General features: G+C 42.8%; 1 protein-coding gene across 1 annotated transcript; it reads left to right on the top strand.

The window, feature by feature from the left end:
• Positions 1-65,379: 65,379 nt before the first annotated feature.
• Positions 65,380-108,697, top strand: LOC142740792 (la-related protein 6-like). Its single transcript, XM_075850219.1, has 4 exons — positions 65,380-65,462; positions 67,273-67,435; positions 97,884-98,094; positions 106,942-108,697. The coding sequence occupies exons 2-4, from the start codon at positions 67,287-67,289 to the stop codon at positions 108,004-108,006; spliced, it is 1,425 nt and encodes a 474-aa protein (XP_075706334.1). The 5' UTR covers positions 65,380-65,462; positions 67,273-67,286; the 3' UTR covers positions 108,007-108,697.
• The last annotated feature ends 35,482 nt before the right edge of the window (positions 108,698-144,179 follow it).

The raw sequence follows: 144,179 nt of genomic DNA, 5'->3' as shown, positions 1-144,179 counted from the left end.
AGTATCACACATGATAGGATTAGATACACAGCTCAGCAGACAGTATCACACATGATAGGATTAGATACAGTGGCCCAGCAGACAGTATCACACATGATAGGATTAGACACAGTGGCTCAGCAGACAGTACCACACATGATAGGATTAGATACAGTGGCTCAGCAGACAGTACCACACATGATAGGATTAGATACAGTGGCTCAGCAGACAGTATCACACATGATCGGATTAGATATAGGGCCCAGCAGACAGTATCACACATGATAGTATTAGATACAGTGGCTCAGAAGGCAGTATCACACATGATAGGATTAGATACACAGCTCAGCAGACAGTATCACACATGATAGGATTAGATACAGTGGCCCAGCAGACAGTATCACACATGATAGGATTAGACACAGTGGCTCAGCAGACAGTACCACACATGATAGGATTAGATACAGTGGCTCAGCAGACAGTATCACACATGATAGGATTAGATACAGTGGCTCAGCAGACAGTATCACACATGATCGGATTAGATATAGGGCCCAGCAGACAGTATCACACATGATTGGATTAGATACAGGGCACAGCTCGCTGACATTGCGGCTCCAGCGCTGGACCCAGGACAGGTAAGAATAATAATTTTGCTTCTTTATGTGTAACTGATTATTTTTGTGTGTTTGTTTTTTTTTACAGGTTCGGTTGTTGGACTTCGGATACGAGGACTTCAATGATGGCGTTTTTTTATTCTCAATAAAATGGTTAATGAGGGTTGTGTTTTTTTATTTCAATAAAATATTTTTTCTATGTGCTTGTATCTTTAAACTTTATTATCACCGCCTTAGTAATGGCCGCCGGCTGATTGACAATCTCCATCACTAAGGCGAGGCTTAATGTTAGCCGGTGCAGAGGCTACACTAACCCCCATTATTATCCCGGTACCCACCGCCACCAGGGGTACTGGGAAGAGCCGGGTACAAACCAGTACCCGACCATCTGTAGTGACAGGCAGGCACCAGGGTGGCCGCAGGCTGGTAGTATTAGGCTGGGGAAGGCCAAAAACAGTGGCCCTTCCCACCCTTGTAATGCTGCCTGCTGCTGCTGTGTTGTATCTGGCTGGTTATGAAAATTGGGGGGGACCCGACATCGTTCTTTCCAATTATTATATATTTTTTTTTAAATGACGTGGGGTCCCCTCCATTTTCATAACCAGCCAGATACAATAAAGCAGCAGCAGGCAAAATTACCAGGATGGGAAGGGCCACTGTTTTTGGCCTTTCCCCTCCTGATAATACCAGCCTGCGGCCACCCCAGTGGCCGACCATCACTACAGATGGTCAGGTACTGGATCGTACCCGGCTCTTCCCAGCACCCCTGGTAGCGGTGGGTACCGGGGTAATAAAGGGGGTTAGTGTTAGCCTCTGCATCCGCTAACACTAAGCCCCGCCTTAGCAATGGATGCTGTCAATCAGCCGGCGGCCATTACTAAGGCGGTAGTAATATAGTTTAAAAAAACCACAAAGACATAGAAAAAATATTTTATTGAAATAAAAAAAAAAACCGACACAACCCTCATTAACCATTTTATTAATAAAAAAAAAAGACGTCATCGAAGTAGTCCTGGAATCCGCCGTAGTCCAACGACCGAACTTGTAAGAAAACACACAAAAAATGATTAGTAACACATGTGTTAGGGTATGTGCACACACACTAATTATGTCCGTAATTGACGGACCGAACACAGTGCAGGGAGCCGGGCTCCTAGCATTATAGTTATGTACGACGCTAGGAGTCCCTGCCTCGCTGCCAGACAACTGTCCCGTACTGTAAACATGATTACAGTATGGGACAGTTGTCCTGCAGCGAGCCAGGGACTCCTAGCATCGTACATAACTATAATGCTAGGAGCCCGGCTCCCTGCACTGTGTTCGGTCCGGTACTTGCGGCCAAAATACGTCCGTCAATTACGGACGTAATTAGTGTCTGTGCACATACCCTAAGGCTTAGATACAGGGCCCATGTGTGATACTGTCTGTGGGACCCTGTATCTAAGCCTACCACAAGGTAGGCTTAGATACAGGGTCCAGCAGACAGTAATCTTATACAGTATAAGATTACTGTGTGCTGGGGCCCTGTATCTAAACCTACAGTGTGGTAGGCTTAGATACAGGGCCCAGCAGACAGGATCACGCATGGGCCATGTATCTAAGCCTACCATGTGATTGGCTTAGATACAGGGCCCAGCAGACAGGATCACACAATCTGTGATCCTGTCTCATGGGCCCCCTAAGCCTGCTACATCGTAGGCTTCGGGGTTGTGCAGTCCCTAAACATTGATGGCCTATCCACAGGATAGGCCATCAATAGCTGATGTGTCGCCCGGGACCCGCAAATCAGCTGTTTTGAAGGGGCCGCAGCACTCGTACGAGAGCTGCTTCCCCTTCATTTCACTACTCGCCCTCACTGTGAATCGCCGACACCGATTCACAGTGTGACCGGAATGAAGGGGAGCAGCTCTCGTACGAGTGCTGCGGCCCCTTCAAAACAGCTGATTGGCGGGTCCCGGGAGTCAGACCCCGCCAGTCAGGGATAACCTTACCTTCCTCTTCGGCCGCGGCGGGAGTTCTGTAGTCTCGATGCAGTGCGCGGCGGCATAGCGCTGTGACGTCATGCGCTGCGCACAGCGCCTGACGTCAGGACCTCCGCTGCCATCCGGAACCAGGAAGGTAAGTAAAGTATGTTACTATAGTAACAGGGGCCCGCGGCCCGAGTTACTATAGTAACTTTTTATTGATGTGGTGCGGGGGGCCGTGGGCCCCCCTGGCTTCGGGGCCCGGTCGCAATTGCGACCGCTGCGACCCCTATAGCTACGCCAGTGTTAGAAACCCTCAAAGTCACCCCCCATTCTAAAAACTTCACCCCTCAAAGTATTCAGAACGGCAATTAAAAAGATTCTTAACCATTTAGATGTTTCACAGGAATTAAAGTGAAGTAGAAGCGAAATTTACAAATGTGTTTTTCCAGTACATCCCTCATGACAGCACTACAGGAGGTTGCCCTCTTGACCTCTGTAGGGACAGGAAGACAGAGAGGTTAAAAGGCCCCTCCCACCACCCACTTGCCAGTGTTCTTCCTGTCCCCACAAGGGTCAGGAGCAGAGAGCGTCGCTCCTGTATTAGTGCAGGAAAGAAACTCGGGCAGGGGGCAAGATCGGGGGGTCCGTGCACTCCCCCTTCTCTTCCCCCTAAAGCCCAGGCTAACACCCCTCATACGACGGGTCCCTTAGCTCCCTCCCTAAGACACCTACCGGAGGAATCCTAGGCAGGGTTCTGGTAGTGTGTGGGGGCTGGGGTTTCCCAAGCAGGCTTCGGCCGGACCGCGGACCAGGCGGGGACCGGCAGCTCCATAGGCATGGACGCACCGGCAGGGATCCTCGCTGCACCGCATAGCAAGCCTTAGCGCCGGCTATGGCGGCTGCACTCCAAGTACACGCTGGACGAATAGCCGACCGGATATGACGTCGGGCTACTTACGGTCCGCGGCCATCTTGGAAGGCGGGAAATTCAAAACGCCCGCATTTAAAGGGACACGCACAGGTATGTAGTTAGAGCTGATAACTCTAACTTGGATCTATTTTTTGTGGTTTGCATATTGCATTGCCTGTTACCTGTCGCGATATGGAACTTCCTCGTCCTGATGGAACTCCAGATATGTCCCAGGGTCACGTGAGTCTCACCCTTGGGGAAGGGTATGACCCCTTATGTATGTACACCATACTTTACCTACCTTCTGAGACAAACTGATAAAAAGAAGGTTAAAAAATGTGCGACTTGTGCAAAAAAATTGCCAGAGTCCCATAAAAAACAATTGTGTCAGGATTGTATTGCCAAAATACTAAAGGAGGAACAACCAACGTTCATGTCCGAACTTAGGACTATGATTCGTGAGGAAGTGGGTCAGTCAGTAGCCTCCCTCGCCCCTCCGCAAGAAACTCCCTCACACTCCCGGGCAAAAAGACCACGGATTGAAGTGGATCAAAAATATTGGCCTCCTTCTTAGGGGTCGGACTCTGAACAGGAGTGCTATTACCTATCGGAAGATGAGTTAGAAGAAAGAGACGAACGCTTACCTTCAACTTCTTCCACTCAAGAGAAAAATTTTTTCTTCTCTTCCGAGATGTCGGATACCTTAATTCAAGCAATACGGGAAACTATGGATATTCTCGAAGAAGACCAACCACATACCATCCAGGATGAGATGTTTGGAGGTCTAACGGGAAAGAAAACAAGGGTTTTTCCGGTAAACGAAAATCTTAAGAGAATGGTGACAACTGAATGGGAAGATTCAGAAAAAAGGCTCTTCATTTCAAGAGATTTTAAGAACAGACTTCTCTTTGATCCAGAGGACACTAAGCCTTGGGATGAAATCCCAAAAGTAGATGTCCCAGTCGCCAGGGTTGCTAAAAAAAAACGCAATCCCCTTTGAAGATTCCTCTCAGTTGAGGGACGCCATGGACCGAAAGGCAGACTGACTACTAAAAAGAGCGTGGGAATCTTCCTCTGCCTTGATCTCAACTAATATCGCGGCCACATCAGTAGCAAGAGCAATGTTCATATGGCTAAACCAGCTAGAGACCCATTGGATGATGAAGACATCACGTCAAGAGCTACTAGAATCTCTACCGTTACTAAAAATGGCAACCGGATTCTTGGTAGACGCTTCAGCAGAATCTATTAGATTTGCTGCCAGGAATGGGGCTCTCTCAAATGCTGCTAGAAGAGCATTATGGCTCAAAATGTGGTCAGGAGATACGAAGTCCAAAAACAAGTTGTGTTCTATCCCATTTACAGGGTCTCTGATGTTCGGTCCTCTCCTTGATAACATACTGGAGAGTGCAACAGATAGGAAAAAGGGGTTTCCTGAAGAGAAACCAAAGAAACCCCCTCAATTTGGAAGATTTCGCCAACAGAGGGATCCTACTTCACAGAACTACAGCGGGAAAGGGAAGACCGGTCGCTGGAGTTACCCCAAAGGGAAAAGGGGTCGAGGATATCTCCTTAACCCAAATAATTCATTCCAGCCCTCAAAGCAATGACGCCAAGAGTGTGGGGGGAAGACTCCTACAATTTTATCCCGAATGGTCGAGAATAACCCAGAACCCCTGGGTTCTAAAGATAATAGAAGAAGGATACAAAATAGAATTTTCCTCCATTCCTCCAGAGAAATTCCTAATAACCCAGTACCAAGCAAAAGATCTTCATCAGATACTTACCCAGGACGTCCAGAAACTACTCAGATTGAGAGCCATTTCCCCAGTTCCCCACAACGAGATATGCAAGGGCCACTATTCGAAAATCTTCTTGGTCAAAAAACCAAATGGTTCCTACAGGACAATAATCAACCTGAAGTTCCTAAACAAATGGGTGAATTATCGGAAATTCAAGATGGAGTCTATCAGATCGACTATTCCTCTAATAAGGGAAGAGGCATCAATGTGTACGATCGATTTTAAAGGATGCGTATTATCACGTTCCTATCCACCCCGCGTACCAGAGATTCCTCAGATTCGCAATTCAGGACGGTCCTTCCATTCTCCACTTCCAGTTTGTCTGCCTCCCCTTCGGCCTTTCCTCCGCCCCCAGAATTTTTACAAAAATTATGGCAGAGATCATGGCATTCATAAGAAGTCAAGGTATAGTAATTATCCCATATCTAGACGACTTCTTGTTGACAGCAGATACTCCGGCTACCTTAGTCAGTTATCGGTCACAGGTTCTTTCCCTACTACAAGAATTGGGATGGATAATCAACTTTCAGAAGTCGAGTCTTCCTCCCCAAAAACAGAAGGTCTTCTTAGGAGTACTGCTAGACTCCTCCCTTCAACATTCCTTCCTCCCAAGAGAAACAAATACTCCTACTGGCAGAAGTAAGAAAATTTTGGGGGAAAGACACCTGTTCCATAAGGGAATGTATGCGGATGTTGGGAATGATGACGTCTTGCATCCAATCTATTCCATGGAGCCAATTTCACTCCAGACCCTTACAGAATCTGATCTTGTCCCGGTGGGATCGAAAACAAAATTCCCTGAATTTAAAAATTCAAATTTCCGAGACTGTGAAATCATCTCTCCTGTGGTGGCTCTGCACAAACATAGACAAGGGAGTCCCCTGGAGAACTTCTCCTTATGTAGTGATTACCACAGATGTCAGCAAACACGGCTGGGGGTCAGTAATCCAAGACCAACACTTTCAGGGCACATGGACTGGTCAAATGAAGACGATGTCTTCAAACTTCAAAGAACTAAGAGCTGTATGGGAGACACTTATAAAAGCTTCACCCACCATAAAAGGGAAGCATATATGGATTTTATCGGACAACACGACAGCAGTGTCCTTTCTTCGCCATCAAGGGGGAACAAGACACACTCTTCTTCAGGGCCTCTCTGCACAAATTTTCAGTTGGGCAGAAGAAAACGTCCTATCAGTCACGGCAGTCCACCTAAAAGGCTCAGAGAACCTATCAGCAGATTTCCTGAGTCGGGGAAAAAGTAGACCCGGGAGAATGGTCCCTAAACGGGAAGTCTTTCGGTCCCTAACCCGAAATTGGGGTTATCCACAAATAGACCTGTTTGCCACGAGGAAAAACACTCAGGTAGAGACATTCTTCTCCCTAAATCTCCGAGACAACCCATTGGGAGTAGATGCATTGTCCCAACCCTGGGACATGGATCTGGCCTATGCCTTTCCTCCGTTTCCTCTAATACCAATGGTGTTAAGAAAAATCCAGGAAGATTTGACAAAGCTTATCATTATTCTTCCCTATTGGCCGAAAAGAAGTTGGTTTCCAATCGTACAATACCTAGCGTTGGAAGATCCTATCATGCTCCCAGTCAAGGAGAATCTTCTCTCCCAGGGTCCTTTATTCTTCCAGGGAATAGAGACTCTGAAATTGTCAGCCTGGATCCTGAAAGGCAGATCTTGAGGAACCACGGTCTGTCAGACGAGGTCATTTCAACTATCTTATCAAGTCATAAAGAAGTTACCTCTAAAATCTATCAAAAGATTTGGAAGAAATTCTGTTCCTGGCATGGAATCCCAGGACCAGATCCCTTTTCTCCCAACATTGCAAAAATCCTAGATTTTTTACAATCGGGATTCAAAAAAGGACTTAGCCCTAGTACCTTAAAGGTACAGATTTCAGCCTTAGGTAATTTTTTTTTAATACTCCCCTGGCTGAACATCGGTGGATCAGAAGATTCACTCAAGCGGTCTCTAAACTGAAACCTTCCCTAAAGAAATCAGTTCCTACCTGGGATTTGAATGTGGTGTTAACGACTCTTTGTGAGCCCCCCTTTGAGCCGCTCGACGAAATTAGTATGCATTTTTTAACTCTTAAAGCTGCATTCTTAGTCGCTATTACTTCAGCAAGAAGGATTGGAGAAATCCAATCTCTGTCAATCATAGAACCGTACCTAAAAGTACAAGAGGATAAGATCATCCTAAAGCTGGATCCCTCATTTATTCCAAAGGTATCTACCGCTTTCCATAGAGAACAAGAAATAATTCTACCTTCCTTTTATCCAGATCCAAAAGACCAACAAGAAGAAAAATTCCATTGCCTGGATGTCAGGCGAACAATTCTTCAGTATCTGGATAGAACCTCCTCCTGGAGACCAGATAAAAATCTATTTGTCCTATTTGGGGGAAAGAATAGAGGAAAGAGAGCCTCAAAGGGCTCTCTAGCGAGATGGGTAAAAACCACCATACAAGAAGCCTACAAGTCCCAAGGACTATCTGCCCCACAAGGCATCAAAGCCCATTCAACGAGGGCAGTTTCGGCATCCTGGGCAGAAAGAAGAGAAGCCTCTATGGACCAAATCTGCAGAGCTGCCACTTGGTCAAGCCATCATACGTTTTACAAACATTATAGACTCGATGTGCTGTCCGATACGGATTTAAGTTTTGGACGGAAAGTCCTCCAATCCATAGTCCCACCCTGAGCATTATAATCTGGTATTGCTCCTGTAGTGCTGTCATGAGGGATGTACTGGAAAATAGCAATTAGACCTACCGGTAATTGTATTTCCAGGAATCCATCATGACAGCACCATTACATCCCTCCCTTATTGAATTCTGATTTGTGCATTTAACATGTCAGTTATTGTCCCTAGAAATAAAATAGGGTTGCATCCATCCTGGTGTAGTAATTGAAAAACACTGGCAAGTGGGTGGTGGGAGGGGCCTTTTAACCTCTCTGTCTTCCTGTCCCTACAGAGGTCAAGAGAGCAACCTCCTGTAGTGCGGTCATGATGGATTCCTGGAAATACAATTACCGGTAGGTCTAATTGCTATTTTTTGCAGATTTTTTATTTTTTTTTGTAACACAGGAAATTTTACCAGAGAAATGCAACTCCATATCTATTGGCCAGATTCTGCAGTTTTTAGAAATATCCCACATGTGGCCCTAGCGTGCTTGTAGACTGAAGCACCTGCCTCAGAAGCAAAGGAGCACCTAGAGGATTTTGGGGCCTCCTTTTTATTAGAAAATATTTTAGGCACCATGTCAGGTATGAAAGGCTCTTGCGGTGCCAAAACAGTGGAAATCCCCCAAAAGTGACTCCATTTTGGAAACTACACCCCTTGAGCAATTTATCTAGGGGTATAGTGAGCATTTTGACCCCACAGGTTTTTTGCAGAAATAATTGGAAGTAGGCCGTGAAAATTAATCTACATTCTTTGAAAGATAATGTAGGTTTAGCAATTTTTTTTTTTCTAATTTCCACAAGGACCAAAGGAGAAAAAGCACCAAAACACTTGTAAAGCAATTTCTCCCGAGTAAAACCATACCGCACGTGGGGTCATAAACGGCTGTTTGGACACACGGTAGGGCTCAGAAGGGAAAGAGCGCCATTTGGCTTTTGGAGCTTAAATTTAGCAGGAACGGTTTACGGAGGCCATGTCGCATTTGCAAAGCCCCCGAGGGACCAAAACAGTGAAAACACCAAAAAAGTGACTCCATTTAGGAAACGACACCCCTTGAAGAATCCATCTAGGGGTGTAGTGAGCATTTCGACCCCACAGGGGTTTCATTGTTTGTATTTGAATTGGGGAGTGAAGATAAAAAAAAAAAAAAATCCTTTTTTTTTCTCTAATAAAACGTAGCTTTAGCTCAATTTTTCATTTTCTCAACAAATAAAGGAAAAAAAGAATGCCAAGATTTGTAAAGCAACTTCTCTGGAGTACAGAAATACCCCATATGTGGTCATAAACTGCTGTTTGGGCACAGAATAGGACTCAAAAGGGAAGGAGCGCCATTTGGCTTTTGGAGCGTGGATTTTGCTTGGTAGTAGATTTGAATATTGCTGGTGTTTCCGTTTTATAATGTGGGGGCATATGTAAGCTGGGCAGAGTACATCAGTGGCATAGCCAGGTGGTATAATAATGGGGTTTTTGGTCCACACTCCGCACCTTATCAGTTTGGGGAATTTTGCTGGGAAGTGTTGTCCTGGTATAATATGGGCACCCTCGCTTCCAGCAGATATGTTTGGGCCCTCCCCTTCCTGGTTCCCTAATTTTAGGGACCTTGATAAGTCGCCACTTGAAACAGAAGAAATGTTCGCCTCGGACCTGCACAACTGCATATTTTTTCTTTCCTGACTTATTGGAGCCTTAACTAATTTTATTTTATCATAGTCGTAGTGACATGAGGGCTGTATTTTTGTGAGAAAAGCTGTATCTTTTGTTGGTACCATTTTGGGGTACATGCGACTTTTTGATCACTTGTTGTTTACATTTTTGTAAGACAGTGACAAAAGAAGCAGCAATTACGGCAGTATTTGTTTTTTTTTTTTTTTACGGCGTTCACTCTGTGGGATAAATAACATAATATTTTTATAGTTCAGGTCATTACGGTCGCAGCGATACCAAATATGTATGGCTTTATTTTTTTTCATTAATAAATGACTTGAGGGGAAAAAGGGCGATTGTGTTTTATGTTATTACTTGAAACTTTTATTGTATTTTTTACAACTTTTCTTCAGTCCCACTAGGGGACTTGAAGCTCCAACTGTTTGTTTGATCTAATACATTGCACTACCTATGTAGTGCAATGTATTAGAACTGTCAGTTGTTCACTGACAGCAAGCCGATCAGGCTCTGCCTCCGGACGGGGCCTAATCGGCTTCCGTAATGGCAGACAGGAAGCCTTTGTTAGGCCTCCTGTTGCCATAGTAGCAGTCGCCAGCCTTGCCGTCACATTGCAGGCTGCCGATTTGCTACATACCGCTAAGATGCAGCGATCGCATTGGATCGCTGCATTGAAAGGGTTAATGGCAGGAATCAGAGCTAGCTCCGGTTCCTGCCGATACATTGGGGTGTCCGCTGTAACATGCAGCGGAAACCCACTGCTGATGACGCTGGCTCAGCTTCTGAGCCGGAAGCTGAGCCGGCGCCATTTTTCCAATGGTACTGGAAGCCTTTTGGGCCCGCCGCCGAGCGGGGCATAGGAGGTTTTTGTTGCTTGCAGACCGGGAGGTATTAGGCCTTCGATCGCCTTTGCAGCCACCGGCAACCCAGCGATCACGTTGCTGGGGTGCCGGTGGCCAGAAACTCCTCACATGCTGCGATCTCTATTGAACGCAGCGTGTGAGGGGTTAATCTGCCGGATCGGTGGCTAGCTCCGGTCCTGGCCGATACCTCAGGGTGCCAGCTGAAACATACAGCTGCCACCCGGCGGTGATGGCGCCGGCTCAGCTCCTGAGTCGGCTCCATCTCCTTCACGTACAGTAACGTGGAATTGCATTGAAACGCCAGTTCCCATCACGTAACTGTACGTGATTTTATGGGAAGGGGTTTAGATAGGGCTGCCATAGAGGTGCAAGAGTCCTCTACTGTACCTCCGTATGCCTTGAATTTAATCCGTACAGAATAAGACAGAAAAAAAGTTGCATGCTTGATCTCCGTATGTACGTGTATGTTTACAGGAGTCTTTTCTTGTGAATTTTTTGCCGCAAATGCAGCATTTGCATGTAAAAAGTGGTGGTTTTGACAAAAATGGCACGGTGTTGCAGCAATTATTGTAACTGTGGCAAAAACCGCTACAAAAAAAACAACTCGTGTAAACATGCCCTTAAAAAGCATTGCTCCTATTCGCACGCCCCTGCGAAAGTGTTTTTTGCTAAAAAATAGTTTCGATTTTACCGCGTCGGGTAAATAGTTTCTTAAACTTTAGATGCGTAAGGCTGGGTTCACACGACCTATTTTCAGACGTAAACGAGGCGTATTATGCCTCGTTTTACGTCTGAAAATAGGGCTACAATAGGTCGGCAAACATCTGCCCATTCATTTGAATGGGTTTGCCGACGTACTGTGCAGACGACCTGTCATTTACGCGTCGTCGTTTGACAGCTGTCAAACGACGACACTTAAATTTACTGCCTCGGCAAAGAAGTGCAGGGCACGTCTTTGCAACATAATTTGAGCCGTTCATTGAAGTCAATGAAGAGCAGCTCAAGATTTACGAGCGTCAGACGCCTCACATAATGCGAGGAGGAGCTTTTACGTCTGAAACGAGGCAGCTGTTTTCTCCTGAAAACAGTCTGTCTTTTCAGACGTAAAAGCCTCTCATCGTGTGCACATACCCTAAGAACCTAGAGACTGGGTTCACACAATGCGGTCCAAATGCATTTTTTTTGCCTCAACCACAACAAAACCGCAGCGTTTTGCTGCGATCGCAACAAAAAATACATTTTGACTGAAGCGTGGGAACACAGCTGAATTCAAAAGGAGTAAGAAATAAGACTAAGGCTGGATACACACGAACGTGGCGTTTTTGCGGACTTGACAGCTCCGTGTGTCATCCGTGTATGATGCGCGGCTGCGTGAATTTCACGCAGCTGCCATCATAGAGATGAGTCTAGTCTATGTCAGTCACTGTCCAGGGTGCTGAAAGAGTTAACTGATCGGCAGTTAACTCTTTCAGCACCCTCGACAGTGAATGCCGATCACAATATCGAGAAACCTATTAAAAAAAAAAAAAAGAAAAAGTTCGTACTTAACGAGAACTTCCCTCCCGGCCGTTGCCTTGGTGATGCGTCCTTGGTGACGCGCCTCTCGACATCTGGCCCCACCTCCCTGGATGACGCCGCAGTCCATGTGACCGCTGCAGCCTGTGCTTGGCCTGTGATTGGCTGGAGCTGTCACTTGGACTGAATTGTCATCCCGGGAGGTCAGACTGGAGGAAGAAGCCGGGAGTTATCGGTAAGTTCAGAACTTTTTTATTTTACACGTTCATGTATATTGGGATCGGAAGTCACTGTCCAGGGTGCTGAACCAGTTGAACTCTTTCAGCACCCTGGACAGTGACTATCTCCTGATGTCGCGTACCGGAATTTTTTTTGCCGGGTTCGGCCAAAGCGAGTTCGGCCGAACCCGGTGAAGTTCGGTTGTCCGGGTTCGCTCATCTCAAAGACACTCTGTTTGGATGTTTGTAAACAGAAAAGCACGTGGTGCTTTTCTGTTTACATTCATCCTTTTGACAGCTCTTGCGCAGTTCGCACGGAAGTGCTTCCGTGCGGCATGCGTGGTTTTCACGCACCCATTGACTTCAATGGGTGCAAAACGCCGAAAGAACGGACATGTCGTGACTTTTTTTTCAGCGGACTCACGCTGATGAAATGTCTGCACGGCCCCATAGACACATATAGGTCCGTGCAACGCGCAAGCCTAAATCAAGTAGTAGACCAATCTGGTCAAGCAGTGTAGGTAGAGGGGGAAAGGAAAAAGAAAACGAGAACTTTCATTATTTGTTCGCTGTGCTTGTTAAAGTAGCAATGCAGATGAAACTGCTTACAATTTTAGAATGTACCCACTTGATGTATAGAGCACATAAGCGGGAATGGAGATGCCCGCAGGAACCAGCCCACTGCACATCCCCTCCCCCGTCATAACAGAACCCATCATATGTATGCGGGGACAGGAGAGAAAGAAATGGAGTAAGCATGGCTCTTTGCCCACACCAGGATCAGAAAACCACCAGGATCCTGACCACATCTTACAAGGGTGTTTCCCCCAGGAGCACCTGTTCTTGGAACCAAACAGTTGATTCAAAACAGCTCTTTATTTGCAACTCAATGTTTTGTGGGAGCAGTGAAATGAAAGTTTCCCATGTATCAAAAAATTGTTGGACCTGTGATTCCTTATGGAGAGAGGCTTCTACCCAATCAATTTTTAGAAGATAGGATCATTTATCCAGGAACAATTTGAAGGGTGGGGCCTGATCGGCAAGCCAGGTTTGTAATATGCAAATATAATGATGGTTTCTCTTGGCTCAAATACCCACAAAATCTCTCTCAGACCGGAGCAGGCAAAACTAAATTGGGTATGATCCAACAAATACCCTAAATTACATATATAAAGTACAGATAAGTTTACCGCTCAGACGGTGCTGGTAACAGTCCAATATCATTCAGTATGGACTTTCCAAGAAAAATGCAGTGGACAATCCAATGAGGGTGTGGATGGAAATTCTTATCCTTGTAGTTCCACCAAGCTCCTTATCGTCTCTCTCCACATTCAAAGAACTCCTGGTAGGAAAAGGATCTTATGTCTCTAATAGATGGAAAAAGGAAGACACATAGTGCAACAGCCTCTGAAAAAAGATTGCTCCACGCCAAGTTTAATCCATACTCACAGAAGTAACAAGAAATAAAAGGTAATCAAGGTAAGTAAAAATCTTTAAAATTTCTAGGCGGCACGCCAAACACTCTCGCCCGACCCTGGGTTTCGCCCTTCCGGCTTCCATTGGGGCATGTGACGTGTCTAATTAACAGGTTTATATAGCCGCATAACATTTAAATTAACATACATAAAAAATGGTTAAAAAAACACATACACCCACAATGATCTCTGCAATATATAGAGCTAATCTGATCTTACCATCATAATCGTATACATATATATACACTTTTAAATATTATTCTTTTTATATAAATGCCTAATCTCGTAAAAAAATATAATATATTATGCTGAACCAGCCTATTTGCCACCTTTTATAGTTGGTTAGTTTCCACATATCATCCCATATCCATTATATTGATTTTTATTTATATTTTATCAATTCTTTTATATTTTCTGTCTAATTTTCCACTTGGTCTGATCTATTTATATTTTATTAGTAGTTTTATATTTTCTTTCTCTATTTTTCCACTTAGTCTGATCTGTGACCAATCTCTAAAACCTCCAGCGCTTCAGTGAGCTGCAGCTAATCAGAACAATTGAGTTCTGCTGAGACCAAATCCCTTGGTCAAAATGCTGTGTGTGAACAAGTCTCTTACTAATACTATACATAGGGCATTTTTTGCATAATTGTTTTCATAACATGGAACTACCAATATGGACCAGAATATCTATCAGATGATAGCTCACCAATATTAATAAGTACTTGTAAGAAGAAAAAAAACTTTTATAAAAAACACTTAAATTCGAAGTCTGAATTGAGTCCTAAGGGCTGAAGCATTTTTAATTGATGGATCCAAAAACTTTCTTGCTTGCTCATTTTTTAAATATAATCCTCCCCCCTCCAATGATTAGCAATTGTCTCAATAGCAAAGAATATAGTGTCCTTGGGATCTTTATGATGGAATTTACATGTGCTGACACACTATGGTCCATCTGGCCTTTTCTGATGTTATTACAGTGTTCTGCTATTCGAGTTTTCAATTTGCGGGCAGTACGTCCTACATATAACTGCCCACAGGGACACTGCAATAAGTATATAACCCCTTTAGTATTAAACGAGGTAAAATGTTTGATCTCATATTTTTCTTATTTCCGGCATCCATAAAAAGGGTAACATTCCCCTTTCTTTTATTATACCCCACTTCTTTACAAGTTTTACACTTGTTACAGGAAAAAAAATCCCTTTGTGGCAATAATTGGTTTTGTAGGAGCTTTTATAAAACTATGAGTAATTTTATCCTTTATATTTGGTGCCCTACGATGTACAATACTAGGATTTTTGGGCAACCTAGACCCTATAACAGGATCGTTCCTTACAATATGCAAATTTTTTCTAATATTTCGTATCAATGAAGAACTTTTTGAATATGTGGTAATGAACGGAACCCTTAATGTTTTATCATTATCATCAATTCTCTTTGTATGAAAATTATCAATTTTTTTTTATATTGCCAGAATGGACCTCCGATTTCTTCTCTAACCTCCTTTTAATGCTAACGACACCCTCTGTTCGTCATAATGCCTTTCTATCAAACGAGATTTAATAACTTGTGACTGTACATCAAAGTCCTCTATTTTTGTACAGTTTTTCTTTATCCTTTTAAACTACCCTTTTGGGATCTTCCAAAGCCAAGGTTTAAAATGGCAACTCGAACATTCAATATAACTATTACAGTCAGTAGGTTTGAAATAATTTTTGGTGTATAGTACATTGTTTTCTATAAAAATTTCCAAATCCAGAAAGCGAACTCTATATTTTTATCATACTCTGAAGTAAAGGTCAGAATGGGTTAATAAATTCTCTAAAGTTTTTGGATCTATCAATTAAAAACGCTTCAGTCCTTAGGACTCAATTCAGACTTCGAATTTATGTGTTTTTATAAAAATGTTTTTTGTTTTTTTTCTTACAAGTACTTATTAATATTGGTGAGATATCATCTGATAGATATTCTGGTCCATAGTGGTAGTTCCATGTTATGAAAACAATTATGCAAAAAATGCCCTATGTATAGTATTAGTAAGAGACTTGTTCACACATAGCATTTTGACCAAGGGATCTTGTCTCGGCAGAACTCAATTGTTCTGATTAGCTGCAGCTCACGGAAGCTCTGGAGGTTTTAGAGATTGGTCACAGATCAGACTAAGGGCAGATTCAGACGAACGTTGCGTTTTTGCGAGCGCAAACAACGCGGCGTTTTGCGCGTGCAAAAACCACTTGACAGCTGTGTGTGTCATTCGTGTATGATGTGCGGCTGCGTGATTTTCGCGCAGCCGCCATCATAGAGATGAGGCTAGTCGACGCCCGTCACTGTCCAAGGTGCTGAAAGAGCTAACTGATCTGCAGTAACTCTTTCAGCACCCTCGACAGTGAATGCCGAACACAATATCGAGAAACCTGTTAAAAAAAAAATAAATGAAAAAATTCGTACATACCGAGAACTTCCCTCCCGGGCGTTGCCTTGGTGACGCGCCTCTCGACATCGGGCCCCACCTCCCTGGATGACGCCGCAGTCCATGTGACCGCTGCAGCCTGTGATTGGCTGGAGCTGTCACTTGGACTGAATTGTCATCCCGGGAGGTCAGACTGGAGGAAGAAGCCGGGAGTTATCGGTAAGTCAGAACTTTTTTATTTTACAGGTTCATGTATATTGGGATCGGAAGTCACTGTCCATGGTGCTGAAACAGTTTAACTCTTTCAGCACCCTGGACAGTGACTATCTCCTGATGTCGCGTACCGGAAATTTTTTTGCCGGGTTCGGCCAAAACGAGTTCGGCCGAACCCGGTGAAGTTCGGTTTGGTTGTCTGGGTTCGCAAAGACTCTCCGTTTGGATGTTTGGAAACAGAAAAGCACGTGGTGCTTTTCTGGTTACATTCATCCTTTTGACAGCTGGTGCGCTGTTTCAGTCGGTTTGCACGGAAGTGCTTCCGTGCGACCTGCGTGGTTTTCACGCACCCATTGACTTCAATGGGTGCGTGATGCGCTAAATACGCAGAGATATTGAGCATGTCACGCTTTTTGCGCAGCTGACAAACGCTGCGCCAAAAGCACGGACTGTCTGTACTGCCCGCACGGACCCAATACACGTTCGTGTGAATCCCCCCTAAGTGGAAAAATAGAGAGAAAATATAAAACAACTAATAAAATATAAATCGATCAGACTAAGTGGAAAATTAGAGACCGAAAATATAAAACAATTGATAAAATATAAATGAAAATCAATATAATGGATATGGGATGATGTGTGGAATCTAACCAACTATAAAGGTGGCAAATAGGCTGGTTCAGCATAATATATTATATTTTTTTACTTTTTAAAGAGATTAGGCATTTATATAAAAAGAATAATATTTAAAAGTGTATGTATATATATATATGTATACGATTATGATGGTAAGATCAGATTATCTCTATATATTGCAGAGATCATTGTATATGTTTTTTTAACAATTTTTTTATGTATGTAAATTTAAATGTTATGCGGCTATATAAACCTGTTAATTAGACACGTCACATGCCCCAATGGAAGCCGGAAAGGCGAAACCCAGGGTCGGGCGAGAGTGTTTGGCGTGCCGCCTAGAAATTTTAAAGATTTTTACTTACCTTGATGCTTTTATTTCTTGTTACTTCTGTGAGTATGGATTAAACTTGGCGTGGAGCAATCGTTTTTTCAGAAGGTTTTGCACTACGTGTCTTCCTTTTTCCATCTATTCGAGACATAAGATCCTTTTCCTACCAGGAGTTCTTTGAATGTGGAGAGAGACGATAAGGAGCTTGGTGGAACTACAAGGATAAGAATTTCCATCCACACCCTCATTGGATTGTCCACTGCATTTTTCTGGGAGAGCGTGTCCATACTGAATGATATTGGACTGTTACCAGCACCGTCTGAGTGGTAAACTTAACTGTACTTTATATAGGTTTGTAATATGGCTTTCATCCCTGCCGCTGCCACGTAATGCAACAGTTTGTGTGCTCTCGGGGAACATCTTTGAATTTCAGGGTCCATATACCGAAACACCACTCTCAGTACCGTATCGGGGACAAAGGTTTCTGAGGTGAGTTGCAGTGAGTGTGCGGGAACAAAATGTACGAATGTGAGGGCATGACCATAAACAATGGTAGAGGTTGGCTTCTGATTAACATTTAAAGCAATGTGTGGTATCAAAGATACCAATTTTTATGTCCCACAATTGGGGTCAAATAAGACCTGTGGGCAATCTTAAATCGCATTTCCAGGAAACGAGCAGAGGGCAGAAGCTTGTGTGCCTGTTCTAAAGCTGCAAGTATAGTAGTGTGGGTTAGGGTCCGATCATCATTCTGCCATTTTAGTTAGAGGAGTCTGGGATTGTGAGTAGTCAAAGGGAGTGTAAATGAATTGGTAATTTCTAGATATTTGGGGAGTTGGGGCTGGAGAATTTTAGGAGCAAATAAGGATTACATTCCAAGTCTGGTAATTTCAGTAAAACCTTATTTTTTTTATATAACTGTCGACTTGGAGATAACTAAAATGGTCAATGGGAAACTCTGGGTACTTGGAACTGAGTTTTGAAAATGATAGTCCTACGGTCTTCCATGTGTACAAGCTGTTTTAGCGAGGTGATTTCCAACATGTGCCATCTACGGAAGATTGCCTGGGGGTTACCATCTTGAAAGTGGGTATTACAGATTAACGGTAAATGGAGAGCTAACCGAGGGGAAAGCTGGTGATGGCCCCTAATTTTTCTGCCATGCTTTCCAAGTGGGGAAAAAGTAGGGGATTAGCTCTCGTCTCAACAGATAAACCCTCGTTTGGAATGTTCAGGAGACCCGACAAAGCCCGTCCAGAAAAAATCCGGAATCCAGAGTGTATGAGGTATGAGTGGTATTCCAAAGCCAGTCCGAGACCTAGCGGAACAAGGCCGCCAGGTTATAGTGTCTAATGTTAGGGAAATTAATACCCCCAGTGGCCCCTAGTTTTTGTAAAATTTGGTAAGCTCTATAGAGGTAGTTGATATGTTTTTCATCTCTTTGGGTGAGATCTATCGGGAGGGTGTGAAAAATATAGAGATGAGGGAACATTTTAAGAAGATTGGCACTCCTTGGGTATGAAAGTGTGAAGTGTTTCCAATTTGAAAGAGTCTTTTCTAGTTCCTCAATATAACGTGATATATTAGTACTGTAGAGTTTATAAGGGGGTTTGGAGATCTTGACTCCTTAGTATTTAATTTTCTGAGCGTTCCAGCGGAACGGAAATATGGATGCCCAGAGGGGTTTAGAGGGTCCTCTTAGCAGTAATGTGTCTGTTTTGTCCCTATTAAGAAAATCTCCCGACTATCGACCCACCCGGTCTACCTCATCAAGGAGGGGAGATAGGGTCCGTGACGACCAGCATGATGGCTACTTTTAGTTCTAGATCCTGTGTAGTAAGTAAGACCCTGGAAAGTTGAGGTCTTGGAGAGGTGACATAGGAGGGGGTCTATAGAAAGATTAAAAGGGGGTAGAGGGGGCATCCCTGCTTGGTACCTCTAAAGATGTCAGTAGGGGGAGAATTATACCCATTGACCGCCACACAAGTAGCCACCCCATCACGAAGGGACTGAATGAATTGAGTAAAAGTTGTACCCAACCCTGTACGGACCAGCACCTCATCAAGAAAAGGCCTTGCCACCATATTGAACTCTTTCTCCGCTTTGAGACTCCTTAACATGGTCACCGGTTGTGCCGCAACAGTAGCGGCAATTGCAGATCAGACTATCAGGAAGGAAGCATTGCAACCTATCCACCAGTATTCTGGCCGGAAGCTTATAGTCATAGTTAAGCAATGAGATAGGACGGTATGATTGAGTCAGGGAAAGATCTTTGTACAGTTTAGGCAAAAGCACTGTGTGTGATTCTCTGAAGCGGTCAATTGGCATGGAGTGCAGATATGCTGCGTTGTTTAAGTAAGGTCAAAACGGGAATTAGCTGGGGTGCCGAAATGTTAGAATCTGCCTAGAATCATTCTGGATCCAGAGTTTTCCGGTTTGAGGCAGTTGAGATCGCTCGGCTCACCTCCCCACGCATTTCTGAATTCAGTAGAGATTGTTGATCTCTTGAGAGGGAGGGCAAATTAATGGTGTCCAGAAAGGAGTTATATCTGGGGGAGAGGCTGGGGCTGCGCTATAAAGATCTTCATAATAATCAGTAAAAAATGTTGCTATTTCTGAGGGGTTAGTAGAAACAGTCCCTGTAAGAGGATTACATAAGGGCAAAATAGGTTTATAGGGGTGTTTTTAGCTTTGTGAGGGTCACACGTAGTTTACCGGTTTTATTACTCCATCTGTAAAATTTGTTAGCCGTGGATTTGACCTGTCAGTGTGATTTGGAACGGATAAAGGCGTCTAAGAAATGTTAAGCAGTTTGGTATATCTGTTGGTTAAGTGGGGTGGAATAATCTATGTAGGTTCGTTGGGCTACCAGCAGGTCCTTGTATAAGGCATCAAACCGGGTTTTCCGAATTTTCCGCCTACGTGACAGATATCCTATAATAAGCCCTCTCATCACTGCCTTGGACGTTGCCCACGATAGCGGCATGTTGTCCAAAAGGGGAGGGGAGTTATCGTCTAGATAGTTGCCCCAATGCAGGTGACGATATTGTTAGAATTCCTCATATTCTGCCAAGTAAGCTGGAAATCGCCATTTACTGGTCTTTGGTATGACGTGTGAGCGATAATGACATAGTGATCGGGGAATGGTCAGATATGGTGATGGGGCATATCCGGGAGGAAGAGTGAGAGTCTAACAAGGATATTGAGATTCGAAAGTAATCTATGCGCGAAAAAGAATTGTGGGCAACGGAGTGGCATGTGTATTCACGTGCTCTCTCATCCATAACCCTCCAGGGATCACATACATTGAGCGACTCCATGAAGAGAGAAGTGGCAGCCTGGGATTGAGGGTTGGGGGGTACCTATCCAGGGTGGAGCTTTGTACCAAGTTAAAGTTGCCCCCTATAATTAGGCTATATTTAGGGAGACCCATTATTAATTGGAGAATTTCCGGATAGAATGATGCTGGTCATGATTTGGAGCATAGCGATTGACCAGCAAATAAGGGTTATCCGCTATAATTACATATAAAATAAGGTATCTAACCTGGGTGCCACTTATCGAAAATTTCCAGTGTGTACCGCAGGCCCTTCCTAAAGAGGATTGCCACCCCCCTTGGAGAGGAAGAATGCGAAGCGGACTAGCCGTCAGACAGCCAGGGGGCTATTAATCTATGTGTGCCCGAACTCCAATGAGTCTCCTTTTAAAAAGAGAATGTCTGGTGAGAGCTGTTTAAGGTGATTGAGCACCTTTTCCTCTTCAAGGGTATGTTTAAGCCATCCACATTCCAGGAGAGGAATCGGATATGGGGAGAGGTGTGATATGTGTCAGGAAGGCGTGAATGTGGGGTACTCATCCCATGTCTTGAAGTAGGGTCCAGTTCAGATTACGAAATACCCAGCTGCACCTCTCGGTCACAGCAAGCCGCGCACGCAGCCTAGTCCCAATGGTGTGTGTAGTGGCAAGAACCACGCCTTTAGACCTCTGAAAAAAAAAAAGGCATTTAGCACAAGCGAGCATAGTAAATACAAAATAAACATGTAAACCGTGTTGATGACGAACCCAGACTTGGGTGACCACATATTCGTCACCACAGAGGTAGAAAAACTAAGTAACAATTTTAAACTCTATAAATAGTAAGCACATGTCCATATGCCGAATAGGTGAACAGTCCCCTTCCAAAGATGTGATTCACTCTGCACCATTTTCTTCCAGGCGTAGTCTCCTCCTGGCTTGTGCAGGGTCCTCAAAGATGTATGTGTGGTCCCCATCCTGCACCTTCAATTTGGCTGGGAACAGGAGTTGGAATCGAGTGTTCCTTTCATATAATAAACAGCAGATTTGGGCAAAGGCTTTGTGTTTTTGAGCAACCACCGCCAAGTAATCCTGGAAGATTAAGATTTTAGAGTCATTGAGTAAATCCATATGTTGTCTGTAAACTCTTAAGACTTTCTCCTTTATTGCCAATGGAAGAATTTGGCAATCACCGGACGAGGTCTGTTACCTCCCGCATTTCGCCCAGCTTTTGGAGGGCCCAATCTGTGCGCCCTTTCGATCATGAGTGGGTCACTGCCAAGCTCGATGTTCAGAGGGAGGTCTTTACAGAGATAATCCAGCAGTTCACTAGTCGCCTTCTCTGGGATGCCCACAAAACCTAGATTATGTCTCTCCCTGTTCTCCAGGTCGTCTAGCTTGTCTCTCAAATCTCGATTAGCGGCTTGGGTTTGACGGACCGTTTCCTCCAGCACGGACAACGAAGTGTCTGATGTTACAAACCTCGTTTCCAGGTCAGCAATCTTTTGGGAGTGCGACGTAATTTGTGCCAGAGCTGCATTAATGGAAGTGTGTAGTGTCTAGTCTTTTGTCAAAAAGCGGCAACAATATTTTAGAGACCTCTTTAGCTACCAGGGTGGCTTTCTGGTTGTCCATATACGCGCTGTGCTGTGGACTATATTGTGAAGACAATCTTGGTGGTGTAATATCCTCACTCGTCAGCAATTTTGGTGAGAACTGTGATCGGGATGATGATGCTTTGGCAGACGAAGATTTGGGAGCCTGTTTATCCTCTTTAGTGCTGCTTTTGGTCTTTTGCATTTCAAGAGGATGGTAAGAGTCAGACGACAGAGAAATCTGAATAGTTTGTATATTTCGTTAGGTATTTGTCCATGATACAGTCCCCAAACTGCAGGGAGAAGGGCGTGCGCCGGGGGGGGGGGGGGCGCTATAAGGGTAAACAGAGGGTTGTGATGGGGAAGCAATCTGGTGATGTTTCACATAATCATTGAGGCATTAGGAACAGAGTGCTTCGGTACTAAGCATGTGAGATCATGGTGAACATGGGCGAGCCGTGCAGAACCTACAATGAGTTGTAGTAAGAAAAATAAATCTTTACGTTCAACAGCGACCCACGCCTCCAGAAAATCCTGTATATAGTAGTCACAAGACTATCCAGCCTCTGTATGAGAGGTGTTTCAAAACAAAATCTTAGTGTCTCAGCATTGGTATCCTCAGAGGTACTGTGGACCTTTCGGGTTATACAGAGATGCAGTTCCTGCAGTGCAGGCTGGTACAGGGGTAAAACTCCGCTGCTTTGGCCCAGAATATCAGGGGCACAAAGTGAGGTGTGTCAGGGCCCCCCTGATGTGTCAGGCCTGGTGTCTATCCTCTGGTAGGAGGTGCAGGAGGCTCTGTCAGCCCGGCCTCAAGTATTGCCCCTTAGTGGGAATTCAAGATGAAGCTGGCGGCTGGAGTCTTGGGGGATAACTGCCTACTGCCTCTAGGCACGTTGTGGTATACAGTCTGGGGGATGGAGTGGCGTGTCCCGCTCACCTGGAAGTCTATGTGCACCGTAGCACTGCTGGCCCACATGGCGTCTGTAGCCGGTGGGATTCTCCAAGATGGAGGTAATTGGGAGCAGCGGAAATGACTACCACTTGCCGGAATTAATATCTGGCCTGGAAGGCAGGACGGGAGTTTACTCTCACCCAGAGACCGGGTTTCCACTCCGATGTGCAGGCCCCGGCGTTGTCATCAGACGGCGAGGATCCCCTAATATGGCGGCAGCCGCTGTGGCCGTTTGCTGCAGTCCAGCGTTACACCGCCCAGGACTCTGGGGAAATCAAAATGAGGAGCGCCGCCAAGGTGGTCAGTCCTTGTGAGTCCAGGAGAGGCACTGGGGAGTATCCGTTGGGCGTGATGGCGGCCATGCACTAGCTGCAAAAAACAACCCCAATTAGGTGAATGGAAATTATTTTCAGTCACAGAGTTCGTCTTACTGCTCCTATTACCACATTAGGGTCCAGTCACACTTTGATGTGCGGTTAGAACTGAATCAGAAAACTGCATGCATTTTTTACAGCGATTTGGTGCACTTTAAGATGTGGTTGCGTATTGTACTGCAACAGCATCAAAAAAAGGATGCGTTTTTTTATTTTTTTTAAATGTGTTTCCAACTGTACCTCAACTGTGACGTGTGAATGGACCCAAGCTGACTAGAGCGCCATATAGTTTGGTGACTGGAGCCTTTGATAAATTCCTCTGGTTCGGGGAGTTCATGGATTATGTTCAACTAGTTCTTACCAAGAGCAAGTCGCTAATCAATTCGGAATATATCTGTGGTGTCCAGCCATTCCAATAAAGATGGTGTGGGATAACTAGCCGGGGCTGCTGAAATTCCTTCAAGGAAAGGGGGGGGGGGTCACATGGGTGAATTATGACTCCATGTGGGAGACGTGTGTTTACAGGAAAGCCTCTCTCACATAAAAATTTCTGGGAAAGATTTTCCTGTATACACTTGAAGGGAATCTGATCCTGCTTCTGGCAAAGTATATGACTGTGTTGTACAGAGCTGTAATCTCCCACCCATAGAAGTAAGGGCTTAACTCTAGTTCCTATGGGCAAAAGAGTTTACTCCCCCCCCCCCAACAATTACATACTGCCTGGGCTCTAAGGCCACATTGTGGTGCGGTTCGGCCAGAATTTCCGCTGCTGAAAGAAAACTGTTCTGCGCCTAATCCGACCTCCTAAGATGACTCTGCAGGCCATGTGACACTGCAGCCTGTGATTGGCTGTAGCGGTCACATGAGATGAAATGTCATCTAGGAGGCCAGACTGCAGGAAGGAGAGAGGTCTGGGTAAATGTATTTTTTTCTGAGTTGCGTTTCTTGCGCGGAATTGTTGCAATTCACTCAAGTTGCAACACATGGCTTTCTGTTGTGGGTTTTGCATCCCCATTGAATTCAATGGGGAAAACCCGCAACTAAAATGCAGCATAAATTAACATGCTGCGGAATTAAATTCTGCACCGCAAGTCAATTTATTAATGTTTAAGCTGCATTTTTTTTTTTTATTTTTTTTTTTTATCCCCGCAGCATGGGCATGACCTTTTCTAAATCTCCTCCACTTTACTGCTACTGTAAATGCTTTGGAATTTTCACACAGAATTCCGTTGCGGAAACTCTGCAGCGTTTATGCTATGTGGGAACCCAGCCCATGGTATGTTCACACGGCACATACGCTGTGTAAAAGCAGTGTGTCAACCCTGGATGTCCGGTGTGGAAAATAGCAGGTTTAAAAAAAAAACAAAAAACAACCATTTCATACTTGGCCATGGCGACCTGTCCCTCTGACTTCCTGCAGCCCGGTCTCCTGGAATAACATTTCATTCCATGTGACCGCTGCAGCCTGTGATTGGCTGCATGGGTCACATGGGATGAAATGTCATTCCTTGAGGCTGGGCTGGATGCAGGAGCAGAGTGTTCTGGGTAAATATAATTTTCATAATTTTTTTTATTAATCGTAGGGTTTCCGCCAATATCTGCTATTTGTTGCGGGTTTTACCTCCTCATTTAATTCAATGGGGAAAACCTGCAACAAAGAAGCAGCGATTACGCAAATACAATTGACATGCTGCGGACTAAAAAAAACGCACCACAGGTCAATTTCTGAGCGGTTTTACCACTTAACATTTACCCAGCATGCGGATGTCCAAATCTCATTCACTCTGCTGCTATTGTATTAGGCCTTTATTCAGACAAAAGTGGGGAAACTCAGACGTAAATAATTGCTGTTTTTCACGCCCAAGTTTCCCAGTGCGGATCCCGTTTTCACAGATCCCCATAAACTTGAGTCTATGGAGCGATCCGTGAAAATGGAAGAAAATGGAACATGTTCTATTTTTCAATGTACACTTCACGTGGTCTGTTGAAACAACGGCCTTGTAAACGGCTCCGTTGAATTGCATGCATCTGTACGACGGCCATCACGTGGTTGTACTCTACGTTCGTCTGAATAAGGCCTTATGCTGTGGTTTTTCTGTAACTAAATCTGTTGTGGAAAATCCGCGTTATTTACGCTACGTGTGAACTCTGGCTAAGGACACACTAGGCGGATAAATTGTGGGAAAATCCGCAGCATAATACCGTAGAAGCGGTGTGGCTGAGATTTGAACAAATCTCATCCACAAGCCGCGGAAAAATCAACCCCAAAAAATAATTCAGAAATTGACTTGCGGTGCATTTTGTTTTTTAAGCCGCAGCATGTCCATTTATGCTGCCAAATTGCTGCTTTTTTTTTGTTGCAGGTTTTTTCCTGTTGAATTCAACGGGGAGGTAAAACCCACAACAAAAAGCTACGTGTTACGACTTTTGCGGCGGAAACACTGCTATTCCACTGCGAGTCACAACACTTGGTTATTTGTTGCAGGTTTTACATCCCGCTTGAATTTAATGGGGAAAATGCAGCATAAATTGACATGCTGCAGATTACAAATCTGCACCGCAGTGTGGTCATGAGCTTTTCTAAATCTCTTTGCTGCTACTTTAAATGCTGCAGAAGGATTTCTGTGCGGAAGTTCCACAGCATTTACTGTAGCAGCAAAGTAAATGAGATTTAGAAAATCTGACACATGCTGTGGGAAAAAAACAAAACTTTTTAATGTCATGCAGAATGTGTCCTGCGGTGCAACTTTCAATTCCGCAGCATGTCAATTTATTCTGCCGCTACTGTGTGGAGATGCTGCATGTTTGCCCATAGACTTCAATAAAGAGCATAAATTCCGTAATAGATGTTTTTTTGGTTTCGGTTTGTATAGCATTTATGCAGAAAAAAAACGCTGGAAATCTGCAGGTGTACTTATACGCCCTTGCTATAATCTTTGTTTGACACTAAGGGCTTGTCCACACGTAACGGAATTGCTGCAGAAAATTTCTGTGACCATTTCGCAGAAACTAGCAGAAATTCCGCTATGGAAAAACCACACCATTTCCTGCGTTTCTTTTACTGCAGAGAATGGTGCAGATTTTGATGCGTGTTTTTTTCAATGCTGGGAGATGTTGACCTCTCCTCTGAAAAAAAAACACAAACAGGCCATACTTACTAAATGGGTTGGCCCTCTCCCTCTAGCATTTTTGACTTGTCTGCGTCCTGTTGGGAACTGGTGTCTACCAACCCAGTATGGCCAGTTTTTGTGTTTTAAGTATATCTATGTCCCCCTTTTTTCTCTGCATCTCCTCTGAAAAACGCAGCAATTCAGTGCACTTTCCACAGCAGGAATTGACATGTTGCGGTACGAAAAATACGCACCGCAGGTGAATTTCTGCTTGGAAATTTTACGCAGCGTGTGGATGATATTTGTTAAATCTCACCCACTTTGCTACCACAATATTCTGCTGCGTGTTTTCCGTCCGCAATTCCAGATACAAAATACGCAGTAATTCCGATATGTGTGGACAAGCCCTAAATCTGCAGGTAAAACCATTGCGAAAAAACTGTTTCAGCGCTTCCGCAGCAATAACGCACTATTTGTGTATTTCTGTGACTGAATTATTCTAGGTTATTTTTAGATTCCACTGCAGATTTCCTGTTTCAGAAATTCCAACGGAATTCTGTGCGGAAATTTTACAGTAGCCGCAAAGTGAATGAGATTTAGAAAATCTCATGCGCACGCTGTGGGAAAAAACACAGCGAAAACGTTCATAAATTGACCTGCGGTGTGGTTTTTAAATCAGCAGCGCTTCAGTTTATGCTGCGTTGTGCTTTTCTGGTTCAGGTTTTCCCCATTAATTTAGATGGGGATGTAAAACCCGCAACAAATAGCCAAGTGTTGCGACTCTGCCGCAAAAATCACAACTCCGGAAAAAAAAGCTTATGCTTACAACCTGGGTGACTTTCTAATGTTCCTCTTCCAGGCCAGTCTCCTGTGATGACCTTTCAAACTTTAGCAGCAATTTCTGACATTTTCAAGAAAACTTCAAAAGCCAATTTTTTTCAGGGACCAGTTCAGTTGTGAATCAGCTGTGAGGGACTTCTGTATTAGAAAGTCACTATAAAACACCCCACTTTGAAAACTGCACCCCTCAAAGTATTCAAAACCGCATTCAGAAAGTATTTTAACCCATCAGCCCTTTAGGTGTTTCACAGGAATTAAAGCAAAGTAGAAGTGAAGTTTACAAATGGCTTTTTTTTTTTTTTTTTTTGCTAGAATTCATTCGTTACAAGTGTTTTTTTTTTTTGTTTGTTTTGTTTTCTGTAACACAGAAGGTTTTACCAGGGAAACACAACTCTATATTTATTGCACAGATTCAGCAATTTTAGAAATATTGGTCCTAGTGTCCTAATGTACTGAAACACCGACCTCAGAAGGAAAGGAGCACCTAGTTGATTTTGGGGCCTCCTTTTTTAGGGCTTATTCAGACTAACGGGCTATACGTCCGTGCAACGCTCGTGATTTTCACGCGCGTCGCACGGATCTATATTAGTCTATGGGGCCGTGCAGACATGTGCGTGATTTTTACGCAGCGTTGGGCCGCTGCGTAAAAGTCACGACATGTCCGTTCTTTGAGCGTTTTTCGCGCATCACGCACCCATTGAAGTCAACCACGCATGTCACACAGAAGCACTTCCGTGCGAACAGCGTGATTCGCGCAACAGCTGTCAAAAGGATGCTTTTCTGTTTACAAACATCCAAATGGAGTGTCATAATGGTGGCGGCTGCGCGAAAACCACGCAGCTGCGCATCATATAATGCTGCCACACGGAGCTGTCAAGTGCCTTTTGCGCAGGCAAAACATAGCGTTTTTTTGCGTGCGCAAAAGGCACACGCTCGTGTGAATTCAGCCTTAGGAATATATTGTAGGCACCATGTTCGGTTTGAAAAGGTGTTGTTGTGCCTAAACAGTCGAAATCCCCCAAAAGTGTCCCCATTTTGGAAACTACACCCCTCAGGGCATTTTTCTAGGGGTATAATTAACATTTTGACCGCACAGTCTTTTTGCAGAACTTCGTGGAATTAGTCTGTGAAGATGAAAGTCTATTTTTATTTTTTTTTCTGCTAAAACATAGAATCGTTTCATTTTTACAAGGAATAAAAGAGAAAAAGCACCCCAACATTTGTAAAGCAATTTTTCCCGAGTACGGTAATACCCCACATGTGGTCATAAGTTTTTCTATTAGAAATTAATTAACCCTTTCAGGACTGATCCTTTTTTGCTTTTTTCATTTTCGTTTTTCACTCCCAGCCTTCCAAGAGCCAGAATGTTTTAATTTTTCCGTCAATAGTCGTGTGAGGGCTTATTTTTTGCGAGAGGAGTTGTAGTTTCTACTGACACCATATAATATACTGGGAAACTGAAAAACAATTCTTTATGGGCAGGAAAAAAAAGATTCCTTCATTGTTTTTGTTTTTAAGTCTTTCACCATGCGGTAAAAACGACAGTTTTATTCTCAATACGATTACGCCAAATTTTATATACCGTATTTTTCGGACTATAAGACCCACCTGACCATAGGACGCACCCAGGTTTTAGACCACAGAAAATAGGAAAAAAATATATTTGTTAAAAAATAATTTATTCTGAGAGCCAAAACTTTTTTTTTAAATATTTTTATCGATTGAGCTGTGTGAGGGCTTATTTTGTTGCGGGACGAAATTATTTTATTTTTTAGTGTGTGTGTGTTTACACATTTTATTAGTTCCCCTAGGAGACTTGAACCAGCGGCCACTTGGTTACATGTGGAGTTACTGAAACAGCGTAACTATGCTGTTTCCCTAACTCTCATAGTAGTGAATGGCAGTTACGGAAGCTGCGTAGCATGCGAGCTACGCTGTTTCCATAACTACTGTTCAGTTCTATGGAAGTTACAGAAAATGCGTAGCTCAGCGAGTTACGCTGTTTCAGTAACTCCACATGTATTCAAGTGGCCGGGAGAGCACAGAAAGCTAGAACGGGGTTTAGGGAGCCCCGTTATAGAGAGAGATGCAGATCCCACCTCTGGGACCCGCACCTATCTGACATTTATGACATATCCTGTGGATATGTCATAAATGTCCTTCATAGAAAAAACCCTATAAATGGCGCAGTCGCTAATGACCATGACATTTAACTAGTTTAAAGGGATTTGTCATAAAACCCATGTATCCCCTATCCACAGAATAGGGGCTACATGTAAGATCACAGGGGGTCCGACCGCTGGGACCCCCAGCAATAAGGAGAACAGGGGAGCGAAAGTCACCCAGAGCGCTACATGAGAAGCCTGAACTTCCGGGTTCTGTGTCAGTCTTATCTGTTCCGCAGCTCCATAGAGAGCAATGGAGAGCTGCTCGCGCATACGCAGAAGAATCCCATTGATATCTATGAAGCTGCCGGACACAGAACGTGGAAGTCACAGCTTCCCATGCAGCGCTCTTGGTAACTTTCGTTCCCTGTTCTACTTATCGATCACCTATATCCCCTAGCGTGAAGCTCTAAGGTGAAGCTGACACCTGCAGTGTATGGAGCGGGCTCAGTGCGTGAGCCTGCTCCATACATCACCCCCCCCCCCGCTCCATGATGTGCCGACACATCATGGGTCGGGAAGGGGTTAAGTAATGAAGCTGTCATGGCGAGGCCGGGTCCCTTGACTGCGGACTATAAGACACAGGGACTTTTAAGCAAGATTTATTCTTGCTAAAAATTGCGTCTTGTGGTACAAAAAATCAGGTAGTTTTTTTTAAAAATATATATTTTTCGTTAATTTTTTTTTTATTAGAAAATAAACAGAGCAGATAAAACATTACACAAAATTGCAAAAGTTGGCACACCGTGCAATACAATAAAGTCAAATTGTAAGAAATGTTACAGAAACATATGAGTAATGGTAGGAGGTAGCCTCCCAAACATCAAAATAATAGGAAGTAAATAATAAAATATAATGGTAAGTAACAATACCATAACTACAACAATAGTAGTGCAATATTTAGGGAAACCAGTCCCAAAAAACGATTAGTAATGACACGTTTAAGTGCAAATTCTAACACAAAGTTACATAAACACAAGACAACAGGAAACCCATACGGACACAAGCACACAGAACTTGGCGAGATGAGTGTTCAATAGAGGCCATCCAACCAAAGAGGCGGATGAGGACCCTCCCGGAATCCGGACCATACTGACCAAGTTCGAACAAAAATCTCGGACTTACCACGATCAGCAGACATCAACTCCTCCATCCTCATAATCCCATTCAGCTCCGTTACCCATTCCTTCAAGGAAGGCACAGTACTAGACTTCCAATGACGTGGAATTACAGTTCAAGCTGCAGTCAGAAAATGGTTAAAGATCCCGTTTTTGAGGTGTGTGAGTGATCCAGGGACCATGGAAAGCAATCCAACAGAAGGCGAGGTAGGAACGTCTGTACCAAAAAGCTTATTGCCAAGATTAAAAAAAAAAATTCCCAAAAGGGACGGAGCTTGGGGCAATCCCACCAAATGTGCAACATGGTTCCAGGAGCCTCCCCACACCTCCAATAAGCTGCAGACACATCAGGAAATATCCTAATGTAGAAAGGAAGGACAGCGGTACCATCTGGTAAGTATTTTATAGTTTTTCTCATGAGCAAAACAGGAAGTCGGTAACTTATGAACCAGTAAGAAAGAAGTTCCCCAGTCCTCCTCAGAATGTCGAACCCCCATTTCCTTATCCCAAGCTGTGGTGAATGTTAATTGAGAGGAGTAACCAGGTTGGAGGATCCCATGTAAATAGGACCGCACATGAGAAGGAGCAGAAGTCAAAGACAGAAAATGTTCCAGAGGAGTCTTAACCCCTTAAGGACGCAGCCTAGTTTGGGCCTTAAGGCTCAGAGCCCATTTTCAAATCTGACATATTTCACTTTATGTGGTAATAACGTCGGAATGCTTAAACCTATCCAAGCGATTCCGAGATTGTTTTCTCGTGACACTTTGGGCTTCATGTTCGTGGTAAAATTTGGTCGATATATTCAGTGTTTATTTGTGAAAAATTGCAAAATTTAGAGAAAATTTAGAAAAAATAGCATTTTTCAGAATTTAAATGCATCTGCTTGTAAAACAGACGGTTATACCACCCAAAATAGTTACTAGTTCACATTTCCCATATGTCTACTTTAGATTGGCATCGTTTTTTGAACATTATTTTATTTTTCTTGGACGTTACAAGGCTTAGAACATAAACGGCAATTTCTCATATTTTTAAGAAAATTTCAAAAGCCTTTTTTTTAAGGTACCTCTTCAGTTCTGAAGAGGCTTTGAGGGGCCTATGTATTAGAAACCCCCATAAAGCACCCCATTTTAAAAACTAGACCCCTCAAAGTATTCAAAACAGCATTTAGAAAGTTTTTTAACCCTTCAGGCATTTCACAGGAATTAAGGCAAAGTGGAGGTGAAATTTGCAAATTTCATTTTTCTTTCTGAATTTCGATTTTATTCTATTTTTTTTCTGTAACAAAGAAGGTTTTACCAGAGAAACACAACTAAATATGTATTGTCCAGGTTCTTCAGTTTTTAGAAATGTCCCACATGTGGCTCTAGTGCGCTCGTGGACTAAAACACAAGCCCCAGAAGCAAAGCACCACCTAGTGCATTTTGGTGCTTCTTTTTTATTAGCATATATTTTAGGCAGCATGCCAGGTTTGGAGAGGTGTTGAGGTGCCAAAACAGTAGGAATCCCCCAAAACTGACCCCATTTTGGAAACTGCACCCCTCAAGGAATTAATTTATGGTTATTGTTACCATTTTGACCCCGTAGTTTTTTCACAGCGCGTATTTGAATTGGGCTGTGAAATTAAAAGAGTGACAATTTTTCCAATAAGATGTCATTTTTGATCAGAATTTCTTATTTTCACGGGGAACAAAATGCCCCATTTTGTTGCCCAATTTGTCCTGAGTGTGGCAATACCCCATTTGTGGTGATAAACTGCTGTTTGGGCCCATGGGAGGCCTCAGAAGGAAAGGAGCGCTATGTGTTCTTAGGAGTCCAGATTTTGCTGGATTGGTTTTCGGGTGCCATGTCGCATTTGCAGAGCCTCAGAGGTATCAAAGCAATGGAAACCCACCAAAAGTGACCCCATTTTGGAAACAAAACCCCTCAAGGAATTTATTTATGGGTGTTGTGACCATTTAGACCCCACAGTTTTTTCACAGAACTTATTTGAATTGGGCTGTGAATTAAAAAAAAAAAACTTTTTTCCAATAAGATGTCGTTTTGGCTCAAAATTTCTTATTTTCACAAGGAATAAAATACCGCATTTTGTTGCCCAATTTGTCCTGAGTGTGGCAATACCCTATTTGTGGTGATAAACTGCCGTTTGGGCCCATGGGAGGGCTCAGAAGGAAAGGACCACCATGTGGCCTACTGGGAATTTTCTGGTGCTAAGTCGTGTGTGAAGAAGCCCCTGAGGTACCAGTACAGTTGAAACCCCCGAGAAGTGACCACGTTTTAAAAACGACACCCCTTAAGGAATTCATCTAGAGGTGTAGTGAGCATTTTGACCCCACAGGTATTGTGTAAAAGATAATGTGCAGCAGTTGGTGCAGAGTGAAATTTGCAATTTTCTATACATATATGCCAATTCAGTGTCCGATATATTGTGCCCAGCATGCGCCACCGGAGATATACACCTCATAAACTGTAATGTTGGCTCTCCCGGGTACGGCAATACCCTACATGTGGCTGTTATCAGCTGCCTGGGCACACAGCAGGGCTCAGAGGGGAAAGATGAGGAGGGGTAAGCTGTGCGAAGTGGATCAGAGCGAGTAAAACTGGGGTAAATTAAAAATAAAGGGATGGATGATAAATTTTAAAACACTCTTTCATACAGAGCTCTGGTTTTTCGGGACACGTGTCACATTAATATATTGTGTCCTTCCTTATCCCCCTCTTATAGCAGACTCTGCACCTCTTTTGACTTTTTCCCTTCTTGCCAGTTTGGGGAACTTCTCCTAAAAAGTGTTGCCCTGGTACGATGCCTGTGGCCCCGCTTCCAGAAGTACTGTAAGGCTTCAGGACTTGATCTGACAAGTCCACCCCTCCCATGTACCTATGGTAGTCCAGGATGCAGTCTAGTTTGGGGGTCCCTGTACTGGTACCTCGTACAGGTACATGGGTACTGGTGTGGCATCTCCCTGGTCTTGTACTTGACACACAATATGTTGCTGCTAGATTGTGCCTTGCTCTCACCCCTTCTGAGTGTTTGCCCAAGCAGAGTCTTAGGGAGGTCTCTCGGGTTTCTTCTAGCAGTGCCGCATGCCGCAGGACTTCTGGAAGCGAGGCAGTTGAAGAGTGGGACGCTGGTATAAAAATTATCCAGGTAGAGGTGGTAACCCTGGTCCAGCAGTGGGTGCACCAAATTCCACACAATTTTTGTATTAACTCCCAGTAAGGGGGGGCATTCTGGGGGCTGAGTACTGGTGTCCTTCCCTTTATAAATCCTAAATTTGTAGGTATACCCTGATGCACTCTCGCACAGCTTATACATCTTCACGCCATACCTTGCCCTCTTACCCGGCAGGTACTCGCGGAATTGAAGCCTCCCTTTCAAATGTACCAGGGATTCATCTATAGAAATACACTTCTCGGGGGTGTATGCTTGGGAAAACCGGGCACTGAAATGGTCTAATAGGGGTCTCCGTTTATACAAACGATCAAAACTGGGGTCATCTCGGGGTGGGCACGGCTCATTATGAGTATAATGTAAGAAGCGAAGTATTGCCTAATTTTTATTTTATTTTTTAGTTTCCAGCTCAGTTCTGAAGTTGCTTTGAGGGGCCCATATATTAGACACCCTTATCAAACACCCCATTTCAGAAACTAGACCCCTCAAAGTATTCACAACAGCATTTAAAAAGTTTATGAACCCTTTAGGTGTTTCACAGGAATTTAGAGCAAAGTAGAGGTGACATTTAATTAATTTAATTTAATTTATTAGGCACCATGTCCGGTTTGAAGAGGTCTTGTGGTGCTAAAAAAAGTGGAAACCCCCCAAAAGTGACCCCAATTTGGAAACTAGACCCCTTGAGGAATCCATTGTAGTTTTCTTGGGGTGCATGTGGCTTTTTGATCAGTTTTTATTCTATTTTTAGTTGGCGCTGTGACTAAAAAACAGCAATTCTACTATTGTTTTTTTATTCTATTTTTTTTACAACGTTCACCGTGAGCTATAAATGACATATTCACTTTATTCTGCGGGGCGATACGATTACGGCGATACCAGATGTTTATAGTTTTATTTTATGTCTTATGGCGTTTGCACAATAAAATACATTTTGTAAAATATAATTTATTTTTTGTATTCCCTTATTCTAAGAGCTATAACTGTTTTATTTTTCCATCAGGAAAGTCGTGCGAGGACTTATTTTTTGCGTAACGAACTGTAGTTTCGATCAGGACAATTTTTAGGTACATGCGACTTTTTGATCTCTTTTTATTCAATTTTTTGGGAGGTGAAGTGACCAAACAATTGTGATTGTGGTACGGTTTATTATTATTTTCTCTTACGGCGTTCACCGCGCGGGATAAATAACGACATCGTTTTGTAGTTCAGGACGTTACGGACGCGGCGATACCAATTATGTATAGTTTATTTGTTTATTTATATATTTTTATTAATAATAAAGAACTGATAAGGGAAAAAGGGGGACTTATTTTTACACAACTTTTTTTTACTTTTTCACACTTTTTTTACTTTGTCCCACTAGGGGACTTGAGGGCAGGAGGCCCTGATCGCTATTCTAATACACTGCACTACATACGTAGTGCAGTGTATTAGAGCTGTCAGCTGTTCGCTGACAGCAAGCATAGTGGGTCCTGATTTTGTCGGGACCCACTAGGCTTCCGTCGATGGCGTAGCCAGAGTCCATTGTTAGGATTCTGGTTGCCATAGTAGCCATCACGGCCCGCTATCGTGTAGCAGGCCGGCGATGGCAGCTTAACCCCTAAGAAGCCGCGATCGCTATTGAACGCGGCTTCTAAGGGGTTAATCGGCGGGGACCACCGCGATCGGTCCCTGCACACTAAGCTGTGATAGCGTGCTGTCAGAAACAGCAGTTATCACAGCTCAAGCACGCGCCGGCATTAAATGGCGCCGTGTTTACTCAGGTCAGTACTATTACTGACCTGAGCGCGAACGATGTACTTAGCGCGACGTAATAGTACTGACCTGAGCGCGAAGGGGTTAATGATCCGCTCCCATACCACAAGAAACTGACGTGTGAGGAAAGGCAGAGAGGAAGTTGGTCGCTGTAAACCAGACAACCGAGGTAAAGAGGACAATGCAAGAGAGGACATATTATTCTCGATTCGCACCCATTGCTTACCCGCAGCCGCACGGTACCAATCCACCAACCTCATGAGAATTGCAGCATCATGGTAGAGCTTAAAGTCAGGCAAGCCTGCACCTCCCTCCACCTTGGGCCTACTGAGAATAGAAAATCTAGTCCGAGGCCGAGAAGAGCCCCATACAAATTTGGTTATGGCCCTATGCAAGGTCTTAAAGAAGGACGCAGGAAACACAATGGGGACAGTTTGCAATATGTACAAAAATGTAGGTAAAATATCCATTTTGACCGCGTTGATACGTCCGAACCACGACATGCGCCGACCCCCAAATGCCTCCAACTCTCGCAAGGTACGCTGTAAGAGAGGTGTGTAGTTCAGGGTAAACAGGTCAGACAAATGTGTGGGGATATGTATCCCTAAATATTTTAATGATGCAGTTTGCCACTTAAACGGGAAAACCAGAGCAAAATGAGCAGCTAGAGGGGCGTCCAGAGATACATTCAGCGCCTCCGATTTAGAATAATTGACCTTGAAGTTACTCAAGTGACCAAATTTCTCAAACTCCCCAGTCAAAGATGGCAAAGAAATCATTGGAGTCGTGAGGTACAGTCGTGATCATCAGCATACAGTGCTAACTTGTGATGCGGAGCCCCAACGCAAATGCCCTGAATGTTAGGGTTATTCCGCAGTGCCACGGCCAGATGTTCCATGACTAACACATATAACAGAGGTGAAAGTGGACACCCCTGTCTTGTTCCATTTGTAATGGCCAAAGAATCAGACAAGAGACCATTAACTCGTACCCGAGCTGTAGGCCTGTGATATAATGCCATAATCCTAGCCACCATTGTAGAGCCAAGGCCGTTTTAAAATATATTTTACTACCTTTACAAAGAAAAGACTTTGTTAAAAAATTAAAAAAAAACTTTTGTATCATCACATTCTTGAGGCGTAACTTTTTTTTTTTCCTTTGGTCGATTTGAGTGGTGTGAGGGCTTATATTTTGCGGTACAAGCTGTAGTTTTTTATTGGTACCATTTTATGGTACAAACAACATTTTGATCAGTTTTTATTAATTTTTTTTATTTTTTTTTTATTTTTAAGAGCGAAGGTGACCAACTTTTTTTTTTTTTTGTGTTTTTCAATTCTTTAATTCTTACGGCGTTCACCGTGCATAATAAATTACGTTTTACTTTATTCTGGAAGTTGGTACGATTATGGCAATACCATATGTGTAATTGTTTGTTAGGTTTTTTTTTTGCAGCATTTGCACACTAAAATCACGTTTTCATAAATAATAATTTTTTTTTTTTTTTTGTTACCATTTTCTGAGCGCCAAAACTTTTTTTTACATTTTCCAGTCAAAGCTGTGTAAGAGCTTGTTTTTGTGTCGGGTGTTAGTTTTTATTGGTACTACTTTGGGGTACATGCGACTTTTTGATCACTTTCTATTCTATATCTTGTGAGGGGTGGTGACCAAAAATAGTGATGCTGGCATAGTTTCTTTTTGTTTTTTTTTTTGTTCACCGTGCGGGAAAAATAACATTATAGTTTGGGTCGTTACGAACGCTGTGATACCAAATATGTGTTTTTTTTTTTTTAAACGTATTCAGTTTTTTCCTATGATAAGACTTCTTATAGGAAGAAAACGTAATTTTACACCCAAATTTTTTTTTTTTTAACTGCACGTCTTCGAAGTATCAATCAATATGTTCTTTTATTGGTCAAACATCCAGTAAAAAAAATGGCAATGTTTCGACCCGTGACAAGTGGAGGGTCTTTCTCAAGCCTATCAGGATCAACCGATCGCCGCATTTAAGGTGTTAATTGACTAAATCCACGGCAAAGGACCGCTGGCCGGCAAAAGGGGTGGCAGCTGACCTGCCGAAACTGCAAAGGGAGCGACTCTAACTATACGTCCTCGTGGGGGAAGTCACCTCCCGCAACGACTTTGAGTATGTTCACACGCACTGTTTTCAGACGTAATTCAGGCGTTTATGCCTCGAATTACGCCTGAAAAAATGGCTCCATTACGCCTACAAACATCTGCCCATTGCTTTCACTGGGTTTTACGATGTTCTGTTCTCACGAGGTGTAATTTTACGTGTCGCCGCCGTGTAAAAAGACGTCTGCGTCAACAAAGTGCATGTCGCTACTTGGGACGTTTTTGGAGCAGTTTTTCATTGACTCCATTGAAAAACAGCTCCAATAACGTCGGTAAAATACGTGAGTAGTTAGAAAACGTCTGAAAATCAGCAGCTGTTTTAAGGTGAAAACCGCTCCGGAATTTCAGACTTATTTTGCTACTGCATGTGAACATACCCTTGCAGTTACTGAGTGGTGCAGCTAGGCGTTTTACTTTTACTAGAGCGTTTTACTTTTTTTGCTGCGAATTCGCGGGGTTTCCATAGCAAATTGCAATTGCATTCTTTCTGTTTTTTGCGGAATTTCACTTTCCTGATGAACTCCGTTGGGAAGTCTGCAACAAATATGCGACCAATTTATGCTGTGGTTTCAAAAATCTGCACCGCGGATCAATTTCTGTACTGAAATTTTCAGCAGCGTGTGGATGAAATTTTTCAAAATCTCGTTCGTCAGCTGATCATGTAGTTTCTGCAGCAGAAAATATTATGAGCACAACAAAGGAAAAACAAGGAGTCATAAACTATCAATAGTATGAAAATAGAAAATCACAATCTTTATTGGTACATGAAAATACACAATACACAGTTGTATAAGATTAAAATTGGGGGGCGTGGCCGGATGCTGAGGAGAGTGGTCACATAGTTCCGAGCTCCGCTCCTAGCCTCATCTAAAGCGGCTCACAACTACCTTTAAAGGTCGTATATCGACACACAAACTTACCAGGAGACTCCCGAAGCAGGCACAGAGCGGCAGCGATGGTGAGAGGAAGACCCAAACCGGCCGGTCCAGTGAAACTCACATCCTATTATCCCCCGGCGGGAAACTCCCAAAATGGCGCCGGCCATCCTCTGCAGGCAGACGCACTGGAAATCTGAGCTCCTACTACCTCCCAGGCAGCACAATGCACAGCAGGCAATTCAGGTGTGGATGGCTCTTCAGGCACGCCAGACAAGCTGTATGCACTGGACTTCAGGTCAGTCTCCCTACCTCCTATTCTGCCCAAGATGCGGGGATCTAGGGAAAGTAGCCCTCCAGAGGGTTCAGCCATTACCTTCTCTAACATGAGGAGTTTGATGTCAGAATTAAGATCCTCTTTGCAAAACGATTTTCAAACTGCCTTCACCACACGGTCCAAGGACATTAGAGATATTGGTGAGCGTACAGCTCATCTTGAAACAAAAATGGATGAGTTCACATCTGCTTTTAACTCTTTGGTGGACGCTCAAAATGAGACCGATGAAGATATGCTTGCAGTAAAATTAAAACTGGCTGACTTGGATGATCGTTCCCGCAGGAACAACATTCGCTTTCGCGGTATTCCTGAATCCATTATGCCTGCGCAACTCAGAGTTCCTGATCGACTATTTTTCTGCATTGCTGCCAGAGGCAGATCAAAGAGATTTTATGATTGACAGAGTACACAGACTGCCAAAACCCAAACAACTACTGCAGACTATGCCAAGAGATGTACTGGCAAGAATTCATTTCTACCAAACAAAAGAGGCCATCTTGAAATCTGCGATTAAAGCTAACGGTATTCCTGAGCGATTTTATGGGTATCTCTTTGTATGCTGATCTATCACCACCCACTCTTAACCAGAGAAGAGAATTTGCGCCTTTCACAAAGCAATTACGTGACCAAGAAATACCCTATAAATGGGGTTACCCGGTCAAGCTTATCTTTACAAAGAATGGTACCACTCATGTTCTTCATACACCCAAGGAAGCTGCGATTCTACTAGCAAAATGGTTTCCTGATCATCAACCACAGGATCAACAAATGCTAAAGAAAAATAAATCTCCTTTGCTAACCCAAGAATAGACACAGGTTGGATCTCCGAAGAAATCCTCATCCAAACCTGGCTGAGAGTGGGGGAGAAAGTTCCTGCAATAACTTTGATCTTCCTCTTGAAACTAGGATAAGGGGAATCCTTTCCTATCCGGTATTTTTTGATAATTTTAACACTGCTGGTTTTAACATGCCTTTAAATTACCCTGTAGGCTAGGCAGGCACTACTGTTACATATGTTGTGTTACCACCCCTCCAGGAGGCCAACTACCCTTACAAGGTTTTGGCTTGTTCACTTTGAACATATTTTTGTATTTGTTCTCAGGTTTCTATGTTTATAAGGTATCACTATTACTCAGCAAAAAGAATACGATATGTACACATTGTCCTTTTATTAGTGGGAATAACTGGGGTGTTTTGGTCTTCGATCATATAGCAACATGTGGGTCAGGAAGGATTTGATTGATCAGGAATGCTTTGAGGTTATACAACAACCTATTAGTACAAACAGGAAACGATCTCGTCAATGTAAATGACAGAAAAGCATATACATAAATTAAGTAAAGAGCGAGATCCTGAGTAAAACCAAGCAGTGACGTAACTACCGCGGTAGCAGCAGTAGCGGCTGCTACGGGGCCCGGGGCTTGAGGGGGGCCCGTGCCGCCAGCCGACACTCCCTCCCAAATGCCCGGTGGCGCCGCTAGCAGCCGTTATGGCTGCTACAGGGGTAGCACCGCTACTGTGGGGCCCGCGCCACCGAGCCTTACACAGGCACTCTCATGCCTGTAGGTGTCGCTAGCACCGGAGGGGGCCCCGGTGCTAGCGGCAGCCAAATACATGTATTAGCACTGAATGGCCGGGCATGTTCCGTGCCTGACCATCCAGTGCCTTACAATGACACTGATTGGCTAGCGGCGCGATGACATCATCGCGCCGCTTCCATGCTTGGAAGGTGCTGATTGGCGGGGCAAGTCATTCTGCCCCGCCAATCAGCGTCATTGAAGGACGCTCATTCAGCTCCTGCAGACCTGCTCAGAACATGTCTGCATCGCCAGTGAACAGCGTGGGAACCGGAGAATGTGAGTATGTCAACTTTATATATTTTTTTCCTCATAAAAATGTGAATGGCATTATCTATAGTGGGGGGGGTCTATCTACAGGGGGGGGGTCATCTTTATGTGGGCTATTATATATTGGGGGGGTCTATATGTGGGGCAGTAGCTACAGGGGGGGGGGTCTATATGTGGGCCACTATCTACAGGGGGGTCTATATGTGGGGCAGTATATGTGAGACACTATACAGGGGTGGGCTATATGTAGAGCACTATCTATAGGGGAGCTATGTGTGGGACACTATATACAGGGGTGGGTTACCTGTGGGGCACTAGCAACAGGGTGGCTATATGTAGTGCACAGTCTACAGGGGTGGGCTATATGTGGGACAATATCTACAGAGGTGGGCTATACGTGGAGCACTAACTATAGGGGAAGCTGTATGTAGGGCAGCACGGTGGCTCAGTGGTTAGCACTATTGCCTTGCAGCTCTGGAGTCCATATGTGGGCACTATCTACAGGGGCTTCTATGTAGGTCACTATCTACAGGGGGCACTATCTACAGGGGGCACGGTGTGTGTGTGTGTGTGTGTGTGACAGTTATATTTAGATGTGTTGAGAATTTTAACTTTGTTTACAGGTGCAGAAATGTTTTAAAAGTGAGAAGTTGAAGACATCTAAACGGAAAACTGCAGAAATGGGTCATGGCCGGGAGAAATCCATCATAGATGTCTGAACCGGAGGGAGAAGAAAATAACTAGAATCTGAGACGTCACCGGTGAGTCACTTAATGTAAATGTTTATTCTGCCTCTAATCAGTATTGTAGTCACTGTATGATCTGCAGTGAGATGATGGTGGTATGATTTTTTTTTTTTGTGAAACCGCATCTCCCAGCATATCCTTATCATTGTTTCGGCCATGCTGGGAGCTGTAGTTTTACGCTGTACAAACCTATGCGCAGTGGCGTAACTACCGCTATAGCAGCCGTAGCGACTTCTACGGGGCCTGCAGCATGAGGGGGCCCGTGCCACCCGCCGGCACGGCCCCTCCCATGGCCGCAGGCTCAGCTAGCAGCCGCTATGGCTGCTACAGCGCGACGCCACTGAAGGGGTTGTACCTACAAAAGACATGCATCCCGTAACCACAGGATAGGGGATACATGTGGGATCGCTGGTACGCCCAGCGATGAGGAGAACGGGGGACCGAAAGTCCCCCCTAAGTTCTCCATGACAAACCTCGGACTTCCGTAGTCTGTCTGCAGCTCCATGGAAATGACTTGCGCACCAGTCGTGCTTGTGCGCATGCGTGACCAGCGCTCCTTTCATTTTTATTGAACTGCGCAGACGCCGGAAGTCCGAGGTTAGTCATGGAGAACTTCGGGGGACTTTTGGTCCCCCGTTCTCCTTATCGCTGCCAGCGATCACACATGTATCCCTTATCCTGTGGATAGGGGATGCATGTCTTTTGTAGGACAAACTATAGGCCGTTTTTTTTTTGGGGGGAGTCTGTATGGCGTTATCTATAGGGGGGCGCTGTGTGGTGGAATCTATAGGGAGGCACTTTCCACAAGTGGGGGGGGGGGGGGTTGTGTGATACCCAGCAGAGGGGGGGGGGGGCCCAGTCAAAAGTTTGCTATGGGGCCCAGTCTTTCCTAGTTACGCCCCTGAAACCAAGTATATCTTGGTGCACTGACCCTCAACATCTAATATAAAGCCTATAAGGTGTGGGGTACAATTAACACAACAATGTAGCAGAAAGAGAATAACAACCTTTATTGAAAAAATCACAAAGTTAAAAGATGAGTCATGCACAGCATGAGAGTAAAACGTTCATCTGATGCCAGAGATACAAGTACCCCATGGGTGGGTAGATACATATGAATAGTATTAGCAGCTATGTGGAGCAAACAGACAATACAAATTGATTGAAAGTCATTTAACGTATGTAGAGATTGTAAGACAAAAGTGAAATAGATATCATAATTCACATGACAGTGCAAGTATATTGGTAAGGTCTCTATACAAATACATGCTGGTAGTCTGGTGCCCAGAACCTGAAGAGTAAACCAATACTACTCTGAGTGAGTAAGGTCTATGGACAAAGCAGCAAAGAGAAACAAATGTAACTGGTCACATACCCATGGTGATATCTCGGGCAGGAGAGATCGTCAGACCCGACGCGCGTTTCGGCGAGATGCCTTCGTCCGGACGACTTGAGAATAATAAATTTGGCTCCCTAGTGCTGTGTGGAGGCTTTTTAATAAGGTACTGAATCCTCAGCTAGATAAAAGTAAAAACAAACCAAAAGAAAAAAACACAGATATTTACAACATTTTGTTCAGGGAAAATCTCTGACACATTGAGAACTTGTAATGCTTCGGAAAGGGACTATACTTTTTTCTCTCACCCTCACAAATGCTATTCTAAAATAGATTTTATCATTGTCGATCAATGGATGCTCCAACGTGTAACCCACCCCATTATTGGGACAATCACTTGGTCGGATCATGCCCCGGTCTCTATCTCTATTAATGAGCAATATAATAACGTTCCCACCTCCCCCTGGCGCATAAATAACTCCTTATTAAACAACGAGGAATACAATGCCCAGACACACAAAGCGTTGACTGACTTTTTCGAGATTAACAGTCCGGAAGATACCTCCATTTTTAACAACTGGTGCGCACACATAGTGGGAATTAGGGGTCATCTTATCAAAATTGCGGCTACAGCAAAGAAATTAAGACTAGCCAAAACACAAGGACTGCTATTCAAAATGAAGAGATTAGAGGATCTTAATAAAAATAAAACCACCAGAGGCCTAACACTCTAACTAAAACAATTGAGAACGCAACTTCACCAACTGCTAAACCATAAGTGTGAATATGCATTGAGAAGGAATAGAATGATCCATTACTGGCAAGGCAACAAAGCTGGGAAAATGTTAGCTAACAAATTTAAAAATAAAACCTTGAAAGCTAAAATACCCTATATTATCAACTCGTCTGGGGAAAAAAATGTAAACCCCCAAGGAATAGCTAACGCCTTTGCTGAATATTATGGTCATTTATGTAATCTAAATAAGGACCCTCTTACTAATCAGCCTACGCAGCAACTTCTAGATGGTTTTCTAGAGACGGTCAATTTACCGTCTATTCCGAGCAACAAACTGTCACTTCTTAATGCACATTTTACATTACCAGAAGTACAGACTGTCATTAAACAGCTCAAGATTAATAAATCACCGGGGCCGGACGGTCAGACAAACGAGTACTTTCAACAGTTCTCTCAGATTATCTCCCCTCACTTAGTATCGGTGTTCAACCAGGCCACTACATCGGGATGTTTTCCTAAAGAAATGCTACAAGCATTAATAATTACTCTCCCGAAACCTGGTAAATCTCCTGACAGACCCGAAAATTTTAGACCAATTTCATTGTTAAATAGTGATTTGAAAATCTATTCGAAAGTTTTGGCCAATAGGCTTGTCAATATCCTTCCTTCTCTGATTAAAATTGATCAAGTTGGTTTTATTAAAAATAGGCAAACGGTAGATGGTACTAGCAGACTAATCAACATCCTTCACTATGCCGAAGCGCACAACATTCCTTCTCTGCTCTTATCCCTTGACGCAGAGAAGGCCTTTGATAGGATCCATTGGGGCTACTTGAAATCTGTTCTGAATAAAATAGGACTGGTGGGCCCATTTGGGAGAGCTATTCTAGCTCTCTATTCCGGCCCATCTGCTTCAGTATACTCAGCGGGCTTCCTTTCCTCACGCTTCGACATTACAAATGGAGCAAGGCAGGGATGCCGCATGTCTCCTTTTAATTTTCGCTCTACTAATGAAACCTCTAGCTGAGAAAAAAGGACTTCTAGCTCGATTTCTGGCATTACTATAGGGAAATATGAACATCGTATAGGCCTGTTCGCGGATGATGTAATAATAATATGCTCCTCCCCCAACAACATCTCTACCTGAAATAAGCAACGTATTATCTGACTTTAGTAAAGCATCCTACTACAAAATTAACACCTCTAAATCACAAATTCTTAACATGGGGCTCCCTTTGAAAACTGTCGCACGACTTAAAATGTTGTTCTCTTTTAAATGGGTGAAGGATGCACTTCCTTATCTAGGGGTTAATTTAGCATTTCCGGTTTCAAAAATGTTTGACCAAAATTACCTATCTCTTCACAAGAAAATTAACCAGGACCTACATAATTATAAACACCATGGTGTCTCTTGGCTAGGCAGAATTGCTGCCATCAAAATGTTGACTCTCCCCAAGATACTCTACACTTTTAGGAATGTTCCCATATTTGTACCAAACGCTTTTATAGTTAAACTGCAATCTAATTTAATGAGATTCATATGGAGGAAAACCAAACTAAGAGTAAAAGCAGACCTTTTTTATAAACCCATGCGAGAGGGAGGATTGGGATGCCCCACTCTTATACAATACTATAGAGCATCTATCCTCGACCAACTAAAATCGTTGTGGTCAATGGATGTTTCCAAACACTGGGTATCTATTGAATCATCCGTACTGGGGAGGTCTTCATTGGCAATCTCCTTGTCTGCGTCTTCCTTATTTGGGGACCCTACGAGGTCCACTCCTCCCACCTTAAGGGCGATCATGGAATTATGGCACCACCTAGTTATTAAACACAGCTTGTTCTCTACGGACTATGGGAGATCCAGTATTGCAATGTTGATGGCTCTCATCCCGGATCTTGATATCTCCTCTTGGATGGCTAATGGCCTACTCAGTGTCTGAACTATGGGAAAATGGTATGCGATTATCCTTTCAAAAATTGGCCCAATTGTACAATATCCACAAACATGACTTCTACAAATACCTACAAATAAGACATGCAATCTCATCCATATCCTGGCCTCTTCCAACCTCCGTGCGATTAAATTTAAAGAATTCCGTGTGTGGAATACTATAAGTGGTATTGAGGAATTGAAAGGACACTAAACGATCATCCTGCCAGAGCATTCCTATATTTATAATACCCCTTTCCTTCCATATGGGGAGACGCAACCCAGGTATTGCCAATTCTAAGACCTCTAGAGGTTATGAGTATAGGTCAAATTTTAAAAGGTCCTCTCTCCTGCAGACTCGTTTCCAAACTAGAGATATCACCCTTAAAGTTAAGAGAGGGGGATTGAAATTTGTTTTAAAAACTGTGGAAGCAGTTAAATGGTGTGTTAGAAGGCGGTTATTCAGGAAATGAAGTTCAATATCCATCCATAGATTTGTTCTATCCTCTGACCAGAGGGATCTCAATTGGTCTAGAATCACTGCTCTATAATAATGGACAACCGAGGGAGTGTTTAGGCCCCCTTCACGATTAAGTGTAAGATATTGGATTTAACCCTGGGTTTAGTCTTACCCCAAATGTATTTTTGCACAGTCGATTGAAGTTTATCTAGGTACGATATAGGTAAGAAAATGGGAATATTTCTGAAATATATATATATTATAGTATGATTTTTGGCAGTGTAACCATTTTAAATGCAGAAATCCTGCCCAACCAAGAGACCCTGAGTATTTAATTTTTTTAATATCTGCTCGAATTGTATCTAAGAACACCATAATTGAGATTGAATAAATTTGAAGTGGGAAAAGTGAGTTTTATCCCCAGGTAAGGGAGAGCGGTTTTAACCCAATTAAATCTGTAAGTGTTAGATATTTTGCGTGTAATGGAATTTTTTAACCCTAAGTTAAGGATTTGAGATTTTGATGCGTTAATTTAATAGTGCGAAGCGGAGCTAAATTCATGTATGATATTCATGACCGACGGAAGGGAATTTTTGGGGTCAGTTAACGCGATTTAGTACATAGTGTGCGAAAAGACCTATGCGATGTTCCCGAGAACCAATTGAAATTCCAGATATAGTTTCAGATTTTCTGATATGTTCCGCAAAGGGTTCCATTATCATTGCGAAGATTAATGGTGACATGGGGCAGCCTTGTCTCGTGCCGTTTGTTATTGTGAAAGGTGATGATAGGAAACCTGACGTATAGACTGAAGCACTAGGGTTAGAATATAGAGACATAATTGCAGATAGAAACAGTCCGTCAAACCCACATTTTTTCAAAGTAGATTCCAAATAGCCCCAATGGACCCTGTCAAACGCCTTCTCCGCGTCCACGGAGAGAAGCAGAGAAGGGGTCCGAGAGGCCTCCACCATTTTAATAATGTCCAAGAATCTCCTGGTTCCATCCAAAGTTTGACGGCCTTTAATAAAGCCCACTTGGTCATTTTTTTATTAACTGGTAAAACATCAACTAAGCGAGTAGCTAAAATTTTTGCATAGAGTTTTAAATCTGTGTTCAGTAAAGCTATTGGGCGAAAATTTGCTGGAAGGTCTGGGGATTTACCTGGTTTTGGTAAAGTAATGATCAAGGCATGAAGCATTTCGTTCGGACAACTGCCAGAATGGGAAAGCTGGCGAAACTTTTTGAGTAAATAAGGAGCCAGTAGTGTCTTAAAAAATTTATAATATTCATTTGTAAGTCCATCTGGGCCAGGAGTTTTGTTCGGGTTTTAATGACCAAATTGCAGCCAAGACTTCATCTAACGATATTTTTGTTCAAAATGTTTTTTTGATCAAGGGATAAGTTAGGGAGAGATTTTGTCTAGGAAATCCTCAACTAAAGTGCTAGTTGGCTGGGTACAGTCTTTATTTGCTGCTAAATTATAAAGGGAACTGTAGTATTCTGAGAGAGCTTCCGAGATTTTTTTTGCGGATTTCGAATTTTGTTCTGTTTAGAGTTATACAAAAACAGAATTCTGGATTTCGCCTCCCTATACTTTGATTTTATTCGCTAACATTTTTGAGGCTCTTTTACCCTGCCAGTAAAAAAGTTGTTGCTTTCCTAAGATTCAATTCACAACCGTCTTGCATGAATAAATATAATTGATGGCGCAATTTTTTTTTAATTCAAGAGTGGAATTTAAGAGGTTTATTTTATGCTCATCTTCCAATCTTTTAATGTTAGAGGTAAGTTCAGAGATCCTCCTATTCCTCATAATTTTTTATCGTGACTTGCTAGTTTTAGGAATAGGCCTCTAATAAATGCTTTATGGGTGCACCACAGTGTGGAGTCAAGTTTCATTATTATCGTTTGGATCAAAAAATTCTAAAAGATCTTTTTATTTATTTGGGAATGGAATTCTGCCCTGTTTAATAAAGTTATTCAATCTCCAAGGGGAGTGAGATTGAGGGATTCCTGAATGGTAAGAGAGATGGGCGCATGGTCTGACCATGTGACTATACCTATATGAGCATTAGAAATTCTTTGGAAGAGCCATGAGTCAGTGAGAAAAAAGTCTATACGTGAGTAAACATTATGGGGAGGAGAGTAATATGTGTAATCCCGCTCAGACGCATGGAGTATGTGCCAGGGGTCAAACAGATTCTCCCTGAACAGGAAGTCACACAAACCAGGTTCTTTAGCAGGGTTGGAGGAGGAACTTTTGTCAATAGCTGGATCAGAGACTATATTGAGTTCACCACCAAACCGTAATGAACCATGCTTTAAATTGGTAGCTATTTCAATGGTTGATTTAATAAACCTGGCTTGATGTATGTTAGGAGCGTACAATGAGACCACAGTAAATGGAGCATTATTAATGTGACAAGTCACTTCGATATCTCCCCTCTGGGTCGGCAAGTATACTTTTTAGTTGAAATGCTAAGGTATTTTTAAATGCAATGAGGACTCCTCCTTCTTTTTTTTTTTTTTTTTTATTAGGAGCATGGGCAAAGAAAATGTTTGGAAAGTTAGTTACAAAATCTCACTGAATCATAACTTGCCCTTCTTGGATCCTGTATTCCCTACAACATGAGGTCAGACTACAGTTCAGCTCTTGCCTTCCTACAGAAAGATTTTGCATGTCAGATCTAAAAGGTCCAGGTATAGGTCAAATAGCATTAGAAATGAAAGTTATTTATTTGTGGGGAAAAAAGGGTTTTACTCCCTGTACCAGATCCTGAAAAGGTGAAATGATATTCCCCTCTACTTAAAAAATAAAAAAAGCACATTCAGGGTTATTATAAACCTAAAAGGTTTAAATTAATACATAAAGTACAAAAGATTCAAGTTGGAAACGGTAAAAACCGCTGTAGACCTTCTCTACCTTGGAGAGGTAGATCTCAAGGATGCATATTCTGTGCAAATTCACCCATAACATTAGAGGTTTCTAAGGGTCAGTTCCGAGTTTTTTGACTCGGAAACTGCATTGAATCGGCACCAAAAAACATCAGAAATCGCCCCCTGTTGATTTCAATGGGAGGCAGAGGCGATTTTTCTTTTTCTCGCGTGGCTTTTCGTCGCTCACGGAGAAAAAAGCAGCATGTTATTTCCTACTGCGATCTCCGCGTCTGACATCCCATTGAAATTAATGGAAGGCAGAAAAAAAAACATGCGGCACTCGCAATAGGTTTTTGTCCGCCGCCTTTGCATTAACTTCAATGGCCGCGGGCAAAAAAAGCGGAAAAATATATACAGGCAGTCCAAAATCTGCCTCATAATTCCTGAAGGAATTTATAGGCAGACTTTTTTTTTTTTTTTTTTTTTTTTTTTTTTCTGCCTGAAAAGGGTATGTTCACACGCTTAACAAAAAACGGCTGAAAATACGAAACTGTTTTCAAGGGAAAACAGCCCCTGATTTTCAGTAGATTTTTTTTTACGCCCATTTTTGGAGCTGTGTTCTATTGAGTCAATGAAAAACGGCTCAAGTGGCATGCACTTCTTTTTACTAGGCTTTTTTTACGCGGCCATGATGAAAAACGGCTGCGTAAAAAAACGCCCCGTGGGAACGGAACGTTGTTTTTCCACTGAAATCAATGGGCAGATGTTTGGAGGCGATCAACCCCCCCCCACATTTTAGCCATTTTTTGGGGCATTTACGGCCCGAAAAACGGCTGAAAATAGCCCGTGTGAAAATCCTCTAAGAGTGACAGTTTTTGTACAGTCCTTTAACCCCTTCCCGCTCCTGGACGTACTATTAGGTCATGGCAGCTGTATCGTTCGTGCTCCATGACCTAATAGTACGTCTCGGCAGTAACAGCCGTTTCCGCCGTCCTCTCGACACATACAGGAGCTGTGACATCTGCTGCCTCGTACAGCAGCTGTCACAGCTCCTACAGCGGGGACCGATCGCTGTGTCCCCGCTGATTAACCCCTTAAAAGCCGCGTTCTATAGAGATCGCGGCTTTTTAGGGGTTAAGCTGCCATCGCCGGCCTGCTACACGATAGCGGCCGGCGATGGTGACTATGGCAACCGGACACCACACAATGGCGTCCGGCTATGCCATAGACTGAAGCCTAGTGGGTCCTGACAACGTCAGGACCCACTATGCTTGCTGTCAGTAGCTGACAGCTCTGATACACTGCACAACGCATGTAGTGCAGTGTATTAGAATAGCAATCAGAGCCTCCTGCCCTCAAGTCCCCTAGTGGGACAAAGTAAAAAAAAAGTTAAAAAAAGATGTGTAAAAATAAGAAAATAAAAGTTTTAAAAGTATTAAAAGTAAAAATCCCCCTTTTTACCTTATCAGTCATTTATTATTAATAAAAATATATAAACATACAAATAAACTATACATAATTGGTATTGCCGCGTCCGTAACGGCCTGAGTTACAAAATTATTTCGTTATTTATCCCGCACGGTGAACGCCGTAAAAGAAAATAATAATAAACTGTACCACAATCACAATTGTTTGGTCACTTCACCTCCCAAAAAATGGAATAAAAAGAGATCAAAAAGTCGCATGTACCGAAAAATGGTACTGATCGAAACTACAGTTCGTTATGCAAAAAATAAGTCCTCGCACGGCTTTATTGATTGAAAAATAAAAAAGTTATGGCTCTTAGAATAAGGTAACACAAAAAGTGAATGATTTTTTACATTTTAACGTATTTTATTGTGCAAACACCATAAGACGTAAAAAAAAAACTATAAACATCTGGTATCGCTGTAATCGTATCGGCCCGCAGAATAAAGTGAATATGTCATTTATAGCGCATGGTGAACGCTGTAAAAAAACAATAGTAGAATTGCTGTTTTTTAGTCACCACGCCACCTAAAACTAGAATAAAAACTGATCAAAAAGCCGCATGCACCCCAAGAAAACTACAATGAATTCCTCAAGGGGTCTAGTTTCAAAATTGGGGTCACTTTGTCACAACGTTTTGGCACCACAAGACCTCTTCAAATCGGACATGGTGCCTAATAAAAAAGTGGCCTCAAAATCCACTAGGTGGTCCTTTGCTTCGGAGGCCGGTGCTTCAGTCCATTACCGCACTAGCGCCACATGTGGGATATTTCTCTAAACTGCAGAATCTGGGCAATACGTATTAAGTTGCGTCTGATAAATCCTTTTGTGTTATAAAAAAAATGGTATAAAGAGGATTTTCTGACAAAAAAAAAAGTAAATTTCACCTCTACTTTGCTCTAAATTCCTGTGAAACACCTAAAGGGTTCATAAACTTTCTAAATGCTGTTGTGAATACTTTGAGGGGTCTAGTTTCTAAAATGGGGTATTTCATAGGGGTTTCTAATATATGGGCCCCTCAAAGCAACTTCAGAACTGAACTGGAACCCAAAAAAATTAATCAATTAGGCAATACTTTGCTTCTTACATTATACTGATAATGAGCCGTGCCCACCCCTAGATGACCCCAGTTTTGACCGTTTGTATAAACGGAGACCCCTATTAGACCGTTTCAGTGCCCGGTTTTCCCAAGCATACACCCCCGAGAAGTGTATTTCTATTGATGAGTCCCTGGTACATTTTAAAGGGAGGGTTCAATGCCGCGAGTACCTGCCGGGTAAGAGGGCAAGGTATGGCGTGAAGATGTATAAGCTGTGCGAGAGTGCATCAGGGTATACCTACAGGTTTAGGATATATGAAGGAAAGGCCACCCCCAAACCAGACTGCATCCTGGACTACGATAGGTACATGGGAGGGATGGACTTGTCAGATCAAATCCTGAAGCCCTACAGCGCCATGCGGTGTGGTATGAGAAGCTGGCCGTGCACATCATACAGATGGCATTGCACAATACGTACGTGCTATGTCGATGTGCAGGCCAGACGGGAACTTTCCTGGAATTTCAAGAGGTGGTTATCAAGAACCTAATCTTTAGGGACCAAGAAGGGGGGGCACCCAGTACTTCTAGAAGCGGGGCCACAAGCATCGTACCAGGGCAACACTTTCCAGGAGAAGTTCCCCAAACTGGCAAGAAGGGAAAAAGTCAAAAGAGGTGCAAAGTCTGCTATAAGAGGGCGATGAGGGATGACACAATATATCAATGTGACACGTGTCCCGAATAATCAGAGCTCTGTAAGAAAGAGTGTTTTAAAATTTATCATACATCCCTTGATTTATAATTTACCCCAATTTTACTTACCCTGATGCACTCCGCACAGCTTATCCCCCCTTGTCTTTCCCCTCTGAGCCCTGCTGTGTGCCCAGGCAGCTGATAACAGCCACATGTAGGGTATTGCCATACCCGGGAGAACCCACATTACAGTTTATGGGGTGTAGGTCTCCGGTCAAAATGCTCACTACACCTCTAGATGAATGCCTTAAGGGTGTAGGTTTTTAAAACGGGGTCACTTCTTGCGGGTTTCAACTGTACTGGTACCTCAGGTGCTTCTGCATACATGACTTCGCACTAGAAAATCCCCAGTAGGCCAAATGGTGGTTCTTTCCTTCTGAGCCCTCCCATGGGCCCAAACGGCAGTTTATCACCACAAATGGGGTATTGCGGCACTTAGAACAAATTGCGCAACAGAATGGGGTATTTTATTTCTTGTGAAAATAAGAAATTTTCAGCCAAAACTACATATTATTTGAAAAAAATAATTTTGTTTTCATTCCCAGCCCAATTCAAATAAGTTCTGTGAAAAAACTATGGGGTCAAAATGGTCAACACCCATAAATGAATTCCTTGAGGGGTGTAGTTTCCAAAATGGGGTCACTTCTGGTGGGTTTCCATTGCTTTGATACCTCTCTGGGGCTCTGCAAATGTGACATGGCACCCGAAAACCAAACCAGCAAAATCTGTACTCCAAAGAACACACAGCGCTCCTTCCCTTCTGAGGCCTCCCATGGGCCCAAACGACAGTTTATCGCCACAAATGGGGTATTGCTGCACTCAGGAGAAATTGGGCAACAAAATGGAGTATTTTGTTCCCTGTGAAAATAAGAAATTTTGATAAAAAATTACATCTTATTGGAAAAAATGTCATTTTTTTTTAATGTCACAGTCCAATTGAAATAGGTGCTGTGAAAAAACTGTGCGGTCAAAATGATAACAACCATAAATGAATTTCTTGAGGGGTGTAGTTTCTAAAATGGGGTCACTATTGAGGGATTCTTACTGTTTTGGCACCTCAACACCTCTTCAAACCTGGCATGCTGCCTAAAATATATTCTAATAAAAAAGGACTCAAAATGCACTAGGTGCTTCTTTGCTTCTAGGGCTTGTGTTTTATTCCACGAGCGCAGTAGAGCCACATGTGGGACATTTCTAAAAACTGCAGAATCTGGACAATACATATTTAGTAGTGTTTCTCTAGTAAAACCTTCTGTGTTACAGAAAAAAAAATGAATAAAATTGAAATTCAGGAAGAAAAATGAAATTTGCAAATTTCACCTCCACTTTGCTTTAATTCCTGTGAAATGCCTGAAGGGTTAAACTTTCTAAATGCTGTTTTGAATACTTTGAGGGGTCTAGTTTTTAAAATGGGGTGTTTTATCAGGGTTTCTAATACATAGGCCCCTCAAAGCCACTTCAGAACTGAAGAGGTACCTTTAAAAAAAAAGGCTTTTGAAATTTTCTTAAAAATATGAGAAATTGCTGTTTTATGTTCTAAGCCTTGTAACGTCCAAGAAAAATAAAATGTTCAAAAAACGATGCCAATCTAAAGTAGACATATGGGAAATGTGAACTAGTGACTATTTTGGGTGGTATAACCGTCTGTTTTACAAGCAGATGCATTTAAATTCTGAAAAATGCTATTTTTTCAAAATTTCTCTAAATTTTGCAATTTTTCAACAATAAACACTGAATATATTGACCAAATTTTACCACAAACATGAAGCCCAATGTGTCACGAGAAAACAATCTCAGAATCGCTTGGATAGGTTTAAGCATTCTGACGTTATTACCACATAAAGTGAAATCTGACAGATTTGAAAAATGGGCTCTGAGCCTTAAGGCCAAAACTAGGCTGCGTCCTTAAGGGGTTAACACATCTCCAGTTTCAGGCTCCACCCATAGGGAATTCCATTACTCCATGCGTTTTTAATTGGGGAAGTGGCGGCCCATATAAGGGAAGGCCATCTTATTCATTCTTTACCCAGACTACTTCTTGACTGTGGCGGCATCAAAACAGAAGTATCAGGTCCAAGTACATAAAGTATCTTCAATTGTTTCATCTTTGGGCTGGCAGTTATATCTAGAGAAATTGAGGTTAGTGTCCCAACCTCAACAAAGGGTATGTTCACGCAGGGCGAATAAGCTGCGTAAAAGCACACCGCTTATCCACCCAGGTCGCCGCAAGGAGCTCCGGCCAAGAAACTGCACCGCATTGTGGTGCAGTTTTTCAGCCTGAATGTCCTGAAATTATTGTCCTAGTATTTCAATTGCTTACTTGTTAGAACGTGCCTGGCTGTAGTACATTAAATCTATTCCAACTTTTAGAAAATCTAATTGCATTATTTTTGTACAACTTCAAGAGCCTAAAAAAGGCAAAGGGGCAAGCAATCTAGGAGCATGGCATATGAATCAGTAGGTGAGCCTGTTGCTGTAGGTCTGAAGGGATGATTAACTAGAGCTTTGGCTACTCTTTGGGCTGAAAGGGCATAAGCTTCAATGGATACCATCTGTAGGACAGCCACTTGGTCTTCTCAGTTTACCTTCTTCCGTTATTATAGACTGACTTTTATGCCCGGCGTTGCTCGGGAGGTTGACTTACAGTATGGATAGAGTAACAGATCACTATTTAAATACCCCTCCGTATGAATTTAATTGCTAGAATGTAAATAATGTTATTGGAAGCATAAAAGAAATGAAGCAATATATTCATTACAGATTTATATAGTGTTGATTTAGGACTGCATGTTTCTATTCCAACGCTTTCTTGTAAACAATGTTTTTTGTCTCTTGATCCGGTGCCAAGATGTAGAGCTTCTTTCCAGTGCCGACTCTGGCGCAAGCAAAGGAGGCAAACTTTGTTCAATGTCCAATTAAAAATAGCTATTCCCTGATTTTAAACCAATGAAAAATCGGGCTTCAAACAAACTTTTGAAAATATATAATAGATATAGAGTGCATTGACCACACGATGGCGCTGCTGCTCAGCTTATCACTAGGCTGCCTGTATTACATTCAATTTAGTGAGATTTCCCAGCATTGACCACACGATGGCGCTGCTGCTTAGCGTATCAAACAAATGGAAAGGGAAGGGAAAAGGACAAGAAGATCAACTGATCGATTATATTGAAGTATTAAAATTGCCGTCTTAGAAAGGTATAATATACCCAAAAAGCATGGAGCGAACGGTCCCTCATTAAAGTACACCCCATATAATAGATAAACCCATTCAACCTATATATAAGATGGTAGGATGGGGATGAAGGGAAAATGATGCATGCATCAGTATCCGATAGCTAGGGTGGAGTGCACAGAGGGGCAAATAATATGATAATGTCTGTCCCCGGGGCACACCACTATATTTTATCCACTGGTACGAATTCATGCCTGTGGAATGAGTCTATATAAGACTAAAATAGCCAGCTGCACACTTGAATGTAGTAAAGTGTGTCACACATAGCAGACAAATGTAATTGTCAGTGCTAAACATTGACAGGTGCCTTATTTATTTTATTATCAGCAACCTTGTCAATGGTAGAAATCTGACAAGTATTTTCCACAGCAAAATGAACCAGTGTTAATGTTATAATCAATGTCAGTAACACTTTATATTTATTTAGAAGTGTTTGGCAACACAGAAGACACTAAGAGCAGACAGGAGAACACTGCACTCGTGGAGAACACTGCACCTCTCTCCAGCACTCGTGGAGAACACTGCACCTCTCTCCAGCACTCGTGGAGAACACTGCACCTCTCTCCAGCACTCGTGGAGAATACTACACCTCTCTCCAGCACTCGTGGAGAACACTGCACCTCTCTCCAGCACTCGTGGAGAATACTACACCTCTCTCCAGCACTCGTGGAGAACACTGCACCTCTCTCCAGCACTCGTGGAGAACACTGCACCTCTCTCCAGCACTCGTGGAGAACACTGCACCTCTCTCCAGCACTCGTGGAGAACACTGCACCTCTCTCCAGCACTCGTGGAGAACACTGCACCTCTCTCCAGCACTCGTGGAGAACACTGCACCTCTCTCCAGCACTCGTGGAGAACAGGTTGCCAAGCAACAGGCCAGACGCTTAAGACCAAAACAGCGTGTCAGCTGTTGAACTCACTGCTCACAGGCTGCTGAAGCGCGTGAGCTGCTGTGCCGGTGTTCAGCTTAGAGTTGCTATCACTCCTGCATCTGTGCATGTAACTCCTTGGCATTAAAGGCAGCTTGAAGAACGCTGGCTTTCTCTCCAGCACACGTGGAGAGTACGTTGCCAAGCAACAAGCCAGACGCCGAAGACAGAAACTGCACGTCCGCTGTTTTGCGTTAGGGTATGTGCACACAACTAGTTTTCAGGCATAAGGCTATGTTCACATGGAGTTTTTTTTTACGCGGAAACAGCGCCGCAAAACTCGTCAAAAACGGCCCTAAAATGCCTCCCATTGATTTCAATGGGAGGCGGGGGCGGTTTTCTCCCGCGAGTGGTAAAACCGCCTCGCGGGAGAAAGAAGGGACATGCCCTATCTTCGGGCGTTTACGCCTCTGACCTCCCATTGACTTCAATGGGAGGCCTAGAAAGCGTATTTTGCGGCGTTTTATGCCCGCAGCATGCAGGGAGAGGAAAATCTGCCTCAAACTTCCAAACGGAATTTTGAGGCAGATATTCCGCCTGCAAAAAATTCTGTGTGAACATAGCCTAATGGAGGCGTTTTACGCCTCGCATTACGCCTGAAAAGACGGCTCCAATACATAGGCAAACATCTGCCCATTGCTTGCAATGGGTCTTACGATGATCTGTGCAGACGAGCTGTCAGTTTACGCATCGCTGTCAAAAGACGGCGCTTAAAATTACGGCCGCGTCAAAGAAGTGCAGGACCCTTCTTGGGACGTAATTGGAACCGTTTTTCATTGACTCCAATGAAAACCAGCTCCAATTACGTCCGTAAAAGACGCAGCGAAAAACGTGTGCACTTGTAAAAACATCTGAAATTCTGGAGCTGTTTTCTCCTTAAAACCGTCCCGTAATTTCAGACGTATTTGGCGTTGCCGTGTGAACGTACCCTTAGAGCATGTTCACACACAGTCAAAAACTTCTCAAAATACGGAGCTGTTTTCAAGGGAAAACGGCTCCTTGATTTTCAGACGTTTTTTGTGCCACTTGCGATTGTCGCCGCGTTTTTTACGGCCGTTTTTTGGAGCTTTTTTCATTAGTGTCCTGCACTTTTTCGCGGACGTTTTTTATTTGTAAAAAATTGCACCGTCGGAACAGAACGCAGTTTTCCCATTGAAATCAATGGGCAGAAGTTTGGAGGCGTTCTGCTTCCGATTTTTGCGGCCCGAAAAACGGCCGAAAATAGGTCGTGTGAACATACCCTGAGTATTAGGCTGTGTTCACACAGTTTTTTGCAGGAGGAAAATTCTGCCTCAAAATTCCATTTGGGATTTTGAGGCAGATTTTGTCGTTCCTGCACGTCGTTTTCCGCGATTTTCGCTCACGGCCATTGAGTGCTACGGGCAAAAAACTCTGCGAAATACACTCTCTCTGCCTCCCATTGATGTCAATGGGAGGTCAGAGGCTTAACTGTGCGAAGATGGGGCATGTCCCTTCTTTCTCCTGCGAGGCATGGGAACCATTTTCGGCTGGTTTTTGACAAGTTTTGCGGAGCGGTTTCCGCTCCAAAAAGCTTGTCAAAATACTCCGTGTGAACAGGCCCTTAGGGTATGTTCACACGTAGTGACCCTAAAACGTCTGAAAATACGGAGATGTTTTCAGGCGAAAACAGCTCCTGATTTTCAGCCATTTTTGTAGCAACTCTGGTTTTTCGCAGCGTTTTTTACGGCCGTTTTTGGAGCTGTTTTTCAATGGAGTCAATGTAAAACGCCTCCAAAAATGTCCCAAGAAGTGTCCTGCACTTCTTTTGACGAGCCGTCATTTTACGCGCCGTATTTTGACAGTGACGCATAAAATAAAGTCTGGTGGGAACAGAACATCGTAATTCCCATTTGAAAGCAATGGGCAGATGTCTGTAGGTGTAATAGGGGCGTTTTTTTCAGGCGTACTAGGATTAAGTCTGAAAACCGTGCGTGTGAACATACCCTAACCCTGCTTGGGGATCGTTCACCAGAAGGTATTACATCAGTAAATTTCCCTTCAAATCTTTTGGGTATATTCTACCTTTCTAAGTCGGCAATTTTAATACTGAATTTTAATATAGATATAGTGTGCATTTCCCAGCAATGACCACACGATGGCGCTGCTGCTCAGCATATCACTGGGCTGCCTGCATTACATTTAATTTAGTGAGATTTTTCAGCGTTGACCACACGATGGCGCTGCTGCTTAGCGTATCACAATCGGGCTTCAAACAAACTTTCTAAAATATATAGAATAGATTAATCTTGTCTGTACCTGATCTTTCCTTTTGTAAATAGGTTTTTTGAGTGCTGGTCCCTCCATAGGGATATTCTTTCCTGGTGCTGTCATGGGTTAAGAGAGATTTATATTATATACTCGCTGCTAATTTGATTTTTCATAACCCATTACAGTACCCTTCATTCCCTCGCTACCTTTGTTGTTCTTAATGGTGATGGAAGGATGTTGGCAAAAGGTGTCGACAAAAAAAAAAAATAGGTACTATATATAGATGTAACCTCCTATATTGCTCTGTAAACCTCTTGGGCAGTGAGGGAAGTTCTACCTTTTTGTACCTGCAGGTTTCCTGTCTTAGGGGGAGGACCCTCTCTCCTGGTGCGGTCATTGGTTCTGGAAAATCAGATTACTAATGTGTAGTTACTTTTTGTTCAAATCCACCGCAGATGAGAGTAAAACGTGACTGCAGAATCACTGTACTGTAAAAGCATATGCCCATACATTTTTGATCTGCTATGGATTTCCATTCTCAAACTTATGCAATGAGTAGAACCAGCGTGAGGGGGGACAAACTGGGCATTGTGTAGGTCCCCCTGCCCACTATAGCAGCCATAACGGCTGCTACGAGGACTGAGTCATGAGGGGGCCCACGCTGCCCGACAACATTTATGGGCTGGGTGGCACAGGCCCCTTCATGCCTGGTGGCATCGCACTGGGGGGGCTCGGTGCTAGCGACTGCCACATTCAATTGTATCTGTGTCTTCGGGACGCAGATACAATTGAATTCTATAGGCTGCAGGCCACGTTAGGCCTGCAGCCTATAAGGCGCTGGGAAGAATGCCTGCGCAGGCCGGCATGATGATGTCACTGCATCACTTTGGCCTACGCAACAGTCCCGCCCGGAGGCTGTGAATCGCATGGTCAGTCGTGGGAACAAGGCTAGGCAAGTACAATATATATATTTTTTTACATACTTTTTAGGGCTGTGTGGCACTATATACAAGGGAGGGGGCTGTGTGACACTATAAACAAGTGAGGGGGCTGTGTGTGGTGCTAGCTACAGGGGACACAAAGGGGGCATTATTACTGTGGGGGCACAGTTTCTGATGGGGCACTTTTATTGTGTCGAGCACTCCAGGCTCATTACCATCTGGGGCACTGTGGATTATGAGTGTAATGTCCGTGGCTGCGGGCTGTAAGCTCCAACCTCCCCCGGACAGCCGCAGCTACGAGTCGGCAAGCGCTGGCCCCAGGCTCCTGCTCAGGAGACACCAGTGCTCGCGTCCACTCGCCTCATTTGGATCCCGTAGGGTGCGCGCACACGCTTGTGCCCGCTCTTAAAGAGGCAGCGTGCGCACCGGACACAGTTGATGAACTTTGACCCGTGAGTACCCTGGACTATAAGAGGGGTCAAGCCCCCTAGTTCTATGCCTGAGCGTTGTTGTGTTCCCTAGTTTATGTGATGGCCTCCTGTTTCCTGTTCCAGTCCGTGTCCCTGTACCTATAACTGTTTCCAGTTCCTGGTCTAGCACTGAGCTGTGCCAAAGTCGTGCCGTGCTGAATCCACGTCTGACCTGCTTCACCTCGCCTGACGTCCGCCTGCTACCTAGTCCCAGCCGAGCCTGCCCTGCTGTTGTCTGAGCTGCCACAGGTACCTATAGACTCTCACCTGCTCCCTGTTTGCCAGCTGCCTTACCGCCAAGGCGATACGGGCCAGTGGGTCCACAGACCCTTCGTGACAGTGAGTTTGTTTAGAGGGTGGGGTATAGGTGGGGAGGGTGCTGTCTGTGTGTCAAATACTGCAGACGAGTCGTGGCTAGAATATGTAGTCACAGTGGTCTGGGCCGCATGGAGAACAAAAGGGAAAGTGAATGACTCTAATCACTGGATCTAAATGTGCTGTAATCACTTATATGGTCTGCAGAGCTCCTGTGTGTATAACTGGCATCTACCGTTCTATAGTGGTAATATAGGTCTTTGTATAGTGGTTTTTATTCAGTAAGGCCTCGTGCTCACTTTTATTAATCAGGTCATCGCGATTGTGGCAATACCATATGTCCCTTTTGTTAGGCCCCCGGCTGCCGTTGCAACCCGTCGGCAGGCGGCATTCATGGGCCACTGGTGGGTGACAGAGGGAGCTCCCTCACAATGTCAAACAATTTAAATGCTGTGTCTAACAGTAACGGCATTATTTAAGGGGTTAAACTACCAGGATTGGAGATTGTTCAGTTACAGCCAAGCTCCCACGGAGATCGTGCGGGCACAGCTTCTGTGCTCGCACGTTCACAATCGCGTACATGCGCAAAGCGTTTCCTTCCCATGACGTGCATGTATGTGATTATGCATAAAGACTAGATGAGGTAGGATAGAAACACTATACGCACGGATAATGCCACTTTCACATTGGAGTATGTTGGCCTCCGTCTTTGTAGGCCAAAACCAGGAGAGGAACCTACACCGAGAAAGTATAATGGAAAGATATGTACAAGTACCGTGTTTGTATCCACTCCTGGTTTTGTCTTCTAAATTATGACGCAAAGTACTGCAGTCTGAGAGTGAAGGCTGTGTATGCATATCCTTGGGGAGGGGGGCCTGTACTCTCACTCCCTGGAGACCGTAGTATTCTAATATTTATCTGTCAATTGACATACATTAATTTTAGCTGCCATAAAACATACATGCCTCATACGTGGCGGGTGCCAGTTGTTTCAAACAGCTGACACCCGTCTGCAACGGCCAGGATCTGAGGTAAGCAACTGCGGCATCTGAGCAGTTCGACAGAGGGAGGGGTCTCCCTCTGTCCACCAGTCTCCTTCCCACGACAAAATCGCTGGGTGCCGATTGGTTGGTATGGCAGCCGGAGGCCTATTAAAGGCCTCCAGGTCTGCTAACAGTGCCCTACTATTCAGCTGTGCCAGAAGCAAGGCTTAATAGTAGAGCACGGGTAAAGTCTATACACTGCAATAAGGACGTATTGAATTAGTGATCTAACCATCGCAATGGGGACTAGAAATAAGTGGAAATAAAAACGAAAAAAGCGTAACATTTTTTTAAAATATATAAGACGCTGTAAAATACCTAAAATGTTCAAGAATTTTTCACAATTATGTATAAGCAATAAAAATAGTAAACATAATTGGTATCGCGTTATTTAACCCCCTTCCCGCTACAGCCACTTTTGATCTTCCTGACAGCATTATTTTTCAAATCTGACGTGTCCCTTTGTGGTAATAACTTTGGAATGCTTTTACCTATCCAAGCGATTCTTAGATTTTCTCATTACACATTGTACTTTAAGTCAGTGGCAAAATTTGGTTACTAAATTCAGTATTTAATCGTGGAAAAACCCCCAAATTTTGTGAAAAATGCAAAAAATTAGCATTTTTGTAAGTTTAAATGTATCTGCCTTGTAAGACAAATAGCAACTATTTTTGTCTGGTATTACTAATTGACATTTCCCATATGTCTAGATTAGCGTTGTTTTTTGAACATCCTTTTATTTTTCTAGGATGTTACAAGGCTTAGAACCTTAGCAGAAATTTCTCACATTTAAAATAAAATTTCAAAAGGCTATTTTTACAGGAACCAGTTCATTTGTGAAGTGGCTTTAAAGGGGCCTATACAATACAAACCTCCATAAGTCACCCCATTTTAAAAACTGCACACCTCAAAGTATGCAAAACAGCATTTAGAAAATGTCTTAACCCTTTAGGCGTTTCACAAGAATTAAAGCAAGTAGAGGTGAACTGTATAAATTTTCTTTTTTGCAGAAATTCATATTTAATAAAAACAATTCTCTAACACAGAAGGTTTTACTAAAGAAACGCAACTCGGTGTTTATTGCCCAGATTCTGCAGTCTTTAGAAATATCCCACATGTAGCCCAAGTGTGCTAATGGACTGAAACACAGGCCTCCGAAGCAAAGGAGCACCTAGAGGATTTTGGGGCCTTCTTTTTATTACAATATATTTTAGGCACCATGTACGGTTTGAAGAGGTCTTGTGATGCCAAAACAAAGGAAACACCCAATTTTGTTAACTACACCCCACAAGGAATTCATCTAGGGGTTTAGTGAGCATTTTCACCCCATAGGCTTTTACAACATCCACAGCACATTCATTTATTGAAAAGTTAAAATTTAATTTTTTTATCCCTAGATATGCCATTTCAGTGGCAAATATGTCATGCCCAGCTTGTGCCACTGGAGACACACACACACACACACACACGCACAAAATTGTTAAGTGTTCTCCGGGTATGGCGATGCCATATATGTGAAAGTAAACCGCTGTTTGGGCACACTGTAGGGCTCAGAAGGGAGGGAGCGCCATTTGGCTTTTGGAGCATGGATTTTGCTTGGTGGTGGTTTTTGTTTGAGTATTGCTGGTATTTTTCAATTATAATGCGGGGTCATATGTTAGCTGGGCATAGTCAGGTGGTATAATAATGAGGTAAAAAAAAAACATAAAAAAATCCATAGCTGTAGTATGATGTGAAGCAATGCTTTCTGCACAGGCCAGTGTCACACTGATAAATAGTGCCCTTTCTTATCCCCCTTTTGGTACGCGCTCCGCACCTTTTGCAGTTTGGGGAATTTTGCTGGTAAAGTGTTGTCCTGATATAATACGGGCACCCTCGCTTACAGCAGATGTTTGTGCCCTACCCTTCCTGGTTCCCTAATTTTAGGGCCTTGATAAATCGCCTCTTGAAAGAAGAAATGTTCCCCTTGGGCCGGCACAACTGCATATTTTTTCTTTCCTAACTTATTGGAGCCCTAACCTATTTTCTTTTTTCATTGATGTATTGGTGTGAAGGCTGTTGTTTTTTTTTTTTTTTTGCGGGATAAGCTGTAGTATTTATTGGTACCATTTTGGGGTAAATGCGACTTTTTGATCACTTTGTCCTATTTTTTTTTTTGGGAGGCAAAGTGACCAAGAAACAGAAATTCTGGCATTGTTTTTCACTTTGTTTTACGGCGTTCACCACGTGGAATAAACATAATATTTGTATAGTTCAGGCTGTTACAGATGCGGGGATACCAAATATGTATGGTTTATTTATTTTTTTCCAATGAGATCAAGGACTTGATAAGGCGATTTGTGTTTTATTTTATTACTTGATACTGTTTTTTTACAACTTTTTTTTACACTTTTGTTTTAGTCACACTAGGGGACTTGAAGGTCCAACTGTCTGGTTTATTTTCTAAGGCTGGGTTCACATGCACTATTTACGGACGTAATTCAGGCGTTTTACGTCTGGAATTACGGCCGAAAATAGTGCTTGAAAGCGTCGGCAAACATCTGCCCATTCATTTGAATGGGTTTTACGATGTACTGTGCAGACAGTCATTTTTTTTTACGCGCAGCTGTCAAAAGACGGCGCGTAAAAAAGACGCCCGTGTCAAAGTGCCTGTCACTTCTTGGGACGTAATTGGAGCCATTTTCCATTGACTCCATAGAAAAACAGCTCCAATTACGTCCGTAATGGACGCTGTAAAAAAACGCCTGCACATGCCATTACGTCTGAAATTCAGGAGCTGTTTTCTCCTGAAAACAGCTCCGTAATTTCAGGCATATCGGACGTGTACGTGTGAACATACCCTTATACATTGCACTATCTACTGTTTGTATTGCAATGTATTACATCTGTCAGCATGCCGATTAGGCTTTTTCTCCAGGCGGGGCATAATCGGCTTTCATAATGGCAGAGCAGGAGGCCATTGTTAGGCCTCCTGTTGCCATAGCAGCAGTCGGCTGCCTAGTGTTTGCATGCAGGGCTGCCTATCTGCTACCGACAAGTAAAATGCAGCGATCGCTTTCGATCGCTGCATCTAAGGGGTTAATGGCAGGGACCGGAGCTAGCTCCAGTCCCTGCCATTACAGGGGGTTGTCAGCTGTAATATATAGCTGACAACCACCGCTGATGACGCCGGCGCCATCTTGCCGTCGGCTACGGAAACCTTCTAGGTCCCGCCTCTGGACGGGGCCTGGAAGGCTTCCATACTAGGCAGACCAGGAGGCCCGTATTAGGCCTCCGATTGCCATTGCAGCCACCGGTACCCCGGCAATTTCGTTGCCGAGCTGGCGATAAGCTGCAAACACCTTAAATGCAGTGATCGCTTTTGACAGCTGCATTTAAGGGGTTAATGGCAGGGATCGGAGCTAATTTCGGTCCCCGCCATTACAGCAGGGTGTCAGATATAATGTACAGTTCACACCCAGGGATGGTGGCATCGACTCAGCTGCTGACCCGGTGTCCACCATTTGACGTATGGATACGGTAAAAAACGGGCAGCACTGGCTTTCCATGACATGTCCATATGACAAATGTCGGGAAAGGGTGAAACCGCCAGGTCAACGCTGTAGGGGGAAAAAAAAAAAATCACACAGCAAGCATTGCTGTGTTTTTGGTCACCTAGCTTCTGAAAAAAACGTTTGCATTTATTTTGTACCAAAAAAACTACAGTTGGGCCCCGAATAACCAAGCCCTCACACCGCTCTTTTGTTTGAAAAAAAAAAAAAGTTTTTCTTTTGTAAAAGTAGTAAATCATGAAAAAAAGCTATATACATTTTGGTTACACCGTAATCTTATTTACCTGCAGAATAAAGTAATATGTCGTTTTTACAGCACTGTGAATGCCATACAAAGTAAACCCTCACAAAAGATAGGTGTCGCTGTTTAACTGGCATTGTCATAGTGACTCCTCCCTGCTCCCCACCTCTGGTCTCAATGCAGTCTGGCCTCCTGTGATAACGCTGCAGTCAATGTGATTGGCTTGAGCAGTCACATGGGTTGAAACATCATACCAGAAAGCCAGCGATACAGAGCACAGAGAACCAGGGAAGTAAGCATTGATTTATTTATTTTTTTATTATTTTTATTTTTTTTGTAATTGCAGTTTCTCTGACGCAAAAATAGCAACATTTGCTGTTTGTTGTGGCTTTTACCTCCTCTGAACTCAATGGGGAAAAAAGTGCAACGATTTGCAGCATTAATCTTCATGCTGCGGATTAAAAAAAGCCTGCACCGCTGGTCAATTTTATACATTTATTTTTTCTTTTTTTTTTCGGAAGCGTATGTAGATTTATTCAAACATCATCCACTTTGCTACAACTCTAATACGCCGTGGATTTGCGTTGCAATGAAATGCGTTGTGGAAAATCTGCATCCAATCTACCGTGTTCACATACCCTACAAACTATAACTTGTCCCGCAAAAAATATGCCCTCATACGGCTATGTAGACGAAAAAATTTAACGTTTTGTCTCTTAGAGTGCGACGATGGAAAAACAAAAATGAAAAAAAATAAAAATATTGAATATTTGAATGTATAACTATACACTAGAAAAGGTGGTCCGAGTGTTGACTTGACTCATTAGTAGGCCATGCTTTAGGGCATTGTTGTATATTGCTTAGGCCAAAAGATACAGCTCCATCACTATCATTCAAGTCTGTTTAGGCCCCATGCACACGACCGTATTTTCATCTATCCGTAAATACTGTCCGTAAATATGGATCCGTAGTCACCCGTAACTTATCTGCAAATATGGTCCGTAGTACATTCGTATATACGGAACCGTAAAAATAAAATCACAAATGATGTGTAACATCTGCAATCCTGGCGTCGCCTAGCAACGCTTCCGTAATTATGGGTGCACATGTGTAGCCGCCCGTAATTACGGAAGCGCCCATAGACTTCTATGGGGAGTCAGTGCCGTAATTACGGACAAGAATAGGGCATGTTTTATATTTTACGGATCATTTCTAGGGATCGGACACCCATCCGTAAAAATACGAAAAAGGGGTCCGTAGCCCATAGAAATTAATGTGTCTGTAATTACGGATGAAAAGTAGTCGTGTGCATGGGGCCTTATTCTGCAGTCTCCCTGAGAGTAACTGCCACTTGACGCACACCACTTTCAAGTACATCGCCGTCTACAGTCCTAGACGTGTAACCAAAAACGTTTTACCAATGGGAAATGTACTACCCAGAATTTTGGTATATTATATAGAGTAGAGAGTAGTATATTATTATATAGACTGAGAGTAGTCCGGCCCTCTAATAGGATTGTTCAGGAAAGGAAAAGGGGAGGAGCTATATGGATGGAGAGAAAAGGGGAGGAGCTAGAGGCAGTGGACGTTTAAGGGAGGCAGTTGAGAGAGAGAGAGAGAGAATTGTTGAGGTGAGTCATAGAAATTGACAGGTTGAGAAAATCCTGAATATTTAAAAGGAATTGAAGTAAGAGATATTAAAAATGGTGTACGTAAACACCAATATTAAATGCACAATTACAAGTAGTATCTCCTTAGGGAATAAAACTACCTGTGCACAATATGACATATCTGTTAAATTCTGATAGACATCCACCATTTTCTATCCCGCATTTCCTACATTGAAAAAGCCATCTGTTCTTGGTGGATTAAAGTTTACAAAACTGTAATTTATTCCCTGTGGATTATAAAATTAAAAAGCTATCGTTTCTGGTGGATTACAGTTAACAAGAATTTGATCGAATCCTTGTTGGATTGTGATTGTTGTCATTTACTTCTGTGTATAATAAATACCAAACTTATTTAACCCTGTGTGGTAACTACATATATTTCACATGAGTAGCTTGTATAAAAGTGTATTTCATCTTGTTTTTCTTTCTTAGCCTCCTTGCAAGTCATGGCCTCCAGTAGTTATACGTATCCAAGTTCTCCAAAGAACATCTGCAGTCTTCCAGTTGATGTGCGGTCAGACAGATTTGATTCTGACTTCTTGTGCAGAGATCGAATTCTGGAGTCTCAAACTGATTACCTGGATTGCTCAGACAGGTAAATCAAAATTTTCCTATTTTACTGTGTGTTTGTTTTTATTTATTTTATTTATTTTTCAGCCTAAAAAAAAAAAAAACTAGAAAAGTACTTGGACTTCCTGGTTGGGTGCCAGAAAAAAAAAAAAAGTGTTTTTTTTATTAGTCTGGATCTCCTGCACAGGGATTTTAGTTTTGAAACTATAACCTGGCCTAAAGGTATTTTTATTGTATCCACGCCAATTCATACTTTTAAATTGTCAACCAACATAAAGTTATTGCTTTGAGTAAAGCTAGCCATACATTTCCGATTTCAAGTTGCCATTTGGATGACTTGTCTGGTCTGAAAAGGTTGTACTTTTGATCAACCACGCTATAGATCTGGACATAGTCTGTGATATTTTAAAGTTGCTCTGTGACTTAGGTGCAAGAAGTAAATGTTGATGAGGTCAGAACAGTGCGTCTGTAGTTCTGTCATGAATAACTTTCCAATTATGCCAACGACTGCAAAATAAAAAAAAATATAGATATAGCTCATAACATTAAGACTGCATGCCAGATATTGTGCAGGTCCCCCTTGTGCCAACAAAACACCTCTGACCCATCAAGGCATGGACTACACAAGACCTCTGAAAGTGGACGTATGACACAGGCTTCGCTCCTTAGCCCCAAAGTCTTTCTGAAAACTCCTTTAAGTTCTTAAATTGCAAGGTGCGGCTTTGATGGATTGGACAAATTTAATTTAATTTTTTTCTAACCAACTCCCACAGATACTTGATCGGATTGAGATGGGTAATTAAAAGGGGACTTTGACTCCTTATGGTGGGTGTCATATGGAGAGGGGATGAGCTGCGTAGACATGTGCTGCTCTGTACTCCTTATGCGGGACAAGATGAGACATGGGTGCCATTACAGACAGCATGTGCTTATATAAATGAATACTGGGTTTTTACCACTGTATTTTATATTCTAGGTATATTTAAACCCTGTACAAACACTGATGCCGTACCTCCCCAATGAAGTGTGGTCAAAACGCGTGTTTGGGTGCTAGACAGTGTTTTGCAGGATTAAAGTTTTCTCTAGTTTACGGATTACGTTTTTTTAAATATTCCAACGGCTCTATTTTTGGGGTACATATATATATTAACTATATTTCTGGGGAAATGTGGGGAAAAAAACAGCAATTTCACCATTGTTCAATTTTGCACCGTTCATCCTGTGGGATAAATAACATGTTACATTTTTATTCTACGGGTCGGTATGATAACGGCAAAGCCAAATATGTTTTCGTTTTTGTGGTTTTTAGAAAGTGCACAATAAAAGCACATTTGATGTGGCTGCATTTGAAAATTAGTAACTTTTTTTTATTTTATTTTCGTGGGCTTGTGTTTAATTTCTCCCAAAAAAAGAAAAAATAAATAGATTCTAGTTTAGGTTTTTCTGGGGGGGGGGGGGGGGGCTAGGAAGAAAGCAATTCAGCAATCATAATTTTATTTTATTTTTTTAACGTTCAGTGTACAGATTAAATGTGCTAACTTTATTGTGTGGGTTGTCCCGCTTCTGGCGATACCATACATGTATATTATATATGATTTTTTTTATTTTGGGGAACATTAATTTTTAGATATACATATAGTCAGGTGCGTCTTATAGTGCGAAAAATACAGGTATAAGACCCACCCAGGTTTTAGACAGCAGAAAATAGGAACAAATTGTTACATATTTTACTACTTATACAAAAAAAAACTTTGTTAAAAAAAATTAGTTCTGTTTCACCACATTCTCAGAGCCATAACAGTTATATTTTTTCATCGATTGAGCTGTGTGAGGGCTTAATCTTTGCGGGGCGAGCTGTAGTTTTTATCGGCACCATTTTTTTTGGCACGTGGTGTTTTTTTTTTTTTTTAGGACTTCTTGCCAGTAGTGGCGTCCAGGGGTTTATTTTCTTCATTTTCTTTACTTCGGGCGTTGTTTTTAGTGTTCACAGCACAAGCTGTAGGACCTGCTTGCTGTGACTCGATTAGCCAGTAAGATTTCAGGGGGCGGAGCTAAGTGACAACTACTCAACATCTCAAACACATTTCATGGACATGACCATATACATGAGAAACAATACCATACAAACCACAATCTACCATAAACCTACAGGCCGTTCAGCATATCTGAGATGGAACAGCTTTCATCCGAGACACATAAAGAAATCCATCATCTACAGCCAGGCTCTGCGGTACATACGAATCTGTGCAGACAGTGAAGACAGAAAACACCTGCTATCACTGAGGAATACATTCTTACAACAGGGATACCATCCACGTATTCTAGATGATCAGATCTACAGAGCAACAAGAAGGAGCAATCTTCTGGAGTACAAAAAGAAGGAAGACAACAGCAGGGTGCCCCTAGTGGTCATATACAACCCCCAAATGAACGTCTTGAAGAAAATTGCTGCTGATCTCCAACATATATTTAACAAATACAATAAACTGAAGGAAATATTCCCGGATTTACCTCTCCTTGCCTACAAACAGCCACCAAACCTAAGGAATCTCCTGGTCAGAAGTGCCCTCTCACCACCATCAGAGACTGGCACTTTTCCTTGCAACAGTAGAAAATGCAAGACCTGTACCAACATCTGTGTGATCTGAAAGCTTGCATATAGAACTTTTATGGTTGGCCAATAAAGGTATCATACCTACTATACTTTTGTCTTTTTTGACACACAAGTATTTAACATTGCATACTGTTTCTGGCTAGCACGGTACTACACTTTTTTTTTTTTTTTAGGTACCAGTTCAGTTCTGAAGTGGTTTTGAGCATCTTATATATTAGAAACCCCCCATAAAACACCCCATTTTAAAAACTAGACCCTTTATAGTATTGAAAACGGCATTCAGAAAGTTTCTTAACCCTTTAGGTGTTTCACAGTAATTTAAAAGCTAAGTAGAGGCGACCATTTTTTTTTTTGTCAGAAAATCCTTCGATTTTTTTTTTCCGTAAAATAGAATGTTTTACCTGAGATTCGCAACTCAATATTTATTGCCCAGATTCTGCAGTTTTTAGAAACGCCCCACATGTGGCCCTAGTCCGCTTATAGACTGAAGCATCGGCCTTAGAAGCAAAAGAGCACCTAGAGGATTTTGGGGCCTCCTTTTTATTAGAATATATCTTAGGCACCATGTCCGGTTTGCAGAGGTCTCGTGGTGCCAAAACTGTGGAAAACCCCCAAAAGTGACCCCATTTGGCAAACGACACCCCTCAGGGAATTTATCGAGGGGTATAGTGACCATCAGGACCCCACAGGTTTGTTTTTTTAACTGCATTTTGTGGAATTAGGCTGTGCAATTGAAAATCACATATTTATTTAGGTATAAATTTGAAATTTTTGCAAGGAATAAAGGAGAAAAAGCACTCCAACATTTTACAGCAATACCCCATATGTGGTCATACACTGCTTGTTGGACAAACGGCAGGGCTCCATGTAGGTTTTGCTGAAATGGTTTCTGGGCGCCATGTCGAATTTGCAGAGCCTCTTAGGTACCAATAAAGGGAAACTCCTTAAAACTAGACCCCTCGTGGAATTCATTGTAGTTTTCACGGGATGCATGCTACTATTTGATCAGTTTTTATTTTATTTTATATGAGGAGTGGTAACTAAAAAACAGCAATTCAATTATTTGCTTTTTTTTTTTTTTCAGCGTTCACCGTGCGCTATAAATGACATTCACTTTATTCTGCGGGGCGATACGATTACAGCAATACCATATGTTTTATAGGTTGTTTTTTTTTGTCTTCTGACGTTTGATTTTTTTTTTATAAAGAGTATTTTATTGTGCATTTACTTTTTGTGTTGCCATATTCTAAGAGCCACTACTTTTTTTTTTTTTTTTTTTTTTAAATAAATTTTTCTTTTAAGTAAACTATGTGATGGCTTGTTTTTTTGTGTAACAAACTGTAGTTTCGATTAGTACCATTTTTGGGTACATGCAACTTTTTTTTATCTGGTTTTTATTCCATTTTTTTGTGGGTGTAGTGACCAAAAAAATCGTGATTCTGGTATGGTTTATTATGATTTTTCTTTTATGGCGTTTATCGCGCGGGATGAATAACGAAATAGTTCTGTAGTTCAGGCCGTTATGGACGCAGCGATACCAATTACGTAGAGTTTATCTATTTTAATAATAAAGGACTGATCAGGGAAAAAGAGGATTTTTACTTTCAAACTTTTTCTATTTTTACACAATTTTATTTTTTATTTTTTTGGCCCACTAGGGGACTTGAAGGCAGGAGGCCCTGATCGCAATTCTCAAACACTTGACCAAAATGTGTAGTGCAGTTTATTAGAGCGGTCAGCCACTCACTGACACCAAGCATAGTGGATCCTGACTTGTCTAACCAAGAAAAACATCCAAGCCCGGCTAGGTTTTGCAAAGACTTACATCAGGTCTGCCAAAAGCATGTATGAAAACATGTTCTGCTCTGAGACCAAGGTTGAACTTTTTGGCTGTTTTTCTGCAGCTGGAACTGGGGCTTTAGTCAAGGTGGAGGGAATTATGAACAGTTCCAAATATCAGGCAATATTGGCACAAAACCTCTGCTAAAAAGCTGAAGAGGAATTTCACCTTTCAGCACGACAACGACCCAAAGCATACCTCCAAATTAACAAAAGAATGACTTCACCACAGCCCACACCTGAATCCCATTGAAAATCTGTGGAGTGACATGAAGAGGGCTGTAGACCGGATATGCCCTCGCAATCTGACAGATTTGGAGCGCTTTTGCAAGGAAGAGTGGGCAACAATTGCCAAGTCAAGATGTGCCATGCTGATAGACTTCTACCCAAAAAGACTGAATGCTGTCATAAAGTCAAAGGGTAAGGGTATGTTCACACACAGTAGCAAACTACGTCTGAAATTACGAAGAGGTTTTCGCCTGAAAACGGCTCCTGATTTTCAGATGTTTTTATAACTACTCGCGTATTTTACGGACGTTATTGGAGCTGTTTTTCAATGGAGTCCATGAAAAACTGCTCCAAAAACGTTCCATGTAGTGACCTGCACTTCTTTGACGTGGGCGTCCTTCTTTTTTTTTTTTTTCTTTTAACGTGCCGTATTTTGACAGCGACACGTAAAATTACACCTCGTGGGAACAGAACATCGTAAAACCCATTGAAAGCAATGGGCAGATGTTTGTAGGCGTAATGGAGCAGTTTTTTCAGGCGTAAAACGCCCAACTTACGTCTGAAATCAGTGCGTGTGAACATACCCTAATTCAACAAAGAATTAATTTAAGGGTGTGCATATTTAAACCTGGCATTTTAATGTAGGGTGTGTAGACTTTTTATTTTTTTTATATTTAGTGTGTGTGTGTGTGTGTGTGTGTGTGTGTGTGTATATATATATATATATATATATATATATATACATATGTGTGTTTTTATTAGAGCCTAAAATAATAGCTTGTCGAAGATTTACAGCTGAGGAAGTGTATGCAATCTCTTCTGATACAGAGACCGCAAGCGGAAGTGAGGAGCAGTTTTTATTATCATGATTTACTAGCGACAGTGATGAACCCCCAGCACAGCGGAGCAGGCCGGGTGACCGTCTGCCCAGCAAAAGTGTTAGAGACCCTGATTGTGACACATTTATTCCCCAAGTTACTGATTTTATATCTGCCACTGGAACGAATATCAACAAAAATATAAGGTGATGTCCTGTACGATACGCCTCTATCATGCAGTGATGAAGCGCAAGCATTTTGAGGCCATAATGAGGTTTATACATTAGACCCCCAGCCATGATCGGCTATTTAAAATTTTGCCTCTTATAGATCATTTCAATTTTAAATTTGCAGAGGCATATACCCCTGATATCAATGTTGCTGTGGATGGTTCCCTGGTTTTATTCAAAGGGAGGCTAAAATTACGTCCGTATATACCCACCTAGAGGGCCAAATTATGGCATGCAGGTATATAAAAGAGCAGCACTAGTTTTACCCATCATTTTAGGGTATATGAAGGACACCCAGATCAACTCTTAGTTTTCTTAGGGCATAACACCTCAAAGCATCTGCAGGCATATAATAGCGCTTGGAATAAGCTAGAATTGTGGTATGATGGTTTTTCTTTTATTTAGTAAATTAATAAGCAACCTGTTTCTTATCAATCTACAATGGGCTTTATTTTGCTGGTGATTGGTTGTTTTGCAAACATTCCGGTTACTACCGTGCCAAGCTGAAACCTGTTATGTTGCGCCACGTCACTTGGCAACACATCTCTCATATAAGGATTGATGGAGGTAAAGAGACGTTGTACCTTCAATCCCTTTTGAAAAAAATAACTATATAGCCCTGTAAGTCTTATTGCATCCTGTAAACGTGCTTGACCTGTCCAAACTTTTCTATCAGACCGTTAATTGCTACGGACTGACACAATCGCCAGACAACTGCTTTGTTAGCGGGACATAGTGACGAGCACAATAATTTCCCTTACTTTTTGCCAAAGAAACTTTGCCATCAACATGTGCACTACAACCGAAGATAAATATCTTAAGGGGTATAATCTTCAAAATGGTGTCACTTATTGGAGCTTTGTCATTCTTACAGCCTTTGGATGCATGAAATGGGGCCCTGGCGTTCATTAATATGTGCCCTGAAAGCCAAAGGGTTCTACCTTCATTCTAGACTCAGCCATATTTCCAGTGAGCAGATAAGGGTCACAATGGGGAAGTTTTTGAACACAAAAGAAATAGAAAAAATAATGTGGGGTCCATTTTCCTTAGGCCGGATTCAGACGAGCGTGTGCGTTTTGCGCGCGCAAAAAATGCGGCGTTTTGTGCGCGCAAAAGGCAATTGACAGCTCCGTGTGTCACCACCATATGATGCGCGGCTGCGTGCTTTTCGCGCAGCCGCCATCATAATGACACTCCGTTTGGATGTTTGTAAACCGAAAAGCACGTGGTGTTTTTCTGTTTTCACTCATAGTTTTACTGCTGTTGTGTGAATCACGCGCGTCCCATGGAAGTGCTTCCGTCTGGTGCGCGTGATTTTTACGCACCCATTAACTTCAATGGGTGCGTGATGGGCGAAATATGCACAAAGAACGGACATGTTGTGAGTTTTACGCAGCGGACTCACGCTGTGTAAAAATCACGGAACTATCTGCACGGCCCCATAGACTAATATAGGTCCGTGCGGCGCGCGTCAAGATCACGTGCGTTGCACGGATGTACAGGGTGGGCCATTTATATGGATACACCTAAATAAAATGGGAATGGTTGGTGATATTAACATCCTGTTTGTGGCACATTAGTATATGGGAGGGGGGAAACGTTTCAAGCTGTGTGTTGATCATGGTGCCCATTTTGAATCCAACTTTAGTTTTTTCAATGGGAAGAGGGTCATGTGACACATCAAACTTATCGAGAATTTCACAAGAAAAACAATGGTGTGCTTGGTTTTAATGTTGAAAAGCTGAGCCGCTTAGTTTCTGACCAGTTTTTCTCGGAAAGCCGAGCAGTTGGTGTACGGGCTCATAGACCAACTGAAACAAAGCGGCTCAGTGCTCACCCAAACACAGCTACCGCTTCGTTAGATCGGTGGGGATCTCCGACGTCTTGACCGGTGGGGGTCCGAGCACGGACATGTCACTCTCTCTATGAAGTATCCCTATGAAGTTTTTTGAAAGCTTAGTTACCCTTTTAATTACCTTTTTAATACAAAACTGTCCCCTCATTCTTAAAAAAAACTGACCCCCGAATAACTATTGCCACAACAACGGGAAATAACTCCAGAAGAACTAATTTTAAAAAAAACACCTACTGTAATGCCAGGCTTCTGTACACCAATGTCTTGCCCAAAAAGAGCCAAATCTGTGTTCCTGCTGCATTGGTGAACAAAGACCAATGAACCAGCATCTATAAATTCATCCTAAACACTGACAATTAAAGGGGTATTCCTAGCATAGATATTTATGGCATATCCACAGGATATGTCTGATAGGTGCTGGCCAAGCTCTGGGACCTGCATTCGGAAAGTCTTCAAACCCTTTCAATTTTTCCACGTTTTGTTATTTGAGGCCTTGCGCTAAAAAGAGGGAAAAAAAAGCAAGTTTTTCCCTATCATTCTGCACTCAATAACCCATAATGACAAAGTGAAAACCGAGTTTAAAAACTCTAATTTTTCATGGACATAAGTATTCAGACCCTTTGCTATGACACTTGAAATTTTAACTGTGGGGGCCTCCCATTTCTCTAGATCAATCAATGTGTGGAAACATTTTAAAGATGAATTCCACCTGTGGTAAATTCATTTGATTGGACATGATTTGAAAAGACACACCAGTGTCTATATAAGGTCTGTGAGTTCACTATGCATATCAGAGGAAAAACCAAGCCATGAAGAGGAAATAATTGCTTGTAGAGCTCAGAGACCGGATTGAGTGGAGGCACAGATCTGGAGAAGGGTACAGAAAAATTTCTGCTGCACTGAAAGTACCCAAGAGCACAGTGGTCTCCATAATTCTTAAATGGAAGAATTTACCAGGACAACCAGGACTCTTCCTAGAACTGGCCACCCCACCAAACGAAGTAATATGGGGAGAAGGGCCTTGGTAAGAGGTGACCAAAACCCAATGGTCACTCTAGCTGAGCTCCAAAGATCCCGTGTGCAGATGGAAGAAACTTCCAGAAGGCCAACCATCAGTGCAGCACTCTGCCATAAAGCCCAGATTTGTAGAGTGGCCAGAGAGAAGCCGCCACTCAGTAAAAGTCACTTGAAAGCCTGCCTGAAGTTTTCAAAAAAGCACCAAAAGGACTGACTGTGAGAAACAAGATCCTGTGGTCTGATGAAACCAGGATTTAACTTTTCGGCCTCAATTTAAGTGTCATGTCTGGAGGAAACTATGCACTGCTCATCACCTGGCCAATACCATCCATACAGTGAAGCATGTTGATGGCAGCATCATGCTGTGGGGGTGTTTTTCAGTAGCTTGGACAGGATTAATTGAAAGATGAATAGAGCAAGGTACAGAGATATTCTTAATGAAAACCTGATCCAGGGTGTTATGGACCTCAGACTGGGTTGAAGGTTCACCTTCCAACAAGATAATGACCCTAAGCACACAGCCAAGACAACACAGGAGTCGTTTAGGGACAACTCTGTGAATGTCCTTGACAGGCCCAGCCAGAGCCCTGACTTGAACCCAATCGAACATCTTTGGAGAGACCTGAAAATAGATGTCCACCGACTGTCCCTATCCAACCTGACCGAGCTTAAGAGGATCTGCAGAGAAGAATGGCAGAAAATTCTCAAATTCAGGTGTACAAATCTTGTGGCATCATACCAAAGAAGACTGGAGGCTGTTATCGCTGCCAAAGGTGCTTCAACTGAGTAAAGAGTCTGAATACTTATGTCAATTTAATATTTTTCCTTTTCAATATATTTAATGCAGAATGATGGGGGGAAAACCCTGGAATTTTTTATTTTGGCACAAGGCCTCAACATAGCAAAATGTGAAAAAATTGAAAGGGTCTGAAAACTTTCCGAATGCATTGTATATCAAGAACGGGGGTAACCCAACCCTTGCTTTTGTCTGGTGAGGCGGCCGCTGGCTGACTAATCCAGGTGGGACTGATTTATAGAGGGGGCCGTGTATGTGCGAGTCTCTCTCCATTCTATTCAATAAGAGTTACAGAATCAACTGAGCAAGCGCTGCTCGGCTATTACCATAAATCCCTTAGAACGCAATAGAGAGAGATGGGACCCGCATCTAAAAGACAACTATGGCATATCCGGTGGATGTTCCATAAATATTTAAGTTGGGAATATCGCTTTTCAATTTACCTAAAAATTCGAACCACATAGACAAGTAGTCCTCTTTCAATGGTTTTGTTAAACGAATATGGGCCCTGGGAGACTTCAAGCTATTCATAGCAAAGTACAATCGTTTAGAAATAAAACTCGAAGGGTATGTTCACACGCTAAACAAAAAACGGCTGTAAAATACGGAGCTGTTTTCAAAGGAAAACAGCCTCTGATTTTCAGCCGTTTTTTATGCAGCAAGTGTTTTTTGGAGCCTTTGAACTTTTGACCTTTTTATGGCTGTTTTTGGAGCTGTTTTTCTATTGCCCCAATGAAAAACTGCTCATGGACTTCTTTTTTACGGGGCGTTATTTTATGCTGCGTTTTTACAAACTGACGCGTAAACGCCCTGTGGGAACGAAGCGCCGTTTTTCCCATTGAAGTCAATGGGCAGATGTTTTGAGGCGTTCAGCCCCCCGTATTTTCAGCCATTTTTCAGTCCCAAAAAACTGCTGAAAATAGGCCGTGTGGACATACTCTAAGAGCGAATGCAAGAAAAGCAAACAATGTTTGCTAATTTTTATTTTTATTTTTTTAAATTGTCATAATACAAGTAGCCCTCTTAGTTCTTTACATTTTTACAGATCGTAAATGAAACTTCATAAAGGAAGAATCCTAAATATTTAGGAATAGTAAATAACGCAACAAGGAAAAACAGTCTTCTCGTTGGCTAACGCAAAACCAAAAAACTCAACTACATTAATAAACTTATCCAATGATTTAAAATAAACATCCGATCTTGCAGGTCCAATAAATAGTCATCGTTGTAATGAACTATGTCTCCAACGGGTTTATCACACAATACTACCCAGCACAAAAATCTTGACACAAATTCAAATTTGTAGCATGATATATAGACCAATTGGAAGGCACTTATCGAAGAAAAAAAATGACAAATTGGGAACTTAAGGACTAAAATCCATCAGGGTTTACTGGAAGCATTCTGAAAGCAAAATTTATATCTACCGTAACCATCAGCGCACAAGAACCAAATATGCAAAATTGGAGAAATGGCATGCTCAAAAGAGGTAGATTTCAGTGTTGCAATTGCATTATCAGCACAATAGTTCAATGAATAACCTTTTGGAAAAAGATAAATGATGAATAGTTCTAAAACTATTAGATCCTTTTATTTAGGAATAATTTCTAAAAGGGAATTTCTAAAATTTTGAAACCGAGGATGTTTAAAAGGCCCCGGAGTTGTGTTCTCCGATTCTTTTAAAAAGTTTTTACCTAACCAGATCGGAAATGTTCTTCACCGAAGATAGGTTGTCAACCCAAATGCAACCATCCTGTGCATAAGTGGGAATATAGAAGCCTTCTGAAATAAAATCCTTTATGTACTACTGCAATCTGTCTGGGAATGCTCCTAGAAATGAATGCAGTCTTTTACCATCTTACTGGCTTTTGTGTATAAACTCTGTGCTATCTGGTTAAGGTTGCATGGCCTTTTGTTTTTAACGGCCATGAAAGACGGACTGGAAATGGATGAGAATTTGGAGACACTGATGCATTGGTCAGTTTTTAATGGCGTGTGATTGGAACAAGAAGATTGCAATAGGATCTAAAAGGCTGATTTATTTGTGATACATCTGCTTTCTCCCATACTTGAAAGGAGATATCTGGACGTTTAGTTGACATATATCAGAGCGGCAAGTATTTCAGTAGCTTGTAGTCAGAGGCTTAGGTGTTTGTAATTCAATATTTCCATGCCGCCAAGAAGGCAGTAATCGTGGTGGAGCGCCTCAAGATGTGTTTTGTTCTTTTGAATTTAGAAGTGAAATTAGGGGGACTCAAGATGGGTTCCCATAGAAAGAAACAGCTGAAGTCCATGTTGTCCCACCACTGTTTGGGATGAGAGCGCAATGTGGAGATATATTTTTTCACATCTGGGACTCCCATGCCCCCATCAGACAAAGGTCATACCATAGTGGAGATTAGAATCCTGGGTTTACTCCCAGCCAAGATGAAATTTGTAAATAGACTTTATAGTCTACGTAGGAAAGTGGTAGATACAGGGATAACCGCATCAGAAACCTAGAATTATCGGCAGTATCATCATTTTTACAATGTCTGTGCAGCCAGCCCACGATATCATGGGTTTAGAAAACACATTATGGCGGTGGGATATTTTAGGTATAAGGGGTGGATAATTTTTAGAAAACTAATTTGAACTGGGACTCGTCAGGGAAACTCCCAAGTATGTCAAGGAACCATCCTGCCACGTATATGGAAGTTTGTGAAGCAATCAAGTTCTGTGTAACTCTATCTATCCCAACGTTCAAAATTTGGGAATTGTTAGCGTTGACTTTATAGTAGGACTTCTTACCGAACTCCTATCTTTGCCTGCATTAAAAGGCTGTCCTCTAAGGGGCTGTGTGCAGTATAGTATGACATCCTCTGCATACAATCCAATTTTGGGAGTATAATAGCCCACTTGAATGCCGTGGATATTAATTGGGGAACAATTTTCTTTGACTATGGGTTCAATAATTATAGCAAAAATTATAGGAGATAAAGGACATCCCTGACGAGTCTGTCGTAATGTTGAAAGTGTCAGACTGGGATCACAAGGAGAGAACCCTAGCAGAAGGGACAAATGGTAAAAAAATAGCAGACTTAATCCCACACACAAAGCCAAACCTATCCAATGTTTGCAACAGGTATCCACAGTGGACCTTGCCGAATACCTTCTCCGCATCCAAAGCGAGAAGCAGAGAAGGTGTCTGAGAGGCCTCCGCTCTCGAACTCACAGATTTTTGGCTCTGATTCAATCAGGGGCCTGTCTACCCGCCACAAATCCAACTTGGTCCGGATTGATTAGTGAAGGGATGATATGAAGGAGTCAATCAGCCAGCAACTTTGCATACATTTGTACGTCGGAATTTAGCAGGGAGATGGGATGGAAATTAACAGTGGTGGTGGGTTCTTTTCCTGGCCTTGGGGAGTCACAATAGTAGCAGAGAGCATTTCCTTCGAGAAACTGCCATCCTTTGCAGTTTTGTTAAATACATTCATGAAGTGTGGGGCTAGAGTGGATGTGTAATGTTGGGGTAGGGAGACAGACAGGTGAGCCCTAATCTACCTGCCACTCAGTCCCTGCCTACTTGCAACGACCCGCCCTAGGCGACGGGGTACAACTGGGCGACGGTCCCTACACTCAATAGGTGCACGACAGACAGACAAGGGTAAAAAGAAGCCGGGGAAATGGGGAAGTTGCCCACGGGAACACCGTGAGCAACAAGCAAGGTGAACGAGCCGAGTCAAACCAGGAGATGAGCGAGGTACAAAATGCAGAGCAGAAAAGTGGTCAGTAAAGCCAAGGTCAATTTCAAGCAGAGGGTCAGTAGTTCAAGAAGCTGCAGCAGGGCCAAGAAACCAGCAGAGAAGAATCACAAGCAAAGGAGGAACAGGAAAGGCAGGTATAAATAGACAGAGGGCGGGAGCTAGCTCCGTCTGGCCAGGCTGTGATAGGCTCTCCCACTCCTAAGCCTGCCATCCTGAGTGGTGGAAGATGGAGTCACTCTCACAGACATAGAAGCAGGTGCAGACTGATTACCTATGGGTGTGGCTACAGAAGCTGTGCCTGGCAGATCCTTAACAGGATGAGTAGCATTTTATAGTAGTTGGTGTACCCATCAGGTCCTGGAGCCTTATGAGGTTTATGAGCGAAAATAGCTTTGGCAATTTTGGGAATGGTGAAGGGGAAGACAAGACGACTACCTATTGGAGGGGAGAGCATGGGAAGAGAAATGGAGTCTAGGAATTGTTATATTTCAATTTTCGTTGGTTCCATTGTCAAGGTGAAGGTTGTAAAGGGCATTCTATTATGAATGGAACGGTTTTGCAATTCGTCTAGGGTCAATAATTTTATTCTGGGCGTGTTTTAGAAACACTATTCGGGATCTAGATGTCATCTAATTTTTTTTGGCCAGCAAGGCACCCACTCTGGTGTGTGTGTGTGTGTGTGTAAGACTGAAGTTGCATCCTTCTAATAGCCCTATCATGCTGGGAAGCAAGCAAGGTTTGCAGCCGTAGTCTTAATCTATGAAGTTACATATAGTTACATATAGTTTGTATAGTTGAAAAAAGACACATGTCCATCAAGTTCAACCAAGGGATGGGAAAGGGGAAGTAAAAAATTTCTACACATAGGAGCTAATATTTTTTTGTTCTAGGAAATTATCTAAGCAATCTACTGCTCCTGCGGTAGGCTATTCCATAAATTCACCGTTCTCACAGTAAAGAAGGCTTGTCGCCTCTGCAGGTTGAACCTTTCTTTTTCCAGACGGAGGGAGTGCCACCTTGTTTTTTGAGGGGGTTTTACATGGAACAGGATTTCACCATATTTTTTGTATGTGCCATTCATATATTTATACAAGTTAATCATGTCCCCCCTTAGTCGTCTTTTCTCAAGGCTAAATAGGTTTAGTTCTTTTAATCTTTCCTCATAACTTAGATTCTCCAATGCCCCTTATTAGCTTTGTTGCTCTTCTTTGTATTTTTTCTAACTCCAGGGCATCCTTTCTATGAACTGGAGCCCAGAACTGGACTGCATATTCTAGATGAGGCCTCACTAATACTTTGTAAAGTGGTAATATTACATCCCTGTCCCCCGAGTCCATGCCTCTTTTGATACACGACAATATTTTGCTGGCCTTTGAAGCAGCTGATTGACACTGCATGCTGTTATTTAGTTTATGATTTACAAGTACTCCCAGATCCTTTTCAACAAGTGACTCCCCCAGTGTAGCTCCCCCTAGGACATATTATGCATGCAGGTTGTTCGTACCCAGGTGCATAACGTTACATTTATCTAGATTAAACCTCATTTGCCAAGTGGACGCCCAAACACTTTGTTTAAATCTGCCTGCAATTCAAAAACCTCTTCCATAGTCTGAACTATATTGCATAGCTTGGTGTCATCTGCAAAAATAGAAATAGTGCTATTAATCCCATCCTCTATATCATTAATAAATAAGTTGAATAATAGTGGTCCCAGCACTGAACCCTGGGGTACACCACTTATAACCGGGGACCATTCAGAGTAGGACTCATTGACCACAACTCTCTGGATACGGTCCTTGAGCCAATTCTCAATCCAATTACAAACTATACTTTCTAAACCTATAGTCCTTAATTTACCCATTAGACGTCTATTGGGGACAGTGTCAAATGCCTTTGCAAAGTCCAAAAACACTATATCCACAGCGGCCCCTCTGTCTAGGCTTCTGCTTACCTCGTCATAAAAACAAATCAGGTTGGTTTGACAACTTCTCTCCTTTGTAAAACCGTGCTGGCTGTCACTTATAATACTATTTATTGTCACCCCATTTAGTAACTCTGCCTTCTCTTGATCCCCTGTGACCAACTCCCCATTACCACTATCTAAGGGTCCTACATGTTTAGACCTTGGCTTTTTTGCATTTATATGCTTGAATAATTTTTTAGGAATTGTTTTACTATCCTTGGCCACCTGCCTTTCATTTTGTAGTTTTGCTGATTTTATTATCTTTTTACAGATTTTTATTAAGCTCTTTATATTTTACAAAGGCTACAGCTGTACCCTCAGATTTGTATTTTTTAAATGCCATTTTTTTGTCACGTATTGCCCTTTTTACAGAAGGTGCAAGCCATGTGGGGTTTAATTTTAGTTGTTTATACTTGTTACCTATAGGAATAAATTTTGCACTATAATTACCCAAAGTAGATTTGAAAATCTCCCATTTATCATTTGTCCCATTATTTAACATTAGTTCTTCCCAGTCTATATCCTGAATTGCAGCCCTCATCCTGGGGAAATTGGCCTTCTTAAACTTAAGTGTTTTTGCCCTCCCAGCCTGTGTTTATTTTTTACAGTATAGGTAAAATATAACTATATTATGATCACTGTTACCGAGGTTTTCACGAACATTGACATTCCCAACAAGCTCTGCATTATTAGAAATGCAAGATCCAACAGAGCTTCACCTCTAGTCGGGTCTTCCACAAACTGGCCCATAAAATTTTCCTGCAACAGGTTGAGGAAATATCTCCCCTTTGCAGTTGAAGCCGATCCATGACACCAATTAATATCCCGGTAATTAAAATCTCCCATTATCACAACAGTACCTGCCAGTGCAGCCCGCTCCATCTGTTTATATATTTGACCTATCTCTTCAGTTATATTGGGGGGTCTATAGATTACACCAAAAATAATTTTTTTCAGTGTTTACCTCCCTTTGTAATTCCACCCACAAGGTTTCAACCTCCTCACAATCTTCACCCTCTAATGTCTCATTCACACTCACCTTCATATCGCTTCTCACATACAGATATACACCACCACCTTTCCTATTCACCCTGTCTTTCCGAAACCGTGTAAAACCCTGTAGATTTACATCCCAATCATTTGAAGAGTCCAGCCATGTTTCAGCAACACAAACTATATCTATATTTTCTTCCAGTATCAAGGCCTCCAGCTCCCCCATTTTGCTTGCTAGACTTCTGGCATTTGTGAACATACACTTTAACTTGCCTTTAAATGTTTCACTTTCAGTATCAGAAATGTGATTATTTGACATTTTGGCTTTTTTATTTTCACTGCTGTTTTGTAACGAAAGAATCTCCTTATCTTGTTGCCTAGTCCTCTCCCCACCGTCTGTTTCTCCCCCCACCAATATAGTCTGACCCCTCTCTAACCTAACTACCCCTTTATTTTCTACATTGGCCTCCCTCCTCAGCCCTAGTTTAAACACTCCATCACCCCAGCTAGAATTCTCTCCCCCAGCACAGCGAACCCCCTTCCATTTAGGTGCAAATCATCTGCAGAATACAGTTTGTACCCCAATGAAAAGTCAGCCCAGTGCTCTAGGAACCCAAAGCCTTCTCCTCTACACCAAGACTTAAGCCATGCATTTAACTCCCTGAGCTCCCGCTGTCTTTCCTGTGATGCACATGGCACAGGCAGTATTCCTGAGAATACAACCTTGGAGGTCCTTCCCTTCAGCTTGTAGCCTAGTTCTTTAAAATTATTCTTAAGGCTCCTCCACCTACCATTTATTCTGTCGTTGGTACCGACATGGACCACAACAGCTGGATCATCACCAGCCCCTCCCAGCAATTTGTCCACCTGTTCCACCACATGCCGAACCCTGGCACCAGGGAGACGGCAAACCATTCGGTTGAGGCGGTCTTGGCGACAAATTATTCTATCCGTCTTCCTGATTTATAGAATCCCCTACAACGATCAATTGTCTTGGCTTACCTGCATTAACATCCTGCCGACTACTAGCTGTGCTGTTCTCCCGGCTGTTAGGGAGATCAGTATCCACTAGGGCTGCCATTTCTGAGACTGACACCCTCGCATCATCACCCAACTTGGCAATTTTGCTTTGAATGTCAGAAACCGGATCGGCCTTCCTTTTATTTGACCCCTTTCTACTGCCCCTAACTACATTAACCCAGCTACTTACCTGATCCTGCTCACCCATGTCTTCACCCTCCAGTTCTAACCCACTAACTGCATGCACTGTGAGCAGCAAGCTCAGCTCAAGATTGTCTATCCTCCTCAGTGTTGCATTCTGCTCCTCCAGTTCTCTAATGCGAGCTTCCAGGTGAACAACATGCTCACATCTGCCACAGAGATATTCACCCTGGAAATCCGGCTCCAGTCGTGTATACATATGGCAAACTGTGCACTGAAGAAAACCTCCAATCTTGCCATCCATTATCAAAGTTACAACAAAACAGTGAATAATTGTCAAAGTAAAAGAAAAGAAGAGTGCTTACTGGGGCTTCAACTCCTCTTTACAATCCGGTTTTAGAACTCCACTTAGATCACAAGCCACTTAAACCACCAAGCTCAGAAAGAGCAAGCTCAAGATGAGTTCTGCTGACTAATTTATACCACCTGTGTCCAGTTAACCCCTTCCCCCTAGTCAGTTGCTCAGCTGGAACGAATCTGCAAGGAAAAAAAAAAGGGTTTCAAATTTTGAGTTTTTGCTATCTTCTATTTGCAAGCAATCAAAACCGATTCACAAACACAGAAATACAGCAACACAATACAGAAATACAGCAACACAATCCAGTTTTAGAACTCCACTTAGATCACAAGCCACTTAAACCACCAAGCTCAGAAAGAGCAAGCCAAGCTCAGAAAGTTCTGAAATGAGATGGGGAGTCGAGGCCGCTTTATTTCTACCATTGGTGTCTGCTATTAAGTTGTAGAGAACATTTTGCCTTCTTTTTTTTTTCTTACAGCGGAGCCTGCTTTAATAAGTATTCCCCGCATGTATGCCTTATGGGCATTTCATAGTTTGTGTGGGTCCTCAACCGAACCTACATTATCAGAAAAGAAGTTGGCTAGGTCAGACTTCAAGGCTTGTTGGTGATCGGGGTGATGTAAGATGTAGTCATTTAATCTCCATTGTGAGGGAGAAGGAGGAAAATGATTAGTGTAATGACGGAGACAGGTGCGTGGTGTGACCACGTTATGGTACCAATGGAAGAGTGGGTCTGGAGAAGAGTTCTTTTGGAGACCAGGAACAAGTCAATCCTTGAGTATGTTTTATGCGGTGAAGAGAAAACCGTGAAGGCTCTCCACCATGCTGGCACCTCCACAGGTCATATAGTCTCTCTTATGTTGCAACGGAGCTACCACTGAGTGGTTCCTCAAACTTGTTGTGGTATCTAGAGCAGTATCGAGAACTAACTTAGTCTCAACAAATGTGGAGACCTTGGGTATAGGCCTTAATTTTGGGAAGCCGAGACCTAAGGTAAGGGCCGTCATTTTATTAGTGAAGTAAACATTAAGAATTCTGTAGGTAATATTATTGTCACAATTTATTCCAAGGTATCGCCCTTGTGGGTCTTTTAAAATTAAATCGAAAATGTCACTGTATCTTTAATAGCAACGAGGACTTCTTTACGCTTAGCCTGGCCGGATGCATTACGAAACGTCCAAGTTGGGACTTCCTCTGAGCCATTAAGGCCATATCCTGCGCCTTTTTTATAGTAATCCATTTAAAGGTGTCGTACCACTTCTATCTTATAAATCTTGTTTAAAAAATATTCTTTTTTAGAAAGAGCAAGCTAACTTGGCTGTCTTATACAAGGAAATATAATGCAAAAGAGCTTCAAAGATTGAATACAAATCAAAATGGAAGTATGCTTCATAATTGAATCCATAAAACCTACGATTATGGACAAGTGCCTTTTCTTTGGGGATGGGCAGATAAGGATCAAAATAAAACAAATGAAGACCAACTAGAAACAAAGCCTACTCATGGGATATTTCCCTCGAACACTTATGTCAAATAACTTGTCATTGGGCATATATAATATCTTCTACCGGTGGCAAGGAGCCAGTCTAGAGACACAGCCAGGAGGGCCGTCAACAGACCGGGTCCCCACCAACGGCAGTGGATCCTAATCTCTCATGGCCCATAACGTTATCAGGACAAATAGAGTATATCTGCTCATAATTAGAAACCCACAATATTTATATAGAAGGGGGTTGTCTAAAGTTGAGAGCAAGTCCAAGGTACCCCTGGTGATGTGTGGTCTTCGGCAGTGGAGACCGGATACAGGGCTACCAGGGGTGCCTTGGACTTGCTCTGAATAACTTCAGACCACCACCTTCTATAGAAATATTGTGTGTTTCTAATTATGAGCAGGTCTGTTGACTTCTCCTGGCTTGGTCTCTAGATTTTGATTTGTATCCAAACTTTGAAGCACTTTTGGATTGTATTTCTTGTATGTAAGACCGCTAAGTTAGCTTGCTCTTTCTAAAAAAAAAATAAAAAATAATTTTGTAAACAAGCTTTGTAAGATAGAAATGGTACGGCGCCTTTAAATTGATTACTTTAAAAAAAAAAGATGCGGTCACGGCTCTGGGGTGTGGACCCACTAGGCAGCTCCACCATAGCTGAGAAGCAGGTGGCCAAATTCAGAGAATAAGTCTTTTATAACAAGTGTACCTGTCTAGCAGTCCTGATAGACACGTGATGTAGCAAGTACTTGGTGTAGTAGACACTCTGGCACAGATGAGATTTAACGTGGCAGATGAGTTAGTGAGGCAGGTGACATTTAGCACAGCAGATGACACTTAGCGCGAGGCAAATGATCATGAGCACGACTCCATCAGTAGACTTTTTGCTCCGGAACAAACACCGCAACGGGATACAGGATACGGCAACACTGGAAACCGGATACAACTAATGGACCATTTGCTTAGACGAACAAGGGAAGACAAAAACGATGCTGGGGCAGGGAGGGGGAGGGCAGAGTCCTTTTATATAGTCCAGTGTTATCTTGTGTTCACTGGCGTAGCTATAGGGGTCGCAATTGCGACCGGGCCCCGAAGCCAGGGGGGCCCACTGCCCCCCGCACCACATCAATAAAAAGTTACTATAGTACTATAGTAACATACTTTACTTACCTTCCTGGTTCCGGATGGCAGCGGAGGTCCTGACGTCAGGCGCTGTGCGCAGCGCATGACGTCACAGCACTATGCGCCGCGCACAGCATCCAGACGACAGAACTCCCGCCGCGGCCGAAGAGGAAGGTAAGGTTAGCCCTGACTGGCGGGGACCGACTCCCGGGACCCGCCAATCGGCTGTTTTGAAGGGGCCGCAGCACTCGCACGAGAGCTGCTCCCCTTCATTCCGGTCACACTGTGAATCGGTGTCGGCGATTCACAGTGTGGGCGAGTAGTGAAATGAAGGGGAAGCAGCTGTTGTACGAGTGCTGCGGCCCCTTCAAAACAGTTGATTTGCGGGTCCCGGGCGACACATCCGCTATTGATGGCCTATCCTGAGGATAGGCCATCAATGTTTAGGGACTGTACAACCCCTAAGCCTAAGATGTAGCAGGCTTAGGGGGCCCATGAGATAGGATCACAGATTGGCTTACATACAGGGCCCAGCAGACAGGATCACACAATCACATGGTAGGCTTAGATACATGGCCCATGTGTGATCCTGTCTGGTGGGCCCTGTATATAAGCCTACCACACTGTAGGCTTAGATATATGGCCCATGCGTGATCCTCTCTGCTGGGCCCTGTATCTAAGCCAATCACATGGTAGTCTTAGATACATGGCCCATGTGTGATCCTGTCTGCTGGGCCCTGTATCTAAGCCTACCACACTGTAGGTTTAGATACAGGGCCCCAGCACACAGTAATCTTATACTGTATAAGATTACTGTCTGCTGGACCCTGTATCTAAGCCTACGTTGTGGTAAGCTTAGATACAGGGTCCCACAGACAGTATCACACATGGGCCCTGTATCTAAGCCTAACACATGTGTCACTAATTGTTTTTCTTGTGTGTTTTCTTACAGGTTCGGTCGTTGGACTACGTCGGATTCCAGGACTACTTCGATGACGGCTTTTTTTTTTATTAATAAAATGGTTAATGAGGGTTGTGTGTTTTTTTTTTTTATTTCAATAAAATATTTTTTCTATGTCTGTTTTTTTTTAAACTATATTACTACCGCCTTAGTAATGGCCGCCGGCTGATTGACGACGTCCATTGCTAAGGCGGGGCTTAGTGTTAGCCGGTGCAGCGGCTAACACTAACCCCCTTTATTACCCCGGTACCCACCGCCACCAGGGGTGCTGGGAAGAGCCGGGTACCATCCAGTACCTGACCATCGGCTGGTATTATCAGGAGGGGAAAGGCCAAAAACAGTGGCCCTTCCTACCCTGGTGATGCTAGGCTGCTGCTGCTTTATTGTATCTGGCTGGTTATGAAAAATGGGGGGGACCCCACTTCATTTAAAAAAAAATAATTGGAAAGAACGATGTGGGTTCCCCCCCAATTTTCATAACCAGCCAGATGCAACACAGCAGCAGCAGGCAGCATTACCAGGGTGGTAGGGGCCACTGTTTTTGGCCTTCCGCAGCCTGATACTACCAGCCTGCGGCCACCCCGGTGCCTGCCCGTCACTACAGATGGTCGGGTACTGGTTCGTACCCGGCTCTTCCCAGCACCCCTGGTGGCGGTGGGTACCGGGGTAATGATGGGGGTTAGTGTAGCCTCTGCACCGGCTAACATTAAGCCTCGCCTTAGTAATGGAGGTTGTCAATCAGCCGGCGGCCATTACTAAGGCGGTGATAATAAAGTTAAAAAATATACAAGCACATATTTTATTGAAATAAAAAAACACAACCCTCATTAACCATTTTATTGAGAATAAAAAAAACGCCGTCATAGTAGTCCTCGAATCCGAAGTCCAACAACCGAACCTGTAAAAAAAACAAACACACAAAAATAATCAGTAACACATAAAGAAGCAAAATTATTATTCTTACCTATCCTGGGTCCAGCGCTGGTGACGCAATGTCAGCGAGCTGGGCCCTGTATCTAATCCAATCATGTGTGATACTGTCTGCTCAGCCACTGTATCTAATCCTATCATGTGTGATACTGTCTGCTGGGCCACTGTATCTAATCCTATCATGTGTGATACTGCCTTCTGAGCCACTGTATCTAATCCTATCCTGTGTGATACTGTCTGCTGAGCCACTGTATCTAATCCTATCCATAGTTTATAGGGTCGTAGTGCTATAGATATGCTATGCTGTCTCCTATACACACTTTTTTTTGGGCGGACACATATGTATTGGGGCTATTTCCCTGACATTTTAAGCCGTGAGGGTATGTTCACACGACAGCGTCTCTTACGGCTGAAATTACGGTGCTGTTTTCAGTAGAAAACAGCACCGTAATTTCAGCCGTAATGGCATGTGCAGGCGTCTTTCGCTGCGTCCATTACGGACGTAATTGGAGCTGTTTTTCTATGAAGTCCATGGAAAACGGCTCCATTTACGTCTGAAGAAGTGACAGGCACTTCTTTGACACGGGCGTCTTTTTTACGCGCCGCCTTTTGACAGCGGCGCGTAAAAAAAAATGACCGTCGGCACAGAACATCGTAAGACCCATTCAAACGAATGGGCAGATGTTTGCCAACGCTTTTGAGCCGCATTTTCGGACGTAATTCAATGCTAAAACGCCCGAATTACGTCCGTAAATAGGGTGTGTGAACCCAGCCTTAGTGACGCCCCCGGCTGCTAGTGCTGCATTGTTGGGTCACTTAGGAGACCCAGAGATGCAGCTGAAAGCTGCGGACCGTCGGCCATGAGAAGTTTGGGGGGGGGGGGGCCCAGTAAGAATTCTTGCATCAGGGCCCATGAGCCTTTAGCTTCGCCCCTGCTTGTGTTCCTTACCAAATCCCATTATTGGTGCGGGCAGGCCCTTTAAGGCTGGCAATAATCGCACGCGCACCCTAGTAGAAGCAGAGAGCAGTTGCGAGTGCTGGCGTCTCCTCGGAGGGAGGCGCCGGCAACTTCCTTGCTTCCTACGGCTGCCAAAAAGTACGATGTGCCGGTGGCCTTAATGGCACTGAGGGAGTCTCCACTAGGACGAAATGTGTCATCCAATCAGCTTGTTGCTGCCTGTGACACGGACTAAAGTAACGTCCTCACGCTGTGCGCTAACTAAGCGTGACCACGCGCCATACCGCAAGCCGCCTAGACTGCAGAAGCCTGGACCTCTCTTTGCCATATTCCAGCATACGTTTGTGGGTTCCCTACTCCATCCCAGAATACTGGGAATGTTTTGTTTTTTTCTTGCCTTATGGTAAAATCCATGTAAACCTAGGTTCCTACGGGATGACTTGTCCCCACCAGCCAAATTGTATTTACAAGTGAAACCATTGTGGAACATCTATGAGCGGGACTTTCCTGGTAGCTTTTGTTCCCTTCGGATTTATCAAGGTGGACATTTCTCATAACCACTGGTTTTCTTTTTTCTGAGAATATTACCCAATGTGGTTATTTTATTTAACTGTTCCTCAACTATGAGGTTACATCACATATGTATATGTTCGTATACTTGTTAGATGTCCTTTAGACTTACCTGGCCACGCTATGTAGTTGGTCTTTTAAATATTTCGCTGTTTTTGTATAATATATAAATGGTGATAGCTAGGGAAATGGTATCTATACAGTAGTCTTAGAAATAAGTAAATTTATCTCCAAGCGTGCTGTTTATGTCCTGGAACTCATTTGTCTTTTCCTTTTTTTTTTTGTATAGTATGGACTGTACCATGCAACATTATTTACACTTATTGAGATGTATATTTGAATTGAATGTTTAGGTAGACGGTATGTATGAACATATATACACTGATCAGCCATAACATGAAAAAAGTAAAAAAAATCTGGATTTCTTATTGCAATGGCATCTGTTTAGGGATATATTAGGCAGCAAGTGAATAGTCAGTACTTCAAGTTGACATGTTGAAAACAGGAAAAAATTGGGAAGCGTAAAGGTCTAAGCGACTGTAGGGTCAATTGTAATGGCAGACTACTGGGTCAGAGCATCTCCAAACGGCAGGTGTTGTGTGACATTCCTGGTATGAAGTGGTTAGTACCTACCAAAACTGCTTCAAGAAAGGGCAACCCTTGAACTGGTGACAGGGTCATGGGTGCCTAAAGCTCATTGGTGGGCATGCAGATAAAAGTCTAGACTGTCTGGTCTGATCCCACAGAAGACCCACTTTACCACAAATTTAAAAAAAAGTTAATGCTGACTATGATGGAAAATGGGCACCAGAGCATCAGAACTGGAGCAATGGAAGAAGGTGGACTGGTCTTAATAATTGCTATTTTTCTTTTACATCATGTGGACTTTCAGGTGCGTTGCTTACCTGGGGAAAAGATGGCACCAGGATGCACTATGGGAAGAAGGCAAACTGCCGAAGGCTGGGAAACCTTGGGTCCTGACATTTATGGGGCTGTTACTTTGACACCTACTGAAACATTCTTGCAGACAAAGTACACCTCTTAAAGGCAGCGGTATGTCCTAATGACAGTGGCATCTTTCAGCAAGATAATGCGCCCTACCACACTGCAAAAATTGTTCAGGGATGGTTTAAAGAACATGAAAAGGTTTCAAGATGTTGACTTGGCCACCAAATTCACCACTGTTTTTCAACTAGTATATTATATGCGGAAAGGAACATATCTGTTTCGTATAATGTGGTAGTTGTGCATGTTTGCTGGCCCCAGGTTTGTGGGCCCTTGGACGACCGTTACTGTGGAGTTTCCGGTGTATTCCACAATCTGAGGCCTAATGCACACGATCGTGGTAATTTTGCGGTCCTCAAAGCAACGGATCCGTTGACTCTTCCGTAGTGCATCCATGCGTAATCTAACCTTTTATATTCTGTTCCAGATCACCCACATGACCTCAAAAGTCCTGAAAGTTGTGAAAGAACGAGCAATTTAACGAAGTTTATACAAAGTTCCCTTTTTATTAATCAGTGATGCAAGAATGACATTCACATGACACACAGGCATGGTGTATATATTTCAATGAATTAGAAAAAAAACCATCAAAGTTATGTCTTCAGAGTCCAGTATTAACAAAGGGCTCTCAATAGCACTGTCATTTCTCTAGCATTTTAATTTACAAGCTTTTATTAGATTCTATTACGACACTCGGGTCTATTAACATTTTAGGAACTTTTAGAGAACACAAATAGAGAACTTTAAATATAGATGAGAGCACTCGCTAAAAAAAATTGGCACCATATTTTGAGAGCCATAAACTCCTTTTTTTTTTATTTTTTTTCATCTTTGGAGCGGTGTGTTTTTGCATGGCGAGGAAGTTTTTATTGATACCGTTTTGGGGAAGCGAGGTGACAAAAAAAAACAGCAATGTTTGCATCAAGAGAGGGCTTCTTCTAGGACATTGCTGTAGTTTGCTTGACGGCCAAAAAGACAAGAGACTAGGATCACGCATGGAGGGGTACAGTTGTAATTCTTTTGTTGAGGATGGCTTCCAAGGGTTTTAGCCCAAATTGTGTCCAGTGAGTGTCTGGATCAAAAAATATGCTTGCACCCAAAGCTTGCGCCCCCCCCCCCTAGGACAGTTCCACAAAAATGTGCAAAATATCTTCTGTTTCTTGACAACCTCTGAAACAAAAGGAGTATCCTGGGACAGATTTTAGCAATATGGGAGGGAGTCAAATACCATCTCGCGAGGACTTGAATCCCCTAGCCTCTTTCAAGCCTGGTCTGTGGCCGGACGTACAAAAGCAACAGTTTTGACAATAAATCGGGCATCAAATCTTTCCCAGATTTACAGGAGAAATTTTACCTCTCTGCTTAATTCTGCAGGTAGCAGAAGAACTCCTTGCCACTTTGTCTCATACTTAACACAGAATACCCCTACGCCTCTAGCGCCTACACCTTTTGACTTTTGAACTGCGTTATCAAAGTAGATGGCTTTAAAAAAAGGCTTAGATAATTTCCTAGAACAAAAGAATATTCGCTCCTATGTGTAGAAATTTTTTACTTCCTCTTTCCCATCCCTTGGTTGAACTTGATGGACATGTCTTTTTTCAACCGTGCTAACTATGTAACTTAGAATGATTAACGACCAAGCCCGATACTGACCCGAAGCTGGGCAAAGTGTGCAGGAGGGTAGTGAGGGGGGAATCGTCCGTAGGATGTAATCCGCAAACATGCACAGCTTACGTGTTACTGAAGCTATCTCAATGACCTCAATATTAAAATCTCAGCGAATCTGAATCGCACCATTAACAATAAGGGCGAGTATCAAATGCTTTTATGATATAGAGTTAGAGGAACATAGCCTTAATGTGTCTGTTTGTAGCAAATCAACCGATGGGAGACTCAGTCAGGTCCGTTGTCCGCACCCGGTGAACCTGGGCAAGTGCTGGGGCCCACTAGCCTTTGGGGCAGGGGGCCTCTCGGCCGCTGGGTGCTTTACACTGCTGCCATGGCTCCTCCAGGAGTGGCATCCCCGGCCAGAGCTTTGCCGATGCTCTTGCTGGGGACTCCACTCCTAGAGGGAGCCTCTGATGTCCCTGTCTATATATGGACAGTGATGTCATGGGCTCCTCCAGGACTGGCAATGCTCTGGCTGGGGATTCCACTCCTGGAGAAGCCCCTGACATCACTATCCAGAGTCTCGGCAACGCTCTGGCTGGGGATTTTACTCCTAGAGGGAGCCCAAATGGAGTTATTTATGGGGGGGGGGTGTGGCGCTATGTATGGGGGTGTGTGCTGTACTATCTACAGGGGGCCTAGCTTATATATGGGGGCACTAACTGCCATTTTCTGTTTTTAATGTCGCCGTGAGTTCCCCCCCGCAAAGGGAGAGTATATGGACAGAGGTATCAGGGGCTCCCTCTAGGAGCGGAATTCCTGGCCAGAGGGATTGAGATGGCTAGAGTGATGCTGTCTACAAGGTGACTATGTGGCACTCCCTACAGGGGGCTGTGTGACTCTACCTACAGTCAAAAATCTCGTCCTCCTCCTCACATGCACTTCTTTCTAGTAGGAGGAGAGAGCGAGCAGCAGAAAACACGGCTGTCACTCGGATCACACCCAAGTGACTTCTATGGGAGCCGTGCGGCTGTGAGAACGACCCAAAATAGGGCAGTCTGTTTAGCGGGCCATCAGAAAATTGGACTTGTGAATAGCCCCATTTGGGGTCTATTTTTTTTACGGCGGCCTTGTGACTGCCGTCTATCCCTGCCGTGTGAAAAGGGCCTACGTTTCAACGTTTTGATAGTGGCTTCCACCTCTTCTGTAGTAATATCTTGATTTATAAGACCCGCTATGCCTGTGGGTAAGGAGTCGCTGAGAGAAGGTCTTCAATCACATCTAAATTAGGAGCAACGCTCTCCATATATAAAGCAGACAGGTGAATGCTAAATTCACGTACTATAGTGTGTGGGTTGGATGATATGTGCCCTATGTGAGTGCGTAACTTGATAGGAGCGAAAGTCTGTACTGGGCATCAGAGTCAACTGGCCAGGCGAGAATTATTCCTATTAAGTATATAATGTCTCTGCTGGGACCAACGAATAATGTGCTCAGCTTTTTCCCGCAGGGCATAGCCAAGATCCTGTGCCAATTATGGGGTAAATCCTTGCTTCAATGGAGTCTCCAAAAAAAAAAAAAAAAAAAGCGTTAATCCCAATTGGAAGTTAAAGTGCTCCTTTTTAGTTTCAATAGGAAACTTTTTTACCATGCGATCGTTAGAGCGTTCATGCTGTACACTGCGATACTTATGTATTGCCTTTAACTGTGCTCTACTAAATAGGCTTCCAGCTGCCATGGCAACTGATTGGCACATTGCGATTTAGTCGTGGGGGCTGATCAGGGGACATATAGAGGCCCCTACCGCTGTCTAACCGCTCAAATTCCGCGGTTGCTGTTCGCAGTGGCATTTGAAGGGTTAAAATGCCGGGATCTGAGTTCTCCTCGAGGTCACCATTACATACTAAATGGGAAAACACTAGTTAAATCTGAAATAAGCGGACTTGAGAAATTTAGTTGACTGTATACTTACTGTAGCAACCAGTGTCACGCAGCTGCTTCCGGGTGAATATGATCATGGGGTGCATCAAAAGCGGCATAGATGCAAATGACAAGAACATAGTCCTATCACTTTATAAATTACTAGTCCGAAAGCAGAGACTATTGTGTACAGTTTTGGGTACCAGTGCACAAGTAAGACATAGTAAAGCTTGAGTGGGTTCGAAGGCTGGCAACCAAAGTAGTAATTAGAATGGGTAGGCTACAGTACCCAGATAATTTTGTAATTGGATTGAGAATTGGCTCAAGGACCATATCCAGAGTTGTGGTCAATGATTCCTACTCTGAATGGTCCCCGGTTAGAAGTGGTGTACCCCAGGGTTCAGTGCTGGGACCACTATTATTCAACTTATTTATTAATGATATAGAGGATGGGATTAATAGCACTATTTCTATTTTTGCAGATTACACCAAGCTATGCAATATAGTTCAGACTATGGAAGATGTTTGTGAATTGCAGGCAGATTTAAACAAAGTGTTTGGGCGTCCACTTAGCAAATGAAGTTTAATGTAGATAAATGTAAAGTTATGCACCTGGGTACGAACAACCTGCATGCATCATATGTCCTAGGGGGAGCTACACTGGGGGAGTCACTTGTTGAAAAGGATCTGGGTGTACTTGTAAATCATAAACTAAATAACAGCATGCAGTGTCAATCAGCTGCTTCAAAGGCCAGCAAAATATTGTCGTGTATCAAAAGAGGCATGGACTCGCGGGACAGGGATGTAATATTACCACTTTACATAGCATTAGTGGGGCCTCATCTAGAATATGCAGTCCAGTTCTGGGCTCCAGTTCATAGAAAGGATGCCCTGGAGTTGGAAAAAATACAAAGAAGAGCAACAAAGCTAATAAGGGGCATGGAGAATCTAAGTTATGAGGAAAGATTAAAAGAACTAAACCTATTTAGCCTTGAGAAAACACGACTAAGGGGGGACATGATTAACTTATATAAATATATGAATGGCACATACAAAAAATATGGTGAAATCCTGTTCCATGTAAAACCCCCTCAAAAAACAAGGTGGCACTCCCTCCGTCTGGAAAAAGAAAGGTTCAACCTGTAGAGGCGACAAGCCTTCTTTACTGTGAGAACGGTGAATTTATGGAATAGCCTACCGCAGGAGCTGGTCACAGCAGGGACAGTAGATGGCTTCAAAAAAGGCTTAGATAATTTCCTAGAACAAAAGAATATTAGCTCCTATGTGTAGACATTTTTTACTTCCCCTTTCCCATCCCTTGGTTGAACTTGATGGACATGTGTCTTTTTTCAACCGTACAAACTATGTAACTATGTATGTAACTATAAAAATTGACGGACTTAAAACCAAGTTTACATATAGCAAAAGTCAATAGAGATCTCCTCTTTTTATACCCAGGACTGTAACTATAGCAAGAGGGCATTCACACAGAAGGGGATTCCTTGCTGTAAGCCACGAGACTATGGAACGCCCTGCCAAAGGAAGTTGTAATGGTTAATTCACTGAAAAAGGGCCTGGATGCCTTTCATGAGTGTAATAATATTACACGTTATGAGTGCTAGATTTCTGGAGATGGGTCGTTGATCAAGGAATTTATCGTAATTGCCATATTTGAAGTCGGGGAGGAATTTTTTTTTCTTCCTGAAGATGAAGAAAATATTGACTTTTCTCATGGGGGGTATTGGCTGCCTTCTGGATCAATATTGCAGGATAGTCGCCTTTTTTTTCTTAGACCAGCACGCGGATATATTACGATTAGGAGCACTGATTTAACCCCCTCAATTATATGCCAGTACGGAAAAGTATAATGGCAGCAAGTGTCTGTCCATTCTGTAGCTGAGCTCAGAACAATTAGGTCCCTTTTTTATACAGCAGTATTTTGCCTTAGTATTTTTAAGCCAAGAGGTTCTTTTTCTCTTTGCAGATTCCACTTCTGGTTTTGGCATACAAAATACTGCCATGTGAAAAGGTCCTTAGAGTGATCCTGTAGCGGGAAAAAACTGCTGAAAAGCGCATCATAGAGAGGACATTGTGATCAGAAGTACACAAAATGGAAAAATGACTAGGAGCTGAGATTCCATTTTATAATTGGATTTATACTTCTCTCCCTGTATATTAGTTTAAAATATAAAATTTTACGCTTAATACTATATAGACATCCAATGTGGCTGCCTGTTAATTATAAGGATAGGACATTTGCAATTTTCTTTCATGTACCTTTTCATTTCCAGAAGTTTCTGTGACCTGACTGAGACTTTAGATGATTACTCTTACGATGGGGATTATAGAATTCCTGATGTGAAGCTAATCCGCAAGATTGTTAACCAAGTGGAATTCTACTTGTCAGATGAAAACTTGTCTCATGATGCGTTTTTACTCAAACATGTCCAAAAAAACAAGATGGGTTTTGTAAGCATTAAACTACTCACTTCCTTCAAAAAGGTACGTACTTGTATTCCATTGTTGGAAGTTCTCACTTGAAAGGCAAGCAATTTTCATTTTGTTAGGGTTCATGGTAATTTTTAGATGCCGTTGTCTTTAAAATGAGTCAAAAGAATATACTTCTGTGTCCAACCCGCCAGTCTTTTTTCTCTTAGGCTGGGTTCACACAACCTATTTTCAGACATAAACGAGGCGTATTATGCCTCGTTTTACGTCTGAAAATACGGCTACAATACGTCGGCAAACATCTGCCCATTCAAATGACGACGCGTAAAATGACTGCTTCGTCAAAGAAGTGCAGGACACTTCTTTGGACGTTTTTGGAGCCGTTTTCTCATAGACTCCAATGAAAACAGCTCCAAAAACGGACGCGAAAAACGCAGCGAAAAACGTGAGTTGCTCAAATAAGTCTGAAAATCAGGGGCTGTTTTCCCTTGAAAACAGCTCCGTATTTTCAGACGTTTTTGGTCACTACGTGTGCACATACCCTTATATTCTTTATTTTCTTTTGACTTACACATACCATTGCTTGCAGTTCTCGCTATTATATACTTAAATTTGAATATTGGATAAGAATCCTGTTTTATCTATTTTTGTCTCTATTTTCACACTGGTCATTGAAACCTCACAATACGCTAACATGTCTGGTTTTGTAGACCTCCCTTTTCAGCTTATGTCAACACAGGGGGCATGATTATAATGAAAGGTAATGCCTCTATTATAAAGCTGGACGCAAATAAGCATTCTCCATTACCTATTGTTGATGGGGTGATCCTGGGTTAACCCCTTTGCTCTCCCAGCACTTTGTGTAATGAATATGTTAGAGCATGTTTGCAATGCTCAACATTTATCAATAGAACGTTTCCTAACTTTGTGTGTGTGTGTGTGTATATACACACACACACACACACACACACACACACACACACACACACACACACGTGTGTGTGTATATATATATATATACACACATTATATATATGTGTATATATATATACACACATTATATATATATATAATACACATGCATACATATATATACATTATGTGTGTGTGTACATGCGCGCGCGTATATATAATATGGGTGTGTGTGTATATATATATATATATATATATATATATATACCGCATTCCAAATTATTATGCACATTGGATTTAAGTGTCAAACATGTAATTATTAGTTTTTCAATTAAACTCATGGATGGTATTGTGTCTTAGGGTATGTGCACACGATGAGTGGCTTTTACGTCTGAAAAGACAGACTGTTTTCAGGAGAAAACAGCTGCCTCGTTTCAGACGTAAAAGCTCCTCCTCGCATTATGCGAGGCGTCTGTGACGCTCGTAAATCTTGAGCTGCTCTTCATTCAGTTCAATGAAGAACGGCTCAAATTACGTTGCAAAGAAGTGCCCTGCACTTCTTTGCCGAGGCACTCCATTTACGCGTCGTCGTTTGACAGCTGTCAAACAACGACGCGTAAATTACAGGTCGTCTGCACAGTACGTCGGCAAACCCATTCAAATGAATGGGCAGATGTTTGCCGACGTATTGTAGCCCTATTTTCAGGCGTAAATCGAGGCATAATACGCCTCGTTTACGTCTGAAAATAGGTTGTGTGAACCCAGCCTTAGGGTTCTTTGGATCATTGTAATCAATCTCAGACACCTGTGATAATTAGTTTGCCAGGTGTGCCCAATCAAAGGAAAACTACTTAAGAAGGACGTTCCACATTATTAAGCAGGCCACAGGTTTCAAGCAATATGGGAAAGAAAGGATCTCTCTCCTGCCGAAATGCGTGAAATAGTACAATACCTTGGACAAGGTATGAAAACATTGGATATTTCAAGAAACCTTAAGCGTGATCATCGTACAGTGAAAAGATTTGTGGCTGATTCAGAGCACAGACGGGTTCGTTCAGATAAAGGCATAATTAGAAAGGTTTCTGCCAGACAAATTAAGGGTATGTTCACACGAGGGCGTCCGTAACGGCTGAAATTACGGGGATGTTTCAGCCTGAAAACATCCCCGTAATTTCAGCCGTAACGGCATGTGCAGGCGCTTGAACGCCGCATCAATTACGGACGTAATTGGCGCTGCTATTCATTGGAGTCAATGAATAATGGCTGCAATTACGCCCAAAGAAGTGACAGGTCACTTCTTTGATGCGGGCGTCTATTTACGCGCCGTCATTTGACAGCGGCGCGTAAATTACGCCTCGTGTGAACAGACAAACGTCTGCCCATTGCTTTCAATGGGCAGATGTTTGTCAGTGCTATTGAGGCGCTATTTTCGGATGTAATTCGGGGCAAAAACGCCCGAATTACGTCCGTAAATTGGCCGTGTGAACATACCCTAATAGGAATAGGAGAGCAGCTGCTAAAATGCCATTGCAAAGCAGCAAACCGGTATTTGAAGCCGCTAGTGCCTCTGGAGTCCCGCGAACCTCAAGGTGTAGGATCCTCCAGAAGTTTGCAAGTGTGCATAAAGCTATTATTCGGCCACCCCTAAACAATGCTCACAAGCAGAAACGGTTGCAGTGGGCTCAAATACATGAAGACTAATTTTCAAACCATGTTGTTTACTGATGAGTGCCGTGCAACCCTTGATGGTCCAGATGGATGGTTGGTGAATGGCCACCATGTCCCAAGAAGGCTGCGATGTCGGCAAGGAGGTGGCGGAGTCATGTGTTGGGCTGGAATAATGGGGAGAGAGCTGGTAGGCCCCTTTAGGGTCCCTGACGGTGTGAAAATGACCTCTGCAAAGTACGTAGAGTTTGACTGACCACTTTCTTCCGTGGTACAAAAAGAAGAACCGTGCCTTCCGTAGCAAAATTATCTTCATGCATGACAATGCACCATCTCATGCTGCAAAGAATACCTCTGTGTCATTGGCTGCAATGGGCATAAAAGGAGGGAAATTCATGGTGTGGCCCCCATGTTCCCCAGACCTCAACCCTATTGAGAACCTTTGGAGCATCCTCAAGCAAAATATCTGAGGGTGGGAGGCAGTTCACATCAAAACAGAAGCTCTGGGAGGTTATTCTGACATCCTGCAAAGATATTCAAGCAGAAACTGTCCAAATACTCACAAATTCAATGGATGCAAGAATTGTGAAGGTGATATCAAAGAAGGGGTCCTATGTTAACATGTAACTTGGCCTGTGAAGTTTTTTTTGATTGAAAGAGCTTTTGATTTCTGTAAATATGACCACCTGATGCTGCAAATTCAACAAATTGCCATTTTAGTTCTCTTTACAACCTTTAAAATGTTTTGATCTCTGTTGTGCATAATAATTTGAAACACTGCATTTGAGTTTTTTTACTTCTAAAAAAAAAAATCTGTTATCATTAGGAGATTTGTTCAATAAAATTCGCATTATACTCCAACGGTTGATGGCTTGAAGATTATACTGACTCATTTGCATCGACTATTTAGGAAAATCAGCGAAAAATAACAGTTGCATAATAATTTGGAACGCGGTGTATATGTGTGTACACACACGTGTGTGTGTGTGTGTATATATGTATATGTGTGTATGTATATATATAATATATATATATATATATATATATACATACACACACACACACAAAGAGAAAGGAGCAGCACTCACATGGAAATCAATGAACGGGTGCCCAGCAAAAACGTCCCGATCCTCGGACGAAATGTCAGATATAGCAAAAGAAGATATGCCAATGAAGAAAATGGTGGTTTATTCAATTCCAATACAAAAGCAACGTTTCAATCCTACAATAGGATCTTTATCAAGCATAGTGACACATCTAGCATTGCAAGCATATATAGGGCTGAGATCACTTTACATAATTGATCTCATTAAAAAACAGATAAAGTGCTTGGTGTCAAAATCATTATCAGCAGATAATTTAAGGTATCAATAAACATATAAATATGATACATAAAGTGCTAATGTGCATCAACAATAATTGTGAACTACAATACATCATACAGAAAACGTTAAAAACAAGTGATTAGGACATAATCATTTAAGCCTCAGCTGTGTCAAAATAAAGCATCACAGATCCGTTCACCAATCAGAACTTCAGGACTTCGTTTAACATGTCAGGTCATTGAAATCCATAGCGATGTTCAGCTGCGCACCACGTTGTAATCATGGAGTAGTGCGACTGTCTAAAAACAGCGGAATTATATCGTTGCTGGGCAACAAGGCGCACACGGCGCATGTTGACGACACTGTGCGCTCCACCATCTGGATCATGTGGATGGTGGCGTCCTCAGTTGCCAAGCAACTGACATGGATCTGCCGCACTTCGTTGCTACCATGTCAGGTGGCAATATCGCAAATTCTTATATCATAATAACAGAGTAACAAAGCTACAACGAGTTAGATAGTCCAACACATGGAAAAAAACATATATACTATTAAGGGCTCCTGTTGATGAGTGACGGAGATAACTTAGAAAAGGAAAAATAGCGATTAAGTATAACGGACTTTCGTCATTGTAATAAGAAGGTATTGTTGGTGATCCACACGTGGGTATATGGATCTCTGCTCTCTATTGCGTGTTCAGAACGATCGCACTCCCGAGGTTTCCAGAATCCACTGGCATCATCTTCATGTGCACCGGATATTCCGTCAACCACACACGTGTAACGGACCAATAGTACCTCTTTTAGCAACATAATATAAATAATATCACAATATCTCCCTGTCACTTATCACCAAAAAGGAGACTAGAAATAAACTCCATGTGAAAAGGTATTTTATTTAATGTGTTCATAGGACAAAAAACTCGTAATATAGCAATGTATAATGTCTGTCAAACAAATTCATTAGTATCAGATATAGATATGAAAGATCCCGAAGTTCTGTTGAGATTGGTGTTTGGATCTGAAAGAAAGAAAACAAAATCTAAATATAAAAAGTAAAATTTAGTGCTGATAGAAATAAACATATAGATAAATAATACCAATGTGTCATAAATTGTCATAAAAAGGAGAGCATTAGAGAACCTCAAAAATAAAGCGGAGAAGCGAAAGCATCACATTGTGTCCGGTCGAGGCTTAAATGATTATGTCCTAATCACTTGTTTTTAACGTTTTCTGTATGATGTATTGTAGTTCACAATTATTGTTGATGTACATTAGCACTTTATGTATCATATTTATATGTTTTATTGATGCCTTACATTATCTGCTGATAATGATTTTGACACCTAGCACTTTATCTGTTTTTTTAATGAGATCAATTATGTAAAGTGATCTCAGCCCTATATATGCTTGCAATGCTAGATGTGTCACTATGCTTGATAAAGATCCTATTGTAGGATTGAAACGTTGCTTTTGTATTGGAATTGAATAAACCACCAGTTTCTTCATTGGAGTGCCGCATATCTTCTTTTGCTATATATATATATATATATATATATATATATATATATATATATATATATATATATATATATATTTGTGTGTGTACACACACACATATATACATTACCGTTCAAAAGTTTAGGGTCACTTAGAAATTTCCTTATTTTTGAAAGAAAAGCACAGTTTTTTTTCAATGAAGATAACCTTAAATTAATCAGAAATACACTCTATACATTGTTAATGTGGTAAATGACTATTCTAGCTGCAAACGTCTGGTTTTTAATGCAATATCTACATAGGTGTATAGAGGCCCATTTCCAGCAACCATCACTCCAGTGTTCTAATGGTACATTGTGTTTGCTACCTGTGTTAGAATGCTAATGGATGATTTGAAAACCCTTGTGCAATTATGTTGGCACCGCTGTAAACCGTTTTGCTGTTTAGAAGAGCTATAAAACAGACCTTCCTTTGAGCTAGTTGAGAATCTGGAGCATTACATTTGTGGGTTCGATTAAACTCTCCAAATGGCTAGAAAAAGAGAGCTTTCATGTGAAACTCGACAGTCTATTCTTGTTCTTCGAAATGAAGGCTATTCCATGCGAGAAATTGCCAAGAAACTGAAGATTTCCTACAACGGTGTGTACTACTCCCTTCAGAGGACAGCACAAACAGGCTCTAACCAGAGTAGAAAGAAGTGGGAGGCCCCGCTGCACAACTGAGCAACAAGACAAGTACATTAGAGTCTCTAGTTTAAGAAATAGACGCCTCACAGGTCCTCAACTGGCAGCTTCATTAAATAGTACCCGCAAAACGCCAGTATCAACGTCTACAGTGAAGAGGCGACTCCGGGATGCTGACCTTCAGGGCAGAGTGGAAAGAAAAATACATATCTGAGGCTGGCTAATAAAAGGAAAAGGTTAATATTGGCAAAAGCACACAGACATTGGACAGAGGAAGATTGGAAAAAAGTGTTATGGATAGACGAATCAAAGTTTGAGGTGTTTGGATCACACACAAGAACATTTGTGAGACGCAGAACAACTGAAAAGATGCTGGAAGAGTGCCTGACGCCAACTGTCAAGCATGGTGGAGGTAATGTGATGGTCTGGGGTTGCTTTGGTGCTGGTAAAGTGTGAGATTTGTACAAGGTAAAGGGTTTTGAATAAGGAATTGGTTTGATTGGAGCCAATTTCATCCTACAACAGGACAATGACCCAAAGCACGCCTCCAAATTATGCAAGAACTATTTAGGGTAGAAGCAGGCAGCTAGTATTCTATCTGTAATGGAGTGGCCAGCGCAGTCACCAGATCTCAACCCCATAGAGCTGTTGTGGGAGCAGCTTGACCGTATGGTACGCAAGAAGTGCCCATCAAGCCAATCCAACTAGTAGGAGGGCCTTCTGGAAGCATGGGGTGAAATTTCTTCCGATTTACCTCATTAAATTAACAGCTAGAATGCCAAAGGTCTGAAATGCTGTAATTGCTGCAAATGGAGCATTCTTTGACGAAAGCAAAGTTTGAAGGAGAAAATTATTATTTCAATTAAAAATCATAATTTCTAACCTTGTCAATGTCTTGACTATTTTCTAGTCATTTTGCAACTCATTTGATAAATATAAGTGTGAGTTTTCATGGAAAACACTATTGCCTGGGTGACCCCAAACTTTTGAACGGTTGTGTGTGTGTGTGTGTGTGTGTGTGTGTATATGTATATATATAATATATTTCACACATTGCTTGTATCACTATGCTTGATAAAGGTCCTATAGCAGGATGGAAACGTTGCAGCTTGTGCTGGCTTAATAAACCACCATTTTTTTCACTAACACGGAATGCTGTGGGATTTTCTTCAATATTGATCTATATCCCCTGTATCGGGATTACCTGCTTGCACCCGAGACCATCTTGGAATTGCATTTTGAGTGCTGCTGCTTTTCAAGGTGTGTGTGTGTGTGTGTGTGTGTGTGTGTGTGTGTGTGTGTTTTGTGTATACATATATATATATATATATACATACACACACATACATACACATATATGCATGTGAACAAAATATACTTGTACAGTACCAACCATGTTTACAGACTTTAAAGGAGCACTCCAGTTTTGTTTTTTTTAATTTCCCCCTCCATTTGTACATTAGTGTTTCAGTGGGATGCTGTGTGCAAAGATACTTACCGATCCATGCATCGCATTTTCGGGTCTAGCACCGCCCACATTATCACATTCTGACCTCGTCTGGAATCGCTGTACTTTTGGGAAAACCGGAACTTAGCCCCGTTCTGGCTCCCACAGGAATGCATTGAGAGCCTCTGTAGGAATGCATTGAGAGCCTGAGTTCTTGAACCACATAATAAAATAACTTTAGTAATTGGTTATTATGTAGAACTATTTCAGATATTAACTTTATAACCATCCTAAACCACCATGTATAATGTACATTAACCAACATGGCAAATGAGGTTTAATGTAGATAAATGTAAAGTATGCATCTGGGTACCAACAATCTGCATGCATCATATGTCCCAGGGGAGCTATACTGAGAGTCATTTGTTGAGAAAGATCTGATTGTACTTGTAGATGATAAACTAACCACATGAAAATGTCAATTAGCTGCTTCGAAGGCCAGCAAGATATTGTCATGTATTAAAAGGGGCATGGACTCGCGGGACAGGGATATAATAATACCACTTTACAAAACATTAGTGCAGCCTCCTCTAGAATATGCAGTTCAGTTCTGGGCTCCAGTTCCTAGAAAGGATGCCCTGGAATTGAGAAAAATACAAAGCCCAACGAATCTAATAAGGGGCATGGAGAATCTAAGTTATGAGGAAAGATTAAAAGAATTAAACCTATTTAGTCTTAAAAAGAGACGACTAAGGGGGGGACATGATTAACTTGTATAAATATATGCATGGGACATCCACCCCCTCAAAAAACAAGGGGTCACTCCCTAAATCTGGAGAAAAAAAGGTTCAATCTGAAGAGGCGACAAGCCTTCTTTACTGTGAGAACTGTGAATTTATGGAATAGCCTGCCGCAGGAGCTGGTCACGGCAGGAACAGTAGATGACACTAAAAAAGGCTTACATCATTTCCTAAACGAGAAAAATATCAGCTCCTATGTGAATGGGTAGAATTCTTGTTTCAGCCCTTCCCTTTTTCCCATCCCTTGGTTGAACTTGATGAAGATATGTCTTATTTCAACTGTACTAACTATGTAACCCCTTGATCACCTTAGACCACCAAAGATATTCGTATTTGTCATACTGCTTGTAGTTTAGTGGTCAATACCTATCCCTAATCTCTATACCACCCTATATAAAAACGTGTGATGAGTTTTATATGGAAAATTGGTACAGTCAGTATAATTTGGGGAACTCTTCAGCTTCCGCTGCACTTAGAAACCCACATTTGTTAAAAAAACAAAAACCGGATTGTATATACTGCTACGTGTGTTTTTGGTATCAATATTTTATATTATACTCTCTTTTTTAGATTAAGTCCCTAACTCGAGACTGGAGACAAACCTTGTATGCACTTCAGTTTTCTGAACTCTTAGAGGTTAATGAAGAGGAGACCAAAGTGAGACGGAAAAAGCCAGTTCCAGACTGTCTTCTTGAACTTACTCCCACCAAACTATTGTTGGCCTGGAATCTAGATAATGCAGAAAAAATCTCACCTGGAAAACCTCAAAGCTTTTTGGAGACTGTTACATGTCTGTTTGCTTCATTTGGCGTTATTACTTCAGTACGCATCTTAAAACCTGGTAAAGAGATGCCTTCAGATGTTAAAAAATATTTGTCTAAATATCCTAAACTGGCTACTAGAAGCTGTGCTCTTGTAGAATATGAAAATCTAGAAGGTGCCAGGAAAGCATTAGATGCATTCAACTCAAAGCAGTATAGCACTACTGATTCCTTCAAGGTAATCCCAATAAGTGGTCGAGGAACGCGTAAAAAGTGTGCCATGGATTCTGATGAAGTTGAAAACTCTGACTTACCAGATAAGAAGTTTGCAAGTTCTGGTAAAGTTCTGGTCAAGTGTCAGCTCACAAAAGAGGAATCGTCTTGCTACAGTTCATCAGAATCTGATAGTAGTCCAGCCTCGCCAGTTTTTGCACATCCTTACCTCACTGCTGGAAATTTTGCAAATCCTGATGCTCCCTTCAGACCACATTCATTCAGTAGTCCTCTATCTTCCCCTTTGCTAGCACGTAAGTGTTTCACCCAACTATACCAGAACCTTTCTCCATTGGCCACAGATCTTGGGAACAGATTTTTTGCTACCCCTGGAACAAGCCCAAAAGTTTGTCGAAAGTTTCCAGAGCATTCTAATGATAGTGGCATTTACTCTTCTAGCCCTTGGGTACAGAAAAGGAAAGCTGCTGCTAACCATCCATATATGGAGAATAAGTTGCTACCCTGCAGTCCTTTAGCTGTGAAAAATACCCCAGTCTCACTTGGACATCCAAGTGGAGTACTTCGCCTTCCACATGGCCCAGATGGAAGTAAAGGCTTTCACAATAGCATTAGCAGGGGTAAACTTGTTCTAAGGCATTAAGGAATGTTTTTCTATTCTTGTTAAATCTGTGCTTTAAAGGGTACCCGTCATTTGAGAAAAAAAAAACTGAAGAAAAACTTCTAACATTTCATTACCACTCGTCAGATGTTTTGATCGGTAAGAGTCCAATGGCTGAGACCCACTCTGATGGCTAGAATGAAGGGTCAGAAGCACTTACCTGCGCTCTGTGCTTTTTCAGCTCTGGGTATAATGTAGACTCTCCTCAGAGAGATGATAGCCCATGGATGGCTAACCAGAAAAGCTGTCAAAAGCCATACAGAGCCGAAGTACCACAGCACTAAGCCGAATGGTTTTCTTCTTCATGCTAGAGATCAGTAGGGGTTTCAATGCCTAGACCCTCACTTACCAAAACTACTCATTACCCGTTTTAATCTTTTCCTTTTTTTGTCCTGTTCATGTGTTTTTGTCTTTGTTACTTTTTTTGTTCTCACAGTTTACAGTTCATTTAAGTTTAGTAACGTTTAACAAATTTGAATGTAGGTAGGTTATGAACTTTGCATGTAATTAAAGTTGATACTATAGATACCATTGTATAAACTATAAACACATTATTATTTACATTGTTTGGCCAACTTTAAAATTGAAATCTCAAGCCAATCATTTACACTTACCTGTGTTTTGTGGCTGTGGTGGGTCTTTTTTATTTTTTAAATTGCATATAAATGCTTTCGTTTTTGTCACTAATATGTTTGTTTGACTTATTTTTGTTAAGTAAAAATTTGTTTAGTTTTCTTTAGAAATTTAAAGATCTAAAATTAAATGATTTTGCAAACTTTTTTTTTAACTTTATCTCGCATTTTACACACCCATAGTGGCCACTGTGCGGCAGAGGCAGTTCAATCCGCGGACATTAACGTTTAAAACAAAAAATGTGCTGATTCACAGTAAAACCATTGCAGCAATGCCTCAGTCACTGTGTCTTTTTGCATGTGTGCTGTCATCCGTGTGCTGTCCGTGTTTTACGCATCAGTTGGTAAGGAAATGCAGAGAATTTAAGAAAAAAAGTGCTTGCACGGACATGAAAAATGCATGCTACACGCAAAGCACACTGATGCCATACGCAACGCACACTGATGGCATAAGGACATGAAATTCACAAAATACGCTGCGTTTTTTTTTTTTTACACACAAACCTGACACGCTCGTGTGAATGTAGAAGCAACCTAGAAGCACTAAAGCATTCACGACAGCAGAGGCAGCCTAGTCCCTGTACGCGGATCCACCACCCAAGTTCCCAAACCATTCTGCGCACAGGAGTACAACAAACATATGGGTGGCGTTGACCTGTCTGACCAGGTTATAAAACCATACAGCGCCATACCAGGGTATGGTATAAAAAGCTGTCTGTGCATCTTACACAGATGGCTTTTATACAACGCCTTTGTCCTCTACAGACACGCTGGCAGTGGGGATACGTTCCTGCAATTTCAGGAAAATGTCATCAAGTCCCTGATATTTGGTGACCAGGAAGGGGAGGGCAGTTCATCTGGATTTTGCGTCCGCAGGATAATTCCCAGTCAGCATTTCCCCACAGAAATCCCCCCCCCCCCACTGAAAAAAAACAGAAGCCCCAAAAAAAATGCTGACGTTTGCGCCAAGAGAGGCATTCGTAAGGACACCACATACCAATGTGAGACATGTCCCACAAATCGCGGCCTGTGCATGAAACCATGTTTCAAAATATACCATACCTCCTTGGATTTTTAATTTATTTATTTATTCTTATACTCCTAGATGAATACCTAGAGGGTTGTCACTTCACAAATTAAAAATTCTCACTATATCCCTAGATGAATACCTTGAAAGGTGTTACATTACAATCTAAATCTTCTCACTATACCGCTAGATGAATTCTTTGAGGGGTTTCGTTTCCTAAATGGGGTCGCTTTTCTGGGTTTCTAATGTTTTGACACCCCAGAGCCCCTGTTTTCATGACACAGGGCAGTAAATACCATCGTAGTAGGCCTCAGATGTTGCATGGTGCTCTTTACCTTCTGAGCCCCGCCACGTGCTCAAACAGCAGTTTATCTCCACAAATGGGGTATTGCCGTATTCAGGAGAAATTGCGTAAGAAACTGTGGGTGTTTTTTCTCCTTTTAACCCCTTGTGAAAATTATGAATATGGGGCTAAAGCAACATTTTCTTTGAAAAAAAATCTAAATTTTATTATTTTACTGCCCAGTGTATGAAACACCTGTGGGGTCAAACTGCTCACTATACCACTTGAAAAATTCCTTGACGGGTGTAGTTTCCAAAATGGAGTCACTTTTGGGGGGTTTCCACTGTACTGGTACCTTAGGAGCTTTACAAATGCGACATAGTGCAGAGAATGAATCCAGCAAAATCAGCGCTCCAAAAGCTAAATGGCGTGCCTTCCCTTCCGAGTCCTGCCGCTTGCCCAAACAGCAGTTTATGACCACATATTTGGTATTCCCGTACTTTGGAGAAGTTGCTTTACAAATGTTGGAGTGCTTTTCCTCATTTATTTGTTGAAAAAAATAAAAATTTTGAGGTAAAGCTGCATCTTATTGGAAAATAATGTAATTTTTCATTTTCACTGCCCAATTATAATAATCTATGAAACACCTGTGGGGTCAAAATGCTCACTAGACCCCTCCTCAAGCGGTGCAGTTTCCAAAATGGGGTCTTTTTGGGTTGTTTCCTTTAGTTTTGCACCACAAGACTTCTTTTAACCTGACATGGTGCCTGAAATATAATTTAAGAAAAGGAAGGCCCAAAAATCCTCTAGGTACTCCTTTGCTTCTGGGGCTTTTGTTTCAGTCCGGTAGCGCACTAGGGCCACATGTGGGATATTTCTAAAAACTTAAGAATCAGGGCAATAAATATTCAGTTGTGTTTCTCTGGTAAAAACCTTCAGTATTACAGGAAAAATGGATTACAATGAAATTTGCAAATTTTCCTTCCACTTTGCCTTAATTCCTGTGAAACGCATAAAGGGTTAAGAAACTTTCTAAATACTGTTTTGAATACTTTAAGGGGTGCAGTTTTTAAAATGGGGTGATTTGTGGGGGTTCCTAATGTATAAAGCCCTCAAAGCCACTTCAGAACTGAACTGGTCCCTAAAAAAAATAGGCTTTTGAATTTTTTCTTGAAAATTTGAGAAATTGCTGCTAAACTTATAAGCCTTGTAACATCCTAGAAAAATAAAAGGATGTTCAAAAAACGGTGTCAATCTAAAGTAGACATATGGGAAATGTTAGCTAGTAACTATTTTGTGTGGTATAACTATCTGTCTTACAAGCAGATACATTAGAATTTAGAAAATGCTATTTTTTTGCAAATTTTCTCTAAATTTTGGTGTTTTTCACACAAAAATATTGAATATATCGACCAAATGTTTCCACTATCATAAAGTACAATATGTCACGAGAAAACAATCTCAGAATCGCTTGGATAGGTAAAAGCATTCCCAAGTTATTACCACATATAGTAACACACATCAGATTTAAGAAATGAGGCTGTGTCATATGGTCCAAAAGTGGCTGCGTCCTTAAGGGGTTAATGACAATCTCCTTGAGATCGCAAAGTTGTTTAATAGCCTGTCTTTGATTAAAATTGAGATTGTGGGATAATCCAGTGTCAGAAATAGATTCCAAATCTCTTTTGACTAGTTTAAAGAATATGTCAACTGGAGGACATACAGAAAGTGGGGGGAAATGTTGTGATCGGCGTCACAAATGCATCGGTAGTTTGGGGTCACTATCAGCATCCTGTTAATCAAGGAGAGATACTAAGGCGTCCATAGCAGGTCTTTCAGCAGGTGAGTCAATCTGACACACATAATCTCCCCTACTGAAATGTTTTTTAAAGAGAAGTTTACGGGAAAATAGTGCAAAATCTTGCGGTAAACAAATCTAATTTACCTGTGGGCAAGAACGATAAACCCTTTTGTAGGACCTCCACCTGGGGAGGTGTAAGGACGTATGAAGATAAATTTATTACCTTTAAAATCTCCTATTTTTCTTTTTACCGAAGGTGTTCTCTGGTTGTAAATGGGGTCTGTCTAAAAAACCGCATTCCTCCTCAGAAACGAAAACTGTTGAGGATGAAAAAAGACCGGGTTCTATCTCTCTTAGGGCGGATTTACACGAATGTGTAATACGTCCGTGCAACGTGCGTGATATTCCAATGTTAGTCTATGGGGCCGTGCAGACAGTCTGTGATTTTCACACAGCGTGTCCGCTGCGTGAAACGCATGACATGTCCTATATTTGTGCACTATTCGCGCATCACGCACCCATTGAAGTCAATGGGTGTGTGAAAATCACGCGCACCACACGGAAGCACTTCCGTGGGACGCGCGTGGTTCGTGCAACAGCAGTAAAACATACAAACAGTGTCATAATGATGGCGGCTGCCGTGCATCATATGGTGATGACACACAAAGCTGTTATGTGCCTTTTGGCGTGCGCAAAACGCTGCAAAACAAATACATAAAGTAAATCCTAGGCTGCCTGGCCACTAACTAAACATGCAGTTCCTAACTACAAAGAGCTGAGCCTAGAGCGCTAAGGGTATGTGCACACGTAGTGACCAAAAACGTCTGAAAATACGGAGCTGTTTTCAAGGGAAAACAGCCACTGATGTTCCGACATTTTTTTGAGCAACTCGCGTTTTCCCAGGGTTTTTTACGTCCGTTTTTGGAGCGGTTTTCATTGGAGTCTGAGAAAACGGCTCCAAAAACGTCCAAAGAAGTGTCCTGCACTTCTTTTGACGAGGCTGTATTTTTACCCGTCGTCGTTTGACAGCTGTCAAACGACGACGCGTAAATGACAGGTTGTCTGCACAGTACGTCGGCAAACCCATTCAAATGAATGGGCAGATGTTTGCCGACGTATTGTAGCCTTATTTTCAGATGTAAAACTGCATAATACGCCTCGTTTACGCCTGAAAATAGGTCGTGTTAACCCAGCCTAACTCCCAAACACAACACCACAGTTGCTTTACTCACATCCAGCTTTCCCAGGAGCAGAGAGAGGCTGTGAACTCTGTTTAAAGCACACCTCAGCTGTGCAGGTAATTAGCCACAATGCAATACCTGAAGTGGCTAGTGGAACAGGGACCCTCCCAACTCTCTCTATTCCAACAACCAGGCCCTTTTACACAGGTTTTCCAGAAAACCCTTGAGCAAGGAAAACACATTTCCCTTCTAGCGAAATTCCGTGGTTGTTTTAAAATGTATAGGACAGGAACCTGGGTGAGATGTGTACTCCATCCACTACTTTTCCCCTGGTCCTGTCACTATATATATATATATATATATATATATATATATATATATATATATATATATATACACACACACACACACGGACATGGCTGACGTCAGGAAGGGGTTAATATACACATCTATGGCATCGCTAAGCTTCGGATCATTAGGTCAGTCATTTTTTTTTTTATTGTATATATTAAACTGAAACATCCAGGAGAATGGTATGCGTTTCCCACTTCTGTTTATTTACCTCTATTTTATATTGTTGGTATTTCCCTACATAAGAAATAACATCTGCTGGTTAAATGCACGGCGCCATGGTACGTTTTTTATGATGCTAACCAGCAAAGGGAGTTATTATCTATACAGACGTTTAGGCATATCATGACCATGTCCTTTGTGTAGGAATGTTTGACACAATATTCAACTGAGGCATGCCGGGAGTCAGCGTAAAAGAAGTAAAACTTTGGCAGAAAACACAATTCCGTTGGAACAAAATACAAGCATTTGTCTTACTCAGATCAGCCAAGTGTGTATATTTATTTCAGTGGAATACTGCCATTTAGTTGCCAAGGAAGAAAGGATAGGGAAATTTCAGATACAACATATCGAACTTCTCCAACTGCAAGACGTCGGCACCAATCAAGCAAGCAAGCACGATAGACATGAGATCATCAGTGGGATTAGCAAAATAGAACCCCAGGTGTAATGACCCAAACTAAGAGCATAATCAGGATCTATGATGCGGTTAGTTCTGGTCATTAGACCCACAGTCAGACCGGACTTGGGGCCATAATACGGACACTAGAATGGTTCAATTCCACACTTAGAAATCATTGATCAAATATTTTTATTTTTTTTTACTCCAAAACCAGGACTTGATCCCAAACTGAAAAAGATATATGATGGAAACATTTACACTCTTTTTGCACCCAGTCCAGATTTTGGCAAAAACCCCAAAAAACAACAAACACAAAAACAACTGATAAGGTATCTTTAACTCCAAAGCACATTCCTGCTCTATTTAGTCGGGAGTGCCGTGGGCACAAAAACATGATGCCTCTCGGGAGATACGGGTCCCACCTCTTGGACCTGCACTCATCTCTAGAATAGGACCCCCTACATTTTGCTATTGGGCACCTGCCTGGTTTTCCAGAAACTGAGCACCTTTTTGCTCTGCTGCTTCTGGAAGCTTCTATAGAATTTAATGGGAGTTAGAGAAACTACTTCCAATTTCCGGAAACAAAGAAACAGCGTAGCACAGCGAGCTACACTAAGGCCGGATTCAGACGAGCGTGTGCGTTTTGCGCGCGCAAAAAACGCGGCGTTTTGCACGCGCAAAAGGCACTTGACAGCTCCGTGTGTCACCACCATATGATGCGCGGCTGCGTGCTTTTCGCACAGCCGCCATCATAATGACACTCCGTTTGGATGTTTGTAAATGGAAAAGCACGTGGTGCTTTTCTATTTTCATTCATAGTTTTACTGCTGTTGCGCGAATCACGAAGCGAAGTGCTTCCGTGTGGTGCGCGTGATTTTCACGCACCCATTGACTTCAATGGGTGCGTGATGCGCGAAATACACACAAAGAACGGACATGTCGTGAGTTTTACGCAGCGGACTCGCGCTGCGTAAACATCACGGAACGGTATGCTCGGCCCCATAGACTAATATAGGTCCGTGCGACGCGCGTTGCACGGACGTATATCACATTCGTCTGAATAAGCCCTAATTCCAGTTTACTCTTATGGGAGTTCCGAAAACAGCGTAGCAAAACACAGCGGTTTCCACTAAATCCAGCCACCTTGTCAGTCTGTGGCCAGAGCCCAGCAACAAAAGGTAGGAAAGTTACAGGAAGCACTAGAGTTAGGCGCAGGTCCAAGGATGTACGACCCGCCCCTTTCAGACATTTGTGGCATATCTTGTGGATATCCATAAATGTCTGAGATGGGAATGCCTCATTAAATTTACTGTATCCAAGGAAAGCCTTCTCTTTGCTCCCTTGAGGTTTGACTGGGGACACTCTGAATTGAGAGAACAGCGGGACAGTTGCAAAGGGCTGACAGCGATCACCTCTCCATTCACAAGGTACAGGTGCCGAGAAGAAGGCTGGTTTCACAAGGGACGAAACTGGACAAATCTCATCCACATGCTGCTGAACATTTTCCGGACGGAAATCAGGGTATAGTGTGGATTTTTTAAACCGCAGCATGCTCATTCTGTTCTGGATGTTCACTGTGCATTTCAGCCTTTTTAATGGAAAAAGGGTAAGAGCAGCAGCAAAATACGCATACAATGTATTGAAATTACGGAAACGTAATGAAATTATGCGACAACATTAAGTCTGGATTTTACTTGCATAATTGCTTGCGTTTATCTGCGGTTTTGATGCAGAATTTGATGTGGAAAATCTGCAACGTGTGCAAATAGCCTAAAACATCACAGGTCACAGACCTACAAGAACAGGTCATCATTGGGGGGGGGGGATAGTAAGATCCTCTGAGCAACTTACAGCAGAAATTTTATTTTCTAAGCAGGATATACAGCAGAAGAGTATATTTTTCTGGATTCAGGTAGATAGTCTAAGGCTACATTCACACGAGCGTGTACAGGTATTCCCTACTTTGGAGGGAGAGGATACTCTTACTAGGTGCTCTCGCACTTTATTGGAGTTACTTAATGGAGTAGATCGCAAAAAATTGGAGTCATTGGAGAAGGAGATTGATCTCCTTAAGGATAAAATCCAACAAACCCTGACCAAGGAAGATCTTGTGATTTTTGATAAATCACTAGAGGAAGATCTCATTAAGTGGGGAAAAAATATACAGGACATCAAAATCAAGACATTTCAACGAGACTTAGGGGCTTTTCAATCAAACTATATTGTTGGAACTCTAAGGCCGGATTTACACGAGCGCGTGTGTGTGTGTGCGTGTGTGTGTGTGTACGTACGGTTAGGTCCAGAATTATTCGGACAGTGACACAATCTGAGGAAGTCAATGGGGCTCCCGGAATTACGGGAGCGTTGCTAGGAGACGTCAGTAAATAGTCACTGTCCAGGGTGCTGAAAGAGTTCAGCGATCGGCAGTAACTGTTTCTGCACCCTGGACAGTGACTACCGATCCCAATATACAGCAACCTGTCAAAAAATAGAAGTTCATACTTACCGAGAACTCCCTGCTTCTGTCTCCAGTCCGGCTTCCCAGGATGACGTTTCAGTCTTAGTGACGGCTGCAGCCAATCACAGGCTGCAGCGGTCACATGGACTGCCGCGTCATCCAGGGAGGTAGGGCTGGATGCCGAAAGAGGGACGCGTCACCAAGACAACGGCCGGTAAGTATGAAATTCTTTTACTTTCACTAGGGAAAGTGCTGTCCCTTCTCTCTATCCTGCACTGATAGGGAGAAGGGAAGCACTTTTCCCGCAGTCCGCAGCAGCTAGTCCGCATCAATTTACTGCACATTTTGGGCAGATCCGCAGCCGTAATCCGCAACCCGGATTAGGTGCGGCATTGATGCGGACAGTTGCGGAGGAATTCCGCCACGTGGGGGCATGCCCTTAGTGAAAAAATTTTGTCGATAATTTTGGTATTTATTTCTGAAAAACACCACAATTTAGAAAAAATTAGCATTTTTCTAAATTTAAACGTATCTGCTTGTAAAACAGATAGTAATACCACACAAAATAGTTACTAGTTAGCATTTCCCATATGTCTATTTTATGTTTGCATCGTTTTTTGAACGTCCTTTTATTTTTCTAGGACGTTACAAGGCTTAGGGTATGTGCACACACACTAATTACGTCCGTAATTGACGGACGTATTTCGGCTGCAAGTCCCGGACCGAACACACTGCAGGGAGCCGGGCTCCTAGCATCATACTTATGTACGATGCTAGTAGTCCCTGCCTCACTGCCGGACAACTGTCCCGTACTGTAATCATCATGTTTTCAGTACGGGACAGTAGTTCCACGGAGAGGCAGGGACTCCTAGCATCGTACATTATTATGATGCTAGGAGCCCGGCTCCCTGCACTGTTTGGTCCGGTACTTGCGGCCGAAATATGTCCGTCAATTACAGACGTAATTAGTGTGTGTGCACATACCCTTAGGGTATGTGCACACGGTAGAAGGCTTTTACGTCTGAAAAGACAGACTGTTTTCAGGAGAAAACAGCTGCCTCGTTTCGGACATAAATGCTCCTCCTCGCATTCTGCAAGGCTTCTCTGACAGCCGTAAATTTTGAGCTGTGCTTCATTGAGTTCAATGAAGAACGGCTCAAATTACGTCTGAAAGAAGTGTCCTGCACTTCTTTTGCTGAGGCTGTATTTTTACGCGTCGTCGTTTGACAGCTGTCAAACGACGACGCCTAAATGACAGGTTGTCTGCACAGTACGTCGGCAAACCCATTCAGATGAATGGGCAGATGTTTGCCGACGTATTGTAGCCCTATTTTCAGACGTAAAACGAGGCATAATACGCCTCGTTTACGTCTGAATATAGGTCGTGTGAACCAAGCCTTAGAACTTTAGCAGCAATTTCACTTATTTTAAAGAAAATTTCAAAAGGCTATTTTTTCAGGGACCAGTTCAGTTCTGAGGTGGCTTTGAGGGCCTTATATATTAGAAAATCCCCAGAAGTCACCCCATTTTGAAAACTTCACCCCTCAAGGTATTCAAATCAGCATTCACAAAGTGTTTTAACCCTTTAGGCGTTTCACAGGAATTAAAGCAAAGTAGAGGTGAAATTTACAAATTTTATTTTTTTCGCAGAAATTTCTAATACATTTTTTTTTTTTTAACACAGAAGGTTTTACCAGAGAAATGCAACTCAATATTTATTGCCCAGATTCTGAAGTTTTTAGAAATATCCCACATGTGGCCCTAGTGTGATAATGGACTGAAGCAAAGGAGCACCTAGTGGATTTTGGGCCTCTTTTTTTTTAGAATATATTTTAGGCACCTTGTCAGGTTTGAAGAGGTCTTGTGGTGCCAAAACAGTGGAAACACCCCAAAAGTTACCCCATTTTGGAAACTACACCCCTCAAGGAATTTATCTAGGAGTATAATTAGCATTTTGACTGCACAGGTTTTTCGCTAAATTTATTAGAATTAGTCTGTAAAAATGAAAATCACATAGAAATTTGTAATATTTACGAGGAATAATGAAGAAAATCACCCCAACATTTGTAAAGCAATGTCTCCTGATTACAGCAATATCCCATATCTGGTAATAAACTGCTGATTGGACCCACAGAAGGGCTCAGAAGGGAAGGAGTGCCATTTGGATTTTGGAGCACGGATTTTGCTGGATAGGTTTTCGGTGCCATGTCGCGTTTGCAACGCCATGGAGAGACCAAAACAGGGGAAACCACCCAAAAGTGACCCCATTTTGGAAACTACACCTCTCAAGGAATTTATCTAGGGGTATAGTTAGCATTTTGACCACACAGGTTTTTTGCAGAATTTAGTGGAATTAGGCAGTGAAAATGAAAATCAACTCTTTTTCTGAAAAAGCATAGAAATTGAAAATTTTTACAAGGAATAAAGGAAAAAAAAAACCACAACATTTGTAAAGCATTGTCTCCTGATTACGGCAATACCCCTATATGTGGTAATAAACTGCTGATTGGACCCATGGCAGCGCTCAGAAGGGAAGTAGCCCCATTTAGATTTTGGAGCATGGATTTTGATGGATTGTTTTTCGGTGCCATGCTGCCTTTGCAACGCCCTGAAGAGACCAAAACAGTGGAAGCCCCCCAAGTTACCCCATTTTGGAAACTCCCCTCAACGAATTTTTCTAGGGGTATAGTGAGCATTTAGACTCCACGGGTCTTTTGCAGAATTTATTAGAATTAGGCGGAGAAAATTAATATCACAATTTTTTTCCTCTAAAATGTTGCATTTTCTCATTTTCACAAGGGATAAAGGAGAAATAAACAACCAATTTTTGTAAAGCCATTTCTCCCGGGTACGGAAATACCCCACATGTGGTCATACATTTTTTTCATTAGAAATGAATTAACCCTTTCAGGACTGATCCATTTTTTGCTTATTTTCGTTTTTCACTACCCGCCTTCCAAGAGCCATAACTTTTTTCTTTTTCCGTCAGTAGAGTGACGTGAGAGCTTATTTCTTGCGGGAGGAATTGCATTTTCTATTGATACCATTTAAAGTGCCATAAAAAGTACTGGGAAACGGAAAAAAAATAGGAAAATATAGTAATATAGGAAAAAAATCTGATTCCATTTTTTGGGGTTTTCGTTTTTACAGCTTTCGCCGTGTGGTAAAAACAAACTACAGCGATTTTGGCGGTTTAAATTATTTACGTTTTTTACGGTGTTCACCGTGCGAGTTAAATAATGGTATATTGTAATAGTTCGGCCTTTTACGGACGTAGCGATTATCAATTCTGTTTATTTTGAAGAAAAATGGGAAAAGGTTTTTTTTTAAACTTTTTTTCTTTCTCGCTACTAATAACTTTAATTCTACACACATTTTATTAGTCCCCTTAGGGGACTTGTACCAGCGATCATTGGATCGCGGGTACAATATGCTGCGATACTAATGTATTGCAGTATATTGTTATTCTTACAGGCTTCTGTAACCGCACGATCGCTGTTCCTGTCCGTTAGTCCTGGGTGTCAGCTCTAATACACAGCCGACTCCCGCAGCATATGGAGCAGGCTCAGCACGTGAGCCCGCTCCATACATCACCCCCGCACCATGACGTGCTATTAAGTCATAGTGCTGATAGGGGTTAATGCACAGCGGATGGTGTGAATATTGCAATTTTGCACCGATGTGCCATTTTAGTGCATAATATGTTGTGCCCAGTTTGTGCCACTGAAGACAAATACCTCATAAAACGTTAAGCGGGTTCTCCCGGGTATGGCGATGCCATATATGTGGGCGCAAACTCCTGTTTGGGGACGCTGCAAAGCTCAGAAGGGAGGGAGCGCCATTTGGCTTTTGGAGCACAGATTTTGCTTGGTCGTTTTTCTGTTTGGGGTTTTGCTGGTATTTCAGTTTATAATGTGGGGGCACATGTAATCTGTGCGGAGAACATCAGGGCATAATAAGAGGGTATAAAAATGCGGTAAATAAATAATAATTCATAGATATGTGGCTGGTGTCGCACTGATAAATGGCGCCCGATCTTATCCGCTTTTAGAAAACACTGCACATTTTGCATCGCCATATTCTGAGAGCCAGATCTTCTTTATTTTTTCACCACCGGAGCTGCTTGAGGGCTTATTTGTTGCGGGACAATCTGTACTTTTCATTGATACCATTTTGGGATACATGCGATTTTTTTTTTGATCACTTTCTATTAAAGTTTTTTGCAAGCCGGGTGACCAAAAACAAGCAATTCTGACATTGTTTTTTAGTTTATTTTTTGCGGCGTTCACCGTGCACTATAAATGACCATTATATTTTATTCTGCGGGTCGGTACGATTACGGCGATACCATATGTATATAGGTTTTTTTTATGTTTTGCAGCGTTTGCGCAATAAAATCTCTTTTTTATCAAATAATTTATTTTCTGTGTCACCATATTCTGAGAGCCGTAACTTTTTTTATTTTTCAGTCAAAAAAGCTGTGTAAGAGCTTGTTTTTTGCGGGACGGGTTGTAATTTTTATCGGTATTATTTTCGGGTACATGTGACATTTTGATCACTTTTTATTCTCTATTTTGGGAGGGGTGGTGACCAAAAAATAGCGATTCTGGTGTAGTTTTTTATTGATTTTTTTTTTTGGGGTGTTCATCGTGCGGGAAAAATAACATTATAGTTTTATAGTTGGGGTTGTTACGAACGCGGTGATACCAGATATGTGTACTTTTTTAACGTGTTAATTTTTTTACTATAATGAAAGACTTTTAGGAAAAAAATGAAGTGTTTGTTTATATAACTTATAACTTTTATTTTTACACTTTTTTAAAACATTTTTATTATCTTTTTTTTTACTTTTTTCACTTGTCCCACTAGGGGACACTTAGACTTGCAGTTCTGATCGCTGCTGGAATGCATTACACTACACACGTAGTGTAATGCACTCCAACTGTCATTGTGACGTGACAGTCACACTGACAGGAAGTCTCGGAGGAGCAGCAGGAGGCTGCTCCTCCGAGGCTTCCTTACATGGCAACCCGGAGGTCATTGTCTGACCTCCAATTGCCACGACAAGCATCGGTAGCCCCCACGATCACTACGTGGGGGCTGCCGATGTGCTTCAAACCACTTAAATGCGGCGACGGCAATCCGTCGCCGCATTTATGGGGTTAATTGCCAAAATCAGCGGCGATGGTCCGCTGACCGGCAAGGCTGGAGTGTCAGCTGTCGGGGACAGCTGACCTCCCGGTTCCCGGACACTGTCCGTTAGGACAGTGTGCGCCGGGATCTACTCCGCAATAGTACGTCTGGATGCGGGAACTAACCCCTCTGCAGGACATAGTATTGCGGAGCAGCGCGGCAAGAGGTTAAGTGACATGCATGCTCGATCGGGTTGCGCTCTGGTGATTGAGTTGGCCTTTGCAGAATATTCCACTTCTTTGCCTTAAACTCCTGGGTTGCTTTCGCAGTATGTTTTGGGTCATTGTCCATCTGTACTGTGAAGCAACATCCAATCAACCTTGCTGCATTTGGTTGAATCTGACCAGAAATTATATCCCTGAACACTTCAGAATTCATCCAGCTGCTTCTGCCTTCAGTCACATCATTAATAAACACTAGTGACCCAGTGCCTTTGGCAGCGAAGCATGCCCATGCCATCGCACTGCCTTCACCATGTTTTACAGAGTATGTGGTGTGCTTTGAATCATGAGCCATTTCAAGCCTTCTCCATACTTCCTCCCATCATTCTGGTACAGGTTGATCTTAGTTTCATCAGTCCAAAGAATGCTGTTCCAGAACTGGGCTCGCTTCTTTAGATGTTGTTTGGCAAAGTCTAATCTGGCCTTTCTATTTTTGAGGCTGATTAATGGTCTGCACCTTCTGGTGAGCCCTCTGTATATGCTCTCATGATGTCTTCTCTTTATGGTAGACTTAGATACTGATACACCTACTTCCAGGAGAGTGTTTTTCACTTGGCTAGATGTTGTGAAAGGGTTTTTCTTCACCATGGAAAGGATTCTGCAATCATCCACTACTGTTGTCTTCCGTGGACTTCCAGGCCTTTTGGAGTTCACGAGGCCTTTTGGAGTTCACGAGATCACCAGTGTGCTTCGTTTTTTTTTTTTTTTGTTTGTTTTTTTTTCAAGAATTTACCAAACTGTTGATTTGGCCACACCTAACATTTGTGCTATCTCTGATGGATTTCTTAATTTTTTTCAGCCTAACGATGGTCTGTTTCACTTGCATTGAGAGCTCCTTTGACCTCATGTTGTGGGTTCACCACAACCGCTTCCAAATGCAAATGCCACACCTGGAATCCACTCCAGGCCTTTTACCTGCTTTTATTGATGATGGATTAACGAGGGAATAGCCCATTAACACCTAGGCGCACCAGGACACAACTGTGCGTCGTGGAGGGAGGTTACTTCGCGCACCATGACGTACAGTTACAGCACGATTCCTGATGCACACAGTCTGTGACCGTGTGCACCGGGAACCGGGAGGTCAGCTGTCTCCAAAAGCTGATACTCCACTCTTGCTGGCCAGCAGTCCTGTGCCGCTGATTTTGGCAACCCCTTAAATGCAGCGATAGATTGCAATCGCCACATTTTTGGGGTTTCTAGCATGTTGGCAGACCCCACGATGAAATTGTGGGGTTTGCCGATAGTTGGCATGGCAACCGGAGGCCAAACAATAGCCTCCGTGTCTGCCATGTATGAAAGTCTATCAGGACCAGCCACCGGCTAGTCCAGATAGGCTTCCTGTCAGAGTGACAGGAATTCATGGAGCTGTTTCCAATGCACACTGTCGGTGACAGTGTGCATCGGGAACCGGCAGGTTAGCTTCCCTGACGCTCCATTGTTGCCGATCAGCAGTTCATCGCCGCTGATTTTGGCAATTAATCCCTTAAATGTGGCAATCGATTGCGATCGCCGCATTTAGAGGGGTTTGTAGCACATCCGCAGCCCCCATGCTATCCTGGGGGTTGTCATGGCAACTGGAGGCTAGTCAATGGCCTCTGGGTCTGCCACGTATGGATGCTTATGAGGACCAGCCTCTGGCTGGTCCTCAGGCTTACTGTCAGTGACGGTCACCTCACAATGACAGTTGAAATACATTACACTAGGTAGTGTAATGTAATCTAGCAGCGATCATTGCTGCTGTCACAAAGGGTCTGTGGACCCACTGGGCTGTACCGCCTTGGCGGTAAGGCAGCTGGCCAACAGGGAGCAGGTGAGTCTATAGTTTGTATAGGTACCTGTGGCAGGGCAGGCTTGGCTGGGACTAGGCAGTAGGTGGACATTAGACAAGGTGAAGCAGGTCAGACGTGGATACAGCACGACACGACTTTGGCACAGCACAGTGCTAGACCAGGATGGTATGGAATGCAAGGAGCAGGAACAGGAAACACACTAGGAGGCCATCACATAGACAAACTAGGAAACCTCAACAACGCTCAGGCATAGAAGCAAGGGGCTGGACCCCTCTTCTAGTCCAGGGTACTCACGGGTCAAAGTCCATCAAAAGCTCTTGTGCGCACGCTGCTCCTTTAAGAGATCCGGCTGAGGTGAGTGGACGTGAGCGCTGGTGTTCCCTGAGGAGGAGGCTGGGGCCAGCGCTTGCCGACTCGTAGCTGCGGCTGTCAGGAGGGGATTGGAGCTGACAGACCGCAGCTACAGACCTTACAGCTGCAGGTAAAAAAAAATAAAAAATAATAATAATGTTTTATAGAAGTTAAAAAAAACAAACACTGCTTTTTTTCCTATAATAAGTCTTTTATTATAGGAAAAAAATGAAGCCGCTAAAAAATAAAAGTACACATTTGGTATCACCGCATCCATATCGACCCAAACTATAAAAGTATAATGTTATTTTTCCCCAAAAAACAAAGTTTTTTTGGTCACCACCCCTCCCGAAATATAGAATAAAAAGTGATCAAAAAGTCGCGTGTACCCCAAAACAGTACCAATATAAACTACAACCCGTCCCACAAAAAATAAGCCCTTAGACAGCTTTTTTGACAAAAAATAAAGTTATGGCTCTCAGAATGTGGTGACACACAAAATGTGGTTGCACAATAAAATCACTTTTTTATAAAACAGTGCAAAACATAAATAAAACTATATACATATGGTATCACCGTAATCCTATCGCACGGTGAACGGCGTAAGAAATAAAGAATTTAAAACCCTCCAAATCTGTTTTTTTTTTGTCACCTTCGCTCTAAAGAAAATGTAATAAAAAGTGATCAAAAAGTTGTATGTTCCAAAAAATGGTACCAATAAATAGTACAGCTTGTTCTGCCAAAAATAAGCCCTCACACCGCTCAATGGACCAAAAAATAAAACTCTTATGGCTCTAAGAATATGGGGATACAAAACATTTCTTTTTTTATTAACAAATAGATTTTTCTTTGTAAAAGTAGTGAAGTATAAAAAAAAAAGCTATATACGTTTGGTATCACCGTAATCCTATTGAGAGGTAGATTAAAGTCAAGTTGTCGTTTTTACAGCACGGTGAACGCCGTAAAAACGAAACACAAAAAACAATGGAGGAATCATTTTTTCCAATTTCAGCCCGCAAAGAATGTTATTTTCAGTTTCCCAGTACATTAACTGGTACTTTAAATTGTGTCAATAGAAACTGCAACTCCTGCCGCAAAAAATAAGCCCTCACACCACTCTGTTGTTGGAAAAATAAGAGTTATGGCCAGGGGCGTAATTAGGAAAGACTGGGCCCCATAGCAAACTTTTGACTGGGGCCCCCCTTCCGTTGGGTATCACCCAACCCCCCCTTGTAGATAGTGCCTCCCTATAGATTCCACCACACAGCGCCCCCTATAGATAGCACCATACACAGCCCCCTGTAGATAACGTCTTAGAGCCCCAATACCCCCTGTAGAGAACTCCATAAAGACCCCCCCTGTAGAGAACGCCATATAGACCCCCCTGTAGAGAACGCCATATAGACCCCCCTGTAGAGAACGCCATATAGACACCCCTGTAGATAATGCCATACAGACCCCCCCTGTAGATAACGCCATACAGACCCCCCCTGTAGATAATGCCATACAGACCCCCCCCTGTAGATAATGCCATACAGCCCCCCCCCAAAAAAAAAAAACTGCCTATAGTTTGTCCTACAAAAGATTTGTATCCCCTACATACATCTGTGATCGCTGGCAGCGAACAGGAGAACGGGGGACCGAAAGTTCCCCCAAGTTCTCCGTGACTAACCTCGGACTTCCGGAGTCTGCGCAGTTCAATAAAAATGAAAGGAGCGCTGGTCAAGCATGCGCACAAGCGCCACCAGTGCACAATTCATTTCTATGGAGCTACAGACAGACCCCGGAAGTCGAAGGTTTGTCATGGAGAACTTCGGGGGACTTTCGGTCCCCCATTCTCCTTATCGCTGGGCGTCCCAACGATCACACATGCATCCCCTATTCTGTGGATAGGGGATGCATGTCTTTTGTAGGAACAACCCCTTCAGTGGCGTTGCGCTGCAGCAGCCATAGCAGCTGCTAGCGGAGCCTCCGGCCATGGGGGTGCTGGTGGGTGGCACGGGCCCCCAAATGCTGCGGGCCCCGCAGCAGCTGCTACGGCTGCTATAGCGGTAGTTACACCATTGGTTCTGGCCCTTGGAAGGCGGGGAGTGAAAAACTAAAATGAAAACGCAAAAAAGGATCAGTCCTGAAAGGGTTAATTAAATTCTAATAAACTATTACCACGTGTGGGGTATTGCCGTATTCGGGAGAAATTGCTGTACAAATGTTGGGCGGCTTTTTCGCCTTTATCCCTTGTGAAAATGAAAAAATGAAACATTTTAGTGGACATAAATGTTGGTATTCGTTTTCACGGCCTAATTCCGCTAAACCCCTGTGGGGTAAAAATGCTAACTATGCCCCTAGAAAAATTCCTTGAGGTGTATTTTCCAATGGGTCACTTTTGGGGGGTTTTCACTGTTTTGGTCCCTCCAGGGCGTTGCAAACCCGACATGGCACCGAAAACCATTCCAGCAAAATCTGATTTTCAAAATCAAAATGGTGCTTCTTCCCTTCTCAGCCCTGCCGTGGGTTTGTTACCACATATGGGATATTTCCGTACTCGGGAATAATTGCTTTACAAATGTTGTGGTGCTTTTTCGCCTTAATCTCTTGTGAAAATGAAAAATTTTAGTTTTTTTCAGAAAAAAAGTTGATTTTCACAGACTTATTCAAATAATTTTAGCAAAAAAACTAAGGGGTCAAAATGCCAACTATACCCCTAGATAAATTCCTTGAGGGGTGTAGTTTCTAAAATATGGTTTATTTTGGGGAGTTTCCACTGTTTTGGCACCACAAGACACCTTCAAACCTGACATATATATTCTAGTAAAAAGGAGCCCCCAAAATCCACTAGGTGCTTCTTTTGTTTCTGAGGCCTGTGTCTCAGTGCATTAGCACACTAGGGCCAGGAGGGGGGTATTTCTAAAATCTGCGAAATCCGGGCAATAAATATTGAGTTGCATTTTTACCTTCTGTGTTACAGAATTTTTTTTATTACAAATGAATTTCGGCAAAAAAATTGAAATCCTAAAATTTCACCTCTACATTGCTTTTATTTCTCTGAAACGATTAAAGGGTTAAGAGACTTTGTGAATACTTTGATGGGTGCAGTTTTTAAAATGGGGTGATTTATCGGGACTTTCTAATATATAAGGCCTTCAAAGTCACTTCAGAACTGAACTGGTCCATGAAAAAAATAGCCTTTTAAATTTGAGAAATCACTGCTAAAGTTCTAAACGTTGTAGAAAAATATTATGTTAAAAAAACGATGCAAACATAAAGTAGACATATGGGAAATGTTAACTAGTAACTCTCTTTTGTGTGGCATTACTATCTGTTTTCTAAGCCAATACATTTTAAATTTAGAAAAATGCAAGTTTTTTGCACCAAAATTTTGGTGTTTTTCAGAGATATTAAATTTGTCGACTAAATTTTTCACTAACATAAAGTATAATATGTCACGAGAAAACAATCTCAGAATCACTTGGATGCGTAAAAGCATTCCAGAGTTAGTACCACATAGTAAAACATGTCAGATTTGAAAAAAATCAGCTGTGCCACAAGGCCAAAAGAGGCTGCGCCCTGAAGGTTTAAATAGCTTTTGAGATAATTGTCCAATTACCTTTTGGTCCCTTGAAAAAGAGGCAGCTACATATTAAAGAGCTGTAATTCCTAAACCCTTCCTCAAATTAGGATGTGAATACCCGCAAATTAAAGTTTAGTCTGCACTTTAAGCCTATAGTGATTAACTGTATATTCAAAATGTTTTAGTAAACCGCTAAAATGACAAAACTTGTCACTGTCCAAATAATTCTAGACCTAACTACATGTATGTGTGTAATAAAAAAAAAAAGAATATATATATATATATATATATATATATATATATATATATATATATATATATTACATACATACATGCACTAGTCCTTCTCAATGAATTAGAATTTAATCCAAATGTTAATTTATTTCAGTAATTCAATTAAAGAGGCTCTGTCACCAGATTCTCAAATCCCTATCTCCTATTGCATGTGATCGGCGCTGCAATGTAGATAACAGTAACGTTTTTTGTTTTTTTTAAAACGTTAATTTTTGGCCAAGTTATGAGCTATTTTATATATATATATGCAAATGAGCTTTGAAATGGACAACTGGGCGTATTTTTATTCGTATGTCCAACTGGGAGTGTATTGTGTTTTTAACTGGGCGTGTTTACTTGTTTTACTAACTGGGCGTTGTGAATAGACGTGTTAGATGCTGACGAATCAGTGACCAATCAGCATCATGCACTCCTCTCCATTCATTTACACAGCAGCATCGTTCTTACTAGAACGATGTGCAGCCACATACACAAGTGTCCTGATAATGAATACACATGACATCCAGCCTGGACGTCATGTGTATTCAGAATTCTGACACTTCTGAATCTTTTCTGTGAGATTCCAGCAAGCCGCGCGTAATCTCGCGAGATTACGAGGTAAACGAGATTTAGTTTCCCTTGCTGGAAATCTCAAAGGATTCAGAAGTGTCAGAATTCTGAATACACATGATGTCCAGGCTGGAGGTCATGTGTATTCATTATCAGGACACTTGTGTATGTGGCTGCACATCGTTCTAGTAAGAACACTATGTGCTGTGTAAATGAATGGAGAGGAGTGCATGTTGCTGATTGGTCACTGATTCGTCAGCATCATACACTTCTCTCCACAACGCCCAGTTAGCAAAACAAGTAAACACGCCCAGTTAAAAACACAATACACGCCCAGTTTGACATACGAATAAAAACACGCCCAGTTGTCCATTTCAAAGCTCATTTGCATATATATAAAATAGCTCATAACTTGGCCAAAAATGAACGTTTTTTAAAAAAAACAAAACTTTACTGTTATCTACATTGCAGCGCCGATCACATGCAATAGGAGATAGGGATTTGAGAATCTGGTGACAGAGCCTCTTTAAAAAATTAAAAAAGTGAAACTCCTATATTATATAGATTCATTACACACAGTGATCTATTTCCAGCATTTTTTTCTTTTAATGTTGATGGTTAGAGATGAGCGAACCGGGACAACCGAACCCGGTTTCGGTCCGAACTTCCGGAAAAGTTCGGTTCGCAGCGAATCCGAACTTCACCGGGTTCGGCCGAACCCGTTTTGACCGAACCCGGTCAAAAATATTATACAAATCGGCAGCCACTTATCTCTATCAATCACTGATAGAGAAAAGAGGCTGCTGATTAAAAATAAAATAAAAAGCATTTCATACGTACCTGTCGTTGTCTTGGTGACGAGTTCCTCTTCTTCCTCCAGTCCGACCTTCTTTTCTGACGCGGCAGCCTGTGATTGGCTGCAGAGGCCTCTGCAGCCTGTAATTGGCTGCAGAGGCCTCTGCAGCCCGTGATTGGCTGCAGCGCTCACATGGGCTGCATAGTCATCAAGGAATGTCGGGCCGGATGTCGCGAGGGACGCGTCACCAAGGCAACGGCCAGGAGACCGGACTGGAGGAAGCAGGGAGTTCCCGGTAAGTATGAACGTCTTCTTTTTTTTTTTTTTTTTTTTTTTTTACAGGTACTCTATATTGTGATCGGTAGTCACTGTCCAGGGTGCTGAAACAGTTACTGCCGATCAGTTAACTCTTTCAGCACCCTGGAGAGTGACTATTTACTGACGTCGCCTAGCAACGCTGCCGTAATGACGGGTGCACACATGTAGCCACCCGTCATTACAGGGCCTCATGCACACGACCGTAAAAACACCCGTTATTACGGGTCGTAATTACGACCCGAAATAGCGGGCCCATAGACTTCTGTTAGCCCCGGGTACCTTCCCGTTTTCTCACGGGAAGGTGCCCGTGCCGTTAAAAAGATAGAACATGTTCTATTTTTTTATTTTACGGGCCGTGCTCGTAATTACGACTCGTAATTACGACTCGTAATTACGACTCGTAATTACGACTCGTAATTACGAGCACGGCCGGCCACGGGCAGCCGGCCGCTTTTGCTACGTGAGAGCTACATAATGGTAAGAGCAGAGTTCACAGCAGACAGAATATTTCAGGAGAGGAGCGTGCAGATTCTGTGCTGCTGTGAACTCTGCTCTTACCATTACGTAGCTCAGTCTGTTACCTCTCCTCCACTCCTGTCCTCAGTAACACCTTCACATGATTGGCAAGTCACCACCCCGCACAAGATCCGCACGCTCATCTCCTGAAATACTCTTTACTGCCTTAAACTCTATGCACAGGTCAGGATCCTGTTTCTTTTAAATGCTGCACTATAGCGCAGCCTTATATAGTGGATCGAGCGGGTTCCCCAGCAGCATTTAAAAGAAACCGTGTTTGTGTTTGGGTATGTGTCTTTGTCTGTTTTTGTTTTTATATGTGTGTTTGTGTATATGTGTGTTTTGTGTATATGTGTGTTTGTGTATATGTGTGTGTATATATGTGTGTGTGTATGTGTATATGTTTGTGCGTAGATGTATGTGTGTTTTTGTATATGTGTGTGTGTGTGTGTGTGTTTTTGTATATGTGTGTGTGTTTGTGTATATATGGGTGTGTTTGTTTATATGTGTGTATATGTGTGTTTGCGTATATTTGTGTGTTTGTGTATGGTTGTTTGTTTGTGTGTGCGTGTATATATGTGTGTAGGTGAGTAGAAGTATTGGTATTGTTCACATTGATAACTGTTTTTTTATGTTGTTGCAGATTTTGATGTACCGATTGGACTACATCTTCGATTTGTTGGACTACTGCGTAGATATAATTCACTGTATTTCAAAGATATATTCAATTGTGCTCCCACAACATAACAATTTTAAAGGATTCACTGGTGTGATATGAGTAAAATATAACATTTATTTATTACTCTCTAAAAACAGGGGTACAATCACCACTGTGAAAAAGCCCCACCGTGTGTATAAAAACGTATATAATAGTAAACCCTGATTTCTAATTCAATTGTGAACCTACTATAGCTCAGTGTTAAACAAGAATATCAATACGGAATCAGCATTTGAAAAATGGGCATAACAATAGTCTTGACCTTAATTCACACTAGAGTCCGTGATAACCTCACCGGAAGCTCCTAGTGTTGAGGTTAACAAACAATGCTAGTGTTCCCTATGCTAAAAAATTCCTATTCACAACCGACCGGGACGTGGGGTCCCCCCCATTTTTATAACCAGCCCGATACAACACAGCAGCAGCAGCCTAGCATTACAAGGGTGGGAAGGTCCACTGTTTTTGGCCCTTCCCAGCCTCATAATACCAGCCTGCGGCCGCCCCAGAGCCCGACCATCACAACAGATGGTCGGGTACTGGATCGTACCTGGCTCTTCCCGGCACCCCTGGTGGTGGTGGGTATCGGGGTAATAATGGTGGTTAGCCTCTGCACCGGCTAACACTAAGCCTCGCCTTAGTAATGGATGTTGTCACTCAGACAGTGGCCATTACTAAAGTGGTAGTAATAAAATTTGAAAAGAAAAAGACAAAGATATAGATAAAATATTTTATTGAAATAAGCACCCCCAACACAACCCTCATTAACCATTTTATTGTAGAAAAAAACAGTCATCGAAGTAGTCCTCAAAACCGACGTAGTCCAAACACCAAACCTGTAAAAAAAAAAAAAATGAAATAAAACATGTCGTAGGCTTAGATTCAGTTTAATGTGTGATACTGACTGTTATACCATGTATAGAAGCCTGCCGCGAAGTTGACTTAGATACAGGGCGCCAGCAGACAGTATCATACATGGCCATACAGACATATATACAAACAAACATTCATGCAAACATACATACATACATATATACAAACATACAAGCATGCAAATATATACATGCAAACATACACACATATATACATACATGCAAACTATCATACATACATGCATACACACACACATGAAAACATACATACATACAAACATGCAAAGATACATACATACATACATACATATATACAAGCATGCACAAATATACATGCAAACATAAATACATGCAAACATAATTACATACATGCACATATATATAAACATACATGCAAACATACATGCAAAAATAAAAACATGCAAACATACATACATACATACATACATGCAAACATACATACATACATGCAAACATACATGCACATACATACATGACAACATACATACATGACAACATACATATATTCATGCAAACATACATTCATGCAAACATACATACATACATGCAAATATATACATGCAAATATACATACAAAAATGCACATATATACATACATGCAAACATACATGCACATATATACATACATACATACATACATACATAAATGCAAACATACATACATTCATGCATACATACATGCAAATATATACATACATGCCAACATACATACATACAAACATGCACATATATACATACATGCCAACATACATGCAAACATACATGCACATATATACATACATACATGGCAACATACATACATGCAAACATACATTCATGCAAACATACATGCAAACCTACATAAATCCATACATACAAACATACATTCATGCAAACATATATACATACACACATGCACATATATACATACATGCCAACATACATGCAAACATACATGCACATATATACATACATACATGCCAAAAAATAATAATACGTTCATACTTACTTTCCTCCTGTCCGGCCTCCAGCGATGACGTTTCATCCATGTCGCCGCTGCAGCCTGTGATTGGCTGCAGAGGCGGTCATGTGGGATGAAGCGTCATCCTGAAGTGCGTGACCGCCACTACAGCCTGTGATTGGCTGCAGCGGCGAAAGGGATGAAACGTCATCGCTGGAGGCCGGACAGGAGGAAAGTAAGTACGAACATATTATTTATTTTTTTTTTATTTATTTTCCGCGCGCCGAGCATGTACTGTCAAGGTTGCTGAAAGAGTTAGTGCAGCCCATTAACTCTATCAGCACCCTGGACAGTACCATGCTCGGCGCACGGAAGTGACAGGTTCGGTCCGAACTAGTTCGGTCCGAATCGAACTTTTTTGTGAAATTCGGCGAACTAGCCGAACCAAACTTTTGAAAAGTTCGCTCATCTCTATTGATGATTATGGCTAACAGTTAATGAAATCCCAAAATTTAGTCTCTCAGAAAATTAGAATAATAAATAAGCCCAATTTTTAAACTATTATTTATTATAAAACTATTATTTAATGTTGGCCTAGTGAGAAGTATGTCCAGTATATGCACTCAATACTTGGTCGGGGCTCCTTTTGCATGAATTACTGCATCAATGCGGCCTGGCATGGTGGCGATCAGCCTGTGGCACTGTTGAGGTGTTATGGAAGCCCAGGTTGCTTTGATAGCGGCCGACCGCTCGTCTGCATTGTTGGGTCTGGTGACTCTCCTCTTCGTCTTGACAATACCCTATAGATTCTCTAAGGGGTTTAGGTCAGGCGAGTTTGCTGGCCAATCAAGCACAGTGATACTGTGGTTATTAAACCAGGTATTGGTACTTTTGCCAGTGTGGGCAGGTGCCAAGTCCTGCTGGAAAATGAAATCCGCATCTACATAAAGCTTGTCAGTAGAGATGAGCGAACTTATCAAAAGTTCGGTTCGGCTAGTTCGCCGAATTTCACAAAAAAGTTTGGTTCGGACCGAACTAGTTCGGACCGAACCTGTCACTTCCGTGCGCCGAGCATGCTACTGTCCGGGGTGCTGATAGAGTTAATGGGCTGCACTAACTCTTTCAGCAACCTTGACAGTACATGCTCGGCGCGCGGAAAATACAATTTAAATGTAATAAAAAAATAAAAATTATACGTTCGTACTTACTTTCCTCCTGTCCGGCCTCCAGCGATGACGTTTCATCCCTTTCGCCGCTGCAGCCAATCACAGGCTGTAGTGGCGGTCACGCACGTCAGGATGACGCTTCATCCCACGTGACCGCCTCTGCAGCCAATCACAGGCTGCAGCGGCGACATGGATGAAACGTCATCGCTGGAGGCCGGACAGGAGGAAAGTAAGTATGAACGTATTATTATTTTTTTTGGGCATGTATGTATGTTGGCATGTATGTATGTATATATGTGCATGTATGTTTGCATGTATGTATATATGTGCATGTTTGTATGTATATTTGCATGTATATATTTGCATGTATGTATATATTTGCATGTATGTATGTTTGCATGTATGTATTTTTGCATGTATGTTATGTATGTATGTATGTTGTCATGTATGTATATATGTGCATGTGTGTATGTATATTTGTATGTTTGCATGAATGTATGTATGTATGTTTGCATGTATGTGTGTTTGCATGAATGTATGTTTGCATGAATGTATGTTTGCATGAATGTATGTTTGCATGAATGTATGTATGCATGTTTGCATGTTTGTATGTATATTTGCATGTGTGTATATATATGTATGTATGTTTGCATTTATGTATGTATGTATGTTGGCATGTATGTATGTTGTCATGTATGTATATATGTGCATGTATGTTGGCATGTATGTATACATGTGCATGTTTGTATGTATATTTGCATGTATATATGTTTGCATGTGTGTATGTATGTTTGCATGTGTGTATGTATGTTTGCATATATGTATGTTTGTATGTATGTTGCCATGCATGTTGTCATGTATGTATGTATGTATATGTATGTATGTTTGCATGTTTTTATTTTTGCATGTATGTTTGCATGTATGTTTATATATATGTGCATGCTTGTATATATATGTATGTATCTTTGCATGTTTGTATGTATGTATGTATGTTTTCATGTGTGTATGCATGTATGTATGATAGTTTGCATGTATATATGTGTGTATGTTTGCATGTATGTATATTTGCATGTATATATGTGCATGCTTGTATGTATGTTTGTATGTATGTATGTTTGCATGTATGTTTGTTTGTATATATGTCTGTATGGCCATGTATGATACTGTCTGCTGGCGCCCTGTATCTAAGTCAACTTCACGGCAGGCTTCTATACATGGTATAACAGTCAGTATCACACATTAAACTGAATCTAAGCCTACGACATGTTTTATTTCATTTTTTTTTTTTTTTTACAGGTTTGGTGTTTGGACTACGTCGGTTTCGATGACTTAGATGACGTTTTTTTTTCTACAATAAAATGGTTAATGAGGGTTGTGTTGGGGGTGCTTTATTTCAATAAAATATTTTATCTATATCTTTTGTCTTTTTCTTTTCAAATTTTATTACTACCACTTTAGTAATGGCCGCTGTCTGAGTGACAACATCCATTACTAAGGCGAGGTTTAGTGTTAGCCGGTGCAGAGGCTAACACTAACCACCATTATTACCCCGGTACCCACCACCACCAGGGGTGCCGGGAAGAGCCAGGTACGATCCAGTACCCGACCATCTGTTGTGATGGTCGGGCTCTGGGGCGGCCGCAGGCTGGTATTATGAGGCTGGGAAGGGCCAAAAACAGTGGACCTTCCCACCCTTGTAATGCTAGGCTGCTGCTGCTGTGTTGTATCTGGCTGGTTATAAAAGTGGGGGGGGACCCCACGTCATTTTTTTAAATTATTTATTTTATTTTTATTTTTAAAAAGACATTGGGTTCCACCCAATTTATCATAACCAGCCACATACAACACAGTGTTATTAGCCTGGGAATGGACAAAACCAGTGGCCCTTCCCACCCATGTAATGCCAGACTGCTGCGGCCTTGTATATGGCTGGTTATTAAAACTGTGGGGGACCCGTCTATTGCTAAATTTGTTAAATTAAAAAAAAAAAACGACGTGGGGGTCCCCCCCATTTTTATAACCAGCCCGATACAACACAGCAGCAGCAGCAGCCTAGCATTACAAGGGTGGGAAGGTCCACTGATTTTGGCCCTTCCCAGCCTCATAATACCAGCCTACGGCCGCCCCAGTACCCGACCATCACAACAGATGGTCGGGTACTGGATCGTACCAAGCTCTTCCCGACACCCCTGGTGGTGGTGGGTACCGGGGTAATAATGGGTGGTTAGTGCTAGCCTCTGCACCGGCTAACACTAAGTACCGCCTTAATAATGGATGCTGTCAATCAGCCAACTGCCATTATCTAGGCACTAATAAAGTTTAAAAAAAAACACAAAGACAATTCTTTTTTTATTGAAATAAGAAATCCCCAACAAAACCCTCGTTAACCATTTTATTAAAATTTGAAAAAACGTAGATCTACACAGTAGTCCAACGAATCGAAGATGTAGTCCAATCGGTACATCAAAATCTGCAACAACATAAAAAAAAACAGTTATCAATGTGAACAATACCAATACTTCTACTCACCTACACACATATACACGCACACACAAACAAACAACCACACACATATATACACAAACACAACAAGATATATACACACACACACACATAAACAGACAAACACACACACATACACGAACTCACACATATCCAAACACACAGTTATACACACACATACACGAATACATATACACAAACACATATACAAACAAAAACACACATACCCAAACACACACATATACACAAACACATATACACAAAAAAAAACATATATACACACACAAACACACACACACATAAACACACACCCATATACACACATATACAAAAACACACACAAACATATACACAAATACACCCATATATACACAAACAAACACACACACACACACACACACACACACACACACACACACACATATACACAAACACACATATAAAAACAAAAACAGACAAAGACACATACCGAAACACACATATATACACAAACACACACATACACAAACACGGTTTCTTTTAAATGCTGCTGGGGAACCCGCTCGATCCACTATATAAGGCTGCGCTACAGTGCAGCATTTAAAAGAAACAGGATCCTGACCTGTCCATAGAGTTTAAGGCAGCACAGAGTATTTCAGGAGATGAGCGTGCATATTCAGTGCTGCTGTGAACTCTGCTCTTACCATTACGTAGCTCTCAGTCTGTTACCTCTCCTCCACTCCTGTCCTCCAGAACACCTTCACATGATTGGCAAGTCACCACGTAATGGTAAGAGCAGAGTTCACAGCAGCACAGAGTATTTCAGGAGATGAGCGTGCGGATCTTGTGCGGGGTGGTGACTTGCCAATCATGTGAAGGTGTTATTGAGGACAGGAGTGGAGGAGAGGTAACAGACTGAGCTACGTAATGGTAAGAGCAGAGTTCACAGCAGCACTGAATCTGCACGCTCCTCTCCTGAAATATTCTGTGCTGCTGTGAACTCTGCTCTTACCATTACGTAGCTCTCAGTCTGTTACCTCTCCTCCACTCCTGTCCTCAAGAACACCTTCACATGATTGGCAAGTCACCACCCCGCACAAGATCCGCACGCTCCTCTCCTGAAATACTCTGTGCTGCTGTGAACTCTGCTCTTACCATTACGTGGTGACTTGCCAATCATGTGAAGGTGTTCTTGAGGACAGGAGTGGAGGAGAGGTAACAGACTGAGAGCTACGTAATGGTAAGAGCAGAGTTCACAGCAGCACTGAATCTGCACGCTCATCTCCTGAAATACTCTGTGCTGCCTTAAACTCTGTGGACAGGTCAGGATCCTGTTTCTGTTAAATGCTGCACTGTAGCGCAGCTTTACATAGTGGATCTAGCGGGTTCCCTAGCAGCATTTAAAAGAAACAGGATCCTGACCTGTCCACAGAGTTTAAGGCAGCACAGAGTATTTCAGGAGATGAGCACGGGCAGCCGTTCGTTTTTCCGAGCCGTGCTCCCATTATGCACACGACCGTAAAAACACCCGTTATTGCGGGTTGTAATTACGACCCGCAATAAGGGGCTCATAGACTTCTGTTACCCACGGGTACCTTTCCGTTTTCTCACGGGAAGGTGCCCGTGCCGTTAAAAAAATAGAACATGTCCTATTTTTCTATTTTACGGGCCGTGCTGCTATAATTATAATGACAGCACGGTTCGCAAAAGTGGCCGGCCGTGCTCGTAATTACGAGTCGTAATTACGAGCACGGCCCGTAAAATAAAGAAATAGAACATGTTCTATCTTTTTAACGGCACGGGCACCTTCCCGTGAGAAAACGGGAAGGTACCCGTGGCTAACAGAAGTCTATGGGCCCGCTATTTCGGGTCGTAATTACGACCCGTAATAACGGTTGTTATTACGGTCGTGTGCATGAGGCCCTGTAATGACAGGTGGCTACATGTGTGCACCCGTCATTACGGCAGCGTTGCTAGGCGACGTCAGTAAGGGTATGTGCACACACACTAATTACGTCCGTAATTGACGGACGTATTTCGGCCGCAAGTACCGGACCGAACACAGTGCAGGGAGCCGGGCTCCTAGCATCATATTTATGTACGATGCTAGGAGTCCCTGCCTCTCCGTGGAACTACTGTCCCGTACTGAAAACATGATTACAGTACGGGACAGTTGTCCTGCAGAGAGGCAGGGACTCCTAGCATCGTACATAAATATGATGCTTGGAGCCCGGCTCCCTGCACTGTGTTCGGTCCGGTACTTGCGGCCGAAATACGTCCGTCAATTACGGACGTAATTAGTGTGTGTGCACATACCCTAAATAGTCACTGTCCAGGGTGCTGAAAGAGTTAACTGATTGGCAGTAACTGTTTCAGTACCCTGGACAGTGACTACCGATCACAGTACCTGTAAAAAAAAAAGACGTTCATACTTACCGGGAACTCCCTGCTTCCTCCAGTCCGGTCTCCTGGCCGTTGCCCTCTCGACATCCGGCCCGACATTCCTTGATGACGATGCAGCCCATGTGAGCGCTGCCGCGGCAGAAAAGGTCGGACTGGAGGAAGAAGAGGGACTCGTCACCAAGACAACGACCGGGTACGTATGAAATGCTTTTTATTTTATTTTTAATCAGCAGCCTCTTTTCTCTATCAGTGATTGATAGAGATAAGTGGCTGCCGATTTGTATAATGTTTTTGACCGGGTTCGGTCAAAACGGGTTCGGCCGAACCCGGTGAAGTTCGGATTCGCTGCGAACCGAACTTTTCCGGAAGTTCGGACCGAAACCGGGTTCGGTTGTCCCGGTTCGCTCATCTCTACTTGTCAGCAGAGGGAAGCATGAAGTGCTCGAAAATGTCCTGCTAGACTGCTGCGCTGTCTCTGGACTTGATATAACACAGTGGATCAACACCAGCAGATGACATGGCTCCCCAAACCATCACTGACGGACATTAGACACTGAGCAGCAGTGTTGGTCCACTGTGTTATATCAAGTCCACAGTCAACGCAGCCGTGTAGAAGGACATTTTCGAACACTTCAAATGAGCGCTGTAAGTGAGTTGTGGTCCTTTGTACTATTATGTGTATTGCCACCAGTGCTGCACCTGCCATGAGGCGAGGTGAGCAGGCGGCGAAACCTAGCCAAAAATGGGGGGTGGTATTTTGAACCAGGGACGGACTGGACCGGGGGTAAGGGGCATGCTTTATTTTACTTACCTGACATGCCGCATGATGGGCACGTCTGTAAGAACACTCCTCCTCCTCTCTGACGCTGTACGAAGCACGTGCCGCCAGGGAGGAGCAAGTCTGCAGAAGGAGCGGTCAAGAAGAGAAGTGACGAGATGCACGAGGTGAGCGGTGGTCTGTATTAAAAACGGAGTGCCACTTACAGCGCTCACGCTCCTGCCTTCAATAATTCAAAAGGTGTCGGTCGGCTGTAGCTGGGGGACCGGGACCCGGGAGTATACTGCAAGGGAGGTCTGGGCATTTTACTAGCAGCCAAGGGCTCTATGGGGGGGGGGGGAATAATCCAACCCACAGAGCCCTCGCGTTACTATAATGGAAGGACAGGGGGATGCAAGGGGGGGGGGTCGGTCTGAGTGTCTGACTTACTGCAGTGGGCTCTATAGGGGGGCTCAGACCCCCCTAACCTTTCAGTATAGTAAATAGTGAGGGCTCTATGGGGAGATTATTCCCCCCTATAGAGCCCTCTGCTGTCAGTAAAACGCCCAGACCCCCCCTTGCAGTACACTCCCGGCCCCCCAGCATCGGCCGACTCCTTTTAAATTAGTAGGGGCAGGATCGAGCTGCTACCGATCAGATCTAAGTTCATAACCTAGATGTGATCGATAATAGGTGACCTAATGGATTCAGGTCTCAGCACTAGATACAGTTGCTCTGTATACAGGATACAAAGCAGCTGTATCTCGAAGTAAAAATAATTTTCAATAAAAAGTAATTAAAGCTTGCACCAATCACATTGATGGATATCTTAATATATATATGTATATGTGTGTGTGTGTGTGTGTATATATATATATATAGGAAATACAAAGAAGAACCGCACCACAAATCTTGAAATAATCACCTCTATCAGGGGTTTCATGCGTGCAAGCCTCCAGACCGCGACCAATAGTCCAAATTTAGGAATTCGAAAAATAGGCAGCACTCCACAGCATAGTAGTCAAAGAAGTGAAAAACTTTCATTCACCCATATGTAAGATTGTTACGTTTCAGTCCCAATCTGGACCTTTCTCAAGCAGAACTGATAGTGTATAACATGTGGTTTAAATATCATGCAGCATATAATTGTGTAATGAATGTCATTACACAATTATATGCTGCATGGTCTTTAACCCCTTTAGGACGCAGCCTGTTTTGGCCTTGTGGCACAGCCGATTTTTTTTCAAATCTGACGTGTTATTTTATGTGGTAATAACTCCGGAATGCTTTTACCTATCCAAGCGATGTACTTTATGACAGTGGAAAAATTTGGTCGATAAATTCAATATTTATTCGTGAAAAACACCAAAATGTAGAGAAAATTTGCAAAAATGTGCATTTTTCTAAATTTAAATGAATCTGCTTGTAAAACCAATAGTAATACCACACAAAATAGTCACTAGTTACCATTTCCCATATGTGTACTTTATATTTGCATCATTTTTTGAACATCCTTTTCTTTTTCTAGGACGTTACAAGGCTTAGAACTTTAGCAGCAATTTCTCACATTTTCAAGAACATTTCAAAAGGCTATTTTTACATGGGCCAGTTCAGTTCTCAAGTGGTTTTGAGCGCCTTATATATTAGAATACCCCAATAAATCACCATATTTTAAAAACTGCACCCCTCAAAGTATTCAAAACAGCATTCAGAAAGTATTTTAACCCTTTAGGCGTTTCACAGGAAATAAAGCAAAGTAGAGGGGAAATGTACAAGTTTCTCTTTTTTTTGCCAAAATTCATTTGTAAAAAAAAAATTGTGTAACACAGAAGGTTTTACCAGAGAAACGCCACACCAGCAGTGACTAGCAAGGAGGGAGGTTGTGTGTTTGGGAGCTGCTGAGTGTGTGCTGTGAGTGTGCTGTGTGGACCACACCCGGAATCCAGGGAGTTTCCTTTCTTTCACCAGCCCAGGTTTCTATCACCTGCCTGGGCTAAGGAAGCTTCCCTGAAGGAGGCTCCATTCATACATGGAGCCTCAGACCTCTACCCCCTGGAGCATGCAGGCGGGGGGTAGAGGGTCTTCCCAACCTGCTGGGAACAACGTGCAGCCAGCATCAGGGGTGAGAAGGTCATCCCGTGGAAAGATCTGTGCGGCCCCCCCTGATGCTGGGGCTCTGGAAGGAGCCAGGAGGAGAGGCATGGAGGATCATCCAGGTGGAGGACCAGAAGGCCCAGCAAGGCCAGACACCCGACCTGAGGACCAGAGCACGGTAGAGGAATGGGGGCTACTGCGGTCGGGAGAGTCGGTGGAAACCTTCAGCTCCCGCCTAGCTGCCCGGCTGGAAGAATACCGGGACCTCGGTAAGTCCCTGCGGCGGCTTCGTGAAGATCTGGCGGTCGCAAGGGGACGAGCCGCGAAAACATCAGGCGCCAAGAGGTCCCGGTATAATCTACAGGTAAAGACAATTTTGGAGGAAATTAATATGGTGGAGGAGAGGAAGATGGAGATTGTGGTCGGTGGGGGAGCCTTCGGGGAGAAATTGGAGAATGATGAAAGGTTTTCCCTGATGGCGTCCCCCACGCAAAGTAATGAAACCCCCTGCAAAAGGGGAGTAAAGGCATTGGCTGCTAAAAGTGCAGAGGCAGTGGAGGCCGCAAAAGTGGAGGCCGCAAAAGTGGAGGCCGCAAAAGTGGAGGCCGCAAAAGTGGAGGCCGCAAAAGTGGAGGCCGCAGAAGTGGGGGCCACAGAAATGGAGGAAAGCGTGGAGGTGGAGAGGACGCCAACCCGGGAGGAGACGGGCTCGGAGGACCCCTGGGAAGGCAGTAACGGAGGGGCAAGTGGGGAACTTTCCTGCAGCCAAGTTGTGCAAAACTTTGAATCGGGCAGTGGGCACCCCCCGGGGTTGCTCACGCAAATACGGCTGCAGGAGTCCCCAGTGTCCCTCCAGAACTTTACTTTTGGAGATGAGTTGCCACCGGAGGAGGAGAAAAAAAAAAAGAAAAAATTATGGAAGTTGAGGCGGAAAAATGCAAAGGGGAAGACAGGTGGAGTATCTTACAAATATTCCTACCTGTCTTCCTTGCGTTCCGGACCGGGTGAGAGCTCGGTTCGGGACGCAAACCCCGCAAATCCCCCAGCTCCGGCCTCTGCAGTGGGGTCGTGGCGGGTATGTGGGCAGAAAGATATGGTGCTGGTTTTGAGCAATGTGGCCAAGATGGCGCCAGACGCCGTCTCCTGTAAAGGAGGTGGCGTCGATGGCCACGTGGCGCTAGGGGGCGTGTCCCCGTGTCCGGCGGATGGGGAACCTCAGAAGCCGGTCTCTGGCGCAAGCCGGAGGCCGGGGGACGGGGGGAACCGGAAACCGGATGTGGCGCCGGAAAACCGGAAGTCTGCTGGTCATGTGACTCGGCCGGCGGACGCACCAGAAAGTGTTGCGGCAGCGAATGGTGGCGGTAGGAGAGGCTTCGGCACTGCTGGCCATCCCCCGACGGGAGGGGGGGGTGGTTTGGTGCCGGGAGCGGCTCTAGCTGTGCCTGCGGCCCCTCCATCTGCATCGCCGCAAGGCGGTGGGAGGGGTTTAGCGGGCACGGGGGGTGACGGCACCCCTCCTCCCGAACATTGCATTGGTGGCGCAGCAGAAATGGAGGTCGGTGAAGCGGAGGGTGCTGAGGGATTGCCGCCTGAGATATCCGGCGGCGCCCCAGAAGTAGCGGCACCTGATGATGTGGAGACCCCAAAAACAACATATAAAAAGCCTATGGACAAAAGGAAGAACTCCGTAACCAGCCTGGCCGGTATGAAAGTTGTGGAGAGGAATGTAAGTGGAAATGTAAATATTGATGGTAATGTTAGTAGTGTTGGTAATATTGTTGGTGGTGGTAATGTTGTGGATATTAATGTTATGGATGTTAATGCGGGTTGTAATATTGTGGGGGGAGTGTCAACCAGTGGCGGGCCGGTTGCTCCTTCTGCCAGAGCGCCCGGCAGGTCGTATGCGGGCGTTGTGGTGGGGGGACCGTCGGCCCACCCATCCTCATCTTCTGGGCCCGGGGACGGCAGTTTGCAACAGCGCCTCCTAGAAGCCTTAAGGGAGGGGAAGCAGACGATAACAGTAGGGGGAGTGCAGAAGGACCTATCCTTTTGGATAAATAGGTATGGTCTGGATGCCTTCCGAGAGAGACGGGGAGATCAGTGGTCGCTCCCAACAACCGGGCCGGCCGTGGCCAGGAGGAATGTGGTCCGTCTCCAGTGGCGTGGCAATGATGCGTGCCCTCCTCGTAAGAGGGTGGTGGAGCTGCTGCTGGAGATGGGCTTCAAGGCGAGTGACATCTACGCCTTGATACATCCTCATGGTACGGCTGAGTTTGACATCAGCTTTGTTCAGCCGGGGGGCCTTGAGGTCTTCTGGGGGAACTATGAGCTGGTGAAAAGCGAGCCCGGCTGGCGAGGGTTTGCTGCGCAAGCAATCTCTCGCCAGAATGGTCTCAGGAAAGTGACCGTTCTTACCCGTAACGAGTCGCTTTCCTGTGTGGACATCATGACCTGGTTGGGAAGATACGGTGAGGTAGCAGAGATGCCACGGAAGAACTGCGATGAGTTTGGCATCTGGTCGGGAGCCTGGACGTTTATGGTCAAACTTAAGCGTCTGGGGCAGACGGTGTCCCACATACCATCATCTGCTTTCTTGGGAAGAGATCGAATCCTTGTCTTCTACCAGGGGCAGCCGAAGCTGTGTCACCGGTGTGGCGACCCCTCACACTTGAGCGCAAGCTGCACTGTGCAGAAGTGCGCTCATTGTGGGGGGGTAGGCCATCTGGCCGCATCGTGTGAGCAGATTAGGTGT

Source organism: Rhinoderma darwinii, chromosome 1, assembly GCF_050947455.1.
Source record: "Rhinoderma darwinii isolate aRhiDar2 chromosome 1, aRhiDar2.hap1, whole genome shotgun sequence".
NCBI lineage: Eukaryota > Metazoa > Chordata > Amphibia > Anura > Rhinodermatidae > Rhinoderma > Rhinoderma darwinii.
This window is presented reverse-complemented; position numbering and strand designations above follow the sequence as displayed.

What these genes read in the sequence shown, in the direction of transcription:
- LOC142740792 (XM_075850219.1), top strand. Translation starts at nt 67,287, where the DNA reads ATGGCCTCCAGTAGTTATACGTATCCAAGTTCTCCAAAGAACATCTGC. An exon ending in TACCTGGATTGCTCAGACAG is followed by an intron (nt 67,436 to 97,883) that starts GTAAATCAAAAT and finishes TTTCATTTCCAG; the next exon opens with AAGTTTCTGTGACCTGACTG. An exon ending in TACTCACTTCCTTCAAAAAG is followed by an intron (nt 98,095 to 106,941) that starts GTACGTACTTGT and finishes TCTCTTTTTTAG; the next exon opens with ATTAAGTCCCTAACTCGAGA.